The sequence below is a fragment of the Salvelinus namaycush genome, chromosome 28 (assembly GCF_016432855.1).
Source record: "Salvelinus namaycush isolate Seneca chromosome 28, SaNama_1.0, whole genome shotgun sequence".
Taxonomy (NCBI): Eukaryota; Metazoa; Chordata; class Actinopteri; order Salmoniformes; family Salmonidae; genus Salvelinus; species Salvelinus namaycush.
Window position 1 is genome coordinate 2,060,903 of NC_052334.1, and position 144,179 is coordinate 2,205,081.

General features: G+C 46.2%; 4 protein-coding genes across 5 annotated transcripts in view; 2 read left to right on the plus strand and 2 right to left on the minus strand.

Annotated features, from left to right (window-relative positions):
- Positions 1-4,265: 4,265 nt before the first annotated feature.
- On the plus strand, positions 4,266-10,333 carry vti1b (vesicle transport through interaction with t-SNAREs 1B). The gene is made up of 6 exons (XM_038966935.1): positions 4,266-4,269; positions 6,487-6,545; positions 7,524-7,718; positions 8,151-8,324; positions 9,868-9,929; positions 10,087-10,333. The coding sequence occupies exons 1-6, from the start codon at positions 4,266-4,268 to the stop codon at positions 10,178-10,180; spliced, it is 588 nt and encodes a 195-aa protein (XP_038822863.1). The 3' UTR covers positions 10,181-10,333.
- Positions 10,334-28,243: 17,910 nt separating this feature from the next.
- On the minus strand, positions 28,244-42,903 carry LOC120023489 (arginase-2, mitochondrial-like). The gene is made up of 8 exons (XM_038967514.1): positions 42,647-42,903; positions 42,466-42,538; positions 38,339-38,513; positions 35,529-35,688; positions 33,854-33,948; positions 30,568-30,672; positions 29,904-30,040; positions 28,244-29,575 (listed from the first exon to the last, which is right to left on the minus strand). The coding sequence occupies exons 1-8, from the start codon at positions 42,755-42,757 to the stop codon at positions 29,388-29,390; spliced, it is 1,044 nt and encodes a 347-aa protein (XP_038823442.1). The 5' UTR covers positions 42,758-42,903; the 3' UTR covers positions 28,244-29,387.
- A 1,041-nt stretch (positions 42,904-43,944) lies between these two features.
- LOC120023170 (RNA-binding protein 25-like) lies at positions 43,945-85,856 on the plus strand. 2 transcript variants are annotated; one of them, XM_038967185.1, is made up of 18 exons: positions 43,945-44,071; positions 44,446-44,557; positions 46,104-46,153; positions 46,362-46,538; positions 49,588-49,660; positions 53,784-53,944; positions 54,543-54,737; positions 59,079-59,162; positions 64,746-65,041; positions 66,462-66,573; positions 67,891-67,980; positions 68,366-68,439; positions 72,569-72,719; positions 73,415-73,883; positions 80,838-81,148; positions 81,633-81,731; positions 85,415-85,462; positions 85,666-85,856. In XM_038967185.1, exons 2-18 carry the CDS (start codon positions 44,464-44,466, stop codon positions 85,756-85,758), a joined length of 2,577 nt encoding a protein of 858 aa, XP_038823113.1. In that variant the 5' UTR covers positions 43,945-44,071; positions 44,446-44,463; the 3' UTR covers positions 85,759-85,856. The 2 variants fall into 2 exon arrangements, with proteins under 2 accessions (XP_038823113.1, XP_038823114.1); XM_038967186.1 differs by having other exon boundaries at positions 49,588-49,645.
- Positions 85,857-104,946: 19,090 nt separating this feature from the next.
- The window catches only part of LOC120023610 (M1-specific T cell receptor beta chain-like), a 55,561-nt gene continuing 16,328 nt past the window's right edge, over positions 104,947-144,179 (minus strand). Inside the window, exons 5-9 of the mRNA XM_038967653.1 lie at positions 117,321-117,381; positions 112,282-112,632; positions 112,102-112,128; positions 108,504-108,610; positions 104,947-106,425 (exon numbers count right to left, since the gene is read on the minus strand). Of these exons, the coding sequence (XP_038823581.1) occupies positions 106,402-106,425; positions 108,504-108,610; positions 112,102-112,128; positions 112,282-112,632; positions 117,321-117,381 (570 nt within the window). The 3' untranslated portion in view covers positions 104,947-106,401. The remainder of the gene's footprint in view (positions 106,426-108,503; positions 108,611-112,101; positions 112,129-112,281; positions 112,633-117,320; positions 117,382-144,179) is intronic.

The window sequence follows — 144,179 nt, forward strand, 5'->3', positions numbered from 1 at the left end:
ACTGAGTCATGATAACTAGGTTATATACACAGGGTACCAGTACTGAGTCATGATAACTAGGTTATATACACAGGGTACCAGTACTGAGTCATGATAACTAGGTTATATACACAGGGTACCAGTACTGAGTCATGATAACTAGGTTATATACACAGGGTACCAGTACTGAGTCATGATAACTAGGTTATATACACAGGGTACCAGTACTGAGTCATGATAACTAGGTTATATACACAGGGTACCAGTACTGAGTCATGATAACTAGGTTATGTACACAGGGTACCAGTACTGAGTCAATGAGTAATGATAACTAGGTTATATACACAGGGTACCAGTACTGAGTCATGATAACTAGGTTATATACACAGGGTACCAGTACTGAGTCATGATAACTAGGTTATATACACAGGGTACCAGTACTGAGTCATGATAACTAGGTTATATACACAGGGTACCAGTACTGAGTCATGATAACTAGGTTATATACACAGGGTACCAGTACTGAGTCATGATAACTAGGTTATATACACGGGGTACCAGTACTGAGTCATGATAACTAGGTTATATACACGGGGTACCAGTACTGAGTCATGATAACTAGGTTATATACACGGGGTACCAGTACTGAGTAATGATAACTAGGTTATATACACGGGGTACCAGTACTGAGTAATGATAACTAGGTTATATACACGGGGTACCAGTACTGAGTAATGATAACTAGGTTATATACACGGGGTACCAGTACTGAGTAATGATAACTAGGTTATATACACGGGGTACCAGTACTGAGTAATGATAACTAGGTTATATACACGGGGTACCAGTACTGAGTCATGATAACTAGGTTATATACACAGGGCACCAGTACTGAGTCATGATAACTAGGTTATATACACAGGGCACCAGTACTGAGTCATGATAACTAGGTTATATACACAGGGTACCAGTACTGAGTCATGATAACTAGGTTATATACACAGGGTACCAGTACTGAGTCAATGAGTAATGATAACTAGGTTATGTACACAGGGTACCAGTACTGAGTCAATGAGTAATGATAACTAGGTTATATACACAGGGCACAAGTACTGAGTAATGATAACTAGGCTATATATACAGGGTACCAGTACTGAGTCAATGAGTAATGATAACTTGGCTATATACATAGGGTACCAGTACTGAGTCAATGATAACTAGGTTATGTACACAGGGTACCAGTACTGAGTCAATGAGTAATGATAACTAGGCTATATACACAGGGCACCAGTACTGAGTAATGATAACTAGGCTATATACACGGGGTACCAGTACTGAGTAATGATAACTAGGTTATATACACAGGGCACCAATACTGAGTAATGATAACTAGGCTATATACACAGGGCACCAGTACTGAGTAATGATAACTAGGCTATATACACGGGGTACCAGTACTGAGTAATGATAACTAGGTTATATACACAGGGCACCAGTACTGAGTAATGATAACTTGGCTATATACACAGGGTACCAGTACTGAGTAATGATAACTAGGCTATATACACAGGGCACCAGTACTGAGTAATGATAACTAGGTTATATACACAGGGTACCAGTACTGAGTAATGATAACTAGGCTATATACACGGGGTACCAGTACTGAGTAATGATAACTAGGCTATATACACAGGGTACCAGTACTGAGTAATGATAACTAGGTTATATACACAGGGTACCAGTACTGAGTAATGATAACTAGGCTATACACACAGGGTACCAGTACTGAGTAATGATAACTAGGTTATGTACACAGGGTACCAGTACTGAGTCAATGAGTAATGATAACTAGGTTATATACACAGGGTACCAGTACTGAGTAATGATAACTAGGTTATGTACACAGGGTACCAGTACTGAGTCAATGATAACTAGGCTATGTACACAGGGTACCAGTACTGAGTCAATGAGTAATGATAACTAGGTTATATACACAGGGTACCAGTACTGAGTAATGATAACTAGGTTATATACACAGGGTACCAGTACTGAGTAATGATAACTAGGTTATATACACAGGGTACCAGTACTGAGTAATGATAACTAGGTTATATACACAGGGCACCAGTACTGAGTAATGATAACTAGGTTATATACACAGGGTACCAGTACTGAGTAATGATAACTAGGTTATATACACAGGGTCCCAGTACTGAGTAATGATAACTAGGTTATATACACAGGGTACCAGTACTGAGTAATGATAACTAGGTTATATACACAGGGTACCAGTACTGAGTAATGATAACTAGGTTATATACACAGGGTACCAGTACTGAGTCATGATAACTAGGCTATATACACAGGGTACCAGTACTGAGTCAATGAGTAATGATAACTAGGTTATATACACAGGGTACCAGTACTGAGTAATGATAACTAGGTTATATACACAGGGCACCAGTACTGAGTAATGATAACTAGGTTATATACACAGGGTACCAGTACTGAGTAATGATAACTAGGTTATATACACAGGGTCCCAGTACTGAGTAATGATAACTAGGTTATATACACAGGGTACCAGTACTGAGTAATGATAACTAGGTTATATACACAGGGTACCAGTACTGAGTAATGATAACTAGGTTATATACACAGGGTACCAGTACTGAGTCATGATAACTAGGCTATATACACAGGGTACCAGTACTGAGTCAATGAGTAATGATAACTAGGTTATATACACAGGGTACCAGTACTGAGTAATGATAACTAGGTTATATACACAGGGTACCAGTACTGCGTAATGATAACTAGGTTATATACACAGGGTACCAGTACTGAGTAATGATAACTAGGCTATATACACAGGGTACCAGTACTGAGTCAATGAGTAATGATAACTAGGTTATATACACAGGGTACCAGTACTGAGTCAATGAGTAATGATAACTAGGTTATGTACCAGTACTGAGTAATGATAACTAGGTTATATACACAGGGCACCAGTACTGAGTAATGATAACTAGGCTATATACACAGGGTACCAGTACTGAGTAATGATAACTAGGTTATGTACCAGTACTGAGTAATGATAACTAGGCTATATACACAGGGTACCAGTACTGAGTCAATGAGTAATGATAACTAGGTTATATACACAGTGTACCAGTACTGAGTCGATTTGCAGGGGTACGAGGTAATTGAGGTAGATATGTACATATAAACTATGAATAAAGTGACTAGTCAACAGATTAGGTAATAAAGTAGAAGTATTACATTGTAAATGTACTCTTAATCCGTCTGTCAGCATATTTCAAGACATGGCATATAAGGGGGGTTGAACAATACCTTTCTTGTCAACCATCTTTGAAAACTTAAACTGGAAATCAACCAATTCTCCATCGTTAACACAACGGGACAGTCAAATGCTTTATCTAAAATGTTGAAAAGTGCTCGGGGTGAAGGAAAGAGACAAAATGGTGTAGCTTGAGGCCGTGTGGCGGAGAGTTATGCGGGGCGCTGGAGATGAGGGTGTGAGCAGGTGGGGTCTGGCCAGGTGTGATGTCGTTGATGTTAAAAAGATAGACAGCAGTGTGTGATGGGTCAATGCAGATAGTCCAGGTATAGCTACTTGGTTAACTTCAGTCTTATGGCTTGGGGGTAGAAGCTGTTCAGGGTGCTGTTGGTTCCAGACTTGGTGCATCGGTACCGCTTGCCATGCGGTAGCAGAGAGAACAGTCTATGACTTGGGTGGCTGGAGTCTTTGACAATTTTTAGGGCCTTCCTCTGACACCGCCTGGTATAGAGGTCCCGGATGGCAGGGAGCTCAGCCCCAGTGATTACTGGGCCGTACACACTAGCTCTGAGCGCCTTGCGGTCGGATGCCGAGCAGTTGTCAAACCAAGACATTATGCAGCCAATCAAGATGCTGTCAACTGTAGAACTTTCTGAGGATCGGAGGACCCATGCCAAATATTTTCGGCCTCCTGAGGGGGACGAGGCGTTGTCGTGCCCTCTTCACGACTTTGTTGGTGTGTTTGGACCACGATAGATCCTTATTGATGTGGTCCGTCTCCACTACGGCTCTGTCGATCTCAACGGGGGCGTGCTCAGCCCTCCTTTTTCCTGTTGTCCACAATCCGGTCCTTTGTCTTGCTGACGTTGAGGGAGAGATGGCAGGTCTCTGACCTCCCTATAGGCTTTCATTGGTGATCAGGCCTACCATCGTTGTCATCAGCAAACTTAATGATGGTGTTTGAGTCGTGCTTGGCAACGAAGTCATGGGTGAACAGGGAGTACAGGAGGGGACTAAGCACGCACCCCTGAGGGGCCCCCTCATTTCATGGACCCAAGATCCATAGGTAAGGCTCTACGTTGCAAAAGGATTGTCCAATACGCACAATAGACTGAATAGTGAGGTGATGTCCTGCAAGTTCATGTCCTGCAATAAGAGCTACGACGCTAATATTTGTGTAAACTCTTCACAGCTATGATCTGTGAGTGTCACTGAGTAGACTGATACCTCATTTCATGGACCCAAGGTCCATAGATAAGGCTGTACATTGCAATATAATTATGCCCCCTTTGCAAATCTGAAGTCTATAAATCCACAGTGTGATTTCAACAGATTTTTTGGAATGGCAAGGAACTCTACACTGCCCTTTCCCACCTGGACAAAATTCTGTTCATTGACTACAGCTCAGCGTTCAACACCATAGTGCCCACGAAGCTCATCACTAAGCTAAGGACTCTGGGACTAAACACCTCCCTCTGCAACTGGATCCTAGACTTCCTGACGGGCCGCCCCCAGGTGGTGAGGGTAGGTAGCAACACATCAGCCACGCTGACCATCAACACTGGAGCCCCTCAGGGGTGTGTACTTAGTCCCCTCCTGTACTTCCTGTTCACCCATGACTTCGTGGCCAAGCACGACTCCAACACCATCATTAAGTTTGCTGATGACACAACAGTGGTAGGCCTGATCACCGACAATGATGAGACAGCCTATAGGGAGGAGGTCAGAGACCTGGCCGGTTGGTGCCAGAATAACAACCTATCCCTCAACGTAACCAACACTAAGGGGCTGTAGTGGAGCAGGTTGAGAGCTTCAAGTTCCTTGGTGTCCACATCACCAACAAACTATCATGGTCCAAACACACCAAGACAGTTGTGAAGAGGGCACGACAAAACCTTTTCCCCCTCAGGAGACTGAAAAGATTTGGCATGGGTCCCCAGATCTTCAAAAAGTTCTACAGCTGCACCATCGAGAGCATCCTGACCGGTTGCATCACTGCCTTTTATGGCAACTGCTTGGCATCTGATCGCAAGGCACTACAGAGGGTAGTGTGTACGGCCCCAGTACATCACCGGGGCCAAGCTTCCTGCCATCCAGGACCTATATAATAAGCGGTGTCATACAGCTCATAAAGTTGTCAGAGACTCCAGTTTTCTCTGCTACCGCATTGAGCGCCAAGTCTAGGATCAAAAGGCTCCTTAGCAGATTTTTTAAAAACCTTTTCTTCCCAGTTTCGTGGTTTCCAATTGGTAGTTACAGTCTTGTCTCATCGCTGCGACACCCGTACGGACTCGGGAGAGGCTAAGGCCGAGAGCCGTGCGTCCTCCGAAACACAACCCAACCAAGCCGCACTGCTTCTTGACAACGCCCACTTAACCCAGAAGCCAGCCGCACCAATGTGTCGGAGGAAACACTGTACACCTGGCGACTGTGTCAGCGTGCACTGTGCCCGGCCCGCCATAGGAGTCGCTAGTGCACGATTGGACAAGGACATCACTGCCGGCCAAACCTGCCTCTAATCTGGACGACGCTGGGCCAATTGTACGCCGCCCCATGGGTCTCCCGGTCGCGGCCGGCTGTGACAGAGCCTGGACTCGAACCCAGAATCTCTAGTGACACACTGTTACTTTTTATAATTTTTTAAACTTTAGTTTATTTGGTAAATATTCTCTTAACTCTTCTTGAACTGTACTGTTGGTTAAGGGCTTGTAAGTAAGCATTTCACGGTAAAGTCTACACTTGTTGTATTCAGCGCATGTGACAAATATAGTTTGATTTTGAAGGAAACAAAACACAAAGTGGATTTAAATTCTTTAAGGAAAACAGCCCTGACGTTGAAAACGAACATTATGTTGTAATCTACAGTCAGTTATGTTCCAAGACGTAGCAAAGTTTTAATTTTATTTTTATCATGGGAAAAAACATTGCGATACTAATATTGATCCAGCCCTACAACAATTGTGTCATGATTCCACTATTTTTATCCGTTTGCGTCAGTTTCAATGGGGGACTTTTATTTTGAAGGCTAACCGCTATTCCTCTAGTGTTGCTCAAGCTAGTGGTGTTAATGACACATTGGTGCCTAGGTATGCTTGCATATCATAATGAACATAGAAAATGTTTTCAAAGTAAACTGACAACAACCACTAACAATGCAGCTCAGCCTTTAAAAATAGAGTGAATACATTGGTGTTCCTGTTTTACAGAGGAGAAGAAGAGGTTGGTGCGAACCTTTGACGAAAGACATGGAGAAGCAGTGGAAGTGGTAAGTGGTACTGTGCCATTTTGTATTTTATTCTATATGTTCAAATGTATTTGTCGCAAATCTCATCTGTATCGATTTATAGCTAAACATTTCTAGCAGATTATTCTAAATGTCCACCGGCTGGCACTAGTGATCTGTAGTGAAACATAGTAAAACCTGATCGCTTGTGGTTAACTAATAAAACCTTTTGATCAGATGGAAATGCTACTGGCATGGAGTTGAAGGAATGAACTAGTACTACAATAACATGGGTTAACATTTCACAAGTGAACTGTTTTAATGAAGAATACTGAATTAATCCATATGAGATAGTGTTTTTTCTTCAGTACCCAACATCTCGTGTGTGTGTTTATATTTATATATATATATATATATATATATACTGAACAAAAATATACACGCAACATGTAAAGTGTTTCATGAGCTGAAATAAAAGATCACAGAAAATGTTCCAGATGCACAAAAAGCTTATTTCTCTCAAATGTTGTGAACAAATTAGTTTACATCCCTGTTAGTGAGCATTTTATCTTTTGCCAATTTGTCAGTACGTCCAACCGGGCCTCACAACCGCAGACCACGTGTAACCACGCCAACCCAGGACCTCCACATTAGGGCTTCTTCACCTGCGGGATCGTCCTGGCTGCACTCTTGCCTATTCATGTGAAATCCATAGACTAGGGCCTAATGAATTGATTAAAATTGACAGCAACAGCATTGGTTATAGCTGATTATCCAGACTTGTCAGATCATTAAATTGACTTTCCTTATATGAACTATAACTAGTTCAGATAACTAACTATTGCATGTTGCGTTTTATATGTTTGATATATATTTACACACACACACACACACACACACACACACACACACACACACACAACCATGCATCAGGTTGCAAAGGCCGGAGCAGAGGGCAGCTATAATGTCACTTTCAGAGGGGTGTGAAAATGACTCGTGTTTCTCCCGGTGGATCTCCAGCTGCAAGGGATGGAGCAGGAGTTGGTCGGTGTCCCCTCGTCCTACCGCAACACCATGTCCACCAAGCTGCGTCTGTACCGCAGAGACCTGGGGAAGCTCCAGAGAGAGGTGAAGAGCTCTGATCTGTCCTCCACCTCCTCTACCCGGCCAGCAGAGGGCGCCTACGGCATCTACTCCTCTCAGAACGAACACAGCGTGAGTCTCGACTGACTTACATTGATTGGTTCAAGGAGGGTAAAGTTGCCCCTAGAGTTGCTGATCTGGGGTCAGTTTAGCATTTTTTCCTAATAATGGTTAAGGTTTGAATTGGAGGAAGGGAAGCTGATCCTAGATCTGTACCTAGAGGGATCTTCACCCTGGAGCTGTTTACATACACCATCCATTCACCTTAGCCCTACAGTAGGATTAGTTTTGTCTCTTACAACTGGTAGTGGCAAAGACCATACAGCCCTGATATGTGGTGATGCTGTTGAGATATTAAAATACAAGACAACGTTCCTAAAAGGGACACAATAAAGTATATATTCAGAGCTACGTTCACCTGACAGATTATTGCAACTTTCTGTGCAGGTATTGATTGATTTTATTTATTAATTGAGGATTTATTATGATCTGTTTTCGTTTCAGACCCAGCTTCAGTCTCAGAGGGTCTTGCTGCTCCAGGGACACGAGCACTTGAACAACGCCAGTCAGAGTATAGAGAGGAGTCAGCGCATCGCCGCAGAGACAGACCAGATCGGCGTGGACATCATCGAGGAGCTGGGAGAGCAGAGAGAACAGCTGGACCGCACCAGAGACCGAGTGAGTGGGATTGGGGAGCTCTGGAGACATAAGGCTCTGAGTGGGAAGCTCTGGAGACATAAGGCTCTGAGTGGGAAGCTCTGGAGACATAAGGCTCTGAGTGGGAAGCTCTGGAGACATAAGGCTCTGAGTGGGAAGCTCTGGAGACATAAGGCTCTGAGTGGGAAGCTCTGGAGACATAAGGCTCTGAGTGGGAAGCTCTGGAGACATAAGGCTCTGAGTGGGAAGCTCTGGAGACAAGGCTCTGAGTGGGAAGCTCTGGAGACATAAGGCTCTGAGTGGGACTGGGAAGCTCTGGAGACATAAGGCTCTGAGTGGGGAGCTCTGGAGACATAAGGCTCTGAGTGGGGAGCTCTGGAGACATAAGGCTCTGAGTGGGAAGCTCTGGAGACATAAGGCTCTGAGTGGGACTGGGAAGCTCTGGAGACATAAGGCTCTGAGTGGGGAGCTCTGGAGACATAAGGCTCTGAGTGGGGAGCTCTGGAGACATAAGGCTCTGAGTGGGGAGCTCTGGAGACATAAGGCTCTGAGTGGGGAGCTCTGGAGACATAAGGCTCTGAGTGGGAAGCTCTGGAGACATAAGGCTCTGAGTGAGAAGCTCTGGAGACATAAGGCTCTGAGTGGGATTGGGAAGCTCTGGAGACATAAGGCTCTGAGTGGGATTGGGAAGCTCTGGAGACGTAAGGCTCTGAGTGGGAAGCTCTGGAGACGTAAGGCTCTGAGTGGGAAGCTCTGGAGACGTAAGGCTCTGAGTGGGAAGCTCTGGAGACGTAAGGCTCTGAGTGGGAAGCTCTGGAGACGTAAGGCTCTGAGTGGGAAGCTCAGGGGTTGTGGAAGGGTTCATATTCATGAAGCGTCTCCGTGTCGGAGTGCTGATCTAGTTCTACCTTCTAGATCAGAATGAGATGATATGGACAGATCTTAGATCAGAATGAGATGATATGGACAGATCCTAGATCAGAATGAGATGATATGGACAGATCCTAGATCAGAATGAGATGATATGGACAGATCCTAGATCAGAATGAGATGATATGGACAGATCCTAGATCAGAATGAGATGATATGGACAGATCCTAGATCAGAATGAGATGATATGGACAGATCTTAGATCAGAATGAGATGATATGGACAGATCCTAGATCAGAATGAGATGATATGGACAGATCTTAGATCAGAATGAGATGATATGGACAGATCCTAGATCAGAATGAGATGATATGGACAGATCCTAGATCAGAGAGAGATGATATGGACAGATCCTAGATCATAATGAGATGATATGGACAGATCTTAGATCATAATGAATGAGGGTATATGGACAGATCCTAGATCAAAATGAATGAGATGATATGGACAGATCCTAGATCATAATGAATGAGGGTATATGGACAGATCCTAGATCAGAATGAGATGATATGGACAGATCCTAGATCAGAATGAGGGTATATGGACAGATCCTAGATCAGAGAGAGAGTTCTCGACAAGTTGTTGAATTCTGATGACCTCTTGTTGTCTTTCCTTGTTGTGTTCCACCTGTTAGCTCGTCAACACTGGGGAGAACCTCAGCCGGAGCAGGAAGATCCTACGAGCCATGTCTCGCCGGTGAGTCCCGTCAGCTGTGCTGTCTTGTCAGATGGGTCACCCCTGACAGCGCTGTTACACTATGGCCCATGTCTTCATGTTAATGTAAAGAGGCCTTTTTGTTGAATCTGTCCTCTTGTCATTGAGTTGCTGTGTGTGTCTGTCCTTCCTCTTTTAGACTGATGACCAACAAGCTGTTGTTATCTGTCATCATTCTGATGGAGCTGGTCATACTGGGTGCAGTCGTCTACCTCAAGTTTTTCCGCAAGTAGTAGACCCGCTTGACGCGTCAACAAGCAATACAGGTCGCAGCCAGCGCTCAGCAAAGCTCTCTTCTCCCTGTCCTCTCCGCTCTCTTTTCTGTCCTTTCTCATGTCCTGTCCTCTCTCTCTCTCCCCTTGTCCTCCCCTCTCTCTTCTCTCCTCTCCCCTGTCCTCTCCCCTGTCCTCTCTCCCCTGTCCTCTCTCCTCTCCCCTCTCTCTCTCTCCCCTTGTCCTCTCTTCTCTCCTCTCCCCTGTCCTCTCTCCCCTGTCCTCTCCCCTCTCTCTCTCTCTCTCCCCTTGTCCTCCCCTCTCTCTTCTCTCCTCTTCTCTGTCCTCTCTCCCCTGTCCTCTCTCCTCTCCCCTCTCTTTCTCTCCCCTTGTCCTCCCCTCTCTCTTCTCTCCTCTTCTCTGTCCTCTCTCCCCTGTCCTCTCTCCTCTCCCCTCTCTTTCTCTCCCCTTGTCCTCCCCTCTCTCTTCTCTCCTCTCCCCTGTCCTCTCCTCTCCCCTCTCTCTCTCTCCCCTTGTCCTCCCCTCTCTCTTCTCTCCTCTCCCCTGTCCTCTCTCCTCTCCCCTCTCTCTCTCTCCCCTTGTCCTCCCCTCTCTCTTCTCTCCTCTCCCCTGTCCTCTCTCCTCTCCCCTCTCTCTCTCTCCCCTTGTCCTCCCCTCTCTCTTCTCTCCTCTCCCCTGTCCTCTCTCCTCTCCCCTCTCTCTCTCTCCCCTTGTCCTCCCCTCTCTCTTCTCTCCTCTCCCCTGTCCTCTCTCCTCTCCCCTGTCTTATCTCTTCTCTGTCCACATATACCTCACTATGCTGTTCCTGACCTGAGCTAAACCACTGAACTCTTGTAATATATCCCTGGGCCTGGGTAGTGCTCATGAGAACACAGCACGGTTTTCTTGACTGAAGATGAGGAACAGTGTGAGAAAGAATTATCGTTTCTGTTCTTCAGGACATGGGGGAGTGCATCTAAGAGTCAACGTGTTTCAATCCAGGATGTATGGACCGAACCAAACCCAGGAACGTTATATTAATACTGGACATGGATGTGATACAGACGTCTGATCCAGGATACAGACATCTGACTGTCGTCTGATCCAGGAGTGAACTGCCGTGGTTCTGTTCTGTTTTATCATGGAGAACTTTATCATTTCTGCAGTCATTTATTTACCGACTTGAGTTGCTGTGTAGGATGGATTTTTTTTTGTGTGTGTTTTTGTCTCTGGTCTGAGCGTTAAGGCCTCATCAATCCTACCCACGCTCCTTTACTCTTAGTCTCGACATAACTCTACTGCTGTAGGGGCCTTCCGAGTGGCGCAAGGCGCTGCATTGATTCTGTGTTCGAGTCCAGGCTCTAGTCGCAGCCGGCCACGACCAGGAGACCCATGGAGCGGCGCAGAATTGGCCCGTCGTCGTCCGGGTTAGGGGAGGGTTTGGCCCGTCGTCGTCCGGGTTAGGGGAGGGTTTGGCCCGTCGTCGTCCGGGTTAGGGGAGGGTTTGGCCCGTCGTCGTCCGGGTTAGGGGAGGGTTTGGCCCGTCGTCGTCCGGGTTAGGGGAGGGTTTGGCCCGTCGTCGTCCGGGTTAGGGGAGGGTTTGGCCCGTCGTCGTCCGGGTTAGGGGAGGGTTTGGCCGGCAGGGATGTCCTTGTCCCATCGCGCATTAGCGACTCCTGTGATGGGCCCGGGAGCAGTGCACGCTGACCAGGTCGCCGACACATTGGTGCGGCTGGCTTCCGGGTTAAGTGGGCGTTGTGTCCAGAAGCAGTGCGGCTTGGTTGGGTCGTGTTAGAGGACTCACGGCTCTCAACCTTCGCCTCTCCCGAGTCCGTACGGGAGTTGCAGCGATGAGACAAGACTGTAACTACCAATTGGGGAGAAAAAAAGGTGGTAAAAAATATATATAAATAAATAAAGAAATATGAACACTACTGCTTATGCTGCTGTTATGACAACACCTTGAGGGCTGAGCAGTTAAAGGATTTATCCATACTAACTTTGTGAACTACTCATAGTCTTTCATTGAAATGCATGAAATTAAAATATGCATTCTCCATTACTGAATTCCCTCTATAGAAATACCTTTTGACATGTACTAACAATAACAAAAAGCAATGAATTGATATAAATGGGGTTTCTAAATTTATTTTTTGTCGTGTTTTATCTTTGGTACGGTCTCTCGGTGGCCAAAGCTGAGAAGTTGAAAGAAGGAGGGGTTAGGGACTGAGGAGGAGGGGTTAGGGACTGAGGAGGAGGGGTTAGGGACTGAGGAGGAGGGGTTAGGGACTGAGGAGGAGGGGTTAGGGACTGAGGAGGAGGGGTTAGGGACTGAGGAGGAGGGGTTAGGGACTGAGGAGGAGGGGTTAGGGACTGAGGAGGAGGGGTTAGGGACTGAGGAGGAGGGGTTAGGGACTGAGAAGGAGGGGTTGGGGACTGAGGGGTTGGGGACTGAGGGGTTGGGGACTGAGGAGGGGGGGTTGGGGACTGAGGAGGAGGGGTTGGGGACTGAGGAGGAGGGGTTGGGGACTGAGGAGGAGGAGGGGGGGTTGGGGACTGAGGAGGAGGGGTTGGGGACTGAGGAGGAGGGGTTGGGGACTGAGAAGAACAGGGTAAGGACAGAAATACTGATAACAGAAACATTCAGCATCGTTTTGAGACCAGATTTTTTAAAGGGCTATAGTCCAACCTGTGCCAAAATAATATGAAAACAAATGTTAAGCATGAAGGTGTGATTTTAAAGTCATGTGTTTTCTATTATTGAAATGTAGTATTAAAGTTAAGTTAACCATTACACTATAATCTATCTGCTATATTAAACCTAAATCTACCCTTATAATAATAAATGTATCTTACCCTCAGCATGTCTCTGTGTCTGATAGACAGCCCACTACAGCATGTCTCTGTGTCTGATAGACAGCCCACTACAGCATGTCTCTGTGTCTGATAGACAGCCCACTACAGCATGTCTCTGTGTCTGATAGACAGCCCACTACAGCATGTCTCTGTGTCTGATAGACAGCCCACTACAGCATGTCTCTGTGTCTGATAGACAGCCCACTACAGCATGTCTCTGTGTCTGATAGACAGCCCACTACAGCATGGAGGGGGGGGGGGGGGGGGTAGTAGGCCGTCATTGTAAACAAGAATTTGTTCTTAACTGACTTGCCTAGTCAAATAAAGGTTCAAATTGAAAATAAGGCCCTGGACTACTGACTAACCAGGCTGTTTATACCCAGGGCTATCCATCTCCTGTTGTCTGCCAAACACCATGTATCAGTCTGTACACTGGCTGCAACCCAAATGGCAGCCCGTTCTCTACATAGCAATATACACTGCTCAAAAAAATAAAGGGAACACTTAAACAACACAATGTAACTCCAAGTCAATCACACTTCTGTGAAATCAAACTGTCCACTTAGGAAGCAACACTGATTGACAATACATTTCACATGCTGTTGTGCAAATGGAATAGACAAAAGGTGGAAATTATAGGCAATTAGCAAGACACCCCCAATAAAGGAGTGGTTCTGCAGGTGGTGACCACAGACCACTTCTCAGTTCCTATGCTTCCTGGCTGATGTTTTGGTCACTTTTGAATGCTGGCGGTGCTTTCACTCTAGTGGTAGCATGAGACGGAGTCTACAACACACACAAGTGGCTCAGGTAGTGCAGCTCATCCAGGATGGCACATCAATGCGAGCTGTGGCAAGAAGGTTTGCTGTGTCTGTCAGCGTAGTGTCCAGAGCATGGAGGCGCTACCAGGAGACAGGCCAGTACATCAGGAGACGTGGAGGAGGCCATAGGAGGGCAACAACCCAGCAGCAGGACCGTTACCTCCGCCTTTGTGCAAGGAGGAGCACTGCCAGAGCCCTGCAAAATGACCTCCAGCAGGCCACAAAGACTGTTGTTGAACCACAGCAACAGACCAGTCTGTTGCTGTGGTTCAACAACAGTCTAGACTGGAGGAGGTGTGTTCTGTTACTGTGGTTCAACAACAGTCTAGACTGGAGGAGGTGTGGTCTGTTACTGGGGTTCAACAGCAGTCTAGACTAGAGGAGGTGTGGTCTGTTGCTGTGGTTCAACAACAGTCTAGACTGGAGGAGGTGTGGTCTGTTGCTGTGGTTCAACAACAGTCTAGACTGGAGGAGGTGTGGTCTGTTGCTGTGGTTCAACAACAGTCTAGACTGGAGGAGGTGTGGTCTGTTGCTGTGGTTCAACAACAGTCTAGACTGGAGGAGGTGTGGTCTGTTGCTGTGGTTCAACAACAGTCTAGACTAGAGGAGGTGTGGTCTGTTACTGTGGTTCAACAGCAGTCTAGACTAGAGGAGGTGTGGTCTGTTGCTGTGGTTCAACAGCAGTCTAGACTGGAGGAGGGGTGGTCTGTTGCTGGGGTTGAACAGCAGTCTAGACTAGAGGAGGTGTGGTCTGTTGTGGTTCAACAGCAGTCTAGACTGGAGGAGGTGTGGTCTGTTACTGGGGTTGAACAGCAGTCTAGACTAGAGGAGGTGTGGTCTGTTGTGGTTCAACAGCAGTCTAGACTAGAGGAGGTGTGGTCTGTTGCTGTGGTTCAACAACAGTCTAGACTGGAGGAGGTGTGGTCTGTTGCTGTGGTTCAACAACAGTCTAGACTGGAGGAGGTGTGGTCTGTTACTGGGGTTCAACAGCAGTCTAGACTGGAGGAGGGGTGGTCTGTTGCTGTGGTTCAACAACAGTCTAGACTGGAGGAGGTGTGGTCTGTTGTGGTTCAACAACAGTCTAGACTAGAGGAGGTGTGGTCTGTTGCTGTGGTTCAACAACAGTCTAGACTAGAGGAGGTGTGGTCTGTTACTGGGGTTCAACAGCAGTCTAGACTAGAGGAGGTGTGGTCTGTTGCTGTGGTTCAACAACAGTCTAGACTAGAGGAGGTGTGGTCTGTTACTGGGGTTCAACAGCAGTCTAGACTAGAGGAGGTGTGGTCTGTTACTGGGGTTGAACAGCAGTCTAGACTAGAGGAGGTGTGGTCTGTTGTGGTTCAACAGCAGTCTAGACTAGAGGAGGTGTGGTCTGTTGCTGTGGTTCAACAACAGTCTAGACTGGAGGAGGTGTGGTCTGTTGCTGTGGTTCAACAACAGTCTAGACTGGAGGAGGTGTGGTCTGTTACTGGGGTTCAACAGCAGTCTAGACTAGAGGAGGTGTGGTCTGTTGCTGTGGTTCAACAACAGTCTAGACTGGAGGAGGTGTGGTCTGTTACTGTGGTTCAACAACAGTCTAGACTGGAGGAGGTGTGGTCTGTTACTGGGGTTCAACAGCAGTCTAGACTAGAGGAGGTGTGGTCTGTTGCTGTGGTTCAACAACAGTCTAGACTAGAGGAGGTGTGGTCTGTTACTGTGGTTCAACAACAGTCTAGACTGGAGGAGGTGTGGTCTGTTGCTGTGGTTCAACAACAGTCTAGACTAGAGGAGGTGTGGTCTGTTGCTGTGGTTCAACAACAGTCTAGACTAGAGGAGGTGTGGTCTGTTGCTGTGGTTCAACAACGGTCTAGACTGGAGGAGGTGTGGTCTGTTGCTGTGGTTCAACAACAGTCTAGACTGGAGGAGGTGTGGTCTGTTGCTGTGGTTCAACAACAGTCTAGACTAGAGGAGGTGGGGTCTGTTACTGCGGTTCAACATCACTCTAGACTGGAGGAGGTGTGGTCTGTTGCTGTGGTTCAACAACAGTCTAGACTGGAGGAGGTGTGGTCTGTTGCTGTGGTTCAACAACAGTCTAGACTGGAGGAGGTGTGGTCTGTTGCTGTGGTTCAACAACAGTCTAGACTGGAGGAGGTGTGGTCTGTTACTGTGGTTCAACAACAGTCTAGACTAGAGGAGGTGTGGTCTGTTACTGTGGTTCAACAACAGTCTAGACTAGAGGAGGTGTGGTCTGTTGCTGTGGTTCAACAACAGTCTAGACTGGAGGAGGTGTGGTCTGTTGCTGTGGTTCAACAGCAGTCTAGACTAGAGGAGGTGTGGTCTGTTACTGTGGTTCAACAACAGTCTAGACTAGAGGAGGTGTGGTCTGTTACTGTGGTTCAACAACAGTCTAGACTGGAGGAGGTGTGGTCTGTTGTGGTTCAACAACAGTCTAGACTAGAGGAGGTGTGGTCTGTTGCTGTGGTTCAACAACAGTCTAGACTAGAGGAGGTGTGGTCTGTTACTGGGGTTCAACAGCAGTCTAGACTAGAGGAGGTGTGGTCTGTTGCTGTGGTTCAACAACAGTCTAGACTAGAGGAGGTGTGGTCTGTTACTGGGGTTCAACAGCAGTCTAGACTAGAGGAGGTGTGGTCTGTTACTGGGGTTGAACAGCAGTCTAGACTAGAGGAGGTGTGGTCTGTTGTGGTTCAACAGCAGTCTAGACTAGAGGAGGTGTGGTCTGTTGCTGTGGTTCAACAACAGTCTAGACTGGAGGAGGTGTGGTCTGTTGCTGTGGTTCAACAACAGTCTAGACTGGAGGAGGTGTGGTCTGTTACTGGGGTTCAACAACAGTCTAGACTGGAGGAGGTGTGGTCTGTTGCTGTGGTTCAACAACAGTCTAGACTGGAGGAGGTGTGGTCTGTTACTGTGGTTCAACAACAGTCTAGACTGGAGGAGGTGTGGTCTGTTACTGTGGTTCAACAACAGTCTAGACTAGAGGAGGTGTGGTCTGTTATTGTGGTTCAACAACAGTCTAGACTGGAGGAGGTGTGGTCTGTTACTGTGGTTCAACAACAGTCTAGACTGGAGGAGGTGTGGTCTGTTGCTGTGGTTCAACAGCAGTCTAGACTAGAGGAGGTGTGGTCTGTTGCTGTGGTTCAACAACAGTCTAGACTAGAGGACGTGTGGTCTGTTGCTGTGGTTCAACAACAGTCTAGAATAGAGGAGGTGTGGTCTGTTGCTGTGGTTCAACAACAGTCTAGACTGGAGGAGGTGTGGTCTGTTGCTGTGGTTCAACAACAGTCTAGACTAGAGGAGGTGTGGTCTGTTGCTGTGGTTCAACAACAGTCTAGAATAGAGGAGGTGTGGTCTGTTGCTGTGGTTCAACAACAGTCTAGACTAGAGGAGGTGTGGTCTGTTGCTGTGGTTCAACAACAGTCTAGACTGGAGGAGGTGTGGTCTGTTGTGGTTCAACAACAGTCTAGACTAGAGGAGGTGTGGTCTGTTGCTGTGGTTCAACAACAGTCTAGACTGGAGGAGGTGTGTTCTGTTGCTGTGGTTCAACAACAGTCTAGACTGGAGGAGGTGTGGTCTGTTACTGGGGTTCAACAGCAGTCTAGACTAGAGGAGGTGTGGTCTGTTGCTGTGGTTCAACAACAGTCTAGACTAGAGGAGGTGTGGTCTGTTACTGTGGTTCAACAACAGTCTAGACTGGAGGAGGTGTGGTCTGTTGCTGTGGTTCAACAACAGTCTAGACTAGAGGAGGTGTGGTCTGTTGCTGTGGTTCAACAACAGTCTAGACTAGAGGAGGTGTGGTCTGTTACTGGGGTTCAACAACAGTCTAGACTAGAGGAGGTGTGGTCTGTTACTGGGGTTCAACAGCAGTCTAGACTAGAGGAGCACGTGTGGTCTGTTGCTGTGGTTCAACAACAGTCTAGACTAGAGGAGGTGTGGTCTGTTACTGGGGTTCAACAGCAGTCTAGACTAGAGGAGGTGTGGTCTGTTGCTGTGGTTCAACAACAGTCTAGACTAGAGGAGGTGTGGTCTGTTGCTGTGGTTCAACAACGGTCTAGACTGGAGGAGGTGTGGTCTGTTGCTGTGGTTCAACAACAGTCTAGACTGGAGGAGGTGTGGTCTGTTGCTGTGGTTCAACAACAGTCTAGACTAGAGGAGGTGGGGTCTGTTACTGCGGTTCAACATCACTCTAGACTGGAGGAGGTGTGGTCTGTTGCTGTGGTTCAACAACAGTCTAGACTGGAGGAGGTGTGGTCTGTTGCTGTGGTTCAACAACAGTCTAGACTGGAGGAGGTGTGGTCTGTTACTGTGGTTCAACAACAGTCTAGACTGGAGGAGGTGTGGTCTGTTGCTGTGGTTCAACAACAGTCTAGACTGGAGGAGGTGTGGTCTGTTGCTGTGGTTCAACAACAGTCTAGACTGGAGGAGGTGTGGTCTGTTGCTGTGGTTCAACAACAGTCTAGACTGGAGGAGGTGTGGTTGTTGCTGTGATTCAACAGCAGTCTAGACTGGAGGAGGTGTGGTCTGTTACTGTGGTTCATCAACAGTCTAGACTGGAGGAGGTGTGGTCTGTTACTGTGGTTCAACAACAGTCTAGACTGGAGGAGGTGTGGTCTGTTGCTGTGGTTCAACAACAGTCTAGACTGGAGGAGGTGTGGTCTGTTACTGTGGTTCAACAACAGTCTAGACTGGAGGAGGTGTGGTCTGTTGCTGTGGTTCAACAACAGTCTAGACTGGAGGAGGTGTGGTCTGTTGCTGTGGTTCAACAACAGTCTAGACTGGAGGAGGTGTGGTCTGTTGCTGTGGTTCAACAACAGTCTAGACTGGAGGAGGTGTGGTCTGTTGCTGTGGTTCAACAACAGTCTAGACTGGAGGAGGTGTGGTCTGTTACTGTGGTTCAACAACAGTCTAGACTGGAGGAGGTGTGGTCTGTTGCTGTGGTTCAACAACAGTCTAGACTAGAGGAGGTGTGGTCTGTTACTGTGGTTCAACAACAGTCTAGACTGGAGGAGGTGTGGTCTGTTACTGTGGTTCAACAACAGTCTAGACTGGAGGAGGTGTGGTCTGTTGCTGTGGTTCAACAGCAGTCTAGACTAGAGGAGGTGTGGTCTGTTACTGTGGTTCAACAGCAGTCTAGACTAGAGGAGGTGTGGTCTGTTGCTGTGGTTCAACAACAGTCTAGACTAGAGGAGGTGTGGTCTGTTACTGGGGTTCAACAGCAGTCTAGACTAGAGGAGGTATGGTCTGTTGCTGTGGTTCAACAACAGTCTAGACTAGAGGAGGTGTGGTCTGTTGCTGTGGTTCAACAACAGTCTAGACTGGAGGAGGTGTGGTCTGTTGCTGTGGTTCAACAACAGTCTAGACTGGAGGAGGTGTGGTCTGTTGCTGTGGTTCAACAACAGTCTAGACTAGAGGAGGTGGGGTCTGTTACTGTGGTTCAACAACAGTCTAGACTGGAGGAGGTGTGGTCTGTTGCTGTGGTTCAACAACAGTCTAGACTGGAGGAGGTGTGGTCTGTTACTGTGGTTCAACAACAGTCTAGACTGGAGGAGGTGTGGTCTGTTGCTGTGGTTCAACAACAGTCTAGACTGGAGGAGGTGTGGTCTGTTGCTGTGGTTCAACAACAGTCTAGACTGGAGGAGGTGTGGTCTGTTGCTGTGGTTCAACAACAGTCTAGACTAGGAGGAGGTGTGGTCTGTTACTGTGGTTCAACAACAGTCTAGACTAGAGGAGGTGTGGTCTGTTACTGTGGTTCAACAACAGTCTAGACTAGAGGAGGTGTGGTCTGTTGCTGTGGTTCAACAACAGTCTAGACTAGAGGAGGTGTGGTCTGTTGCTGTGGTTCAACAACAGTCTAGACTAGAGGAGGTGTGGTCTGTTGCTGTGGTTCAACAACAGTCTAGACTGGAGGAGGTGTGGTCTGTTGCTGTGGTTCAACAGCAGTCTAGGACTGGAGGAGGTGTGGTCTGTTACTGTGGTTCAACAACAGTCTAGACTAGAGGAGGTGTGGTCTGTTGCTGTGGTTCAACAACAGTCTAGACTGGAGGAGGTGTGGTTGTTGCTGTGGTTCAACAGCAGTCTAGACTGGAGGAGGTGTGGTCTGTTGCTGTGGTTCAACAACAGTCTAGACTGGAGGAGGTGTGGTCTGTTACTGTGGTTCAACAACAGTCTAGACTGGAGGAGGTGTGGTATGTTTGTGGTTCAACAGCAGTCTAGACTGGAGGAGGTGTGGTCTGTTGCTGTGGTTCAACAGCAGTCTAGACTGGAGGAGGTGTGGTCTGTTACTGTGGTTCATCAACAGTCTAGACTGGAGGAGGTGTGGTCTGTTGCTGTGGTTCAACAACAGTCTAGACTAGAGGAGGTGTGGTCTGTTGCTGTGGTTCAACAACAGTCTAGACTGGAGGAGGTGTGGTCTGTTGCTGTGGTTCAACAACAGTCTAGACTAGAGGAGGTGTGGTCTGTTACTGTGGTTCAACAGCAGTCTAGACTAGAGGAGGTGTGGTCTGTTGCTGTGGTTCAACAGCAGTCTAGACTGGAGGAGGGGTGGTCTGTTGCTGTGGTTCAACAACAGTCTAGACTAGAGGAGGTGTGGTCTGTTGCTGTGGTTCAACAACAGTCTAGACTGGAGGAGGTGTGGTCTGTTGCTGTGGTTCAACAACAGTCTAGACTGGAGGAGGTGTGGTCTGTTACTGCTGGTTCAACATCACGTCTAGACTGGAGGAGGTGTGGTCTGTTGCTGTGGTTCAACAACAGTCTAGACTGGAGGAGGTGTGGTCTGTTGCTGTGGTTCAACAACAGTCTAGACTGGAGGAGGTGTGGTCTGTTACTGTGGTTCAACAACAGTCTAGACTGGAGGAGGTGTGGTCTGTTGCTGTGGTTCAACAACAGTCTAGACTGGAGGAGGTGTGGTCTGTTGCTGTGGTTCAACAACAGTCTAGACTGGAGGAGGTGTGGTCTGTTACTGTGGTTCAACAACAGTCTAGACTAGAGGAGGTGTGGTCTGTTACTGTGGTTCAACAACAGTCTAGACTAGAGGAGGTGTGGTCTGTTACTGTGGTTCAACAACAGTCTAGACTAGAGGAGGTGTGGTCTGTTGCTGTGGTTCAACAACAGTCTAGACTAGAGGAGGTGTGGTCTGTTGCTGTGGTTCAACAACAGTCTAGACTAGAGGAGGTGTGGTCTGTTGCTGTGGTTCAACAGCAGTCTAGACTAGAGGAGGTGTGGTCTGTTACTGTGGTTCAACAACAGTCTAGACTAGAGGAGGTGTGGTCTGTTGCTGTGGTTCAACAACAGTCTAGACTGGAGGAGGTGTGGTTGTTGCTGTGGTTCAACAGCAGTCTAGACTAGAGGAGGTGTGGTCTGTTGCTGTGGTTCAACAACAGTCTAGACTGGAGGAGGTGTGGTCTGTTGCTGTGGTTCAACAACAGTCTAGACTGGAGGAGGTGTGGTCTGTTGCTGTGGTTCAACAACAGTCTAGACTGGAGGAGGTGTGGTCTGTTGCTGTGGTTCAACAACAGTCTAGACTGGAGGAGGTGTGGTCTGTTGCTGTGGTTCAACAACAGTCTAGACTGGAGGAGGTGTGGTCTGTTGCTGTGGTTCAACAACAGTCTAGACTGGAGGAGGTGTGGTCTGTTACTGTGGTTCAACAACAGTCTAGACTGGAGGAGGTGTGGTATGTTGTGGTTCAACAGCAGTTTAGACTGGAGGAGGTGTGGTCTGTTGCTGTGGTTCAACAGCAGTCTAGACTGGAGGAGGTGTGGTCTGTTACTGTGGTTCATCAACAGTCTAGACTGGAGGAGGTGTGGTCTGTTGCTGTGGTTCAACAGCAGTCTAGACTAGAGGAGGTGTGGTCTGTTGTTGTGGTTCAACAGCAGTCTAGACTGGAGGAGGTGTGGTCTGTTACTGGGGTTGAACAGCAGTCTAGACTAGAGGAGGTGTGGTCTGTTGTGGTTCAACAGCAGTCTAGACTAGAGGAGGTGTGGTCTGTTGCTGTGGTTCAACAACAGTCTAGACTGGAGGAGGTGTGGTCTGTTGCTGTGGTTCAACAACAGTCTAGACTGGAGGAGGTGTGGTCTGTTACTGGGGTTCAACAGCAGTCTAGACTGGAGGAGGTGTGGTCTGTTGCTGTGGTTCAACAACAGTCTAGACTAGAGGAGGTGTGGTCTGTTACTGTGGTTCAACAACAGTCTAGACTGGAGGAGGTGTGGTCTGTTACTGTGGTTCAACAACAGTCTAGACTGGAGGAGGTGTGGTCTGTTGCTGTGGTTCAACAGCAGTCTAGACTAGAGGAGGTGTGGTCTGTTACTGTGGTTCAACAGCAGTCTAGACTAGAGGAGGTGTGGTCTGTTGCTGTGGTTCAACAACAGTCTAGACTAGAGGAGGTGTGGTCTGTTACTGTGGTTCAACAGCAGTCTAGACTAGAGGAGGTGTGGTCTGTTGCTGTGGTTCAACAGCAGTCTAGACTGGAGGAGGGGTGGTCTGTTGCTGTGGTTCAACAACAGTCTAGACTGGAGGAGGTGTGGTCTGTTGCTGTGGTTCAACAACAGTCTAGACTGGAGGAGGTGTGGTCTGTTGCTGTGGTTCAACAACAGTCTAGACTGGAGGAGGTGTGGTCTGTTACTGTGGTTCAACAACAGTCTAGACTAGAGGAGGTGTGGTCTGTTACTGTGGTTCAACAACAGTCTAGACTAGAGGAGGTGTGGTCTGTTACTGTGGTTCAACAACAGTCTAGACTAGAGGAGGTGTGGTCTGTTACTGTGGTTCAACAACAGTCTAGACTAGAGGAGGTGTGGTCTGTTGCTGTGGTTCAACAACAGTCTAGACTAGAGGAGGTGTGGTCTGTTGCTGTGGTTCAACAACAGTCTAGACTGGAGGAGGTGTGGTCTGTTGCTGTGGTTCAACCGCAGTCTAGACTGGAGGAGGTGTGGTCTGTTACTGTGGTTCAACAACAGTCTAGACTAGAGGAGGTGTGGTCTGTTGCTGTGGTTCAACAACAGTCTAGACTGGAGGAGGTGTGGTTGTTGCTGTGGTTCAACAGCAGTCTAGACTAGAGGAGGTGTGGTCTGTTGCTGTGGTTCAACAGCAGTCTAGACTGGAGGAGGGGTGGTCTGTTGCTGTGGTTCAACAACAGTCTAGACTGGAGGAGGTGTGGTCTGTTGTGGTTCAACAACAGTCTAGACTGGAGGAGGTGTGGTCTGTTGCTGTGGTTCAACAACAGTCTAGACTGGAGGAGGTGTGGTCTGTTACTGGGGTTCAACAGCAGTCTAGACTAGAGGAGGTATGGTCTGTTGCTGTGGTTCAACAACAGTCTAGACTAGAGGAGGTGTGGTCTGTTACTGTGGTTCAACAACAGTCTAGACTGGAGGAGGTGTGGTCTGTTGCTGTGGTTCAACAACAGTCTAGACTAGAGGAGGTGTGGTCTGTTACTGTGGTTCAACAACAGTCTAGACTGGAGGAGGTGTGGTCTGTTACTGTGGTTCAATAACAGTCTAGACTCGAGTAGTCTGTTGTTATCAGGGCTCCTAACCTATATGGGGAGAATCTCAATATAATTTCCTTGATTCCTCGCTTCCTCTCTCCTCAAAACCCATTGAATGAGAAGGTGAGAGGGGAGGGACCTCTAACATTCTCATCCAATGGGTTTTGAGAAGGAAGCAAGGAGAGAGGACGTGCAATGCAATTCAGACTCTCCCATGGTTCTTTCCCCTCAATTCCTTGTTTCCTTTCCTTGAATCCTCCCCTTGCATCCTACTGAACTTTTGAGAGTGATTGGAAAGACCATAAAGCTCTTATGGTGATTATTCCAGAACATGTTGAGGCATGTTCTGGAATGTTCTGGAACATTGAGACATGTTTTAGTACGTTGAAGTAACCCGTAACCTTGTTCCGTTTTAGAAGCGACCTGACCCCAACTCAACCAGGAAGGAGTGCCAGCTCTTACCATCAGGCCGTCGATACAGAACCCCATGTCCACGAAACTGCCAGAGCCCAGAAAGCATTCGTCCCCACCAGTATCAGTCAATTGAACAAATTACTGCAGAATTTCTGAGGTGAATTATGAACAGTAAGCTGTAGCCAGATGCTGTAGTTGTCGCTTGTGATTTATGTACACTATCGGTCAAACGTTTTAGAACAACTGCTCGTTCAAGGGTTTTTATTTTTACTATTTTTTACATTGTTGAATAATAGTGAAGACATCAAAACTATGAAATAACACATTTGGAATTATGTAGTAACCAAAAAAAGTGTTAAACAAATCAAAATATATTTTATATTTGAGATTCTTCAAATAGCCACCCTTTGGCCTTGATGACAGCTTTGCACACTCTTGGCATTCTCTCAACCAGCTTCACCTGGAATGCTTTTCCAACAGTCTTGATTGACTTCCCACATATGCTGAGCACTTGTTGGCTGCTTTTCCTTCACTCTGCGGTCCGACTCATCCCAAACCATCTCAATTGGGTTGAGGTCAGGTGATTGTGGAGGCCAGGTCATTTGATGCAGTACTCCCTCACTCTCCTTCTTAGTCAAATAGTCCTTACTCAGCCTGGAGGTGTGTTGGGTCATTGTGCTGTTGAAAAACAAATGATAGTCCCAAACCAGATGGGATGGCGTATCGCTGCAGAATGCTGTGGTAGCCACGCTGGTTAAGTGTGCCTTGAATTCTAAATAAATCACTGACAGTGTCACCAGCAAAGCACCATCACACCATAACACCTCAGTGAACAGGGAGTGAACAGGGAGTACAGGAAGGGGCTTTATGGTGGAAAATACAAATCCAATTAAATGTTATTAGTCACATGCGCCGAATACAACAGGTGTAGACCTTACAGTGAAATGCTTACTTACGAGCCCCTAACCAACAGTGCAGTTTCAAAAAATAATACGGATAAGAGATAAAAGTAACAAGTGATTAAAGAGCAGCAGTAAAAAAAAAAAAAAAAGAACTATATATACAGGGGGGTGCCGGTACAGAGTCAATGTGCAGGCGCACCGGTTAGTTGAGGTAGAGGGGGGGGCAATGCAAATAGTCCGGGTAGCCATTTGACTAGATATTCAGGAGTCTTATGGCTTGGGGGTAGAAGCTGTTTTTGAAGCCTCTTGGACCTAGACTTAGTGCTCTGGTACCGCTTGCCATGCGGTAGCAGAGAGAACAGTCTATGACTAGGGTGGCTGGAGTCTTTGACAATTTTTAGGGCCTTCCTCTGACACCGCCTGGTATAGAGGTCCTGGATGGCAGGAAGCCAAGCAGTTGCCATACCATGCAGTGATGCAACCAGTCAGGATGCTCTCGATGGTGCAGCTGTAGAACCTTTTGAGGATCTAAGGACCCATGCCAAATCTTTTCAGTCTCCTGAGGGGGAATAGGTTTTGTCGTGCCCGCTTCACGACTGTCTTGGTGTGCTTGGACCATGTTAGTTTCCTGTAGTCCACAATCATCTCCTTTGTCTTGATCACGTTGAGGGAGAGGTTGTTGACCACACGGTAAAGTCTCTGACCTCCTCCCTATAGGAGGAGGTCTTGTTGTTGTCGGTGATCAGGCCTACCACTGTTGTGTCATCTGCAAATTTAATGATGGTGTTGGAGTCGTGCCTGGTCGTGCTAGGTGTTCCGTGGGGCGACGCACAATTGGCATAGCGTCGTCCGGGTTAGGGAGGGTTTGGCCGGTAGGGATATCCTTGTCTCAGTATGTAAAATGTATGCACTGCTCTGGATAAGAGCGTCTGCTAAATGACTAAAATGTAAATGTAAATGTATGTCGTGCATTCATGAGTGAACAGGGAGTACAGGAAGGGGCTGAGCACTCACCCCTGAGGGGCCCCTGTGTTGAGGATCAGCGTGGCGGATGTGTTGTTACCTACCCTCACCACCTGGGGGCGGCCCGTCAGGAAGTCCAGGATCCAGTTGCAGAGGGAAGTGTTTAGTCCCAGGGTCCTTAGCTTGTTGATGAGCTTTGAGGGCACTATGGTGTTGAACGCTGAGCTGTAGTCAATAAATAGCATTCTCACATAGGTGTTCCTTTTGTCCAGGTGGGAAAGGGCAGTGTGGAGTGCAATTGAGAATGCATCATCTGTGGATCTGTTGGGGCGGTATGCAAATTGGAGTGGGTCTAGGGCTTCTGGAATGATGGTGTTGAATGTGAGCCATGACCAGCCTTTCAAAGCACTTCATGGCTACAGATGTGAGTGCTACGGGTCGGTGGTCATTTAGGCAGGTTACCTTAGTGTTCTTGGGCACAGACACTCTGCTTAAAACATGTTGGTATTATAGACTCGGATAGGGAGAGGTTGAAAGTGTCAGTGAAGACACTTGCTAGTTGGTCCGCGCATGCTTTGAGAACACGTCCTGGTAATCCGTCTGGCCCTGCGGCCTTGTGAATGTTGACCTGTCTAAAGGTCTTACTCACATCGGCTGCGGAGAGCGTCATCACACAGTCTTCCGGTACAGCTGGTGCTCTCATGCATGTTTTAGTGTTATTTGCCTCGAAACGAGCATAGAAGGAGTTTAGCTCGTCCGGTAGGCTCGTGTCACTGGGCAGCTCTCGGCTGTGCTTCCCTTTGTATTCTGTAATGGTTTGCAAGCCCTGCCACATCCGACGAGCATCAGAGCCGGTGTAGTACGACTCGATCTTAGTCCTGTATTGACTCTTTGCCTGTTTGATGGTTCGTCGGAGGGCATAGTGGGATTTCTTATAAGCTTCCGGGTTAGAGTCCCGCTCCTTGAAAGTGGCAGCTCTACCCTTTAGCTCAGTGTGGATGCTGCCTGTAACCCATGGCTTCTGGTTGGGGTATGTACGTACGGTCACTGTGGGGATGACTTCATCGATGCACTTATTGATGAAGCCAATGACAGATGTGGTATACTCCTCAATGCCATCGGAGGAAACCTGGAACATATTCCAGTCTGTCGGTGCTAGCAAAACAGTCCTGTAGTTTAGCATCTGCTTCATCTGACCACTTTTTTATTGATCAAGTCACTGGTACTTCCTGCTTTAATTTTAGCTTGTAAGCAGGAATCAGGAGGATAGAATTATTGTCAGATTTGCCAAATGGAGGGCGAGGGAGAGCTTTGTACACGTCTCTGTGTGTGGAGTATAGGTGGTCCAGAGTTCTTTTTCCTCTGGTTGCACATTTAACATGCTGATAGAAATTTGGTAAAACGGATTTAAGTTTCCCTGCATTAAAGTCCCCGGCTACTAGGAGCGCCGCCTCTTAAGTTTCCCTGCTTATGGCGGAATACAGCTCATTCAATGCTGCCTTAGTGCCAGCCTCTGACTGTGGTGGTATGTAAACAGCTACAAAGAATACAGATGAAAACTCTCTAGGTAGGTAGTGTGGTCTACAGCTTATCATGAGATACTCTACCTTAGGCGAGCAATAGCTCACATGCGGAGATCATCAATTCACCCACACCGCATCTCACAAAGACACGGCGGTTGGAACCAAAAATTTGAACTCTAGACCAAAGGACAAATTTCCACCGGTCTAATGTCCATTGCTCATGTTACTTGGCCCAAGCAAGTGTCTTTTTAGTGTCCTTTAGTAGTGGTTTCTTTGCAGCAATTCGACCATGAAGGCCTGATTTAACGCAGTTTCCTCTGAACAGTTGATGTTGAGATGTGTCTGTTACTTGAACTCTGTGAAGCATTTATTTGCGCTGCAATCTGAGGTGCAGGTAACTCTAATGAACGTATCCTCTGCAGCAGAGGTAACTCTGGGTGTTCCTTTCCTGTGGCGGTCCTCATGAGAGCCAGTTTCATCATAGCACTTGATGATTTTTGCGACTGCACTTGAAAGTTCTTAATTTTCCACATTGACTGACCTTCATGTCTTAAAGTAATGATGGACTGTCGTTTCTCTTTGCTTATTTGAGCTGTTCTTGCTATAATATGGACTTGGTCTTTTACCAAATAGGGCTATCTTCTGTATACCCCCCTACCTTGTCATAACACAACTGATTGGGTCAAACGCATTAAGAAGGAAAGAAATTCCACAAATTATTTTAAGAAGGCACACCTGTTAATTGAAATGCATTCCAGGTTACCTCATGGAGCTGGTTGAGAGAATGCCAAGAGTGTGCAAAGCTGTCATCAAGGCAAAGGGTGGCTACTTTGAAGAATCTTCAATCTATTTTGATTTGGTTGCTACATCATTCCGTATGTGTTATTTCATAGTTAGTGTAGAAAATAGTAAAAATAAAAATCTTTAATGAGTAGGTGTGTCCAAACCTTTGACTGGTAGTGTATGTATTTTTGTGGTTGAGATACAATACAGATATTATTAAGCTGAAGGGCGACGCACAGACGGCACTCTCCGTATTGACCTTGATGTCTATTGTAAGACTAAAACTAACTAGACTTGCTCTGCCAGTGTACGCCACATGTCACCATGGAGACCACAAAGCAAAAAACACAGACTGATTTCATTGTGGAAGACTAATTATATTTATTTTTTAAAAAGACAGTCATTCAGTGGTCATGTCAAAAAAGGCATTTGTTATATTTAGTAAATAAAATAGTTATTTCACTCAGCATTTAACATACAGCCATTACATACACTAATTTTAACTTATTAAAAATGAACTGGTCATTTAATACTGACTAATATAACACCAGACAGTAAATACACCAACATGGATTCATAATAGTCATTATTAACTACAAAACAGAATCATTCTAGAGAAGAAAAATACATCAAACCCCACATCTGGTCCAAAAGTGCAAACGCATCACTACGACAACTCAACTGGCACAGCCACTAGCTCGAGCTGAGGTATTTATGTCCAAACCACACTATGGCCACATTATAATTATTTTTTAAAAAGCACAGTCTGCATCTCCGTTTGAGATGGTTTCATGCTTGTCGTGTAAACTCGGCTTCATACAACCCTGTTATATTGCAGAGCTGCAGTATCCAGTCATGAGTAATACTGAGTTTTAGTGATTGTCTGTGGCGCACCCCACCGATCGCCGTGTCTGTGGCGCACCCCACCGATCGCCGTGTCTGTGGCGCACCCCACCGATCGCCGTGTCTGTGGCGCACCCCACCGATCGCCGTGTCTGTGGCGCATACCACCGATCACATCAAATACAGTCACCATTTAAATAGTGGAGCTAGGGAGACTGTCCTGTCAAGGCCAGGGCGACCAGCTGTTGATCACATCAATTACAGTTTAAATTTGAGATGAGGGCTTTTAATAGCCTGGGTATCAGTCTGTTTGTACTACTATTTTGCCAGTCTTGTCATGCCAAACAGTTGACATGAAAGCACAGATCTGGTACCAGGCTAAAGCTTTTCACACCATCCATAGTAAATTAGCTATATAATCCTTCAACAGGGCTTTCTAAGTTCAGTCATGATTGTTTGACTGATTGTTGAACAGGTTGCCATACAGTACTAATATATATATATACACACACACATACACACAGAAGATGCAACAAAATGCTTTGAAACAATTCAACTACTCTGTATGTAAAGTCTTTTTTTTTTTATATTCAGGAATGCAAGTGGTTATATGTTGAACGTCCTTTGAGTTCTAGAATGTGGTTCTAGAATGTGGTTCTAGAGTCGAAGCTGTTCCGTGTCGTCTTTGAGCGTTTGCGACTCCTGGGTGATGGGACCTCCCTCGCGGGTCTGGCCCAGGGATGATGCGATGACATCCACCGCCATGGAAGCGGTGCTCGCCACCGCCTCACGACTCGCCCCCAGGGCTGGGTTGACCTCCACAAGGTCCATCACCGACAACAACCCTGGAGATTAAACACAAACACAATATATTAGTTTCAGTACCTTTTTTTTGGTAGAATGTTGCAGACAGAAAATGTACTTCAAAGAATGTTACATATTGAAATGTTACTTCATAGAAAACTGTTCTTATCGTACCAACAGCGTAAGTATATAAACCACTCAAGCAATGCAATAACTATCTCATCCTACCAAGAGTCTGGCATTGCTTAGAGGAAAAGTTTAAGTTTAATGACAGACCTTTCCCCATAATTTCTTATAAATGTATTGTTATAGTGTTCCTGTGTTATGGATCATTCTAGTGTTCCTGTGTTATAGATCATTATTGCGTGCCTGTGTTGTGGATCTCCTCTGTGATCCAGATTCCTTCTCTGTAGGTCAGACCTCCGTTTACTGGTGTTCCTGTGGCCGGGGCCAAAGACGGGTCCATCGCATCAATGTCAAAACTCAGATGGATCGGCCGCTGCTTCCTGTTGTGAAGAGAAGAAGACAATAAGTGTTCAGAATACAGTTCAGTGAATCAGTCAACTTTCAACTCAAATGTATCTGTCGCCTCAACACATTCCAAACCGTCGCCTCAACACATTCCAAACCGTCGCCTCAACACATTCCAAACCGTCGCCTCAACACATTCCAAACCGTCGCCTCAACACATTCCAAACCGTCGCCTCAACACATTCCAAACCGTCGCCTCAACACATTCCAAACCGTCGCCTCAACACATTCCAAACCGTCGCCTCAACACATTCCAAACCGTCGCCTCAACACATTCCAAACCGTCGCCTCAACACATTCCAAACCGTCGCCTCAACACAATCCAAACCGTCGCCTCAACACAATCCAAACCGTCGCCTCAACACAATCCAAACCGTCGCCTCAACACATCTATGGGGCCTAATGTAATTGACACAACGAAAGGCTCAAAGTCAGTCTATACAGTAAGCTGCTTATTTAGTTTATAACATTACTCCTTAATCTTTAACAGTAATTCAATTACCTTGACAAGAGGTGGTCAAAAGTGACTTCCATGACTCTCTGAATGCCGAGCCTGTCGATGTCTCTCATTGTGAAGTACTGGATACCCAAGTCCTTTAGGATGTCGCTGTGAGGAGAAAGAGTATAATGTCACGAGGAGGATGTCAGGAAGTGTATTTTAAAAACAGGTGGAATTTTGTGGACAGATTAATTTTCATTTCACATTTAGCAGACACTCTTATCCAGATCAACTGATGAACAACTTTCAGGCTACCTGTGTGTACTGCGGAGGCCCGTCAGAATCTTGACCACTTTGGCCAATCAGAAATAAATAAATCACTGTCTGCCTTGAGGATGCTCATAAAACTCCAGACCTCTCTCCCCCCTCTCTGCTCTCTCTCCCCCCTCTCTGCTCTCTCTCTCTCTCTGCTCTCTCTCTCCCCTCTCTCTCTGCTCTCTCTCTCTCCTCTCTCTCTGCTCTCTCTCTCTGCTCTCTCTCTCTGCACAGAGGAACCCAGAACAATATGTGACCACTTGGTTAAGGCAACACCCGTAGTGCCTAGGACACCCAAACCAGAGTGGCCAAAGCTAAGTCCAAGGAGCCTGACACTCTCTGGAAGTTGCTGTAGCTCTGCCTGGGATATCTAGCCTACATTGTCTATAGGATGAGACACGGGGCCCGTTCTAGCTTGGTATGTCAGGGTGGGAAATTGGAAATGTAAATTGGGCCAATTTAGAGTTAATGCATTTGTACTGAACAAAAATATAAATACAACAATTTCTAAGATTTTACTGAGTTACAGTTCATATAAGGAAATCAGTCAATTGAAATTAATCACTTATCTATGGATTTCACATGACTGGGAATACAGATATGCATCTTGTTGGTCTCAGATACACTACATGATCAAAAGTATGTGGACACCTGCTTGTCGAACATCTCATTCCAAAATCATTGGCATTAATATGGAGTTGGTCCCCCCTTTTCTGCTATAACAGCCTCCACTCTTCTGGGAAGGCTTTCCACTAGATGGGGTTGAGGTCAGGGCTCTGTGCAGGCCAGAAGTTCGTCCATACCGATCTCGACAAACCATTTCTGTATGGACCTCACTTTGTGCATGGGGGCATTGTCATGCGGAAACAGGAAAGGGCCTTCCCCCAAAATGTTGTCACAAAGTTGGAAGCACAGAATCGTCTAGAATGTCATTGTATACTGTAGCGTTAAAATTTCCCGTCACTGGAGCTAAGGGGCCTAGGCCGAACCATGAAACTTCCCCAGACCATTATTCCTCCTCCACCAAACTTTACAGTTGGCACTATGCATTCGGGCAGGTAAAGTTCTCCTGGCATCCGCCAAACCCAGATTCGTCAGACTGCCAGATGGTGAAGCGTGATTCATCATTCCAGGTCCTGGCGCTGTCCTTTCAGCACCTTTCACTTAAAATGGCCTTTGTCTTTTTACTTAAAATTACATTTTAACAAGATCTGTTTGCCTACGCCTAATAGTCATAATCACTTAATAGTATTATTATAAATAGAAGATTATCACTTCTCACAATGGTGCTCTTTTAGTAAAGTTAGATCAAAGCTGAATCAATGTCTTGCAAGATCACATAATTATTCATTCGCATTTTACATAATAGAACTGTATATACATCACCGTTCAAAAGTGTGGGGTCACTTAGAAATGTCCTTGTTTTCACATGAAAACATACATGAAATGAGTTGCAAAATTAACAGGAAATATAGTCAAGATGTTGACAAGGTTATAAATAATGTTTTTATTTATTTAATTGAAATAATAATTGTGTCCTTCAAACAGCTTTTATTACAATTACAGCCCTTTGGCATTCTAGTTGTCAATTTGTTGAGGTAATTTGAATAGATTTCACCCCGTGCTTCCTGAAGCACCTCCCACAAGTTGGATTGGCTTGATGGGCACTTCTTACGTACCATACGGTCAAGCTGCTCCCACAACAGCTCAATAGGGTTGAGATCCGGTGACTGTGCTGGCCACTCCTCTGTCTAGTGTCTGTTCTTTTACCCATCTTAATCTCTTATTTTTATAGGCCAGTCTGAGATATGGCTTTTTCTTTGCAACTCTGCCTAGAAGGCCAGCATCCCGGAGTCGCCTCTTCACTGTTGACGTTGAGACTGGTGTTTTGCGGGTACTATTTAATGAAGCTGCCAGTTGAGGACTTGTGACGCGTCTGTTTCTCAAACTAATGTACTTGTCCTCTTGCTCAGTTGTGCACCAGGGCCTCCCACTCCTCTTTCTATTCTGGTTAGAGCCAGTTTGCGCTGTTCTGTGAAGGGAGTAGTACACAGCGTTGTACGAGATCTTCAGTTCCTTGGAAATTTCTCACATGGAATAGCCTTCATTTCTCAGAACCAAATTAGACTGACGAGTTTCAGAAGAAAGGTCTTTGTTTCTGGCCATTTTGAGCCTGTAATCGAACCCACAAATGCTGATGCTCCAGATACTCAACTAGTCTAAAGAAGGCCAGTTTTATTGCTTCTTTAAATCAGAACAACAGTTTTCAGCTGTGCTAACATAATTGCAAAAGGGTTTTCTAATGATCAATTAGCCTTTTAAAATGATAAACTTGGATTAGCTAACACAACGTGCCATTGGAACACAGGAGTGATGGTTGCTGATAATGGGCCTTTGTATGCCTATGTAGATAGTCCATTACGAAAAATATAGATGAAAACTCTCTTGGTAGATAGTGTGATCTACAGCTTATCATGAGGTTGTTTACCTCAGACGAGCAATACATCGAGACTTACTTAAAATTAGACATCGCGCACCAGCTGTTATTTACAAATAGACACACACCATCACCCCTCGTCTTGCCGGACGTACCTGTTATGTCCTGCCGATGCACGGAAAACCCAGCCAACTGTATATTATCCAGGTCGTCGTTCAGCCACGACTCAGTGAAACATAAGATATTATAGTTTTTAATGTCCAACGTTGGTAGGATAGTCTTGAACGGAGCTCATCCAGTTTATTCTCCAGTGATTGCATGTTGGCCAATAGATTCGGACGGAAGAGGCCGGGTTACCCACTCGCCGACGAATTCTCACAGAGATGGTATTAACATCCAGATACTGCCCAACCCTGGCATACTGTGGTGTGACAGTGGTATGTGGTTGACAGTGGTATGTGGTTGACAGTGGTATGTGGTTGAATGCACCAAGTTCAACTATAATTCGATAAGAGCGTCTGCTAAATGACAAAACATTTAAATGTAATGTGTTTTAACCCGTGTTATAAATCGTAATGTACAGAGTTGTGTACTTACTACTCTCCAGGGTCGACGTCTCTCAGGCCAATGTAGACCAGGTCCTTGGCTGACAGGAAGGGCTTCATCCAGCTGAACCCTGGCAGCTCTGGCATCTACAGACACAACAAAAACAAGTAACAGGTCAGTATCAGATGGTAGGGAGAATATAGCCTGGTATCCAGATCTGTTAGTGCTGTATAGCCAACACTATGGTCACTGAGGCTGTAGGGAGAATATAGCCTGGTATCCAGATCTGTTAGTGCTGTATAGCCAACACTATGGTCACTGAGGCTGTAGGGGGAATATAGCCTGGTATCCAGATCTGTTAGTGCTGTATAGCCAACACTATGGTCACTGAGGCTGTAGGGAGAATATAGCCTGGTATCCAGATCTGTTAGTGCTGTATAGCCAACACTATGGTCACTGAGGCTGTAGGGGGAATATAGCCTGGTATCCAGATCTGTTAGTGCTGTATAGCCAACACTATGGTCACTGAGGCTGTAGGGAGAATATAGCCTGGTATCCAGATCTGTTAGTGCTGTATAGCCAACACTATGGTCACTGAGGCTGTAGGGGGAATATAGCCTGGTATCCAGATCTGTTAGTGCTGTATAGCCAACACTATGGTCACTGAGGCTGTAGGGGGAATATAGCCTGGTATCCAGATCTGTTAGTGCTGTATAGCCAACACTATGGTCACTGAGGCGGTAGGGAGAATATAGCCTGGTATCCAGATCTGTTAGTGCTGTATAGCCAACACTATGGTCACTGAGGCTGTAGGGGGAATATAGCCTGGTATCCAGATCTGTTAGTGCTGTATAGCCAACACTATGGTCACTGAGGCTGTAGGGGGAATATAGCCTGGTATCCAGATCTGTTAGTGCTGTATAGCCAACACTATGGTCACTGAGGCTGTAGGGAGAATATAGCCTGGTATCCAGATCTGTTAGTGCTGTATAGCCAACACTATGGTCACTGAGGCTGTAGGGGGAATATAGCCTGGTATCCAGATCTGTTAGTGCTGTATAGCCAACACTATGGTCACTGAGGCTGTAGGGAGAATATAGCCTGGTATCCAGATCTGTTAGTGCTGTATAGCCAACACTATGGTCACTGAGGCTGTAGGGGGAATATAGCCTGGTATCCAGATCTGTTAGTGCTGTATAGCCAACACTATGGTCACTGAGGCTGTAGGGGGAATATAGCCTGGTATCCAGATCTGTTAGTGCTGTATAGCCAACACTATGGTCACTGAGGCTGTAGGGAGAATATAGCCTGGTATCCAGATCTGTTAGTGCTGTATAGCCAACACTATGGTCACTGAGGCTGTAGGGGGAATATAGCCTGGTATCCAGATCTGTTAGTGCTGTATAGCCAACACTATGGTCACTGAGGCTGTAGGGGGAATATAGCCTGGTATCCAGATCTGTTAGGGCTGTATAGCCAACTCTATGGTCACTGAGGCTGTAGGGAGAATATAGCCTGGTATCCAGATCTGTTAGTGCTGTATAGCCAACTCTATAGTCACTGAGGCCACAGGGGTAACCACTTGGACATGGCACCTTCATTTGAAACCCACAGACTTCCGGTGGTTACCCAGGCAACCAGAGAAGTAAGCATGGCCTGGGGTTAGGAGTCAGGCTAGTGAGAATGCATGTCACAAGACCGCGTCTAACTAACTCTGTCATCTTACCTTGTTCTGCAGCTCTTTGAGCATGAAGGCAACCGACTGTCCGTGAAGGTTCCCTGAGGGCGAGGTGAGGGGCGTGTTTATGTCAGCGTGGGCGTCGACCCAGATCAGACACAGGTCAGGACACTGCCGGGCGTGGCCTTCCACTGAACCAATGGCCAAGCTGCGGGGGTAAAGATCAGGAAGTGGGTTAGAATCCAATCTCCATTATTAATAAATTTTAATTACATGTAATACATTCTGTTTTCTCTGTCCCCCCCCCCCAGGGCAACGCTGACTGTGTTACACAACCCACTGATAAACCTGCTGTCGCTATGTTTTTATTTAACCTTTATTTAACTAGGCAAGTCAGTTCAGAACAAATTCCTATTTTACAATGATGGCCTACCCCGGCCATATCCTCCCCTAACCCGGCCACCGGCCAAACCCTCCCCTAACCCTCCCCCAACCTGGCCAGCGGCAAAATCCTCCCCTAACCCGGGCCAAACCCGCCCCTAACCAGGGCCAAACCCTCCCCTAACCCGGGCCAAACCCTCCCCTAACCCGGGCCAAACCCTCCCCTAACCCGGGCCAAACCCTCCCCTAACCCGGGCCAAACCCTCCCCTAACCCGGGCCAAACCCTCCCCTAACCCGCCCCTAACCAGGGCCTAACCCGCCCCTAACCAGGGCCAAACCCTCCCCTAACCAGGGCCAAACCCTCCCCTAACCCTCCCCTAACCAGGGCCAAACCCTCCCCTAACCCGGGCCTAACCCTCCCCTAACCAGGGCCAAACCCTCCCCTAACCCGCCCCTAACCCGGGCCAAACCCTCCCCTAACCCGGGCCAAACCCTCCCCTAACCCGGGCCAAACCCTCCCCTAACCCTCCCCTAACCAGGGCCAAACCCTCTTCTAACCCGGGCCAAACCCTCCCCTAACCCTCCCCTAACCCGGGCCAAACCCTCCCCTAACCCGGGCCAAACCCTCCCCTAACCCGGGCCAAACCCTCCCCTAACCAGGGCCAAACCCTCCCCTAACCCTCCCCTAACCAGGGCCAAACCCTCCCCTAACCCGCCCCTAACCAGGGCCAAACCCTCCCCTAACCAGGGCCAAACCCTCCCCTAACCCGCCCCTAACCAGGGCCAAACCCTCCCCAAACCCTCCCCTAACCAGGGCCAAACCCTCCCCTAACCCTCCCCTAACCAGGGCCTAACCCTCCCCTAACCAGGGCCAAACCCTCCCCTAACCAGGGCCAAACCCTCCCCAAACCAGGGCCAAACCCTCCCCTAACCCGCCCCTAACCAGGGCCAAACCCTCCCCAAACCAGGGCCAAACCCTCCCCAAACCCTCCCCTAACCCGGGCCAAACCCTCCCCTAACCCGGGCCAAACCCTCCCCTAACCCGGGCCAAACCCTCCCCTAACCCGGGCCAAACCCTCCCCTAACCCGGGCCAAACCCTCCCCTAACCCGGGCCAAACCCTCCCCTAACCCGGGCCAAACCCTCCCCTAAACCAGGGCCAAACCCTCTAACCAGGGCCAAACCCTCCCCTAACCAGGGCCAAACCCTCCCCTAACCAGGGCCAAACCCTCCCCTAACCAGGGCCAAACCCTCCCCTAACCAGGGCCAAACCCTCCCCAAACCCTCCCCTAACCAGGGCCAAACCCTCCCCTAACCCTCCCCTAACCAGGGCCAAACCCTCCCCTAACCCTCCCCTAACCAGGGCCAAACCCTCCCCTAACCCGGGCCAAACCCTCCCCTAACCAGGGCCAAACCCTCCCCTAACCCTCCCCTCACCCGGGCCAAACCCTCCCCTAACCCTCCCCTAACCCGGGCCAAACCCTCCCCTAACCCGGGCCAAACCCTCCCCTAACCCTCCCCTAACCAGGGCCAAACCCTCCCCTAACCAGGGCCAAACCCTCCCCTAACCAGGGCCAAACCCTCCCCTAACCCTCCCCTAACCAGGGCCAAACCCTCCCCTAACCAGGGCCAAACCCTCCCCTAACCCTCCCCTAACCAGGGCCAAACCCTCCCCTAACCAGGGCCAAACCCTCCCCTAACCCTCGCCAAACCCTCCCCTAACCCGGGCCAAACCCTCCCCTAACCCGGGCCAAACCCTCCCCTAACCCGGGCCAAACCCTCCCCTAACCCTCCCCTAACCCTCCCCTAACCCGGGCCAAACCCTCCCCTAACCCGGGCCAAACCCTCCCCTAACCCTAGCCACACCCTCCCCTAACCCTAGCCACACCCTCCCCTAACCACACCCTCCCCTAACCCTCCCCTAACCACACCCTCCCCTAACCCTCCCCTAACCAGGGCCAAACCCTCCCCTAACCAGGGCCAAACCCTCCCCTAACCAGGGCCAAACCCTCCCCTAACCCTCCCCTAACCAGGGCCAAACCCTCCCCTAACCAGGGCCAAACCCTCCCCTAACCCTCCCCTAACCAGGGCCAAACCCTCCCCTAACCCTCCCCTAACCAGGGCCTAACCCTCCCCTAACCAGGGCCTAACCCTCCCCTAACCCTCCCCAAACCCTCCCCTAACCCTCCCCTAACCCTCCCCTAACCAGGGCCAAACCCTCCCCTAACCCTCCCCTAACCCTCCCCTAACCCGGGCCAAACCCTCCCCTAACCCTCCCCAAACCCTCCCCTAACCAGGGCCTAACCCTCCCCTAACCCTCCCCTAACCCTCCCCTAACCCGTACGACGCTGGGCCAATTGTGTGCCGCCTAAGGTCCTAAGCCTGCCTAATGCTTCATTTCCTAACTCTGTCAATGTTGCTAAAATAACAATACTGTGTTGGTTTGCTGAGAACATGAAGGGGTTGTTGTGGGGTACCTGTGGTCTCCTCCCAGCATGATGGTAGTGTGTCCGGCTCCCACAGCGTTGCTGACGGCCCCTGACAGCAGTTTGTTAGCTCTGCCCACAGTGCGAGGGAAGGGGACATTCATGTAGGGCTCGTCCTTCTCCAGATGCTGGAAGCTCAGGTCTCCAAAGTCATGTACTGGGTAATCTGCACAAGGAAATAAAAGGTATGGTTTACTACACACTGGCTTAATTCAACAGCAAATGGTATGAATGAATTGGAGCATGAATGGCAATGTAGCAGATGGCTTAGTGCAGCTAGAAGTACTGTGGCCCCAGATCCTGAGCTAGAAATACTGTGGTCCCAGATCCTGAGAGCTAGAAGTGCTGTGGCCCCAGATTCATAAATGGCCTTGGCCAGTTCGTGCTCCGGTTTGTCAGGGCAGAATTTCCACTGTCACATTAAGCGTTAGGTAGGCTACATGTCTTTGAGGCATTAGTTCAACTCTTTCTCCAGGCTCTGATGTCCAACCCCTTCTACCCTGGCTGACTTCACACACCCCTCTGCTATCATCTCTGATGTCCAACCCCCTCTACCCTGGCTCTCCTCACACACCCCTCTGCTATCATCTCTGATGTCCAACCCCCTCTACCCTGGCTCTCCTCACACACCCCTCTGCTATCATCTCTGATTGACGAGGTGGAGTCATTCAAGCCGTTTGCTGGAACCGCTGTCTGTCTGACTGGGCACTACTTTCCACGTGTCTCATTTCCCATGTGTGTCCTCTCAGGTTTCTCCAAGACCAGATCACCCTCTGATACCACGGCAACGGCAGAGTAAAGAGAGGAATTTCTCCAGAAAGTGGGCTGCACCGACGGTACTGGTATTGGCATCTCGGACTAATGACTTATGAGTTGAAGTAAACAACAAATTTGAGACGCCACTTGTAGGTGACAATGTTCCATTTGATAGCGGTGTCGTGTCACTCTGCTGGTCGGGAGGGGACCAATGTGGTGCCTCGTTACCATCTAAGACAGGGGTGGAAAACTCCAGTCATCAGGGGCCAGAGTAGTGTCACACACCCCCCCCCCCCATTCTTAGCAAACACAGCCGATTAAACTAATTGCATTCTAAACCGGAGATCATGAATATTTGATTATTGGAGTCAGGTGTGTTGGCTGAGGCAAAAGTATCACACCAATCAGGTCACCTTGGGGACTGGAATTGCTCTCCCAGATAAAAGATCTCTCCCCATGTTACCATCTTAGACCCCTTGGACAGGAATAGCTCAACCCAGTGCCTCTGTTAATGTAATCATAATCTAATATGTTTTTGAACTTGACTCAATGTCAGTGATATTTAATGCAGTTGACAGGGGTAGAGTTTCCCTTCTTGGCAAGTGCACAATGTCAGATCATCTCAGCTATAGAGAGGATACAATTTATAGTCTCCCTTGTTGCCAAATTGGCATCAGCAGAAGTAAGGCTATTTACTTTCCATACTTTCGTTTTTAATAAACGGCCCATTTTAGCAGTTTGAAGTCCATTTTTAGAGACAACTAAAATAGCACCATATGTACATGCTTGGGCACAGCAGGAGATGCCCAAAGCAGTTGAGCACCAAGCGCTCTATAGACTAGACTATAGGCCATACTCAAGGATGTGTAAAATGGAACATTTCGTTTCCAAGGAGCTGCAAATTACAATTGAGGCCCATCCACACTACATGAGGCCCATCCACACTACATGAGGCCCATCCACACTACATGAGGCCCATCCACACTACATGAGGCCCATCCACACTACATGAGGCCCATCCACACTACATGAGGCCCATCCACACTACATGAGGCCCATCCACACTACATGAGGCCCATCCACACTACATGAGGCCCATCCACACTACATGAGGCCCATCCACACTAGGCCTAACACTACGCCTACAACTAGGCTAGATAAAAGGGTTTAGGCTTAAATGCCATAAAATCTCCTAAAACTAGTATCTTCATAAAATTATCGTTTTTTTTTTTAAAAGAATATGGGGGTTTGATGTCTTTCCAAAAAGTATGTCAGTCGTCCACATCCGACAACGGGGAAAAAACGGCATCTAAAGATAGGCTTCTCGTATTACACCGCCGGCCGGCCACAGGAACCGTCGATTGCGTAACTGCCTAGAAACGGACAAGAAGCGCCCTTGTCTTGCCATGTGCGCGCTCCAGCTGAGTGCTCAGGGACACAAGCCGGGCTAAGATTACAGGGACGTGATTTGCACATTCCAGAATTTAACCTGAACTTGAAGTGAAAAGCTTTATGAGATTGTTTGTGTCTGATAAATATCCACTCTGGGACATCCCAGTCCTCATTTTTTTAAACGAACTGATAATAATCTACTGGTTTAGAAGGGTAACCATCTTGCCTGACGAAATGAGTGCGTATCTTTGCTCAGACCGGGCCATAGTCTCCCCAGGCAGATGGGTTGTCTGCCACATTAACAATGTTTCTAGACTACCCAACTAACTGATGCTTTAAACATGGCCTGTTTTGCTGATAAATAACCGTTCAATGGGGGATTTCTAGCCTAGCATATACTGATGGGGGTTCTCTTCTCACAATTAGGATCTGACCACGTAATGTTATGGATCATAATCCATTGGTTTAGAAGTGGCAGCATCTTGTCTGACGGAATTTGTGCGCCTCCTTGCTCAGATTGGTCAATGGTCGTTAAAACAAGCCCGTGGTTTACTCTGGATTGGAACCCACAGTCTGGGTGTTAACGCTTCGAACACACCGACTGCGTCATTGCGTTTCGATACACCAGAAGTACATTCATTTCCAATGGAACGCTGCATTTGCCTTGCAGCATTGCGTTGCAGTGCGTTCTGTGTGGTGCATACGTTCGATAAATCGAACGTATGCATCAAATTGTATGAGTGGACTTGACAGAAAGTAGCAAAATATGAATGTAGATTTTTTTTTTGCACACATTCAGTAAAAATTTGGGATTACATAAAAACAGTTTGATTGCATAATTTCTTTAAATTTTTTATTTATTTATTTGCCAAGTATATTATTTATTCGATGACATCCTCAAATTAATTGTGAGAGCCTATAATATAATTTCCCTCCAATGCAGTTTTGGAGCGAAATGCAATAATAAATAGTCAAGATAGGCAGAGTAGGCTCTTTCAACAATGAGACCAACGTTGAGGAAGGTGGTCTTGATCGCGCTGTTGGGCCGGGACCAGCCCCGCCGAAAGCTAGCTAACGCTAACTAGCCACATCTAGCACAAGCTCACTACTAAACTGACCTGGCAATCCTACTATCGTGGACACTTGTCTCCAAGCAGCATTTTTTGTGTTTATGTCCCTGTAGCTGTCAGCAGTTGTGTCAAAAAGACACGGTTTTGAGGATACTGCGAAAATGATTCTCTCCTCCATGTGTCCAACCGCATGCGACCATTTGCAAAAGGTACCTGCATCAGTATAGTTGCCTAGCTGCGCAAAATGTTATGCAGCAGTGATGCAATGACGCAGTCGGTGTGTTCGAAGCGTTACGGTCACATGGAGCCGGCTGTGTGATGCAGTCTCGCTGTGACACACAAAAAACAAAAAGTTCGTATCGTCTTTCAAGCATTCAAGGCAGCGATAGGGCCCCCTATTCATCTATGATAGGCAGAAGTGTACAAAGGGATGGTTGCAATGGGAGGAGAAAACTTGTTTTTCGGAGAAAGCTCTGTGCATGCCGGGCCCCGGGAACGGTTGATTGCATAACTGACTGTACAGTGACGACAGCAGACTTGCCCACCCTTTCTCGCCCGTGTGACCCAACAAAACCGTTCTTTTAATTACAAGAACGTTATCCTTTTAGATTAAAAAAATAAATAATCTGTGTTGATCGCCAGCAATCAAGGTCTGAGCAATACCTGTGTTTGATTTCTTTGACAATATTAGACAATACACACTTATGTTAAAGACTGACGTAATACATTGCCTAAAGCCCAATGCTTTACTTCCGAGAACTGAATGACTCAGGGAAGCAGCTCTTGCATGAATCATTAATCTATTTTAGGGTTAGAATAAGTATTACAAGATCATTTTAATCCAACAGTACATTTAGCAGTTTGTTTTTAAACACATTAATAAGATGTTCCATCACTTACCTAGATTTGAAAGCCTCTCGATCAGACCGGCATCCCTGATGGCTTTGGGTCCATGCTCCACCCCTCTCCTTTTCTACAGGAAAATAACAGCAAAGTTCAATAATTCTGGTAAACGTAATACCCTAATCAAATAAGCATATTAAACGAATGGTTTCTAATAGGATATGAGCTTTTTCCATACCTGTCCTTTTGAAAATGGGGCTCCTAAAACAGCCACAGAATGAGCTCTGCTCTGACAGGTATTGTTGAGTTGAGTCCGTAGAAGACGACGCAGTGGGCCTCTCAAAGCCATTTTAAAATCCTATTTAATTTATCCGTTGACTTCAAAATAATTTATAACGACCAAGGCTGAGATTCAAAAGTGAATTCAAACGCTCTTCTTGTAGGATCCCACTCCGACGATGGTGACGCTTTGATGTGAGCGCACGTCGGGGGGGGATGGTTTTATGCTCTTTTGATCTCATTAATATTCATGAGGGGATGAATGGCGGTCAGGATTAAGAGCACGAGCAACTGAAATTTGTCTCTAAATACCTTGTAGAGTTTGAAAATATTTTAACCCTATATCACATGTAAATTCACCCAATGCCACGCGTTAAATCTGTAAACACAATAATTAATTCCGTGTCCTTATTCAGAAATCCCGTTACCTCATTAAAGGAAGACATGCGTCAATACTGTAAAACGACGCCTTCGAACTAGCCAATGAGATGTATCCAATAGATGGGTTTGTTCCAAAGGCGTGTCTTTGGAACAAACATTTCCACAGCAAACCGTGGTTGACATAACCTGGATGTCTGCCTTCCATAATCGTTCAAAACATAGCCTATCAGATGTCAGCGTGCACCCCATGTTTACATGTAAGTGACCAGCTGACCATAAACGACGTGCCTTACTAGTGGCTATTCTGCCTTCCCCTAAAAATAGTTGGTAGGCTATAGGTATAGCCTAGGGTCCTAGGCTTCTTGAAATATGAATATATTATTAGAATAGAATAACTCAATTTTTTCCCCCTCAAGGAAACTTCTTTTTGGAGTGGTTCATAAAATGAATAAATAACATAAACATAGTAGCTAGGTTAACATAAAAAATAATTTAAACAAACAAACAAAGAGTGCTTGTGCCGCTCTCGATGGTGATGGCTGGGCCGGTGTCTCTGTTCATTTGATGAGGAGAGTTTATGCTGTGCGGTAGCCCCCTAGGCTAGTACAGGCATTGGCTTACAAATGGGAAGCTAGCTGTTATATTGAAAAATAGAATTGAACAGAAAGTAGCATACCAATTGCCAAAAGGGTACAAATACAGTGGTTTGTGTCTGTTATCCTGTGTTGTGTTATCTGTTTTTGAGCAAAAACAAAAACTGGTATGAAGCCAAGTTTACTATAATAAGCAGGGTAATTTTCATACAGAATATACATTTCTGTCGACCTCAAGCGTTGAAAAATATTAACGCGCTTAAATAAAAAACATATCCCACAATGCATTGCGAAAAACATCATTTTTAGCGGCATAACGTAGCTAGCAAATTAGCTATTGAAGACCGATAAAATATTGTTCATTAAGGTTATACAAGGTTACAGTGTGTGTACACGTCGCCCGGTTTCAGGTATGTACGTCCCACTCTTTTAGCAAACGTTTATAACGTTAGAATAGCTAGCAAGTTAGCAACATTAGTTAGCTAGCTATTTAGCTTGCGTGGTAGCTTCAGTAGCTTAACTAACGATGGCTAATAGGAAGTGTGTAATAGAAAAAGCTTATTCTATTAAATTCTATTAACTAGGCAGCCAGTTGGCCTACAATATTTAACTTCATTAGTGTAATGTTTAAAGTCAATTGTAGGTAATGTAGACTAACCAAACACCCAGCTTAGCGCTTAACTAAGTTAGCCTAGCTAGCTATCTCCGCAGGCCAGAATGTATTCATGGATACCCCCATGCCATGGTAATCCTTGAACCTGTTTTTCCTTTACATTTCATCCAGGTCACTGCACCTCCCAAGATGTCGTACCCCCCTCACCTGAACCGCCTCCCCCAGTTGCCCCCCGGGATTTGCCCTCCCCAATTCGCGGGGTTCCCCCAGGGAGTACCAGCAGGTGAGATACATTTTAGTCTGAGTGATCAAACTGGATGTTATCAGAGGCCTCTGCTACCAGAACCCTTTTCAGTTTTTTAATGATCTATTGCTATGTTGATTAAAGGCATCTTACGTGCATTGATCTGATCTTCTGTTATATACTATTGCAATGCTTAAAGGCCAGATCAATGCCAGTGGTCTGGACACACCATAATATTGTGACTATAATGTTGAGCACCAAGATTCCAAAGAAACCCCCAAGGATTGTGGTCAAGATACATTTTTTGGGGTCAAAATAAAAACATTTTTAAAGAATGTTAAACCTATTGAAGTCATTACCTGATGTTAAATCTACAGGTGTATGATCTTATGGACAATTATTTTACTTCGCTATGCTGCTTCCCCAGATTGCAGCTCCACTGAAATTCATATTTAATTGGTCATTGGAAAAGGGGCCATTTCCAAATGTATGTCCAATCCCGAAAGACGGCAAAGAACTCCTGCCAATAGTCGACCAATCAGTCTACTCCGTTCACTCAGTGAGATATTGGAGGGTATTGTGAGTAGACAGCCGATCAGCATTCTTATCGCATAATAACATTCCACTGCATTGGTTGACATGATCAGAAGGAGAGCTAAATAGTTACCAGGCAAGATTCTTAAGCAAACAACCCAAGCATTAATTGAGAGTCAGGTGAACTACTGTTCTGTGGTCTGGGGAAATGCAACAGCAAGTGACATTAGGAGGCTGCAGATTGGACAGAACAAAGCAGCACGGATTGTTTTAAGGTGGAGATGTGGTTCTTCTGTTGCCGCCATGCACAGTGCACTTGGCAGGTCATTGATAATTGAAAGTAAGAAAAAAAAAACATTCTTATTTTATTTCATAACTCCATTCACAACAATGTTCAGTTGCTAAGAGACACACATTCAGTCAATACTAGGAATAGATTGTCCACCGTCTATTTTTTTAATTTAACGAGGCAAGTCAGTTAAGAACAAATTCTTATTTACAATGACGGCCTACACCGGCCAAATCCGGACGACTCTGGGCCGATTGTGCGCCGCCCCTACGGGACTCCCGGTCACAGCCGGTTGTGATACAGCCAGGATGTATGTGTTATCCAGACAGAAAAGAGAAATAGACAAAATAACATTTAGAATCAAAGAAATAAAGAAATGTAATTAATTTATCTGAGCAAACCAGAAACCTTTCAATGTATAAATGCGATACTTTAAAAGTATTTGTAAAATCAAATACATGTGAAGGTTATGCAGGACTATGGTAGATGAATGAACCAATCTATCTGGTCAATATGTCAGAGTATCATGTCTGCAGTTTGTAACAGTGGGTTAAATGTCAACATGTGATTTTTGTATTATACATTGTATTTTAATGTTTAAGGACTCTTGGAAGATTAGTCCAAATGAGGACTAAAAGAGATCCTAATAAAATCCAATCAACACATACCTTTTGATGGTCAAGTGCAGTGGTGTATTAGGGAGAGAATCGTGCCAATGTCTTACTGCAGAGTCGTCTGATGTGTCTCTGTGTCTTCTTCGAGGTACGCCCATGATTCCAGTCCACATGGGGATTATGACCTCTGCACCCGCTGTAAGCCTCGACTGCTGTGGTTACACAAACACACATACACAAACAAACACACAAACACATACATTCACAAACAAATAAACACACACACACACACACACACACACACACACACACACACACACACACACACACACACACACACACACACACACACACACACACACACACACACAAACTCCCCTCTCCTAATGTGTGTGTTGTATTGCAGGTCCTGGTTCCTACCACAGTGTCTATGGTCCAGATGTCTCCTGCCCCTAGGAAGGAACTGAACCCAGTCAGAGTCAAGGAGAACGAGGAGGGGGGCGGTGGAGGCCCCACCACTACAGTGTTTGTCGGAAACATCTCAGAGAAGGCTTCAGACATGCTGGTCAGACAGCTGTTAGCGGTGAGCACTGAGCAGGGCACGGAAACAGGGGATTTAACCTTCTGTTTGTGTTTATTTGTGATCTGGGTCCTCTTGAGGCTTTTTCTTGCCACTGCGCTTCTGCTTGGTTCTTGGTTTCTAGGCCGGGTTACTGTAAAGCACTTTGTAACAACAGTTTATGTAAAAATTGCTGTTTATAAAGTAGGGTTGTCCACAGTACCAGTATTGCGCTTCCACAATACTGGGTTTTTCATGGCAAAAAAAGAAAGAATGAAGCGGACAAAACTCGTATGTTCCTCAGCCAATTTTTGTGAACTCAGTGCGGTTCGCTTAAATCATTTTTTGGGTGCAGTGTGAACACTCTCTCAAGGAACTCAGACCCTTCAAAAGAGCCCCTGAAGGGAACCCGAACTGAGACCATCTTGAGAGGTGTTCTGAGTTCGGAAAAGGCTTGAATTCCGCGATCCTGTTACCTTCCCATATAAACCCCTTTTACGTTGGTGCCACAAAAGAGACACAAATGGTGTGCAGGTTCGTGGGAAAGAAACACGTGCTTTTTTGGGGGGGGATATTGATTAAGCGATTGTCAAAGGATACACAGACATTCCATAAATATGTGTGGAGTTTTGTACAACAATGTTGAGATTATTGGTTTGCATCAGATGTATTTGTTTGTAATATGTGATCAACAGGCCAAGAGAGCTTCATCGGTTGTTTTATTATTTTTGTAGTTTGGATAGTGTGAGAAGACCGATATATTTGGTGAGAATCACGACAGGGTACAAAATCAATGCCTTGCTCTTAAAGGGACAGTAGCCTACATTTTGAGTGTACAATTTTCAATTACAGCATTATTTAATCTACCTGTATTCTTCTGCCATTTTATTCTGTTTACAGTAATATTTCCATGTTAATATGATCTTCTGATTATAATTATTATGTGTCATCTTTATATTAGTTTCCAAAATGTAAGTTGGTATATCTAGCTGTCTGGTAACACGTTCCGATTTAATGGCTTGTCTTGCACTTTTGTCAAATCCCAGAGTGCATTGAGTGAAAGTTGGGGGGGCTGGGGGGGAGAGAATCTTGTTTCCTTTGTAACCATAGCAATGTGAATGCAAAGAGGACTCTCTCTTTCTCTCACAAAATTGGTGAACTGGCAAAATAGTTTGAGTCATTCAAAGGCAGTGTGAATACAACGAGAACTGAGTTATTTTTAGCCGAGTTCACTTTTAAAAAGACTGAGATCGGTTGTTTTAAAGAGGACTAAACACCCAACCTGGTGTCGGTAAAATATCGTGTGACATACAGTGCATTCGGGAAAGTATTCAGACCCCTTGCATTTTCCCATATTTTGTTGAGTTACAGCCTTGTTCTAAAATTGATTAAATTAATTGGTTTCTTCATCAATCTACACACAATACCCCATAATGACAAAGCAAAAACAGGTTTTTAGAATTTTTAGCAAATTTATAAATAACCCCCCCCCCCCCCAGAAATACCATATTTACATTCAGTACCAGTCAAAAGTTTGGACACATCAACTATGAAACTATTTGCGCCTCATCTCAAATATAACATTTTGATTTTGATTTGTTTTAACACTTTTATGGTTACTACATGATTCCATATGTGTTATTTCATAGTGTTGGTCTTCACTATTATTCTACAATGTAGAAAATAGTAAAAATAATGAAAAAACCCTTGAATGAGTAGGTGTGTCCAAACTTTACAAACTTTCCAAACTTTAGACTGGTAGTGTAACAATTCAGACCCTTTGCTATGAGACTCATCCTTGAGATGTTTCTACAACTTGATTGGAGTCCACCAAAAAAAGGTCTGCAGCATTGAAGGTCCTCAAGAACACAGTGGCCTCCATCATTCTTAAATGGAAGAAGTTTGGAACCACCAAGACTCTTCCTAGAGCTTGCCGCCCGGCCAAACTGAGCAATCGAGGGAGAAGGGCCTTGGTCAGAGAGGTGACCAAGAACCCAGTGGTCGCTCTGACAGAGCTCCAGAGTCCCTCTGTGGAGATGGTAGAACCTTCCAGAAGGACAACCATCTCTGCAGCACTCCACCAATCAGGCCTTCATGGTAGAGTGGCCAGACCGAAGCCACTCCTCAGTAAAAGGCACATGACAGCCCGCTTGGAGTTTGCCAAAAGGCACCTGAAGACTCTCAGACCATGAGAAACAAGATTCTCTGGTCTGATGAAACCAAGATTGAACTCTTTAGCCTGGCACCATCCCAATGGTGAAGCTTGGTGGTGGCAGCATCATACTGTGGGGATGTATTTTAGCGGCAGGGACTGGGAGACAGGATCGAGGGACAGATGAACGGAGCAAAGTACAGAGAGATCCTTGATGAAAACCTGCTCAGGACCTCAGACTGGGAGAAGGTTAACCTTCCAACAGGACAACGATCCAAGCACACAGCCAAGGCAACGCAGGAGTGTCTTCGGGACAAGTCTCTGAATGTCCTTGAGTCGCCCAGCCAGTTCGAACATCTCTGGAGAGACCTGAAAATAGCTGTGCAGCGACGCTCCCCATCCAACCTGACAGAGCTTGAGAGGATCTGCAGAGAAGAATGGGAGAAACTCCCCAAATACAGGTGTGCCAAGCTTGTAGCGTCATATCCAAGAAGACTCGAGGCTGTAATCGCTGCCAAAGGTGCTTCAACAAAGTACTGAGTAAAGGGCCCGAATACTTGTATAAAATTTTATATTTCCGTTTTTTTATATTTAATAAATTAGCATAAATTTCTACAAAAACCTGTTTTTGCTTTGTCATTATGGGTATTGTGTGTAGATTGATGAAGAAAAAAAACAATTTAATCCATTTTAGAATAAGGCTGTAATGTAACAAAATGGGGGAAAAAGTCAAGCTGTCTGAATACTTTTCGAAATTCACTGTAGCTCTGGAAGAAGAAAACATGTGACTCTGGGTAACTTTTTCTGTGTATCGTGATCCTGGTGTCGTAATAACCCTAACATGAAGTTTATAAAGACATTTTGGTCTTTAGTCTCAGATGAGTGATTTCCCCTCTGCCTGTCCTTTCCTCCGTCCTGTAGAAATGTGGCCTGGTCCTGAGCTGGAAGAGGGTCCAAGGGGCTTCTGGGAAACTGCAAGGTAAAAACAAAACAGGTACACCACTTCTATTATACTTTCCCTCCTTTCCTTGTTATGTAGTTACCGCCACGTTACCGCCACGTCTGTGTAGTTACCGCCACGTCTGTGTAGTTACCGCCACGTTACCGCCACGTTACCACCACGTCTGTGTAGTTACCGCCACGTTACCACCACGTTACCACCAAGTCTGTGTAGTTACCACCACGTCTGTGTAGTTACCGCCACGTTACCACCAAGTCTGTGTAGTTACCACCACGTCTGTGTAGTTACCGCCACGTCTGTGTAGTTACCGCCACGTCTGTGTAGTTCCCGCCACGTCTGTGTAGTTCCCGCCACGTCTGTGTAGTTCCCGCCACGTCTGTGTAGTTACCGCCACGTCTGTGTAGTTACCGCCACGTCTGTGTAGTTACCGCCACGTCTGTGTAGTTACCGCCACGTCTGTGTAGTTACCGCCACGTCTGTGTAGTTCCCGCCACGTCTGTGTAGTTCCCGCCACGTCTGTGTAGTTACCGCCACGTCTGTGTAGTTACCGCCACGTCTGTGTAGTTCCCGCCACGTCTGTGTAGTTACCGCCACGTCTGTGTAGTTCCCGCCACGTCTGTGTAGTTCCCGCCACGTCTGTGTAGTTCCCGCCACGTCTGTGTAGTTCCCGCCACGTCTGTGTAGTTCCCGCCACGTCTGTGTAGTTCCCGCCACGTCTGTGTAGTTACCGCCACGTCTGTGTAGTTCCCGCCACGCAAGTTATTTTTTAGTTATTTAACCAGGTAGGCTAGTTGAGAACAAGTTCTCATTTACAACTGCGACCTGGCCAAGATAAAGCAAAGCAGTGCGACAAAAACAACAACACAGTTACACATGGAATAAACAAACATACAGTCAATAATACAGTAGAAAAGTCTATATACAGTGTGTGCAAATGGAGTAAGGATAAGGGAGGGGACTGTATAAAACTCTCTCTCTCTCTCTCTCTCTCCCAGTGACTGTATAAAACTCTCTCTCTCTCTCCCAGTGACTGTATAAAACTCTCTCTCTCTCCCTCCCAGTGACTGTATAAAACTCTCTCTCTCTCCCTCCCAGTGACTGTATAAAACTCTCTCTCTCCTTCCCAGTGACTGTATAAAACTCTCTCTCTCCCTCCCAGTGACTGTATAAAACTCTCTCTCTCTCCCTCCCAGTGACTGTATAAAACTCTCTCTCTCTCCCTCCCAGTGACTGTATAAAACTCTCTCTCTCTCCCTTCCAGTGACTGTATAAAACTCTCTCTCTCTCCCTCCCAGTGACTGTATAAAACTCTCTCTCTCTCCCTCCCAGTGACTGTATAAAACTCTCTCTCTCTCTCTCCCTCCCAGTGACTGTATAAAACTCTCTCTCTCTCTCTCCCTCCCAGTGACTGTATAAAACTCTCTCTCTCTCTCTCTCCCCCTCCCAGTGACTGTATAAAACTCTCTCTCTCTCTCCCAGTGACTGTATAAAACTCTCTCTCTCTCTCTCTCTCTCCCAGTGACTGTATAAAACTCTCTCTTTCTCTCTCCCAGTGACTGTATAAAACTCTCTCTCTCTCTCTCTCTCTCCCAGTGACTGTATAAAACTCTCTCTCTCTCTCTCCCTCCCAGTGACTGTATAAAACTCTCTCTCTCTCTCTCTCCCCCTCCCAGTGACTGTATAAAACTCTCTCTCTCTCTCCCAGTGACTGTATAAAACTCTCTCTCTCTCTCTCTCTGTCCCAGTGACTGTATAAAACTCTCTCTCTCTCTCCCTCCCAGTGACTGTATAAAACTCTCTCTTTCTCTCTCCCAGTGACTATAAAACTCTCTCTCTCTCTGTGACTGTATAAAACTCTCTCTCTCTCTGTGACTGTATAAAACTCTCTCTCTCTCCTTCCCAGTGACTGTATAAAACTCCCTCTCTCTCCTTCCCAGTGACTGTATAAAACTCTCTCTCTCTCTCCCAGTGACTGTATAAAACTCTCTCTCTCTCTCTCCCAGTAACTGTATAAAACTCTCTCTCTCTCTCCCAGTGACTGTATAAAACTCTCTCTCTCTCTCCCAGTGACTGTATAAAACTCTCTCTCTCTCTCCCAGTGACTGTATAAAACTCTCTCTCTCTCTCCCAGTGACTGTATAAAACTCTCTCTCTCTCCCAGTGACTGTATAAAACTCTCTCTCTCTCTCTCTCTCTCTCTCTCTCTCTCTCTCTCTCTCTCTCCCAGTGACTGTATAAAACTCTCTCTCTCTCTCCCAGTGACTGTATAAAACTCTCTCTCTCCCAGTGACTGTATAAAACTCTCTCTCTCTCTCCCAGTGACTGTATAAAACTCTCTCTCTCTCTCCCAGTGACTGTATAAAACTCTCTCTCTCTCTCCCAGTGACTGTATAAAACTCTCTCTCTCTCCCTCCCAGTGACTGTATAAAACTCTCTCTCTCTCCCTCCCAGTGACTGTATAAAACTCTCTCTCTCTCTGTCCCAGTGACTGTATAAAACTCTCTCTCTCTCCCTCTCTCTCCCTCCCAGTGAATGTATAAAACTCTCTCTCTCTCTGTCCCAGTGACTGTATAAAACTCTCTCTCTCTCCCTCCCAGTGACTGTATAAAACTCTCTTTCCCAGTGACTGTATAAAACTCTCTCTCCCTCCCAGTGACTGTATAAAACTCTCTCTCTCTCCCTCCCAGTGACTGTATAAAACTCTCTTTCCCAGTGACTGTATAAAACTCTCTTTCCCAGTGACTGTATAAAACTCTCTCTCCCTCCCAGTGACTGTATAAAACTCTCTCTCTCTCCCAGTGACTGTATAAAACTCTCTCTCTCTCCCAGTGACTGTATAAAACTCTCTCTCTCTCCCAGTGACTGTATAAAACTCTCTCTCTCCCTCCCAGTGACTGTATAAAACTCTCTCTCTCCCTTCCAGTGACTGTATAAAACTCTCCCTCCGTCCCAGTGACTGTATAAAACTCTCTCTCTCCCTCCCAGTGACTGTATAAAACTCTCTCTCCCTCCCAGTGACTGTATAAAACTCTCTCTCCCTCCCAGTGACTGTATAAAACTCTCTCTCTCTCTCTCTCTCTCTCTCCATCCCAGTGACTGTATAAAACTCTCTCTCTCCCAGTGACTGTATAAAACTCTCTCTCTCTCTCTCCCTCCCAGTGACTGTATAAAACTCTCTCTCTCTCTCTCCCTCCCAGTGACTGTATAAAACTCTCTCTCTCTCTCTCTCCCCCTCCCAGTGACTGTATAAAACTCTCTCTCTCTCTCCCAGTGACTGTATAAAACTCTCTCTCTCTCTCTCTCTCCCAGTGACTGTATAAAACTCTCTCTCTCTCTCCCTCCCAGTGAATGTATAAAACTCTCTCTCTCTCTGTCCCAGTGACTGTATAAAACTCTCTCTCTCTCTCCCTCCCAGTGACTGTATAAAACTCTCTCTCTCTCCCTCCCAGTGACTGTATAAAACTCTCTCTCTCCCAGTGACTGTATAAAACTCTCTCTCTCTCTCTCCCTCCCAGTGACTGTATAAAACTCTCTCCCTCCCAGTGACTGTATAAAACTCTCTCTCTCTCTCCCAGTGACTGTATAAAACTCTCTCTCTCTCTCTCTCCCAGTGACTGTATAAAACTCTCTCTCTCTCTCCCAGTGACTGTATAAAACTCTCTCTCTCTCTCTTTCTCCCTCCCAGTGACTGTATAAAACTCTCTCTCTCTCCCTCCCAGTGACTGTATAAAACTCTCTCTCTCCCAGTGACTGTATAAAACTCTCTCTCTCTCTCCCTCCCAGTGACTGTATAAAACTCTCTCTCTCTCTCTCTCTCCCAGTGACTGTATAAAACTCTCTCTCTCCCTTCCAGTGACTGTATAAAACTCTCTCTCTCTCCCTCCCAGTGACTGTATAAAACTCTCTCTCTCCCAGTGACTGTATAAAACTCTCTCTCTCTCTCTCCCTCCCAGTGACTGTATAAAACTCTCTCTCTCTCCCAGTGACTGTATAAAACTCTCTCTCTCTCCCAGTGACTGTATAAAACTCTCTCTCTCCCTCCCAGTGACTGTATAAAACTCTCTCTCTCCCTTCCAGTGACTGTATAAAACTCTCTCTGTCTCTCTCTCTCTCTCTCTCCCAGTGACTATAAAACTCTCTCTGTCTCTCTCCGTAGCGTTTGGTTTCTGTGAGTACAAGGAGCCAGAGTCCACCCTGCGTTCCCTGCGTCTGCTACATGAGCTGCTGCTGGGAGACAAGAAGCTGCTGGTCAAGGTGGATGCCAAGACCAAGGCCCAGCTAGAAGAATGGAAGGCTAAGAAGAGGAGTGCCAACGGGGTGAACACACACACACACACACACACACACACACACACACACACACACACACACACACACACACACCCTGTCTACCATGAGAAGTGATGGAGGAGAGCAGACTGGGTTCATAAAATATAAGTTGCACACACATTTTCTCTCCTAGCAGTGAGCTTCATTACCGACATTTAGTCTCTCAGGTCTTTTATGAGGTCCGGGACGATACCAGTATCACGATACTCGTTAGTATCACGGCAAGGAAATAAAACACAAAACAGATTTTAAACTTCTTTATGAAAACAGCCTGTTGGAAACAAAACATGTTTTCTATCCAGAGTCCAAAAATATTTTTTTTTTAGCTATAGCACACACAATATTTTACATACAGCAGATTTTTTTTTTTATAGCACCGTAGAGTTTGGTCTGCTTTGTGTTTTTATGTTTGTCATGGAAAATAAATATTGCGATAGTGGTATTATCCTGGCCCTTGTCTTCGTCAGGGAAGAGCAGGGTTTTAACATGGCTTCTGTGTGGTACACACTGAAAAATCCAACATCTTTCTTTGTACTTAAAAGAAAATATATATATGGTATTTCTACTCTCTTTTTATGTCTCATAGGGAGCCAAGTCTGAGGACGGGCCCAAGGAAGAAGAGGATGAGGAAGAGGTTCTTGACGAAGACACAAAGCGTCGTGACCAGATAGTAAAAGGGGCGATCGAGGGGTTGATCCGGGAGTTTGGCAGTGAGCTCAACGCCCCTTCTCAGGACGGGGACAACCAGCCCCGCAAGAAGAAGAGAGAGAAGAAAGAGGAGGTAGTAGCGTCCGTTCCACTGTAGAGAGGAGGTAGTAGCGTCCGTTCCACCGTAGAGAGGAGGTAGTAGCGTCCGTTCCACTGTAGAGAGGAGGTAGTAGCGTCCGTTCCACTGTAGAGAGGAGGTAGTAGCGTCCGTTCCACTGTAGAGAGGAGGTAGTAGCGTCCGTTCCACTGTAGAGAGGAGGTAGTAGCGTCCGTTCCACTGTAGAGAGGAGGTAGTAGCGTCCGTTCCACTGTAGAGAGGAGGTAGTAGCGTCCGTTCCACTGTAGAGAGGAGGTAGTAGCGTCCGTTCCACCGTAGAGAGGAGGTAGTAGCGTCCGTTCCACCGTAGAGAGGAGGTAGTAGCGTCCGTTCCACCGTAGAGAGGAGGTAGTAGCGTCCGTTCCACTGTAGAGAGGAGGTAGTAGCGTCCGTTCCACTGTAGAGAGGAGGTAGTAGCGTCCGTTCCACTGTAGAGAGGAGGTAGTAGCGTCCGTTCCACTGTAGAGAGGAGGTAGTAGCGTCCGTTCCACTGTAGAGAGGAGGTAGTAGCGTCCGTTCCACTGTAGAGAGGAGGTAGTAGCGTCCGTTCCACTGTAGAGAGGAGGTAGTAGCGTCCGTTCCACTGTAGAGAGGAGGTAGTAGCGTCCGTTCCACTGTAGAGAGGAGGTAGTAGCGTCCGTTCCACTGTAGAGAGGAGGTAGTAGCGTCCGTTCCACTGTAGAGAGGAGGTAGTAGCGTCCGTTCCACTGTAGAGAGGAGGTAGTAGCGTCCGTTCCACCGTAGAGAGGAGGTAGTAGCGTCCGTTCCACCGTAGAGAGGAGGTAGTAGCGTCCGTTCCACCGTAGAGAGGAGGTAGTAGCGTCCGTTCCACCGTAGAGAGGAGGTAGTAGCGTCCGTTCCACCGTAGAGAGGAGGTAGTAGCGTCCGTTCCACCGTAGAGAGGAGGTAGTAGCGTCCGTTCCACCGTAGAGAGGAGGTAGTAGCGTCCGTTCCACCGTAGAGAGGAGGTAGTAGCGTCCGTTCCACCGTAGAGAGGAGGTAGTAGCGTCCGTTCCACCGAAGAGAGGAGGTAGTAGCGTCCGTTCCACCGTAGAGAGGAGGTAGTAGCGTCCGTTCCACCGTAGAGAGGAGGTAGTAGCGTCCGTTCCACCGTAGAGAGGAGGTAGTAGCGTCCGTTCCACCGTAGAGAGGAGGTAGTAGCGTCCGTTCCACCGAAGAGAGGAGGTAGTAGCGTCCGTTCCACCGAAGAGAGGAGGTAGTAGCGTCCGTTCCACCGAAGAGAGGAGGTAGTAGCGTCCGTTCCACCGAAGAGAGGAGGTAGTAGCGTCCGTTCCACCGAAGAGAGGAGGTAGTAGCGTCCGTTCCACCGAAGAGAGGAGGTAGTAGCGTCCGTTCCACCGAAGAGAGGAGGTAGTAGCGTCCGTTCCACCGAAGAGAGGAGGTAGTAGCGTCCGTTCCACCGAAGAGAGGAGGTAGTAGCGTCCGTTCCACCGAAGAGAGGAGGTAGTAGCGTCCGTTCCACCGAAGAGAGGAGGTAGTAGCGTCCGTTCCACCGAAGAGAGGAGGTAGTAGCGTCCGTTCCACCGAAGAGAGGAGGTAGTAGCGTCCGTTCCACCGAAGAGAGGAGGTAGTAGCGTCCGTTCCACCGAAGAGAGGAGGTAGTAGCGTCCGTTCCACCGAAGAGAGGAGGTAGTAGCGTCCGTTCCACCGAAGAGAGGAGGTAGTAGCGTCCGTTCCACCGAAGAGAGGAGGTAGTAGCGTCCGTTCCACCGAAGAGAGGAGGTAGTAGCGTCCGTTCCACCGAAGAGAGGAGGTAGTAGCGTCCGTTCCACCGAAGAGAGGAGGTAGTAGCGTCCGTTCCACCGAAGAGAGGAGGTAGTAGCGTCCGTTCCACCGAAGAGAGGAGGTAGTAGCGTCCGTTCCACCGAAGAGAGGAGGTAGTAGCGTCCGTTCCACCGAAGAGAGGAGGTAGTAGCGTCCGTTCCACCGAAGAGAGGAGGTAGTAGCGTCCGTTCCACCGAAGAGAGGAGGTAGTAGCGTCCGTTCCACCGAAGAGAGGAGGTAGTAGCGTCCGTTCCACCGAAGAGAGGAGGTAGTAGCGTCCGTTCCACCGAAGAGAGGAGGTAGTAGCGTCCGTTCCACCGAAGAGAGGAGGTAGTAGCGTCCGTTCCACCGAAGAGAGGAGGTAGTAGCGTCCGTTCCACCGAAGAGAGGAGGTAGTAGCGTCCGTTCCACCGAAGAGAGGAGGTAGTAGCGTCCGTTCCACCGAAGAGAGGAGGTAGTAGCGTCCGTTCCACCGAAGAGAGGAGGTAGTAGCGTCCGTTCCACCGAAGAGAGGAGGTAGTAGCGTCCGTTCCACCGAAGAGAGGAGGTAGTAGCGTCCGTTCCACCGAAGAGAGGAGGTAGTAGCGTCCGTTCCACCGAAGAGAGGAGGTAGTAGCGTCCGTTCCACCGAAGAGAGGAGGTAGTAGCGTCCGTTCCACCGAAGAGAGGAGGTAGTAGCGTCCGTTCCACCGAAGAGAGGAGGTAGTAGCGTCCGTTCCACCGAAGAGAGGAGGTAGTAGCGTCCGTTCCACCGAAGAGAGGAGGTAGTAGCGTCCGTTCCACCGAAGAGAGGAGGTAGTAGCGTCCGTTCCACCGAAGAGAGGAGGTAGTAGCGTCCGTTCCACCGAAGAGAGGAGGTAGTAGCGTCCGTTCCACCGTAGAGAGGAGGTAGTAGCGTCCGTTCCACCGTAGAGAGGAGGTAGTAGCGTCCGTTCCACCGTAGAGAGGAGGTAGTAGCGTCCGTTCCACCGTAGAGAGGAGGTAGTAGCGTCCGTTCCACCGTAGAGAGGAGGTAGTAGCGTCCGTTCCACCGTAGAGAGGAGGTAGTAGCGTCCGTTCCACCGTAGAGAGGAGGTAGTAGCGTCCGTTCCACCGTAGAGAGGAGGTAGTAGCGTCCGTTCCACCGAAGAGAGGAGGTAGTAGCGTCCGTTCCACCGAAGAGAGGAGGTAGTAGCGTCCGTTCCACCGAAGAGAGGAGGTAGTAGCGTCCGTTCCACCGAAGAGAGGAGGTAGTAGCGTCCGTTCCACCGAAGAGAGGAGGTAGTAGCGTCCGTTCCACCGAAGAGAGGAGGTAGTAGCGTCCGTTCCACCGAAGAGAGGAGGTAGTAGCGTCCGTTCCACCGAAGAGAGGAGGTAGTAGCGTCCGTTCCACCGAAGAGAGGAGGTAGTAGCGTCCGTTCCACCGAAGAGAGGAGGTAGTAGCGTCCGTTCCACCGAAGAGAGGAGGTAGTAGCGTCCGTTCCACCGAAGAGAGGAGGTAGTAGCGTCCGTTCCACCGAAGAGAGGAGGTAGTAGCGTCCGTTCCACCGAAGAGAGGAGGTAGTAGCGTCCGTTCCACCGAAGAGAGGAGGTAGTAGCGTCCGTTCCACCGAAGAGAGGAGGTAGTAGCGTCCGTTCCACCGAAGAGAGGAGTTAGTAGCGTCCGTTCCACCGAAGAGAGGAGGTAGTAGCGTCCGTTCCACCGTAGAGAGGAGGTAGTAGCGTCCGTTCCACCGAAGAGAGGAGGTAGTAGCGTCCGTTCCACCGAAGAGAGGAGGTAGTAGCGTCCGTTCCACCGTAGAGAGGAGGTAGTAGCGTCCGTTCCACCGTAGAGAGGAGGTAGTAGCGTCCGTTCCACCGTAGAGAGGCGGTAGTAGCGTCCGTTCCACCGTAGAGAGGCGGTAGTAGCGTCCGTTCCACCGTAGAGAGGAGGTAGTAGCGTCCGTTCCACCGTAGAGAGGAGGTAGTAGCGTCCGTTCCACCGTAGAGAGGAGGTAGTAGCGTCCGTTCCACCGTAGAGAGGAGGTAGTAGCGTCCGTTCCACCGAAGAGAGGAGGTAGTAGCGTCCGTTCCACCGAAGAGAGGAGGTAGTAGCGTCCGTTCCACCGTAGAGAGGAGGTAGTAGCGTCCGTTCCACCGTAGAGAGGAGGTAGTAGCGTCCGTTCCACCGAAGAGAGGAGGTAGTAGCGTCCGTTCCACCGTAGAGAGGAGGTAGTAGCGTCCGTTCCACCGAAGAGAGGAGGTAGTAGCGTCCGTTCCACCGTAGAGAGGAGGTAGTAGCGTCCGTTCCATTGAAGAGAGGAGGTAGTAGCGTCCGTTCCACCTGTTTAAAGCGAGTGATGAGCGATTGTCAATGTGTTTTACATGGAGTGTGTTTTGTTTCTTTACTCGTTTTCCAGGAGGCGGCGCTACCTGCACCCATTTTGTTTTTCTTTTCTGTAAAGTGCTACGCTACTTCTGGGCCGACCTGGACCTTGTTCAGTAGTATCGTTTGGTGACGGGAGAAGGACATGTTGTGAACCTGATAATCATGTTTGTTTACCTGTGTCTCAGGAGGACATCAATGTGATGGACATAGAAGATGACAAAAGAGACCTGATATCCAGAGAGATCAGTAAATTCCGAGACACTCACAAGGTAACACACCGTCCATTGTTCTCTTAACACCTTCACTTTAGGCAATGGAGAAAGAAACTACAATACCCACATCTAGATTATACCTAGTGTAGTTTCAACATCCCTGTCAAGGACTGGACTACAAATTAATGTATTGACCCCCCCCCCCCCATTTCTAACATCCTAACATTAATAGTTCAGATATTTGCTAATTTTGTTGTACATTTTGTTCAATTGAACTTGATAAGAAAATTGAAGATTTTATAAACAATATGTGGAATGTCCGTCAAGTCAACAACAGATATTTTTCAGTGTCCCCAACAGTTTATAGGAGTTATAGGATCAACTGTTAACAACAGTGACTTGGGATGAAAGTATTACAGTAGAACTACCAGTTAGACGCAGGACGGGGTTAACTCCAGTCCTCGGCGGCCTGATTGGTGTCACCCTTTTCCCTCCCATCATCCCTAGCAAACACACCTCATTTTTTTCAACTTAATTGCATTTTTAAACTGAATAGCTTGATTATTGGAGTCAGGTGTGTCACTAATCAGGCCCCTCCCCCGAGGACTGGAGTTACCCCCCCCCCCCCAAGTCCTGATAGGTTGAACGAAATGTTACAATTCCTCAAAGCTAATCTATTGATTATAACCCCACCATTATGGTAGACATCATATGATGACTAAAGCAAGATGAATCTCAGAGCTTTTGAGGGGGAAAAGTATGCGAGGATAGGATGTAAGTATCATCTTTTAATTTATTTTCTCGTCTCGGGCGCTCCCTTCTGGAGGACTTGCAAAGGGGCAACTGGCTCTGAGACTGTTAATATGCTACAGTGTGTATATATATATATAAGGAATCGGGTTCCATTTTGAATACACCCATGTCTTTTAGCTAGTTGGCATGTGTAAAAGAAGGCCCCTACTGATTGTGTGAATACAAAAGCCAGAGAGCCTAGTGAACCGATGCAGGTCCTTGTGTTGTGTTTGAGGAAGGCAGATGAGGGACTCAAAATTATGGCCCAGATTTCCAGAATTACCGGTTAAAAGATTTATGAAATTTCGAGGGATTTTTGGAAAACCAGGCTATTTTTTGGGGGGGGGGGAAACTACCTGTGATTTTGCACCCCAAAGGTAGAGACTGAGAGTGATTAACCACGGCCGCTGTTTAAGCAGTCTGTAGTGTAGGGTACTAAAAGCAGGGAGCGTCCCTCCACAGCAGCACTTTGAGTTCTGAAGACTAGACAGGTAAGACTTTCTGTCTGTTTTTTATCCTCCTCCCCCCCTCTCTTCCCCCTCTCTTCCCCCGCTCTCTCCCCCTGCTCTCCCCCCTGCTCTCTCTCCCTCTCTCTCCCTTTCTCCCCCGCTCTCCCCTGCTCTCTCTCCCTCTCTCCCCCGCTCTCTCTCCCTCTCTCTCCCTCTCTCCCCCTGCTCTCTCGCCCGCTCTCTCTCCCCCTGCTCTCTCGCCGCTCTCTCTCCCCCTGCTCTCTCCCCCTGCTCTCTCTCCCCGCTCTCTCTCCCTTCTCCCCCGCTCTCTCTCCCCCGCTCTCTCTCCCCCGCTCTCTCTCCCCCGCTCTCTCTCCCCCGCTCTCTCTCTCTCTCTCTCTCTCTCTCTCCCGCTCTCTCTCCCGCTCTCTCTCCCGCTCTCTCCCCCGCTCTCTCCCCTGCTCTCTCTCCCTCTCTCCCCCGCTCTCTCTCCCCCTCTCTCTCCCCCTCTCTCTCCCCCTCACTCCCCCGCTCTCTCTCCCCTGCTCTCTCCCCCGCTCTCTCTCCCCCGCTCTCTCTCCCGCGCTCTCTCTCCCGCGCTCTCTCTCCCGCGCTCTCTCTCCCGCGCTCTCTCTCCCCCGCTCTCTCTCCCCCGCTCTCTCTCCCGCTCTCTCTCTCCCGCTCTCTCCCCCGCTCTCTCCCCCGCTCTCTCCCCCGCTCTCTCCCCCGCTCTCTCCCCCTGCTCTCTCCCCCGCTCTCTCCCCCTGCTCTCTCTCCCTCTCTCGCCCTGCTCTCTCGCCCGCTCTCTCTCCGTCTCTCCCCCGCTCTCTCCCCCGCTCTCTCCCCCGCTCTCTCTCCCTCTCTCCCCCGCTCTCTCTCCCCCGCTCTCTCCCTCTCTCGCCCGCTCTCTCTCCCTCTCTCCCTGCTCTCTCTCCCCCGCTCTCTCTCTCTCTCCCTGCTCTCTCTCCCCCTGCTCTCTCACCCCCCCCTCTCTCTCGCTCCAGCTTTCTGCTCTTACTTTTTCCTTTCTACTTCTCTTATATTTGTATCTGTCTTACCTATCTCTATATTATTATTATATTATTATATCTATGTTAAAGAAAAAGCTTGTTTAGGGACATCACAGAAAGGTCAAATATTGTTTTATGCTGCTTATTTTCCAAATCTAATAGACTTGGAAGTTTTTAGGGTTAAGAAGAACAATATTCCCACCATAGACAGTGTGTAGGTGGAACGTGAAGGCCCAAACATGTTAACAACATTAAACATTAGCCAAACTTAACACCACACATCTAGTGACAGGATCCTATTTTACCTCATCGCCAGGGGACGGTTGAGTCAGAGGTAAGTCCAGACAGGACATGGGACTGTTGCGTCAGAGGTAAGTCCAGACAGGACACTGTTGAGTCAGAGGTAAGTCCAGACAGGACAGGGAACATTCTAGAACATCAGTTTAATCCAAAGGGAAGTGAGAGATGTAGTGGATGGAACTCTTCGCTAAATCTCTTTTAGCACCATCTTTCTCTATTCTATTTCCTCTCCTTCTTCTTCTTCTCTGACAGAACAGGAGACCCACAGTTCAGTTTAGTCCAGCTTTACACGTTGTAGTTTCTCGTATACTGATCCCACTATCCTGCTATCCTGCACAAAATTGACGAACATCATTCAATGGCATTTGACCAGCTCAAATCTATTGCCATCGTAATGAATGGCATATAGCCATAGCAGTTTTTTTGTAGTGGGGTACCATATTGGTGAGGTACCATATTGGTGAGGTACCATATTGGTGAGGTGCCGTATCTCTATGTATGTAAGGGCTGTTGGCACTCTTGTCTCCCTCTTTGTCTGGTGTGTGAGTTTGTGTTAATCACTCTGTTGGTCTGAGACGATCTGATGATGGACATCAGAAGACTACCTCTGGGTAAGACCCGCTCTATGATTTCATTCCTTTTACCTAAACTGGAATACATACCTGCATTGTGACTCTCTCTAACACCAATGTAAAAGATCACCATTTTGTATCTAAGCACTAGTCTTTAATGTGTTGTGATATAACTGGATAATGTGTACAGTAAATGAATCACTGGTCATCGTAAAGGATCGATGGACAGATATTTTACCACTTTTAGTTTGTTTCTGTGAACTTGACCTGCTCTTCCTCACAGGAGTAGCTTGTAGGCTTGTAGGGGCAGAGACAGACGTGCTGAGTGAGTCCATAATTCATCACCTGTAAGTCACAAACAACCAATTAGCTCCACAGAGGATCCATCTCTATTTCCTGTTTCACTGAGAAATGAACCCTGATTTGTGTTTCTGTGCTGTTAAAATACATAAAACAACAACAAAGTTATTTATGGTAACTAGATAAAGTGGTTTCCACCGTCTCCAGATTGAGATATTTTGGCTCTGATAAAATCACCGCCTTCATTAAGAAGTGCATTGACGAAGTCGTCTTCACAGTGTGACCGTACGTACATACCCAAACCAGAAGTCATGGATTACAGGCAACATCCGCACTGAGTTTAAGGCTAGAGCTGCCGCTTTCGAGGAGCCGTGAGAGTAATCCGGATGCTTATAAGAAATCCCGACGAGACCTCCGACGAACCATCAAACAGGCAAAGCATAAATACAGGACTAAGATCGAATCCTACGACACCGGCTCTGACGCACAATGGATGTGGCAGTGCTTGCAAACTATCATGGATTACAATGTGAATGTTGACCTGTTTTAAAGGTCTTACTCACATCGATTACAGCGAGCGTGATCACATAGTCATCCGGAACAGCTGGTGCTCTCATGCATGCTTCAGTATTGTTTGCCTCGAAGCGCGCATAGAAGTAATTTAGCTTGTCTGGTAGGCTTGTCACTGGGCAGCTCGTGGCTGGGCTTCACTTTGGAGTCTAATACTTTGCAAGCCTTCCCACATCCGACGAGCGTTGGAGCCGGTGTAGTAGGATTCAATCTTAGTCCTGTATTTACGCTTTGCCTGTTTGATGGTTCGTCGGAGGGAATAGCGGGATTTCTTATAAGTGTCCGGGTTAGAGTCCCGCTCCTTGAAAGCGGCAGATCTAGCCTTTAGCTCAGTGCGGATGCTGCCTGTAATCCATGGCTTCTGTTTGGGGTATGTACGTACAGTCACTGTAGGGACAATGTCATCGATGCACTTATTGATGAAGCCCGTGACTGATGTGGTATACTCCTCAATGCCATTGGATGAATCCCGGGACATATTCCAGTCTGTGCTAGCAAAACAGTCCTGTAGCGTAGCATCCGTGTCATCTGACCACTTCCGTATTGAGCGAGTCATTGGTACTTCATGCTTTAGTTTTAGCTTGTAAGTAGAAATCGGGAGGATAGAATTATTGTCAGATTTGCCCAATAAAGAGCGAGGGAGAGCTTTGTACACGTCTCTGTGTAAAGGTGGTCTAGAGTTTTTTCCCCCTCTTGTTGCACATGTAACATGCTGGTAGAAATTTGGTAAAACGAATTTAAGTTTCCCTGCATCAAAGACCCCGGCCACTAGGAGCGCGGCTTCTGGATGAGCATTTTCTTGTTTGCTTATGGATTTATGCAGCTCGTTGAGTGCGGTCTTAGTGCCAGCATCGATTTGTGGTGGTCAATAGACGGCTACGAAAAATATAGACGCAAACTCTCTTGGTAAATAGTGTGGTTTACAGCTTATCATGAGATACTCTACCTCAGATGAGCAAAACCTTGAGACTTCCTTAATATTAGATTTTGTGCACCAGCTGTTGTTTACAAATAGACACAGACCACCACCACTTGTCTTACCGGAGGCAGCTGTTCTGTCTTGCCGATGCAGCGTAAACCCAGCCCAACTGTATATTATCCAGGTCGTCGTTCTGCCACGACTCGATGAAACATAAGATATTATAGTTTTCAATGTCCAACGTTGGTAGGATAGTCTTGAACGGAGCTCATCCAGTTTATTCTCCGGTGATTGCACGTTGGCCAATAGGATGGATGGTAGAGGCGGGTTAACCACTCGCCGACAAATTCTCACAAGGCACCCGGACCTACGTCCCCTGTATCGACATCTTCTCTTCATGCGAATGACAGGGATTTCCTTCATGTCCGGCTCGTTAAAGGAAAAAAAATCTTATGTCCAGTCCGAGGTGAGTAATCAGTGTTCTGATATCCAGAAGCTGTTTTCAGTCAAAAGAGAGACGGTGGCAGAAACATTATGTACAAAATAAGTTACAAACAACGTGAAAAATCACACAATTATGATTAGGAGCCCGTAAAACGGAAGACATCTCTTCCGACGCACCAAGACAGACTAACACAGTGTATTCCTTCTTCCTGTAGAAACTGTTTTGTCCATGGTGAATACAACTGTAGAGTGATTAACACAGGATACTCCTCTTCTACCTGTAGAAACTGGAGGAGGAGAAGGGAAAGAAAGAGCAGGAACGGCAAGAGATCGATAAGGACAGGAGGGAGAGGGACAAAGAAAGGGAGCGAGAGAGGGAGCGCCGGGACCGCGAGAGGGAGAAGGAGAGAGAGAAGGAGAAGGAACGAAACGACAACAAGGAGAGAGAGCGGGACAGAGACCGGGATCGAGACCGGATCGATCGGGACCGTGAACGAACGAGGGAGAGGGGAGACAGAGGAGAGAGGGAGCGCGTGAAAGAGAGAAGTCGAGAAGTCAGCAAAGACCGCAGTGGATCCAGGTTGGTATGAGGTTAACCTCACTAGAGTACGTGGGCACCTGGCCAACATCCAGTGAAATTGCAGAGCGCCAAATTCAACATCATTATAAAAATTCAGAAAACATACAATATTATACATAGGTTTAAAGATGAACTTCTTGTGAATCCAACCACGGTGTCAGATTTCAAAAATGCTTTACGGCGAAAGCATACCGTACGATTATTTAAGAACATCGCCCAGCAGACAAATCTTTACAAACAGTAACGACCCAAGTAGAAGAGTTACACAAGTCAGAAATAGATAAAATGAATCCCTTACTTTTGATGATCTTCATATGGTTGCACTCAGAAGACATTAATTTACTCAATAAATGTTTGTTTTGTTCGATAAATTCTCTCTTTATATCCAAAAACCTCAGTTTTGTTCGCGTTTGAAAATCGAAATTGTCTGTGTAAAGTTCATACAAACATGTCAAACGATGTTTATATTCAATCCTCAGCTTGTTTTTAGCCTAAATAAATCGATAAAAGTTCAACCGGACAATAACGTCGTCAATATAAAAGGTAAACAAGAAAGGCACTTTCTCGGTCGGGCGCATGAAAAAGCTCTCTGACACCTGGACCCTATCCAGTCATTCAGACTGGTCTTACTCCCTCATTTTTCAGAATACAAGCCTGAAACAATTTCTAAAGACTGTTGACATCTAGTGGAAAGCATAGGAACTGCAATTTGAGTCCTAAGTCAATGGATACTGTAATGGCACTGAATAGAAAACTACAAAACTAAAAACAATCCTACTTCCTGGATGGATTTTTCTCAGGTTTTCGCCTGCCATATGAGTTCTGTTATACTCACAGACATCATTCAAACAGTTTTAGAAACTTCAGAGTGTTTCCTATCCAAATATACTAATTATATGCATATCCTAGCTTATGGGCCTGAGTAGCAGGCAGTTTAATTTGGGCACGCTTTTCATCCGGAGGTGAAAATAGTGCCCCCTACCCTAGAGAAGTTAAGATCCAGGTTGGTATGAGGTTAACGCTGAAAGCCTGGCCTTCCTCTCTCCTTCCAGGGGTAGTGTTAAACAATCATCTGGGCCCGTATTCATAAAGCATCTCCGAGTAGTCAGAGTAGGAGTGCTGATCTAGGATCAGTGTTGCCTTTTAGATCATAATGAATCAGATTATATGGACAGATCCTAGATCATAATGAATCAGATTATACAGACAGATCCTAGATCATAATGAATCAGATTATATGGACAGATCCTAGATCAGAATGAATCAGATTATATGGACAGATCCTAGATCAGAATGAATCAGATTATATGGACAGATCCTAGATCAGCGTTTTTTCGCTCTGAAACACTTAATGAATACAGACGCTGGTCAACTGTAGAAGTGGTGAGTGTTTGAACTCACGTCTGTCTCTTCCCTGTAGAGAACGGAGCCGCGATGAGAAGAAACACGACCGCGAGGAGGATCAGGAGGAGGCGTACGAACGCAGGAAACTGGAGAGGAAGATGAGGGACAAAGAGGTTGCCTACCAGGAAGTATGTTTGACATGTAGTCCCATGTTTTACAAGGCTTAAGGCCGAATTTATACCCCTACACAAGTACGCAACGCAATAACTACATTAGCTACTGAAGAATGGTAATCCTGCAACTAATCCTAGTTGCAAAAGTCCACAAATTTGGGCAGCCTTGTAACGCAACAGAATTGTTTGTTTGTTTGTTTGTATGTTTGTATGCAGGATTGTTTGTATATACACTACCGGTCAAAGGTTGGGGGTCACTTAGAAATGTCCTTGTTTTTGAAAGAAAAGCACTTTTTTTTTTGGTCAATTTTTTAAATAATATCAAATTGATCAGAAATACTGTGTAGACCATTGTTAATGTTGTAAATGACTATTGTAGCTGGAAACTGATGATTTTTTTGTGGATGATTTTTTATGGACTATCTACATAGGCGTACAGAGGCCCATTATCAGCAACCATCACTCCTGTGTTCCAATGACACGTTGTGTTAACTAATCCAAGTTTATCATTTTAAAAGGCTAATTGATCATTAGAAAACACTTTTGCAATTGTGTTAGCACAGCTGAAAACTGTTGTCCTGATTAAATAAGCAATACAACTGGCCTTCTTTAAGACTAGTTGAGTATCTGGAGCATCAGCATTTGTGGGTTTGATTACAGGCTCAAAACAGCCAGAAACAAAGATCTTTCTTCTGAAACTCATCAGTCTATTCTTGTTCTGAGAAATGAAGGCTATTCCATGCGAGAAATTGCCAAGAAACTGAAGATCTAGTACAAGGCTGTGTACTACTCCCTTCACAGAACAGCGCAAACTGGCTCTAACCAGAAGAGAAAGAGGAGTGGGAGGCCCCGGTGCACAACTGAGCAAGAGGACAAGTACATTAGAGTATCTAGTTTGAGAAACAGACGCCTCACAAGTCCTCAACTGGCAGCTTCATTAAATAGTACCCGCAAAACACCAGTCTCAATGTCAACAGTGAAGAGGATTGTTTGTATGCAGGATTGCCATTTTGCCTAGCTAATTGCTATTTTCCATTAGATACTTGTGTAGGGTGTAAATGAGGCTTTACCACTGCAATATACGGGCATAGCATGGACCGGCATGGAACACAGCCAGTCTGTCTACTCTTTCCGATGTGCCATTCTCTCAGGCCTAAGGCACCCAAATGACACCCTATTCTCTATATAGTGCACTACAGTATTTTATTTTATATCAGGCCTGTTTTGATTCAGGGATGCTGATTGGCTGAAACAGCGTTCTAGCTGTGTGTTTTTATATCAGGCCTGTTTTGATTCAGGGATGCTGATTGGCTGTTGCTCCTCTTGTTTCAGCGTCTGAAGAACTGGGAGATGAGAGAGAGGAAGAAGGCTCGGGACTACGACAAAGAGAACCAACGAGAGGACGAGAGACGGCGTGAGATGGTAGTAGACAACGGCGGTTGGAACCAAAAATCTCCCAATTTGTACTCATCATACCAAAGGACAAATTTCCACCGATTTTAAACACTTTTTTGGGGTTACTACATAATTCCAAATGTGTTATTTCATAGTTTTGATGTTTTCACTATTATTCTACAATGTAGAAAATAGTAAAAAATAAAGAAAAAGCCTGGAATGAGTAGGTGTTCTATGTACATACATGTCCAGATAAATAAATACAGGAAAAAGAGAAACAAGGCATTTGAAACCAGTCTGGCACAAAGAGAAGATTCATATGGGAGACGAGCCTATACACAATCTATAATATTTGCCGTTTACCTCATAGAAGCTGAATGTATGCAATCATTTGTTCGTCCTCTTCCTCCAGACAAAAGAAGGCAAGCGTCTGAAAGAGTTCCTGGAAGATTATGACGATGACAAAGACGACCTGAAATACTACAGGTGAGATCACACCTTTATAACACAGAGATGACCTGAAATACTACAGGTGAGGTCACACCTTTTATAACACAGAGATGACCTGAAATAATACAGGTGAGATCACACCTTTATAACACAGAGACGACCTGAAATACTACAGGTGAGGTCACACCTTTATAACACAGAGATGACCTGAAATACTACAGGTGAGATCACACCTTTATAACAGAGATGACCTGAAATACTACAGGTGAGATCACACCTTTATAACACAGAGATGACCTGAAATAATACAGGTGAGGTCACACCTTTATAACACAGAGATGACCTGAAATAATACAGGTGAGATCACACCTTTTATAACACAGAGATGACCTGAAATAATACAGGTGAGGTCACACCTTTATAACACAGAGACGACCTGAAATAATACAGGTGAGGTCACACCTTTATAACACAGAGATGACCTGAAATAATACAGGTGAGATCACACCTTTATAACACAGAGATGACCTGAAAGAATACAGGTGAGATCACACCTTTATAACACAGAGATGACCTGAAATACTACAGGTGAGGTCACACCTTTATAACACAGAGATGATCTGAAATACTACAGGTGATGTCACACCTTTATAACACAGAGATGACCTGAAATAATACAGGTGAGGTCACACCTTTATAACACAGAGATGACCTGAAATAATACAGGTGAGATCACACCTTTATAACACAGAGACGACCTGAAATACTACAGGTGAGGTCACACCTTTATAACACAGAGATGACCTGAAATACTACAGGTGAGGTCACACCTTTATAACACAGAGATGACCTGAAATACTACAGGTGAGGTCACACCTTTATAACACAGAGATGACCTGAAATAATACAGGTGAGGTCACACCTTTATAACACAGAGATGACCTGAAATACTACAGGTGAGGTCACACCTTTTATAACACAGAGATGACCTGAAATACTACAGGTGAGGTCACACCTTTATAACACAGAGATGACCTGAAATACTACAGGTGAGATCACACCTTTATAACACAGAGATGACCTGAAATAATACAGGTGAGGTCACACCTTTATAACACAGAGATGACCTGAAATACTACAGGTGAGGTCACACCTTTATAACACAGAGATGACCTGAAATACTACAGGTGAGATCACACCTTTATAACACAGAGATGACCTGAAATAATACAGGTGAGGTCACACCTTTATAACACAGAGATGACCTGAAATAATACAGGTGAGATCACACCTTTATAACACAGAGATGACCTGAAATACTACAGGTGAGGTCACACCTTTATAACACAGAGATTACCTGAAATAATACAGGTGAGATCACACCTTTTATAACACAGAGATGACCTGAAATAATACAGGTGAGGTCACACCTTTATAACACAGAGACGACCTGAAATAATACAGGTGAGATCACACCTTTATAACACAGAGATGACCTGAAAGAATATAGGTGAGGTCACACCTTTATAACACAGAGACGACCTGAAATAATACAGGTGAGGTCACACCTTTATAACACAGAGATGATCTGAAATACTACAGGTGAGGTCACACCTTTATAACACAGAGATGACCTGAAATACTACAGGTGAGGTCACACCTTTTATAACACAGAGATGACCTGACATACTACAGGTGAGATCACACCTTTATAACACAGAGATGACCTGAAATACTACAGGTGAGGTCACACCTTTATAACACAGAGATGACCTGAAATAATACAGGTGAGGTCACACCTTTATAACACAGAGATGACCTGAAATAATACAGGTGAGATCACACCTTTATAACACAAGAGATTACCTGAAATACTACAGGTGAGGTCACACCTTTTATAACACAGAGATGACCTGAAATACTACAGGTGAGGTCACACCTTTATAACACAGAGATGACCTGAAATACTACAGGTGAGGTCACACCTTTATAACACAGAGATGACCTGAAATACTACAGGTGAGATCACACCTTTATAACACAGAGATGACCTGAAATAATACAGGTGAGATCACACCTTTATAACACAGAGATGACCTGAAAGAATATAGGTGAGGTCACACCTTTATAACACAGAGACGACCTGAAATAATACAGGTGAGGTCATCAACTTTATTAAACAGACAACTGTCCTTGTGGAGACCTAACTCTAACCCCTAACCTTAACATTTTCGTTGTTTTACTATCCTAGTGAGGACTTTTGGGGATTTCCGGTACCCACCAGGATAGTAATACAAGCCTACACACACACACACACACACACACACACACACAAACCGTGTTGGACTATTTTGAGGAAACTACAAACAGGAGACTTCTGTTATTCTGTCACACTGTGATTTAGATGCATACATGACTGAGGCCCTTTATCTACTTCCTCAGAGAGAGATGAGGCCCTTTATCTACTTCCTCAGAGAGAGATGAGGCCCTTTATCTACTTCCTCAGAGATGAGGCCCTTTATCTACTTCCTCAGAGAGATGAGGCCCTTTATCTACTTCCTCAGAGAGATGAGGCCCTTTATCTACTTCCTCAGAGAGATGAGGCCCTTTATCTACTTCCTCAGAGAGATGAGGCCCTTTATCTACTTCCTCAGAGAGATGAGGCCCTTTATCTACTTCCTCAGAGAGATGAGGCCCTTTATCTACTTCCTCAGAGAGATGAGGCCCTTTATCTACTTCCTCAGAGAGAGAGATGAGGCCCTTTATCTACTTCCTCAGAGAGATGAGGCCCTTTATCTACTTCCTCAGAGAGATGAGGCCCTTTATCTACTTCCTCAGAGAGAGAGATGAGGCCCTTTATCTACTTCCTCAGAGAGAGAGATGAGGCCCTTTATCTACTTCCTCAGAGAGAGAGATGAGGCCCTTTATCTACTTCCTCAGAGAGAGAGATGAGGCCCTTTATCTACTTCCTCAGAGAGAGAGATGAGGCCCTTTATCTACTTCCTCAGAGAGAGAGATGAGGCCCTTTATCTACTTCCTCAGAGAGAGATGAGGCCCTTTATCTACTTCCTCAGAGAGAGATGAGGCCCTTTATCTACTTCCTCAGAGAGAGATGAGGCCCTTTATCTACTTCCTCAGAGAGAGATGAGGCCCTTTATCTACTTCCTCAGAGAGATGAGGCCCTTTATCTACTTCCTCAGAGAGAGATGAGGCCCTTTATCTACTTCCTCAGAGAGAGAGAGATGAGGCCCTTTATCTACTTCCTCAGAGAGAGAGAGATGAGGCCCTTTATCTACTTCCTCAGAGATGAGGCCCTTTATCTACTTCCTCAGAGATGAGGCCCTTTATCTACTTCCTCAGAGAGATGAGGCCCTTTATCTACTTCCTCAGAGAGAGATGAGGCCCTTTATCTACTTCCTCAGAGAGAGATGAGGCCCTTTATCTACTTCCTCAGAGAGATGGGGCCCTTTATCTTCTTCCTCAGAGAGATGAGGCCCTTTATCTTCTTCCTCAGAGAGATGAGGCCCTTTATCTTCTTCCTCAGAGAGAGAGATGAGGCCCTTTATCTACTTCCTCAGAGAGAGAGATGAGGCCCTTTATCTACTTCCTCAGAGAGATGAGGCCCTTTATCTACTTCCTCAGAGAGAGAGATGAGGCCCTTTATCTACTTCCTCAGAGAGAGAGATGAGGCCCTTTATCTACTTCCTCAGAGAGAGATGAGGCCCTTTATCTACTTCCTCAGAGAGAGATGAGGCCCTTTATCTACTTCCTCAGAGAGAGATGAGGCCCTTTATCTACTTCCTCAGAGAGATGAGGCCCTTTATCTACTTCCTCAGAGAGATGAACTGATGGATACCGTTTTTATATTTCTGCATCCAGCATAAAGGAAGTTGGAGTTAGTTTCATGAGCCAAATGCCTACCAGCGTTAGCGCAATGACTGGAAGTCTATGGTATCTGCTAGCAGTTAGCTTAGACCTTCAGTCATTGCGCTTAACACGCTAGTTAGCAATTGCGCTAACGCTAATTTGCAACTTCCTTCAAACTGCAGGCAGAGACATAAAAATGATATCCATGAGTTCGTCTGACCCTGGGGAAGTAGGGCCAAAATCCTGATGTATCCCTTTGAGCTGTATGACTGACTGGCCTTCCTCTCTGTCCCTCCAGGGGTAGTGCTTTACAGAAGCGTCTGAGAGATCGTGAGAAGGAGACGGAGCTGGATGAGAGAGACAGGAAGAGGGAGAAGGAGGAGCATGATCAGATCAGACAGAGACTGTTAGCTGAGGGACACCCAGACCCTGAGGCCGAGCTGCAGAGGGTATGTCTCCGTCTGTCTGTCTGTGTTTGTCTGGCCGTCTGGCTCTATTGCTGTCTGTCTGTCTGGCCGTCTGTCTGGCCGTCTGGCTCTATTGCTGTCTGTCTGTTTGTCTGGCCGTCTGGCTCTATTGCTGTCTGTCTGTCTGTCTGGCCGTCTGTCTGGCCGTCTGGCTCTATTGCTGTCTGTCTGTCTGTCTGGCCGTCTGGCTCTATTGCTGTCTGTCTGTCTGTCTGTCTGGCCGTCTGTCTGGCCGTCTGGCTCTATTGCTGTCTGTCTGTCTGGCCGTCTGGCTCTATTGTTGTCTGTCTGGTTGGATGGCTTTCTGGCTGGCTGGCTCTATCGCTGTCTGTCCGTCTGGGTGTTTGTCTGTCTCTGTCTGTCAACGCTGTGTTGTTATTGTTCAGGTTGTACCTCCCAGTTTCCAACCATTTCCTCCCTCCTGAACACAACCCTGCTGTCTGTCAGCTGGCTAACTGGCACATCAACAGACATGAGAAATGTGGATCGATGTGCATTAATGTGCATTGTACCTGTCAAATAGGGACAATGAACATGAATCAACATGAATCGACAATGCACATGAATCGACAATGCACATGAATCGACAATGCACATCTTTTTTATATATTTTTATTTTAAGTGTGTTGAGACTTTTTTTGTTGTTTAAATGCACTTTAAATACATTTGATTTGAAGATGGAGGAGGAGGCAGAGCGGAGGCGGCAGCCCCCAGTGAAGCCGGAGCCAGAGGAGGAGGTGCAGCAGGAGAAACCAAACCGGGACAGGGAGCACAGGGAGCACCGAGAGAGGGAGCACCGAGAGAGGGAGCACCACAGGGACAGGAGAGGAGGAGGAGGAGGAGGAGGAGAAGACAGGCCTCCTCTCCAGCACCTTCAACCCCAATCAGACGATGACTTGGAGGAAGGGGAGGAGCTTGATGATTGTGACAGGGAGGACTCGTCAGATGCCAGGCCAAACCCAAACCTGAAGCCCACGATGCGGCCAATCACATCGGCCCCCTCGGTGTCGTCGGGCAGCGGCGGCGCCACACCCAACTCCCCCGGCAACGAGTCTCCCTGCGGCATCATCATCCCTCATGAAAATTCTCCTGAAGCCCGGCCCACTGAGGAACAGCATCCCAAGGTTGGCCTCAGCCTCAAACTGGGTGAGTTAAAACTAGATTGAACTAGTTAGAACAAGATTGGCCTCAGCCTCAAACTGGTTAGGTAGCGTTGTATGTTGACAATGTCACATCTGTAATGCTGAAGGATACGGAACTTTCTGAAAGTAACTACTTAAATCGTCATCATCGTCTCTCTGCTTTAACGTGATGACCACACCGCTCGCGTTACAAAATAAATGTGCGCATACATGCTATTCAATCATTGCACCCACACTGCTCGCGTCAACGAGCGTCTGCGTAGCCAGGCGCTAAAATAGAACTGGTTCTATTTGTGACGCATGACGCTCTGTAAGTCCCGCCTCTCCCATATCCTCATTGGTTTTTAGGAGCATATACCCACGTGGGTGATTGGAAGATGATCTGAGGTCCACACTCCAGTTTGTGGTGGTAATGCACCTTAAAATTGGTTGCCAACCACAATATAAAGTCCAAAGAAGAAGAAGCCTGAAGGAGGAGAGATTACTAGAAACGAACTCGGTTTAACCTTTTATCTGTGGATTAATTGTCGGAGTAGAGGACCTTGTGCATTTCAGGTAAAATAACAACTCAACGTTTATATCCCAGGACAAATTAGCTAGCAACTGCAAGCTAGCTAAATAGGACAAATTAGCTAGCAACTGCAAGCTAGCTAAATAGGACAAATTAGCTAGCAACTGCAAGCTAGATAAATAGGACAAATTAGCTAGCAACTGCAAGCTAGATAAATAGGACAAATTAGCTAGCAACTGCAAGCTAGCTAAATAGGACAAATTAGCTAGCAACTGCAAGCTAGCTAAATAGGACAAATTAGCTAGCAACTGCGCGCTAGATAGCTAAATATCCATGAATGTTTAATGCTTTTCGACCTGTCCCCAAATTAATATAGTTGGTTTAGAGTTTGTTTTGTAATTTTAACCTGCGTGTCCTGATCGCGTCTGGTGTGGGTGGAAAAATTCAACACGCGCCCGGTCTAGTCAGCGTGTAACCCTCTAGCTTCATTCTCTATAACACACTGTAACCCTCTAGCTTCATTCTCTATAACCCACTGTAACCCTCTAGCTTCATTCTCTATAACCCACTGTAACCCTCTAGCTTCATTCTCTATAACCCACTGTAACCCTCTAGCTTCATTCTCTATAACCCACTGTAACCCTCTAGCTTCATTCTCTATAACCCACTGTAACCCTCTAGCTTCATTCTCTATAACCCACTGTAACCCTCTAGCTTCATTCTCTATAACCCACTGTAACCCTCTAGCTTCATTCTCTATAACCCACTGTAACCCTCTAGCTTCATTCTCTATAACCCACTGTAACCCTCTAGCTTCATTCTCTATAACCCACTGTAACCCTCTAGCTTCATTCTCTATAACCCACTGTAACCCTCTAGCTTCATTCTCTATAACCCACTGTAACCCTCTAGCTTCATTCTCTATAACCCACTGTAAGCCTCTAGCTTCATTCTCTATAACCCACTGTAAGCCTCTAGCTTCATTCTCTATAACCCACTGTAACCCTCTAGCTTCATTCTCTATAACCCACTGTAACCCTCTAGCTTCATTCTCTATAACCCACTGTAACCCTCTAGCTTCATTCTCTATAACCCACTGTAACCCTCTAGCTTCATTCTCTATAACCCACTGTAACCCTCTAGCTTCATTCTTTATAACCCACTGTAACCCTCTAGCTTCATTCTCTATAACCCACTGTAACCCTCTAGCTTCATTCTCTATAACCCACTGTAACCCTCTAGCTTCATTCTCTATAACCCACTGTAACCCTCTAGCTTCATTCTCTATAACCCACTGTAACCCTCTAGCTTCATTCTCTATAACCCACTGTAACCCTCTAGCTTCATTCTCTATAACCCACTGTAACCCTCTAGCTTCATTCTCTATAACCCACTGTAACCCTCTAGCTTCATTCTCTATAACCCACTGTAAGCCTCTAGCTTCATTCTCTATAACCCACTGTAACCCTCTAGCTTCATTCTCTATAACCCACTGTAACCCTCTAGCTTCATTCTCTATAACCCACTGTAACCCTCTAGCTTCATTCTCTATAACCCACTGTAACCAACCTATCTCTCTCTCCGTCCCCTCTATAACCCGTCTCTCTCTCTCTCCGTCCCCTCTATAACCCGTCTCTCTCTCTCTCCGTCCCCACTATAACCCGTCTCTCTCTCTCTCCGTCCCCACTATAACCCGTCTCTCTCTCTCCATCCCCTCTATAACCCGTCTCTCCGTCCCCTCTATAACCCGTCTCTCTCTCCGTCCCCACTATAACCCGTCTCTCTCTCTCTCCGTCCCCACTATAACCCGTCTCTCTCTCTCTCCGTCCCCACTATAACCCGTCTCTCTCTCTCTCCGTCCCCACTATAACCCGTCTCTCTCTCTCTCCGTCCCCACTATAACCCGTCTCTCTCTCTCTCCGTCCCCACTATAACCCGTCTCTCTCTCTCTCCGTCCCCACTATAACCCGTCTCTCTCTCTCTCCGTCCCCACTATAACCCGTCTCTCTCTCTCTCCGTCCCCACTATAACCCGTCTCTCTCTCTCTCCGTCCCCACTATAACCCGTCTCTCTCTCCGTCCCCACTATAACCCGTCTCTCTCCGTCCCCACTATAACCCGTCTCTCTCCGTCCCCACTATAACCCGTCTCTCTCTCTCTCCGTCCCCACTATAACCCGTCTCTCTCTCTCTCCGTCCCCACTATAACCCGTCTCTCTCTCTCTCCGTCCCCACTATAACCCGTCTCTCTCTCTCTCCGTCCCCTCTATAACCCGTCTCTCTCTCTCTCCGTCCCCACTATAACCCGTCTCTCTCTCTCTCCGTCCCCACTATAACCCGTCTCTCTCTCTCTCCGTCCCCTCTATAACCCGTCTCTCTCTCCGTCCCCACTATAACCCGTCTCTCTCTCTCCGTCCCCACTATAACCCGTCTCTCTCTCTCTCCGTCCCCACTATAACCCGTCTCTCTCTCTCTCCGTCCCCTCTATAACCCGTCTCTCTCTCTCTCCGTCCCCTCTATAACCCGTCTCTCTCTCCGTCCCCTCTATAACCCGTCTCTCTCTCTCTCCGTCCCCTCTATAACCCGTCTCTCTCTCCGTCCCCACTATAACCCGTCTCTCTCTCTCTCCGTCCCCTCTATAACCCGTCTCTCTCTCTCTCCGTCCCCTCTATAACCCGTCTCTCTCTCCGTCCCCTCTATAACCCGTGTCTCTCTCCGTCCCCTCTATAACCCGTCTCTCTCTCCGTCCCCACTATAACCCGTCTCTCTCTCTCTCCGTCCCCTCTATAACCCGTGTCTCTCTCCTTCCCCACTATAACCCGTCTCTCTCTCTCCGTCCCCACTATAACCCGTCTCTCTCTCTCTCTCTCCGTCCCCTCTATAACCCGTCTCTCTCCGTCCCCACTATAACCCGTCTCTCTCTCTCTCCGTCCCCTCTATAACCCGTGTCTCTCTCCTTCCCCACTATAACCCGTCTCTCTCTCCGTCCCCACTATAACCCGTCTCTCTCTCTCTCCGTCCCCTCTATAACCCGTGTCTCTCTCCTTCCCCACTATAACCCGTCTCTCTCTCTCCGTCCCCACTATAACCCGTCTCTCTCTCTCTCCGTCCCCTCTATAACCCGTCTCTCTCTCCGTCCCCACTATAACCCGTCTCTCTCTCTCTCCGTCCCCTCTATAACCCGTGTCTCTCTCCTTCCCCACTATAACCCGTCTCTCTCTCTCCGTCCCCACTATAACCCGTCTCTCTCTCTCTCCGTCCCCACTATAACCCGTCTCTCTCTCTCTCCGTCCCCACTATAACCCGTCTCTCTCTCTCTCCGTCCCCACTATAACCCGTCTCTCTCTCTCTCCGTCCCCACTATAACCCGTCTCTCTCTCCGTCCCCACTATAACCCGTCTCTCTCTCTCTCCGTCCCCACTATAACCCGTCTCTCTCTCTCTCCGTCCCCACTATAACCCGTCTCTCTCTCTCTCCGTCCCCACTATAACCCGTCTCTCTCTCTCTCCGTCCCCACTATAACCCGTCTCTCTCTCTCTCCGTCCCCACTATAACCCGTCTCTCTCTCTCTCCGTCCCCACTATAACCCGTCTCTCTCTCTCTCCGTCCCCACTATAACCCGTCTCTCTCTCTCTCCGTCCCCACTATAACCCGTCTCTCTCTCTCTCCGTCCCCACTATAACCCGTCTCTCTCTCTCTCCGTCCCCACTATAACCCGTCTCTCTCTCTCTCCGTCCCCACTATAACCCGTCTCTCTCTCTCTCCGTCCCCACTATAACCCGTCTCTCTCTCTCTCCGTCCCCACTATAACCCGTCTCTCTCTCTCTCCGTCCCCACTATAACCCGTCTCTCTCTCTCTCCGTCCCCACTATAACCCGTCTCTCTCTCTCTCCGTCCCCTCTATAACCCGTCTCTCTCTCTCTCCGTCCCCTCTATAACCCGTCTCTCTCTCTCTCCGTCCCCTCTATAACCCGTCTCTCTCTCCGTCCCCACTATAACCCGTCTCTCTCTCTCTCCGTCCCCTCTATAACCCGTCTCTCTCTCCGTCCCCACTATAACCCGTCTCTCTCTCTCCGTCCCCACTATAACCCGTCTCTCTCTCTCTCCGTCCCCACTATAACCCGTCTCTCTCTCTCTCCGTCCCCTCTATAACCCGTCTCTCTCTCTCTCCGTCCCCTCTATAACCCGTCTCTCTCTCCGTCCCCTCTATAACCCGTCTCTCTCTCCGTCCCCACTATAACCCGTCTCTCTCTCTCTCCGTCCCCTCTATAACCCGTGTCTCTCTCTCCGTCCCCACTATAACCCGTCTCTCTCTCTCTCCGTCCCCTCTATAACCCGTCTCTCTCCGTCCCCACTATAACCCGTCTCTCTCTCTCTCCGTCCCCTCTATAACCCGTGTCTCTCTCCTTCCCCACTATAACCCGTCTCTCTCTCCGTCCCCACTATAACCCGTCTCTCTCTCTCTCCGTCCCCTCTATAACCCGTGTCTCTCTCCGTCCCCTCTATAACCCGTGTCTCTCTCCTTCCCCACTATAACCCGTCTCTCTCTCTCCGTCCCCCCGTCTCTCTCTCTCTCCGTCCCCTCTATAACCCGTCTCTCTCTCCGTCCCCACTATAACCCGTCTCTCTCTCTCCGTCCCCTCTATAACCCGTGTCTCTCTCCTTCCCCACTATAACCCGTCTCTCTCTCTCCGTCCCCACTATAACCCGTCTCTCTCTCCGTCCCCACTATAACCCGTCTCTCTCTCTCCGTCCCCACTATAACCCGTCTCTCTCTCTCTCCGTCCCCACTATAACCCGTCTCTCTCTCTCTCCGTCCCCTCTATAACCCGTCTCTCTCTCTCTCCGTCCCCTCTATAACCCGTCTCTCTCTCCGTCCCCTCTATAACCCGTCTCTCTCTCCGTCCCCACTATAACCCGTCTCTCTCTCTCTCCGTCCCCTCTATAACCCGTGTCTCTCTCTCCGTCCCCACTATAACCCGTCTCTCTCTCTCTCCGTCCCCTCTATAACCCGTCTCTCTCCGTCCCCACTATAACCCGTCTCTCTCTCTCTCCGTCCCCTCTATAACCCGTCTCTCTCTCTCTCCGTCCCCTCTATAACCCGTGTCTCTCTCCTTCCCCACTATAACCCGTCTCTCTCTCCGTCCCCACTATAACCCGTCTCTCTCTCTCTCCGTCCCCTCTATAACCCGTGTCTCTCTCCGTCCCCTCTATAACCCGTGTCTCTCTCCTTCCCCACTATAACCCGTCTCTCTCTCTCCGTCCCCACTATAACCCGTCTCTCTCTCTCTCCGTCCCCTCTATAACCCGTCTCTCTCTCCGTCCCCACTATAACCCGTCTCTCTCTCTCCGTCCCCTCTATAACCCGTGTCTCTCTCCTTCCCCACTATAACCCGTCTCTCTCTCTCCGTCCCCACTATAACCCGTCTCTCTCTCTCTCCGTCCCCACTATAACCCGTCTCTCTCTCTCTCCGTCCCCACTATAACCCGTCTCTCTCTCTCTCCGTCCCCACTATAACCCGTCTCTCTCTCTCCGTCCCCACTATAACCCGTCTCTCTCTCCGTCCCCACTATAACCCGTCTCTCTCTCTCTCCGTCCCCACTATAACCCGTCTCTCTCTTTCTCCGTCCCCACTATAACCCGTCTCTCTCTCTCTCCGTCCCCACTATAACCCGTCTCTCTCTCTCTCCGTCCCCTCTATAACCCGTCTCTCTCTCTCTCCGTCCCCTCTATAACCCGTCTCTCTCTCTCTCCGTCCCCTCTATAACCCGTCTCTCTCTCTCCGTCCCCTCTATAACCCGTCTCTCTCTCTCTCCGTCCCCTCTATAACCCGTCTCTCTCTCCGTCCCCACTATAACCCGTCTCTCTCTCCGTCCCCACTATAACCCGTCTCTCTCTCTCTCCGTCCCCTCTATAACCCGTCTCTCTCTCTCTCCTTCCCCACTATAACCCGTCTCTCTCTCTCCGTCCCCACTATAACCCGTCTCTCTCTCTCCGTCCCCACTATAACCCGTCTCTCTCTCTCTCCGTCCCCACTATAACCCGTCTCTCTCTCTCTCCGTCCCCACTATAACCCGTCTCTCTCTCTCTCCGTCCCCACTATAACCCGTCTCTCTCTCTCTCCGTCCCCACTATAACCCGTCTCTCTCTCTCTCCGTCCCCACTATAACCCGTCTCTCTCTCTCTCCGTCCCCACTATAACCCGTCTCTCTCTCTCTCCGTCCCCTCTATAACCCGTCTCTCTCTCTCCGTCCCCTCTATAACCCGTCTCTCTCTCTCTCCGTCCCCTCTATAACCCGTCTCTCTCTCTCTCCGTCCCCACTATAACCCGTCTCTCTCTCTCTCCGTCCCCACTATAACCCGTCTCTCTCTCTCTCCGTCCCCACTATAACCCGTCTCTCTCTCTCTCCGTCCCCTCTATAACCCGTCTCTCTCTCTCCGTCCCCAGGCGCCGGCGCCAGCCCCAACCATCAGATCCACACTGGGAGTAAACGTAAGAAGCTGTCCAATGTCGACAGCGTCTTCAACAAGTTTGGAGAGGAGGAGGCCGACGAGGCGCCTCGTAAACGTAAGCTGGTTCCGCTGGACTACGGTGAGGATGATAAGAGTTTGGGTCTGGACGGGGCAGAGGTACCTGGAGGGAAGGGAGGACCAAACACAGAGGAGAAACGGAAACACATCAGGAGTCTGATTGAGAAGATTCCTACAGCCAGACCCGATCTGTTCAACTACCCTCTGGACTGGACTGCTGTGGACTCGGTAAGGAGGAATGAGGAGGAGGATTTTTTTTTAAATGTACCTTTTATTTAACTAGGCAAGTCAGTTAATTCTTATTTTCAATGACGGCCTAGTGGGTTAACTGCCTTGTTCAGGGGCAGAACGACAGATTTGTACCTTGTCAGCTCGGGGATTTGAACTTGCAACCTTTCGGTTACTAGTCCAACGCTCTAACCACTAGGCTACCCTGATGATGACGATGATGATGACGAGGCAGGTCGGCCCCAGAGCTCTGGTGTGGGTCAGTTGGTAATAACGTGACGGTTGCAGCGTTAAGGAGTGGTTCAAATATCCTGCAGGGTTCACACACGAACAAGTCCAATGGGTTCTGGTCCTCTTGTGGATAACATAAATCTACTCTTGACACATTTGATCGACTGGAAATTTAAAAGCGATGTGGAAGAACTAGCAAATTCTCTGTTACGTCACCGCATATGTCTGAAACCTTTTGTCCTTCCCGTCTCAGACTCTGATGGAGCGTCGTATCAGGCCCTGGATCAACAAGAAGATTATCGAGTACATCGGAGAGGAGGAAGCTACGCTAGTCGACTTTGTCTGTTCTAAGGTTAGTTAGAAACTGATTGCGTGGGGAGAGAGAGAATTGATTTTTCTGAGGAAGGATGACTTTTGGTTTCCTTGTTAGAAGTTTATAGACAAGGTATGACTGCAACCCCGATGCGTTTGTTTAGTTTTACCTGGTCACTGTTTTCAAACACTTTTACGTTTTTAGCATTTATTGGCACAAATCCAATGTACCTATACCACTGAGTGTACAAAACATTAGGAACACCTGACGTCGGGGCATGGACTCCACAAGGTGTCGAAAGCGTTCCACAGAAATGCTGGCTCATGTTGGCTGGATGTCCTTTGGGTGGGTGGACCATTCTTGATACACACAGGAAACTGTTGAGGGTGGAAAAACCCAGCAGCGTTGCAGTTCTTGTCACAAACCGGTGCGCCCGGGCACCTACTACCAAACCCCGTTCAAAGGCACATCAATATTTTGTCTTGCCCATTCACCCTCTGAATGGCACACAGACACAATCCATGTCTCTATTGTCTCAAGGCTTAAAAATCCTTCTTTAACCACCAGTCTCCTCCCCTTCATCTACACTGATTGAAGTGGATTTAACAAGTGACATCAGTAAGGGATCATAGCTTTCACCTGGATTCACCTGGTCAGTCCATGTAATGAAAAGAGCAGGTGTTCTTAATGTTTTGTACACTCAGTGTATGTTTGTCAATGGTACTAAAATGTCATTTTGGGGGGTGTGGGGTGAACTACTCCTTTACCTTAAAGCTATAATACATTGTAAGACTGGGACTACTCCTTTACCTTAAAGCTATAATACATTGTAAGACTGGGACTACTCCTTTACCTTAAAGCTATAATACATTGTAAGACTGGGACTACTCCTTTACCTTAAAGCTATAATACATTGTAAGACTGGGACTACTCCTTTACCTTAAAGCTATAATACATTGTAAGACTGGGACTACTGCTTTACCTTAAAGCTATAATACATTGCATTCAAGCTTGCAGTTATAATACATTGTAAGACGTGTCATAAACATGTATCTATGTTTCCACTGTAGTATTATATTCTTCACATTGGCCATGGAGGTAGTCGGAGGTAGTGACGGGACACAGTCGGAGGTTAGTGACGGGACACAGTCGGAGGTTAGTGACGGGACACAGTCGGAGGTAGTGACGGGACACAGTCGGAGGTAGTGACGGGACACAGTCGGAGGTTAGTGACGGGACACAGTCGGAGGTAGTGACAGGACACAGTCGGAGGTTAGTGACGGGACACAGTCGGAGGTAGTGACAGGACACAGTCGGAGGTAGTGACAGGACACAGTCGGAGGTTAGTGACGGGACACAGTCGGAGGTAGTGACGGGACACAGTCGGAGGTAGTGACGGGACACAGTCGGAGGTAGTGACGGGACACAGTCGGAGGTTAGTGACGGGACACAGTCGGAGGTTAGTGACGGGACACAGTCGGAGGTAGTGACGGGACACAGTCGGAGGTAGTGACGGGACACAGTCGGAGGTAGTGACGGGACACAGTCGGAGGTTAGTGACGGGACACAGTCGGAGGTAGTGACGGGACACAGTCGGAGGTAGTGACGGGACACAGTCGGAGGTAGTGACGGGACACAGTCGGAGGTAGTGACGGGACACAGTCGGAGGTTAGTGACGGGACACAGTCGGAGGTAGTGACGGGACACAGTCGGAGGTAGTGACGGGACACAGTCGGAGGTAGTGACGGGACACAGTCGGAGGTAGTGACGGGACACAGTCGGAGGTAGTGACGGGCCACAGTCGGAGGTTAGTGACGGGCCACAGTCGGAGGTTAGTGACGGGCCACAGTCGGAGGTAGTGACGGGCCACGGTCGGAGGTTAGTGACGGGCCACGGTCGGAGGTTAGTGACGGGCCACGGTCGGAGGTTAGTGACGGGCCACGGTCGGAGGTAGTGACGGGCCACGGTCGGAGGTTAGTGACGGGCCACGGTCGGAGGTTAGTGACGGGCCACGGTCGGAGGTTAGTGACGGGCCACGGTCGGAGGTTAGTGACGGGCCACGGTCGGAGGTTAGTGACGGGCCACGGTCGGAGGTTAGTGACGGGCCACGGTCGGAGGTTAGTGACGGGACACGGTCGGAGGTAGTGACGGGACACGGTCGGAGGTTAGTGACGGGACACGGTCGGAGGTTAGTGACGGGACACGGTCGGAGGTTAGTGACGGGCCACGGTCGGAGGTTAGTGACGGGCCACGGTCGGAGGTTAGTGACGGGCCACGGTCGGAGGTAGTGACGGGCCACGGTCGGAGGTTAGTGACGGGCCACGGTCGGAGGTTAGTGACGGGCCACGGTCGGAGGTTAGTGACGGGCCACGGTCGGAGGTTAGTGACGGGCCACGGTCGGAGGTTAGTGACGGGCCACGGTCGGAGGTTAGTGACGGGCCACGGTCGGAGGTTAGTGACGGGACACGGTCGGAGGTAGTGACGGGACACGGTCGGAGGTTAGTGACGGGACACGGTCGGAGGTTAGTGACGGGACACGGTCGGAGGTTAGTGACGGGACACGGTCGGAGGTTAGTGACGGGACACGGTCGGAGGTATTGAGGACCCATTGTCTCTGGCTGTGACGTATTCCCAGAAACAGTCAAAAGGTATTGAGGACCCATTGTCTCTGGCTGTGACGTATTCCCAGAGGCAGTCAAAAGGTATTGAGGACCCATTGTCTCTGGCTGTGACGTATTCCCAGAGACTGTCAAAAGGTATTGAGGACCCATTGTCTCTGGCTATGACGTATTCCCGGAGACAGTCAAAAGGTATTGAGGACCCATTGTCTCTGGCTGTGACGTATTCCCGGAAACAGTCAAAAGGTATTGAGGACCCATTGTCTCTGGCTGTGACGTATTCCCAGAGACAGTCAAAAGGTATTGAGGACCCATTGTCTCTGGCTGTCATGTATTCCCAGAGACTGTCAAAAGGTATTGAGGACCCATTGTCTCTGGCTGTCATGTATTCCCAGAGGCAGACAAAAGGTATTGAGGACCCATTGTCTCTGGCTGTCATGTATTCCCAGAGGCAGACAAAAGGTATTGAGGACCCATTGTTTCTGGCTGTCATGTATTCCCAGAGGCAGACAAAAGGTATTGAGGACCCATTGTCTCTGGCTGTCATGTATTCCCAGAGGCAGACAAAAGGTATTGAGGACCCATTGTCTCTGGCTGTCATGTATTCCCAGAGGCAGACAAAAGGTATTGAGGACCCATTGTCTCTGGCTGTCATGTATTCCCAGAGGCAGACAAAAGGTATTGAGGACCCATTGTCTCTGGCTGTCATGTATTCCCAGAGGCAGACAAAAGGTATTGAGGACCCATTGTCTCTGGCTGTCATGTATTCCCAGAGGCAGACAAAAGGTATTGAGGACCCATTGTCTCTGGCTGTCATGTATTCCCAGAGACAGTCAAAAGGTATTGAGGACCCATTGTCTCTGGCTGTCATGTATTCCCAGAGGCAGACAAAAGGTATTGAGGACCCATTGTCTCTGGCTGTCATGTATTCCCAGAGACAGTCAAAAGGTATTGAGGACCCATTGTCTCTGGCTGTCATGTATTCCCAGAGACAGTCAAAAGGTATTGAGGACCCATTGTCTCTGGCTGTCATGTATTCCCTGCAGTAGGCTTTGTGAGTGTTCTGGTCTTCCACGGGGGTTTAACAGCTTGTTGTCTCCTCAGGTGATGTCACACGGCACACCGCAGGGGATCTTGGATGATGTTGCCATGGTGAGTTAAATAATGATTTTAAAACATGGTCGTAGGAACAATCTTATAGGCTTAACCAGTTTTTACGGTTCCATGTGTTATTAAATGTAAGCCTACATTTGAGTTAGTTATCAATCTAAGTTTTGTTCTCGTCAACAGTGCAGTAGTCTAGACATAACAGGTATTAAGAGACGAGACCACTAACTGATGTATTGGACCTGCAGGTTCTGGACGAGGAGGCAGAAGTGTTCATAGTTAAAATGTGGAGGCTGTTGATCTACGAAACAGAGGCCAAGAAGATTGGTCTGGGGAAATGAAGACTAGGACTACAGTACTACTATCTAGGACTACAGTACTACTATCTAGTACTACTATCTAGGACTACAGTACTACTATCTAGGACTACAGTACTACTATCTAGTACTACAGTACTACTATCTAGTACTACTATCTAGGACTACAGTACTACTATCTAGTACTACTATCTAGGACTACAGTACTACTATCTAGGACTACAGTACTACTATCTAGTACTACAGTACTACTATCTAGGACTACAGTACTACTATCTAGTACTACTATCTAGTACTACAGTACTACTATCTAGGACTACAGTACTACTATCTAGTACTACAGTACTACTATCTAGGACTACAGTACTACTATCTAGTACTACAGTACTACTATCTAGTACTACTATCTAGTACTACAACAGTACTACTGCTGTCAGGGACAGTTTTTCCTCCGGGCGTCAAGTCTCTTTATTTCTCTTGACTGATCACACGGACACCTCTCACTCACTAGGGTGTTGAGCCTATGAGCATGGGCCTATTACCAGTCCCCAACCCCCCTCTATCCCCCACAACCCCCTTCTTTGCCCCAACCCCCCTCTATCCCCCACAACCCTCTTCTTTGCCCCAACCCCCCTCTATCCCCCACAACCCCCTTCTTTGCCCCAACCCTCCTCTACCGCTCCCCCCAAAAGATCTCTTTTAAATAAGTATAGACTTCCCTGAGTCAATACATGTTAGAAACACCTTTTGGCGGCGATATACAGCTGTGTCTTTCTGGGTAAGTTTCTTAAGAGCTTTTCACACCTCGATTGTACAATATTTTGACATTATTCTTTAAAAAAAAAAATCAAGCTGTCAAGTTGATTGTTGATTATTGCTAGACACCCGTTTTCAAGTCTTGCCATAGATTTTCAAGCCAATTTAAGTCAAAACTGTAACTAGGCCACTCAGGAACATTCAATGTCATCTTGGTAAGCAACTCCAGTGTAGATTTGGCATTGTGTTTTAGGTTATTGTCCTGCTGAAAGGTTAATTTGTCTCCCAGTGTCTGTTGGAAAGCAGACTGAACCAGGTTTTCCTCTAGGATTTTGCCTGCGCTTAGCTCTATTCCGTTTATTTTTATCCCAAAAAAAAACTCCCACATTGAGTACCACTCTTCATATTTTCATGCATGGCAGTGCCTGCATCATGTTATGGGTATGCTTGTCATTGGCAAGGCTGTGTTGGATTTTCCCCAAACATAATGCTTTGTAGTCAGGACAAAAAGTAAATTTCTTTGACACATTTTTGCAGTCTTACTTAAGTGCCTTGTCGCAAACAGGATGTGTGTTAAGGAATATTTTTATTCTGTACAGGCTTCCTTCTTTTCACTCTTGTCATTTAGGTTAGTATTGTGGAGTAACTACAATGTTGTTGATCCATCCTCAGTTTTCTCCTATCACAGTCGTTAACTTCTCTAGGATATGTGGGACGCTAACGTCCCACTTGGCCAAAAGCCAGTAAAAATGCAGAGCGCCAAATTCAAATATATTACTATAAAAATCAAACTTTCATGAAATCACACATGGAAGACACCAAATTAAAGCTACACTTGTTGTGAATCCAGCCAACATGTCTGATTTCAAAAAGGATTTACGGCGAAAGCACACCAAAAGATTGTTAGGTCAGTACATAGCCACAGAAAAACACAGCCATTTTTCCAGCCAAAGAGAGGAGTAACAAAAAGCAGAAATAGAGAAGAAATTAATCACTAACCTTTGATGATCTTCATCAGATGACACTCATAGGACTTCATGTTACACAATACATGTATGTTTTGTTCGGTAAAGTTCATATTTATATCCAAAAATCTGAGTTTAGGCGGGACGCTACTGTCTCACTTGGCAAAAAGCCAGAGAAAATGCAGAGCGCCAAATTCAAATTAATTACTATAAAAATTACTATAAAAATCAGACTTTCATTAAATCACACATGAAAGATACCAAATTAAAGCTACACTGGTTGTGAATCCAGCCAACATGTCAGAATTCAAATAGGCTTTTCGGGCGAAAGCAAACGATGCTATTATCTGAGTTAGCACCATTGTAAACAAAGAGAGATAAGCATATTTCAACGCTGCAGGCGCGACACAAAACGCAGAATAAAAAATATAATTCATGCCTTTGACGAGCTTCTGTTGTTTGCACTCCAATATGTTCCATAAACATCACAAATGGTCCTTTTGTTCGATTAATTCCGTCGATATATATCCAAAATGTCCATTTATTTGGCGCGTTTGATCCAGAAAAACACCGGTTCCAACTTTGCTCAAACGTGGCTACAAAATATCTCAAAAGTGACATGTTTTGGCAAAGTTTACAGGTAAAACTACTTTTGTAATACATCTTTAGGTATTTTTTAACGTTAATAATCGATAAAATTTAAGACGGGATGATCTGTGTTCAATACAGGATTAAAACAATCTGTAGCATGCTTTCTGGTTACGCGTCTCAATCTAGAAGAAAAAGAAACGCACACCTATTTAGGCGAGGTGCTGGCTAGCGGAGTAGAACACCTATTTAGGCGAGGTGCTGGCTAGCGGAGTAGAAAACTAGAAAATAAAGGAGAGCCGCACACTCTAGGTGCTCAGATGCAAAAATATTTAATTTACCAACGTTTCGACAGGCAAGCTGTCTTCATCAGGGTACAATCACAGACACTGCAGGATGACTCGTTTATATAGTGTCAAAAGACACACAGGTGTCTGTAATCATGGCCAAGAGTGGCCTAATATCATTGGTTAATTCTCAAATATTAAAATGGCATACAAAGAGCAGCATACAAAAAACAAATGGATAGCATACGATCATATTCATTTTAGACTACACAAGCTTACAAACAATGGCAAAGTCACAATAATCACAGGAATGGCTTCAGATCAAAGTCTACGTTGAGACCGAAGGGCGCAAGGGTCTTTAAGTTAAAGATCCAGGCAGCCTCTCGTTTTAACAATAAATTATCAAGGTCACCCCCTCTCCTAGGGAGGGTGACATGTTCGATGCCAATATAACGCAGAGACGAAATCGAGTGGCCTGCCTCCAAAAAGTGAGCCGCAACTGGGTAAGTCAAGTTTTTGCACCTAATGGTGCTACGATGCTCTGAGATACGTACTTTTAATTCGCGCTTTGTTTTACCCACATAATTTTTACCACAAGGACAAGTTATAAGATAAATAACTGCCTTAGTGGAGCACGTAATAACACCTTTGATTGGGATCGATTTCCCTGTTTGTGGGTGTTTGAAGGATCTACATTTATAAGTGCCATTGCATTGAGCACAGCCATTACACTTGTAGTTTCCTTCCAGTTGGAGCGCAAATAGACGTTGTTCAGGAATATCTTGGGATGGTAAATCAGAGTGTACCAATTGGTCTCTGAGATTTCTGCCCCGCGAAAATACGACCAAGGGAAGGTCCAAAAACACATTACCGAGACTATCATCGGATTTTAGAATGTGCCAATGTTTGTGAACGATTCCCTTAATTTGTTCAGAGCGCTTTGAATAGCGGGTAGTTAGAATGCAAGAATGCGTATTTTTGCGAGACTGCCCTTGAAAAAGGTCATGTCTCGTTTTGTTTTGAATTTTCTCAATGGCAATATTAATCTGATAATTTTTGTACCCCCTCTCCTTGAACTTTCTTTGCGTCTCAGCCATATTTCTGTCGAAATCTGATTGTTTTTTGCAAATTCTTTTGATTCGACAGAATTGGCTGTAGGGCAAACTATTTTTCAAGGGAAGTGGGTGACAACTGTCAGCCCTCAAACTCAACAAACTGTTACGATAGAGATGCGTCTCTATCTAACAGGACACTTCAAGTGACTTTGATTCAAAATGGCCGTACTTCTTCATTACACAAAAGAAAAACCCTCAACTAATTTCTGAAGACTGTTGACATCCAGTGGAAGCGGTAGGAACTGCAAGAAGGTCCATTAGAAATCTGTATTCCCAATGAAAATCCATTGTAAAGGATCTGACCTCAAAAAAAGGAAAATTCGGAATGGTTTGTCCTCGGGGTTTCGCCTGCTAAATAAGTTCTGTTATACTCACAGACATGATTCAAACCGTTTTAGAAACTTCAGAGTGTTTTCTATCCGAATCTACTAACAATATGCATATCTTATCTTCTGGGGATGAGTAGCTGTCAGTTGAATTTGGGTATGCTTTTCATCCAAACGTGAAAATGCTGCCCCCTATCCTAGAGAAGTTAAACTCTGTAACTGTTTTAAAGTCACCATTGGCTCTCATGGGGAAATCCCTGAGCGGTTTCCTTCCTCTCCGGCAACTGAGTTAGGAAGGACACCTGTATCTTTGTAGTGACTGGGTGTATTGATACACCATCCACACTGTAATTAATAACTTCACCATGCTCAAAGGGATATTCAATGTCTGCTGTTTTTATTTTTACACATCTACCCATCGTTTGAAAAACCTCCCTGGTCTTTGTGGTTGAGTCTTTGCTTGAAATTCACTACTCGATTGAGGGACCTTACATATTATTGTTTGTGTGGGGTACAGAGTTGAGGTAGCCATTTAAAAAATCATGTAAACAATTTTATTGAACACAGAATTAGTCCATGCAACTTATTATGCGATTTTTGAACTTATTTTGGCTTGCCATTTCAAAGGGGTTGAAGACATATTGATTCAAGACAACTTTTAAATTCATTAATTAAAATTTAAAAAATCAACAAAAAAATATCCACTTTGACATTATGGGATATTGTATGTAGATCAATGGCACAAAATCTCAATTGAATCCATTTTAAATTAAGGCTGTAACAACAAATTGTGGGGGAAAATCAAGGTGTGTGAATACTTTCTGAAGGCTCTGTACTCTCCTTGGTGTTGTCTGGTGGAGAATTTGCTCCACTGATCTAATGATAAAATGAAAGAAGCTTTTTATTTTTTATTTTTTAATTTTTTAAAAATGAAGTGTGCAATTTATCTTAAAATTTGAACATGTGGAAATGTGATGTCAGAACTGGATGCAATTATTTCGTTTTCTGTTTTCCGCTAAGGATAGTAGGAGTGAGAAAGGATCGTTTTTGGGTTAGAGGAGTGAGTGGGAGAGAGAGAGAAAATATGTTTATTTATTCCAAGAAAAGATTAACCACCATTTGGCTTTATAACAATCAGCTGAAATGTTTTTATATTTGTAAATAATTGTTGTTTTTTTGCATTTAAAATCAGTGAACAGTCAACCGTCGGTGAGGAGAAGGAATCAGAATGTGTGTTACGTGGAATACACTACCAGTCAATAGTTTGGACACATCTACTCATTAAAGGGTTTTTCTTTATTTGTACAATTTTGTACAATGTAGAATAATAGTGAAAACATCAAAACTATGAAATAACACATATGGAATCATGTAGTAACCAAAAAAGTGTTGAACAAATCAAAATATATTTTATGTTTTAGATTTTTGCACACTTGGCATTATCTCAACCAGCTTCACCTGGAATGTTTTTCCAACGGTCTTGAAGGAGTTTACATATGCTGAGCACTTTTTGGCTGCTTACCTTCATTCTGCGGTCAGACTCTTCCCAAACCATCTCAATTGGGTTGAGGGCGGGTGATTGTGGAGGCCAGGTCATCTGATGCAGCACTCCATCACTCTCCTTCTTGGTCAAATAGCCCTTGCACAGCCTGGAGGTGTGTTTTGGGTCATTGTTCTGTGGAAAAACAAATGATAGTCCAACTTGGCGCAAACCAGATGGGATGGCGTATCGCTGCAGAATGCTGTGGTGGCCATGCTGGTTAAGTGTGCCTTTGAATTCTAAATAAATCACAGACAGTGTCACCAGCAAAGCACCCCCACACCATCACACCTCCTCCTCCATGCTTCACGGTGGGAAATACACATGCAGAGATCATCCGTTCACCCACACCGCGTCTCACAAAGACACGGCGGTTGGAACCAAAAATCTCAAATTTGGACTCCAGACCAAAGGACAAATTTCCACCGGTCTAATGTCCATTGCTCGTGTTTCTTGGCCTAAGCAAGTCTCTTCTTCTTATTGGTGTCCTTTAGTAGTGTTTTCTTTGCAGCAATTTGACTGAAGGCCTGATTCACATAGTCTCCTCTGAACAGTTGATGTTGAGATGTGTCTGTTACTTGAACTCTGTGAAGCATTTATTTGGGCTGCAATTTCTGAGGCTGGTAACTAATGAACTTATCGTCTGCAGCAGAGGTAACTCTGGGTCTTCCTTTCCTGTGGCGGTCCTCATGAGAGCCAGTTTCATCATAGCGCTTGAGGTTTTTGCGACTGCACTTGAAGAAACGTTCAAAGTTCTTGAAATGTTCCGTATTGACTGACCCTCATGTCTTAAAGTAATGATGGACTGTCGTTTCTCTTTGCTTATTTGAGATGTTCTTGCCAAAATATGGACTTGGTCTTTTACCAAATAGGGCTATGATCTGTATACCCACCCCTACCTTGTCACAACACAACTGATTGGCTCAAAAGCATTAAGAAATTCCACAAATGAACTTTTAACAAGACACACCTGTTAATTGAAATGTATTCCAGGTGACTACCTCAAGAAGCTGGTTGAGAGAATGCCAAGAGTGTGCAAAGCTGTCAAGGCAAAGGGTGGCTACTTTGAAGATATTAAAATATAAAATATATTTGGATTTGTTTTAACAATTATTTTGGTTACTACATGATTTCATGTGTTATTTCATAGTTTTGATGTCTTCAAAAACTTTTGACTGATACTGTATGTTGCTTGGGCGGTGTTAAGAGGCAGAGCCAACATGATTTAACTCTGTCACTCAGGTTCCAACTGGAGGGATCCCTGGCAGTCAGTGATGAGGAAGTCACATGACCTCAAACTGAGGAAGAGAGTACAAAGGGAAGATCTTAATTGCATACTCCTCGCATCCCCTCTCCACGTCTCCTTCTCAAAACCCGTTGGAGGAGAAGGTCGGAGGGGAAGGAACTCTGGCTTTCTCATCCAATGGGTTTTGAGAAGGAGCCGAGGAGAGGGCATGCTTGGAGTGTGCAATTGATATCTTCCCAAATAATTCAATATTCTTCTAGGACACATTGGCAGTAAGCAAATAGGCCGTACCACTCATAACCACTAGAGGACATGCTAAACCTGATACTGGTGTACTACCACTCATAACCACTAGAGGACAGGCTAAACCTGAGACTGGTGTAGTACCACTCATAACCACTAGAGGACATGCTAAACCTGAGACTGGTGTACTACCACTCATAACCACTAGAGGTCAGGCTAAACCGGAGACTGGTGTAGTACAACTCATAACCACTAGAGGACATACTAAACCTGAGACTGGTGTACTACCACTCATAACCACTAGAGGTCAGGCTAAACCTGAGACTGGTGTAATACCACTCATAACCACTAGAGGTCAGGCTAAACCTGAGACTGGTGTAATACCACTCATAACCACTAGAGGTCAGGCTAAACCTGAGACTGGTGTACTACCACTCATAACCACTAGAGGACATGCTAAACCTGAAGACTGGTGGTACTACCACTCATAACCACTAGAGGACATGCTAAACCTGAAGACTGGTGGTACTACCACTCATAACCACTAGAGGACATGCTAAACCTGAGACTGGTGTAGTACCACTCATAACCACTAGAGGTCAGGCTAAACCTGGGACTGGTGTACTACCACTCATAACCACTAGAGGACATACTAAACCTGAGACAGTGTACTACCATTCATAACCACTAGAGGTCGGGCTAAACCTGAGACTGGTGTACTACCACTCATAACCACTAGAGATCATACTAAACCTGACTGGTGTAGTACCACTCATAACCACTAGAGGTCATACTAAACCGGAGACTGCTGTAGTACCACTCATAACCACTAGAGGTCAGGCTAAACCTGAGACAGTGTGAACACCCACCTCAGTGTGACTTGGAGATGGGGTTTTAGAATGTGGTGACACCTGTATTTTCCACTCAAATCATTTGTTCAGGAACCAGTCATGAAGTCGCCCACTCTTCTCTTCCTCCCGATGCTTCAATGGAAGTGTAAGTTTCACCCTCCATTAAATCACTGGTTGTAATCTCTCCTCAGGGACCCCAGACGTCTATATACTATACCACTAGTCTAGTTTAACCCTCCATTAGTTAACTGGTTGTAATCTCTCCTCGGGGCCCCCAGACATCTATATACTATACCACTAGTCTAGTTTAACCCTCCATTAGTTAACTGGTTGTAATCTCTCCTCGGGGCCCCCAGACATCTATATACTATACCACTAGTCTAGTTTAACCCTCCATTAGTTAACTGGTTGTAATCTCTCCTCGGGGCCCCCAGACATCTCTACTATAACACTAGTCTAGTTAAACCCTCCATTAGTTAACTGGTAGTAATCTCTCCTCAGGGCCCCCAGACATCTCTACTATAACACTAGTCTAGTTTAACCTTCCATTAGAGAACATAACACTAATCCGTAAGGGTGATAATGATCCTAAATGTGAAGTTTTAAAGTATTAGTCTGCATCCCAAAGGGCACCATATTCCCTTTATAGTGGACCAGGACCTATAGGGAATATAGTGCCCTATTTTGGACCAGGACCTATAAGGAATATAGTGCCCTATTTTGGACCAGGGCCTATAGGGAATAGAGTGCCCTATTTTGGACCAGGGCCTATAGGGAATATAGTGCCCTATTTTGGACCAGGGCCTATAGGGAATAGAGTGCTCTATTTTGGACCAGGGCCTATAGGGAATATAGTGCCCTATTTTGGACCAGGACCTATAGGGAATAGAGTGCTCTATTTTGGACCAGGGCCTATAGGGAATATAGTGCCCTATTTTGGACCAGGACCTATAGGGAATATAGTGCCCTATTTTGGACCAGGGCCTATAGGGAATATAGTGGATCAGGACCTATAGGGAATATAGTGGATCAGGACCTATAGGGAATATAGTGCCCTATTTTGGACCAGGACCTATAGGGAATATAGTGGACCAGGGCCTATAGGGAATATAGTGGATCAGGACCTATAGGGAATATAGTGGATCAGGACCTATAGGGAATATAGTGCCCTATTTTGGACCAGGACCTATAGGGAATATAGGGAATATAGTGGATCAGGACCTATAGGGAATATAGTGGACCAGGACCTATAGGGAATATAGTGGACCAGGGCCTATAGGGAATATAGTGGACCAGGGCCTATAGGGAATGGAGTGGACCAGGACCTATAGGGAATATAGTGGACCAGGGCCTATAGGGAATATAGTGGACCAGGGCCTATAGGGAATATAGTGGACCAGGGCCTATAGGGAATATAGTGGACCAGGGCCTATAGGGAATATAGTGGACCAGGGCCTATAGGGAATATAGTGGACCAGGGCCTATAGGGAATGGAGTGGACCAGGACCTATAGGGAATATAGTGGACCAGGACCTATATGGAATATAGTGGACCAGGGCCTATAGGGGACCAGGGTCTATAGGGAATATAGTGGACCAGGGCCTATAGGGAATGGAGTGGACCAGGGCCTATAGGGAATATAGTGGACCAGGACCTATAGGGAATATAGTGGACCAGGGCCTATAGGGAATATAGTGGACCAGGGCCTATAGGGAATATAGTGGACCAGGACCTATAGGGAATATAGTGGACCAGGGCCTATAGGGAATATAGTGGATCAGGACCTATAGGGAATATAGTGGATCAGGACCTATAGGGAATATAGTGCCCTATTTTGGACCAGGACCTATAGGGAATATAGTGGACCAGGGCCTATAGGGAATATAGTGGATCAGGACCTATAGGGAATATAGTGGATCAGGACCTATAGGGAATATAGTGCCCTATTTTGGACCAGGACCTATAGGGAATATAGTGGACCAGGGCCTATAGGGAATATAGTGGATCAGGACCTATAGGGAATATAGTGGACCAGGGCCTATAGGGAATATAGTGGATCAGGACCTATAGGGAATATAGTGGATCAGGACCTATAGGGAATATAGTGCCCTATTTTGGACCAGGACCTATAGGGAATATAGTGGACCAGGGCCTATAGGGAATGGAGTGGACCAGGACCTATAGGGAATATAGTGGATCAGGACCTATAGGGAATATAGTGGATCAGGACCTATAGGGAATATAGTGGACCAGGGCCTATAGGGAATGGAGTGGACCAGGACCTATAGGGAATATAGTGGACCAGGGCCTATAGGGAATATAGTGGACCAGGACCTATAGGGAATATAGTGGACCAGGGCCTATAGGGAATATAGTGGACCAGGGCCTATAGGGAATGGAGTGGACCAGGACCTATAGGGAATATAGTGGACCAGGACCTATAGGGAATATAGTGGACCAGGGCCTATAGGGGACCAGGGTCTATAGGGAATATAGTGGACCAGGGCCTATAGGGAATGGAGTGGACCAGGGCCTATAGGGAATATAGTGGACCAGGACCTATAGGGAATATAGTGGACCAGGGCCTATAGGGAATGGAGTGGACCAGGGCCTATAGGGAATGGAGTGGACCAGAACCTATAGGGAATATAGTGGACCAGGGCCTATAGGGAATATAGTGGACCAGGGCCTATAGGGAATATAGTGGACCAGGGCCTATAGGGAATGGAGTGGACCAGGGCCTATAGGGAATATAGTGGACCAGGGCCTATAGGGAATATAGTGGACCAGGGCCTATAGGGAATGGAGTGGACCAGGGCCTATAGGGAATGGAGTGGACCAGGGCCTATAGGGAATATAGTGGACCAGGGCCTATAGGGAATGGAGTGGACCAGGGCCTATAGGGAATATAGTGGACCAGGACCTATAGGGAATATAGTGGACCAGGGCCTATAGGGAATGGAGTGGACCAGGGCCTATAGGGAATGGAGTGGACCAGGGCCTATAGGGAATATAGTGGACCAGGGCCTATAGGGAATATAGTGGACCAGGACCTATAGGGAATATAGTGGACCAGGGCCTATAGGGAATATAGTGGACCAGGGCCTATAGGGAATGGAGTGGACCAGGACCTATAGGGAATATAGTGGACCAGGACCTATAGGGAATATAGTGGACCAGGGCCTATAGGGAATATAGTGGACCAGGACCTATAGGGAATATAGTGGACCAGGGCCTATAGGGGACCAGGGTCTATAGGGAATAGAGTGCCCTATTTTGGACCAGGACCTATAGGGAATATAGTGGACCAGGGCCTATAGGGAATGGAGTGGACCAGGGCCTATAGGGAATATAGTGGACCAGGACCTATAGGGAATATAGTGGACCAGGGCCTATAGGGAATATAGTGGACCAGGGCCTATAGGGAATATAGTGGACCAGGACCTATAGGGAATATAGTGGACCAGGGCCTATAGGGAATATAGTGGATCAGGACCTATAGGGAATATAGTGGATCAGGACCTATAGGGAATATAGTGCCCTATTTTGGACCAGGACCTATAGGGAATATAGTGGACCAGGGCCTATAGGGAATATAGTGGATCAGGACCTATAGGGAATATAGTGGATCAGGACCTATAGGGAATATAGTGCCCTATTTTGGACCAGGACCTATAGGGAATATAGTGGACCAGGGCCTATAGGGAATATAGTGGATCAGGACCTATAGGGAATATAGTGGACCAGGGCCTATAGGGAATATAGTGGATCAGGACCTATAGGGAATATAGTGGATCAGGACCTATAGGGAATATAGTGCCCTATTTTGGACCAGGACCTATAGGGAATATAGTGGACCAGGGCCTATAGGGAATGGAGTGGACCAGGACCTATAGGGAATATAGTGGATCAGGACCTATAGGGAATATAGTGGATCAGGACCTATAGGGAATATAGTGGACCAGGGCCTATAGGGAATGGAGTGGACCAGGACCTATAGGGAATATAGTGGACCAGGGCCTATAGGGAATATAGTGGACCAGGGCCTATAGGGAATATAGTGGACCAGGACCTATAGGGAATATAGTGGACCAGGGCCTATAGGGAATATAGTGGACCAGGGCCTATAGGGAATGGAGTGGACCAGGACCTATAGGGAATATAGTGGACCAGGACCTATAGGGAATATAGTGGACCAGGGCCTATAGGGGACCAGGGTCTATAGGGAATATAGTGGACCAGGGCCTATAGGGAATGGAGTGGACCAGGGCCTATAGGGAATATAGTGGACCAGGACCTATAGGGAATATAGTGGACCAGGGCCTATAGGGAATGGAGTGGACCAGGGCCTATAGGGAATGGAGTGGACCAGGACCTATAGGGAATATAGTGGACCAGGGCCTATAGGGAATATAGTGGACCAGGGCCTATAGGGAATATAGTGGACCAGGGCCTATAGGGAATGGAGTGGACCAGGGCCTATAGGGAATATAGTGGACCAGGGCCTATAGGGAATATAGTGGACCAGGGCCTATAGGGAATGGAGTGGACCAGGGCCTATAGGGAATGGAGTGGACCAGGGCCTATAGGGAATATAGTGGACCAGGGCCTATAGGGAATGGAGTGGACCAGGGCCTATAGGGAATATAGTGGACCAGGACCTATAGGGAATATAGTGGACCAGGGCCTATAGGGAATGGAGTGGACCAGGGCCTATAGGGAATGGAGTGGACCAGGGCCTATAGGGAATATAGTGGACCAGGGCCTATAGGGAATATAGTGGACCAGGACCTATAGGGAATATAGTGGACCAGGGCCTATAGGGAATATAGTGGACCAGGGCCTATAGGGAATGGAGTGGACCAGGACCTATAGGGAATATAGTGGACCAGGACCTATAGGGAATATAGTGGACCAGGGCCTATAGGGAATATAGTGGACCAGGACCTATAGGGAATATAGTGGACCAGGGCCTATAGGGGACCAGGGTCTATAGGGAATAGAGTGCCCTATTTTGGACCAGGACCTATAGGGAATATAGTGGACCAGGGCCTATAGGGAATATAGTGCCCTATTTTGGACCAGGGCCTATAGGGAATAGAGTGCCCTATTTTGGACCAGGGCCTATAGGGAATAGAGTGCCCTATTTCGGACCAGGGCCTATAGGGAATAGAGTGCCCTATTTTGGACCAGGGCCTATAGGGAATAGAGTGCCCTATTTTGGACCAGGGCCTATAGGGAATAGAGTGCCCTATTTCGGACCAGGGCCTATAGGGAATAGAGTGCCCTATTTATGATACAGATCATGATCAGGAAGCGTTGAAATATTTGTTGTGTTTTCTTAATCAGTGGAAAGCTCACACACATCTCTCTCTCTCTCCTAGACCAGGGCCTCTCCTTTTAAAATCACCTGCTCTACAACAGCACCCCAGACCTGTACTGGTACCGCTGGACCGCTGTAGAGGGGGTTAGAGTGCTGTTCACACCAGTAGGAGCAGGGATTGTGGACCCAGTCAGTGTAGATGGGTTCAGGGTCAATAGACCAGGGGATGATCCTGGAGTACGATGGACTGGGTCTGGAGCAATCTGCTTTCAGGTCTGTCTGGTACTGTACTGCCAGAACCCACAGTATTACAGATCAGACAGGGTTCTGTACAAAAACCCACCAACACAACCAAACATTAATACACCAAGAGACAGAATGTCACAGCTCCACACCATCATTAATACACCAAGAGACAGAATGTCACAGCACCACACCATCATTAATACACCAAGAGACAGAATGTCACAGCACCACACCATCATTAATACACCAAGAGACAGAATGTCACAGCTCCACACCATCATTAATACACCAAGAGACAGAATGTCACAGCACCACACCATCATTAATACACCAAGAGACAGAATGTCACAGCTCCACACCATCATTAATACACCAAGAGACAGAATGTCACAGCTCCACACCATCATTAATACACCAAGAGACAGAATGTCACAGCACCACACCATCATTAATACACCAAGAGACAGAATGTCACAGCTCCACACACTGTCAATGGCCTTCTATTATTGTCAGGCTAAATCAAGACTGGGACCCAGGCTAAATCCAGACTGGGACCCAGGCTAAATCCAGACTGGGACCCAGGCTAAATCCAGACTGGGACCCAGGCTAAATCCAGACTGGGACCCAGGCTAAATCAAGACTGGGACCCAGGCTAAATCAAGACTGGGACCCAGCCTAAATCTAGACGGGGACCCAGGTTAGCTATTTAGTCAGTGATTATAGGTACCATCTTCTTCTACAAGTTCCATTACTATTACAGTCATCAGAGATGGAGCTATAGGAGTCTCAGAAACCTCTTCCACAACACTACATGGAAAAGTAGAATGAACAGCAAAACACTGAACAAGAGAGACTACACTACTTGTCATTTCTTTACAACAGATTGAACAAACAGCTGTGTATGTGACGGTGACAACATGTGACTCAAAAAGCTCTCTGGGCCTTGTTATGCAAGTTGAAATGGAACATCATCTGTGACTGTTGTGTTTGAGGAGAGGAGAGGAGAGGAGAGGAGAGGAGGGGAGGGGAGGGGAGAGGAGAGGAGAGGAGAGGAGAGGAGAGGAGAGGAGAGGAGAGGAGAGGAGAGGAGGGGAGGGGAGGGGAGATTGCAAAGCTGCAGGTGTGTGTTGCACAGTGTGGGTCGGGTAAGGTTGTGGTGAGATGGAAGGCTGTTTCTCAGCATCCTGCCTACTTCAGCGTGTTCTCTCTCCGTCACCACATCCTCTCCTCGGCTGTCTCTCTCTCTCTCTACCTCCACCCCTGCAGAGCTGCAAGGCTCCAGGGCTCAGTTTCACAACAACCACTAACACACACCACCCCCACTCTTCTATGCGACGGGAGCATCAATTTCCTGTTATAAGGTAGAAATACAGCTATGTGATAATCACCACACTGTTGCTCCCCCAGACCATAAATGTGTTTTGCAAAAAGGACCATTTCTAACTTATAGACAGCCATTAAACTTGCAGACATCAGCTTAAAGTGTTGAACTGCTGAGAATGTAGTCTGAACCTTCCTTTTGACTCAGAGGGAAATATGAGCAGAGCCAGATAAACCATATCTGGGTCAGATATAACTTTTCCACTTGAGTGTATAGGCCATGACACCCACGATGCACTGCAGCGCTGCAGAGCATCATGGAAACGTCCTCTCTGTGTGGGCAGGAAGTGGTGGGTTTCTCAGAAACAGGTGTGATACAGACACACAACAGAATGAAAATAACTGAACAAAACATCCTCCCTTCATGGAAAGGATGAAGCTACAGTTGAAATCACAACTGTTTAGAGAGTTTCTGCTCCAACGAGCTGCGAGTAAATCAACCACCTTGTGATGGATTCCATTATATACATTTGTTAATTTGACAAAGAGTGTCTATTGTCAGATTAAATTATATATATTTGTTAATTTGATAGTGTCTATTGTCAGATTAAGTTATATACAGTTGTTAATTTGACAAAGAGTATTGTTGTCAGATTAAATGATATCAATTTGTTAATTTGACAGTCTATTATTGTCAGATTAAATTATATAAACGTGTTAATTTGACAGCCTTTTATTGTCAGATTAAATGATATAAACGTGTTAATCTGACAGTCTATTATTGTCAGATGGGTCATTACCGAGCCCTTTCCATAACTGACATGAGTTTGGTTTCAACATCACTAACTTCTCTTAGCTGGAAATAAGTATCAGAGTCACAATCTGTCATTTACAACTTTATTACTGAGTAAAAAGTGAGTATATAGTGACAGCTTATGTTTTCCAGCTGGTTGGTATGCTAAAACTACACAGGCAGACTAGGGGACAGATCAACATTTACTGGGGGGGGGGGGGGGGGGTGAAAATAGGGGCTGGTTGTCAACCTTTTTTTGGAGCACGGGAGTTTCTTTTATGACATTTTTTTTCTTGTTTACATTTGCTCTTCTGCTTGTATTTTCATAATAAACTATGGCTTGACTTTTGATATTACTCTAATATAGTTTAGAAACGTTTGTGAAGGTTTGTTATGGTGTGTCTATTACTAAGCGTTAGCTACTGCAGGTCTATGATACGAAGGCAGCGTGCCCCGGAGCTCCAACTCCCACAGTTGAACTTGAGGCGAGGAAGACTGTTTCAGCCCAACCAGAGTAACTCCTAGAATCTAACAATATAATGCTCATCTTTATACAAAATAGTCAGATAGAAAATGGACGAATTACTCTCCCTCTGTAAGTCTATGTCTGTATAACAGATGCAGTAGCCATCTGACATAAAGAAATGCATATGGGTGTCGTAGCTTGTCACGGGCATATCTCCATCTCTCTGGAGTTACTGTAGGCCTGAGCTTCTCTTCCTTTAAATAGGAACACCTTTGGTGTTCTCTGGCAAATGCCAAACGTCCTGCACGGTGTTGGGCTGTAAGCACAACCCCCACCTGTGGACGTCGGGCCCTCATACCACCCTCATGGAGTCTGTTTCTGACCGTTTGAGCAGACACATGCACATTTGTGGCCTGCTGGAGGTCATTTTGCAGGGCTCTGGCAGTGCACCTCCTTGCACAAAGGCGGAGGTAGCGGTCCTGCTGCTGGGTTGTTGCCCTCCTACGGCCTCCTCCACGTCTCCTGATGTACTGGCCTGTCTCCTGGTAGCGCCTCCATGCTCTGGACACTACGCTGACAGACACAGCAAACCTTTTTGCCACAGCTCGCATTGATGTGCCATCCTGGATGAACTGCACTACCTGAGCCACTTGTGTGGGTTGTAGACTCCGTCTCATGCTACCACTAGAGTGAGAGCACCGCCAGCATTCAAAAGTGACCAAAACATCAGCCAGGAAGCATAGGAACTGAGAAGTGGTCTGTGGTCACCACCTGCAGAATCACTCCTTTTTTGGGGGTGTCTTGCTAATTGCCTATAATTTCCACCTTTTGTCTATTCCATTTGCACAACAGCATGTGAAATTTATTGTCAATCAGTGTTGCTTCCTAAGTGGACAGTTTGATTTCACAGAAGTGTGATTGACTTGGAGTTACATTGTGTTGTTTAAGTGTTCCCTTTATTTTTTTGAGCAGTGTATATATATATATATATATATATATATATATATATATATATATATATATATAAATGGTAATATCATACAGTAGACAATTAAGCCTTTGCATTCAATGCCCTGATACATTTAGTGCTCAAATCTCTGACAGCTGAACCGTGAGGGAGACAATTATTGTTTTAGGAAAGTATTCCCCAAAAATACAGGCTATAAAGTTTATCATATACTACACATAGAAACACAATGAATAGTGTTTCTGTCATTTGTTATAGGCTGTTTTTAAGGACACGTAAATGTGGCTCATTTGGTCAATATCCCTTGTTTATTGATAGCGCTGACTGCGCCATGTTGGATCTGAATGGATGTCCAGTTTTTGGTCAATATCCCTTGTTTATTGATAGCGCTGACTGCGCCATGTTGGATCTGAATGGATGTCCAGTTTTTGGTCAATATCCCTTGTTTATTGATAGCGCTGACTGCGCCATGTTGGATCTGAATGGATGTCCAGTTTTTGGTCAATATCCCTTGTTTATGGATAGCGCTGACTGCGCCATGTTGGATCTGAATGGATGTCCAGTTTTTGGTCAATATCCCTTGTTTATGGATAGTGCTGACTGCGCCATGTTGGATCTGAATGGATGTCCAGTTTCTCTTCTCTGTCATGTTACGCCAGCAGCATACCACCCTGCATACCACTGCTGGCTTGCTTCTGAAGCTAAGCAGGGTTGGTCCTGGTCAGTCCCTGGATGGGAGACCAGATGCTGCTGGAAGTGGTGTTGGAGGGCCAGTAGGAGGCACTCTTTCCTCTGGTCTAAACAAAGATCCCAATGCCCCAGGGCAGTGATTGGGGACACTGCTCTGTGTAGGGTGCTGTCTTTTGGATGGGACGTTAAACGGGTGTCCTGACTCTCTGAGGTCATTAAAGATCCCATGGCACTTGTCGTAAGAGTAGGGGTGTTAACCCCGGTGTCCTGGCTAAATTCCCAATCTGGCCCTCAACCATCACGGTCACCTAATAATCCCCAGTTTACAATTGGCTCATTCATCCCCCTCCTCTCCCCTGTAACTATTCCCCAGGTCGTTGTTGCAAATGAGAACGTGTTCTCAGTCAACTTACCTGGTAAAATAACGGATAAATAAAATAAAAATAAATAAAATGTTGTCCGGCACCAAATTCTACTGAAGGAAACTCTGAAATGGCATTTTGTTTTTATGAAGATTTTTATATATTCTCATATATAAATCTGTCGACCAATTGGATGGTAACCTAGAAGCTATAAAGACTCTGGCAGGTACGCTGGTCCAATTGGATGGTAACCTAGAAGCTACAGACACCATAAAGACTCTGGCAGGTACGCTGGTCCAATTGGATTGAAACCTAGAAGCTATAGACACATCATGGTTCACCAGCAGCCCCAAACATCTAGTCTAGTGTCACTGATTATCATCATGGTTCACCAGCAGCCCCAAACATCTAGTCTAGTGTCACTGATTATCATCATGGTTCACCAGCAGCCCCAAACATCTAGTCTAGTGTCTGATTATCATCATGGTTCACCAGCAGCCCCAAACATCTAGTCTAGTGTCACTGATTATCATCATGGTTCACCAGCAGCCCCAACCATCTAGTCTAGTGTCTGATTATCATCATGGTTCACCAGCAGCCCCAAACATCTAGTCTAGTGTCACTGATTATCATCATGGTTCACCAGCAGCCCCAACCATCTAGTCTAGTGTCACTGATTATCATCATGGTTCACCAGCAGCCCCAAACATCTAGTCTAGTGTCACTGATTATCATCATGGTTCACCAGCAGCCCCAAACATCTAGTCTAGTGTCACTGATTATCATCATGGTTCACCAGCAGCCCCAAACATCTAGTCTAGTGTCACTGATTATCATCATGGTTCACCAGCAGCCCCAAACATCTAGTCTAGTGTCACTGATTATCATCATGGTTCACCAGCAGCCCCAAACATCTAGTCTAGTGTCACTGATTATCATCATGGTTCACCAGCAGCCCCAAACATCTAAAGAATAAGCTACCGGCCAAACAAGCTGGTCAGAATTGTACTTCCCTCATACTCATCTGGAGGTTGACCATTGTTTTGTCTCTATTTATGTAATTGTATATGTATTGATGTATTTATGTAAAAAAAAAAAACAGGGACCACAATGGAAATAAGTCCCAGACTTTATTGTACAATCCCAGTCACTTAAAACAATTATGTGTATATATGTATTTTATTTACATACAATTAAAATGAATTAATCAATCAATCCAAACTGTGCAGTGGCCAATTGATGAATGAAAGGAGACATTGTTACAAAACACCAGAACGTTTAATGACACTAAGATTGTCAAGCCAAGCCTTCAATACTGGGTAAGTCTACAAGGTAGGGAGGGATGTATTTTCTGTTTGTTCAAAACACAAACCATGATTATTAAAGTGCCAGAAGTTGGTATGCTTTGTTGATTGGTTGTTAAACCTATCGGTGGAAAAGTTGTTGCATATATTTTATATAAATCTGGCATCAAAATGTTGAAAATCTGATTTCCCCCTAGCTGATCTTGGTCTGCCTCAGTCTCTGATCGTAATGTGATGAAACGGGCAGGGAGAGTGAGCTCGTCTGCCTCAGTCTCTGATCGTAATGTGATGAAACGGGCAGGGAGAGTGAGCTCGTCTGCCTCAGTCTCTGATCGTAATGTGATGAAACGGGCAGGGAGAGTGAGCTCGTCTGCCTCAGTCTCTGATCGTAATGTGATGAAACGGGCAGGGAGAGTGAGCTCGTCTGCCTCAGTCTCTGATCGTAATGTGATGAAACGGGCAGGGAGAGTGAGCTCGTCTGCCTCAGTCTCTGATCGTAATGTGATGAAACGGGCAGGGAGAGTGAGCTCGTCCGTGGTGGTCGGTGAACCCTCAACCTTCTGGCCCAAAGCCCTGCGTGGCATCAACTGTGCCAGAAAAGCTTGCTGAAGTGGCGACGTCGATATCCACGTTTATAAAAACAGGGTCGCTACAGTTCTTGTTATTTGTGGTCGTTAACATTAGATTGAGTTAATTCTACCAGGGGGAGGGTCGTGAAAATATTTAACTGTGGAGAGGTATATTTCGATCTGTCCATAATTATATACAGTTTATTATTCACAAATTAACATGTAGAAATCGGAAAGGAGAATGTATTCATACATACTATACTGTAATTACTGGAAAAGCAAACAGACATTGGTTTTGTAAGTTAATGGAAAGATTGTTTTGGCTGAATTGATTCAAATATACATTTAAATTGTAAGTTCATGTTCATAGGAGATTCTTAAAAGCACATCTTCACGTAGACAGGGTAATAAAGAGATGATGGACACAATAAGCACAATGGACAATACAATTACATGCAGGGGCAAACTGGGACCAGAAACCGGCCCAGGCCTTTCTAACACACCTGCCCATGTTTTGCCTTTAAGGCCCTCTTTACTAGCCAACTTATTATTATTTTGCTAAAAAAAGCCAATTTAGACAGGCCCACTGGGCTAAAGATGAATCAGTCCATTTGGCATTTGCCAGAATTGCCCTTTTGCCAGTCCGTCCTTGATCACATGGAAGAATCAACACCCATGCAGGACATCCTCCTTGGGCCACCTGTGTTCCGTTAAATCTGTTTCTCTGAGGAGCCCTGCATGTGAAACACAGAGATACAGGATAAAGACAGTATGGTGTCTGTATGTGAAACACAGACACAGAGATACAGGATAAAGACAGTATGGTGTCTGTATGTGAAACACAGAGATACAGAATAAAGACAGTATGGTGTCTGTATGGGAAACACAGAGATACAGGATGAAGACAGTATGGTGTCTGTATGTGAAACACAGAGATACAGGATAAAGACAGCATGGTGTCTGTATGTGAAACACAGAGATACAGGATAAAGACAGTATGGTGTCTGTATGGGAAACACAGAGATACAGAATAAAGACAGTATGGTGTCTGTATGGGAAACACAGAGATACAGGATAAAGACATTATGGTGCCCACAGAAATAGAATCAAGGTTTTTATTTATATGATGGTGCCAGATTAGAACCTTCATTAGCCCATAGCTAGCCTGATGGTGCCAGGTTAGAACCTTCATTAGCCCATAGCTAGCCTGATGGTGCCAGATTAGAACCTTCATTAGCCCATAGCTAGCCTGATGGTGCCAGGTTAGAACCTTCATTAGCCCATAGCTAGCCTGATGGTGCCAGGTTAGAACCTTCATTAGCCCATAGCTAGCCTGATGGTGCCAGGTTAGAACCTTCATTAGCCCATAGCTAGCCTGATGGTGCCAGGTTAGAACCTTCATTAGCCCATAGCTAGCCTGATGGTGCCAGGTTAGAACCTTCATTAGCCCATAGCTAGCCTGATGGTGCCAGGTTAGAACCTTCACTAGCCCATAGCTAGCCTGATGGTGCCAGGTTAGAACCTTCATTAGCCCATAGCTAGCCTGATGGTGCCAGGTTAGAACCTTCATTAGCCCATAGCTAGCCTGATGGTGCCAGGTTAGAACCTTCATTAGCCCATAGCTAGCCTGATGGTGCCAGGTTAGAACCTTCATTAGCCCATAGCTAGCCTGATGGTGCCAGGTTAGAACCTTCACTAGCCCATAGCTAGCCTGATGGTGCCAGATTAGAACCTTCATTAGCCCATAGCTAGCCTGATGGTGCCAGATTAGAACCTTCATTAATATCCCACTGGGTCCCAGATCAGTTTGTGCTGCATATCCTGCCTGTCCTGTGACGTCCCACTGGGCACAAACTGATTGAATCAATGTTGTTTCAACGTCATTTGTCAACGTATTGTGATGTGGAATCTACGTGGAATATACATTGTTTAAAACAAAAAAAGTAATTGACGTAAACTGTTTATTTTTTTTGGGGGGGGGGGGAAATTTAAATCACAGGATTGTGTCATTATGGTAAACTAATTTCAACATAAACAAAATATGTAGAATTTTGATAGATTTAAAACAATTTTAGATAATCAAGGTCATGGCCTCTATCAGAAACATAAACATTAGTCTGGGCAGCACCTCCTACTGGAGAGTTCATCTGTCTTCAAGGTTTTAAAACCAAGTCTTAGCTATGACGTCACTGATCATTACCTCTGTGCTCTCGTGGGATGGATTGTTGAGAGATCTCAGCTTAAAATCGGAATAGAATCTCCAATGGCATTGATCCCTTGTACCATGTACTATAATGTAACTCTCAACTGAAATCCAGGTCATTTGGTTCTGCTATTAGACGAAGCACAGTGATAACACATTAATCTGTTCTATAAATGATTAAATATCTGACACTGTTTCCCCCATTTCAACTTTGTTGTGCTTTAAAATGGTTGAAAGAGCAACGACAGACATTTGGTTGACAAATAAACCCAAAAATCAGACATAGTTTTTTTTCCCATTTGAACTTGGTTGTGCTTTTAGATGGTTGAAATCATGGGGATAACACGTTGGAAATTCAACTAACTTTTGGCTGTCTTCTTGATTGGGTCAATATAAATTGTAATCTCATTGATCAACGTCTAAACCAAATATGTCCCAATTATCCACGTTGAAATGATATGGTGTGCCCAGTGAGTCACTGTCACCCTGACCAGAGGAGTTGGCAAGACAGTACCAAACTGATCTGGGACTCCTCTAACACAAGGCATAGATAGAAGAGGAGAGAGATGGCTGTGTGATGAACCTTTGTCATAGTTCTAGTCAACTCACCTGGAACTTCCAAATCATAACCATGACGACCAGGCCGTAGAAGGTACTCTTAGCGATGAAGATGCTGTAGGCCAGCTTGGCAGTCTGGGTGCTCTTCACATAGTCATCTGCAAGGACAATAATACATTCAAATGACCTTGATTAAGGTGGTATCAGATGATTTTGTTAGCAGATCGTCCATTGAGGAAAAATACAGCACAACCAATGATCTAGGCCAGTGTTTCTTGGTCCTGGGGATCCAACCAATGATCTAGGCCTGTGTTTCTTGGTCCTGGGGATCCAACCAATGATCTAGGCCTGTGTTTCTTGGTCCTGGGGATCCAACCAATGATCTAGGCCTGTGTTTCTTGGTCCTGGGGATCCAACCAATGATCTAGGCATGTGTTTCTTGGTCCTGGGGATCCAACCAATGATCTAGGCCTGTGTTTCTTGGTCCAGGGGATCCAACCAATGATCTAGGCCTGTGTTTCTTGGTCCTGGGGATCCAACCAATGATCTAGGCCTGTGTTCCTTGGTCCTGGGGATCCAACCAATGATCTAGGCCAGTGTACCTTAATCCTGGGGATCCAACCAATGATCTAGGCCTGTGTTTCTTGGTCCTGGGGATCCAACCAATGATCTAGGCCTGTGTTTCTTGGTCCTGGGGATCCAAAGGGAAGCTCATAGTTTTTTCCGTAGAACTGACACACCTGCTTCCGCTAATCAGGCTTGATGATTAGGTAATTAGTGGAATCAGGTGGGTAGTTCCAGGGCAACCCTAACCCTAACCCAAACCCTAACCCCTAACCCTAACCCAAACCCCTAACCCTAACCCTAACCCCTAACCCCTAACCCAGGACCAGGACCAGGAAAACCCTGATATACACTGCAGGTCATCAGTACAGTATGCAGGTCATCAGTACAGTATGCAGGCCATCAGTACAGTATGCAGGTCATCAGTGCAGTATGCAGGTCATCAGTACAGTATGCAGGTCATCAGTACAGTTTGCAGGTCATCAGTACAGTATGCAGGCCATCAGTACAGTATGCAGGCCATCAGTACAGTATTCAGGTCATCAGTACAGTATGCAGGTCATCAGTACAGTATGTAGGTCATCAGTACAGTATGCAGGTCATCAGTACAGTATGCAGGCCATCAGTACATTATTCAGGTCATCAGTACAGTATGCAGGTCATACAGTATGCAGGTCATCAGTACAGTACGCAGGCCATCAGTACAGTATTCAGGTCATCAGTACAGCATGCAGGTCATCAGTACAGTATGTAGGTCATCAGTACAGTATTCAGGCCATCAGTACAGTATGCAGGTCATCAGTACAGTATGCAGGTCATCAGTACAGTATGCAGGTCATCAGTACAGTATGCAGGTCATCAGTACAGTATGCAGGTCATCAGTACAGTATGCAGGCCATCAGTACAGTATGCAGGTCATCAGTACAGTATGTAGGTCATCAGTACAGTATGCAGGTCATCAGTACAGTCATCAGTACAGTATGCAAGCCATCAGTACAGTATGCAGGCCATCAGTACAGTATTCAGGTCATCAGTACAGTATGCAGGTCATCAGTACAGTATGCAGGTCATCAGTACAGTATGCAGGTCATAAGTACAGTATGCAGGTCATCAGTAGAGTATGCAGGTCATCAGTACAGTATACAGGTCATCAGTACAGTATGCAGGCCATCAGTACAGTATGTAGGTCATCAGTACAGTATGCAGGTCATCAGTACAGTATGCAGGTCATTAGTACAGTATGCAGGTCATCAGTACAGTATGCAGGTCATAAGTACAGTATGCAGGTCATCAGTAGAGTATGCAGGTCATCAGTACAGTATACAGGTCATCAGTACAGTATGCAGGTCATCAGTACAGTATGTAGGTCATCAGTACAGTATGCAGGTCATCAGTACAGTATGCAGGTCATAAGTACAGTATGCAGGTCATCAGTACAGTATACAGGTCATCAGTACAGTATGCAGGTCATCAGTACAGTATGCAGGCCATCAGTACAGTATGCAGGTCATCAGTACAGTATGTAGGCCATCAGTACAGTATGCAGGTCATCAGTACAGTCATCAGTACAGTATGCACGTCATCAGTACAGTCATCAGTACAGTATGTAGGTCATCAGTACAGTATGCAGGTCATCAGTACAGTATGTAGGTCATCAGTACAGTATGTAGGCCATCAGTACAGTATGCAGGTCATCAGTACAGTATGTAGGCCATCAGTACAGTATGCAGGTCATCAGTACAGTCATCAGTACAGTATGCATGTCATCAGTACAGTCATCAGTACAGTATGTAGGTCATCAGTACAGTCATCAGTACAGTATGCAGGTCATCAGTACAGTATGTAGGCCATCAGTACAGTATGCAGGTCATCAGTACAGTATGTAGGCCATCAGTACAGTATGCAGGTCATCAGTACAGTCATCAGTACAGTATGCACGTCATCAGTACAGTCATCAGTACAGTATGTAGGTCATCAGTACAGTATGCAGGCCATCAGTACAGTATGCAGGTCATCAGTACAGTATGCAGGTCACCAGTACAGTATGCAGGGCATCAGTACAGTATGTAGGTCATCAGTACAGTATGCAGGTCATCAGTACAGTATTCAGGTCATCAGTACAGTATGTAGGCCATCAGTACAGTATGTAGGTCATCAGTACAGTATGTAGGTCATCAGTACAGTATGCAGGCCATCAGTACAGTATGCAGGTCATCAGTACAGTATGTAGGCCATCAGTACAGTCATCAGTACAGTATGCAGGCCATCAGTACAGTATTCAGGTCATCAGTACAGTATGCAGGTCATCAGTACAGTATGCAGGTCATCAGTACAGTATGCAGGTCATCAGTACAGTATGTAGGTCATCAGTACAGTATGCAGGCCATCAGTACAGTATGCAGGTCATCAGTACAGTATGCAGGTCATCAGTACAGTATGTAGGTCATCAGTACAGTATGCAGGCCATCAGTACAGTATTCAGGTCATCAGTACAGTATGTAGGTCATCAGTACAGTATGCAGGTCATCAGTACAGTCATCAGTACAGTATGCAGGTCAACAGTACAGTATGCAGGTCATCAGTACAGTATGCAGGCCATCAGTACAGTATTCAGGCCATCAGTACAGTATGTAGGTCATCAGTACAGTATGCAGGTCATCAGTACAGTATTCAGGCCATCAGTACAGTATGTAGGTCATCAGTACAGTATGCAGGCCATCAGTACAGTATTCAGGCCATCAGTACAGTATGTAGGTCATCAGTACAGTATGCAGGCCATCAGTACAGTATTCAGGCCATCAGTACAGTATGTAGGCCATCAGTACAGTATGCACGTCATCAGTACAGTATGCAGGTCATCAGTACAGTATGCAGGCCATCAGTACAGTATGCAGGTCATCAGTACAGTATTCAGGCCATCAGTACAGTATGCAGGTCATCAGTACAGTATGCAGGTCATCAGTACAGTATGCAGGTCATCAGTACAGTATGCAGGTCATCAGTACAGTATGCAGGTCATCAGTACAGTATGCCATGTTTTTAGGAATGTAGAAAAATAACTGTAGTATAAAATGGGCACATTTACCTGTCGTTATCTCTCCCCCAATTTGACCTGAAAGAAACAAAGAAGGAGAGTTTCAAATGAGATTATACACCACAGTACCACTTAGACACAGGGGAATACATTAGAGCCTCAAAACTAGTGGACTAGTTCAGTCAAATCTCTTTCTTCTCATAAACACAGACAGTGTTCATGTTTTATTACCTTGGAGATCTCCACTAATGGTGTGTTTCTCAGTTGTATTCCCAGATCCATTGTAAAAGATGACATTGCAGGTGAAACTGTTCTTTGGGTTGTGCCAGTCATTGGCTGGGACTCTCAGTCTGCTGGTGATACTGTATAAACTATCTTTATCCCACAAGGCCTTGTTGTCGGTCCCGGCGCCTGCAGTTGTGTTGACATTGTTGACTTGCCAGTAGACCGTGACGTGGTCGGGGTAGAAGCGGGTGGCCACACACACCAGGGTCTTCTTCTTCTTCTTGTTTCTGTCTTCACACTCCTTAGTGGAGGGTGGAAGGACTTTCACTGTGGGTGGAGAGACGTTGATGTTTGGATCTGCAGGGAGAAAACAGTGGAATATTTTAACACTCAATTCAATGGCTCTGTTTGTTGTCGACATCATACCTGAACCTGAGTGATTTAAAACACAGTTAATCACAAAATGAATCAATGAGAGAGTTGATCACAAAATGAATCAATGAGACAGTTAATCACAAAATGAATCAATGAGTTAACCACAAAATGAATCAATGAGTTAATCACAAAATGAGTTGATCACAAAATGAATCAATGAGACAGTTAATCACAAAATGACATTAATCACAAAATGACATTAATCACAGAATGTCATTAATTACAAAATGTATGCCAAGTCAAACACATAGAAACAGAGGGTGTACGACAGCAGCTTGGAAAGAACCACTTTGTTACTGAACTGTACCACCCCTATATAATGTAATCAGTCAAGACTGAGTAGAACATAGAGGTTATTATAACAGTATTACAGTAGTATTATTACAGTATTATCACAGTATTAACATAGTATTATTAGTACAGTAGTATCACATCATTATTATTATAGTATTATCACTGTATTATCATAGTATTATTATTACAGTAGTATCACAGTATTATTATAACAGTAGTATTATTACAGTATTAGTATAGTATTATCACTACAGTATTATTACAGTATTATTATTACAGCAGTATTAGAGTAGTATTATTAAAGTAGTATTACATTATTATTACAGTGTTATTATTACAGTAGTATTAGTATTATTATTACAGTATTATTACAGTATTATTATTACAGCAGTATTAGAGTAGTATTATTGAAGTAGTATTACAGTATTATTACAGTGTTATTATTACAGTAGTATTAGTATTATTATTACAGTAGTATTACAGTACTATTATGAAAGTATTATCACAGTTTTATTATCACGGTAGTATTACAGTATTAGTATTACACTAGTATTATTACAGTAGTATTAGTATTATTATTACAGTTGTAATACATTTGTATTTTTACAGTAGTATTACAGTATTATCACAGTGTTATTATGGTATTATTATTACAGTAGTATTACAGTATTTTTATGACAGTGTTATCACAGTATTATTATAGTATTATTATTACAGCGTTATTATTTGAGTACTATTATTACATCAGTATTGCAATATTATTATAGTATTATTGCTACAGTAGTATTACAGTATTATTATTACAGTATTACCACCGTATTATTATTACAGTATTATTACAGTGGTATCACAGTATAATTTTTGTATTATTATTATAGTAGTATTACAGTAGTAGTATAATATTATTATTACTGTGGTATCACAGTATTATTATTCCAGTTGTATTATTGCAGTAGTATTAGTATTATTATTACAGTAGTATTAGTATTATTATTACAGTAGTATTACAGTATTATTATCGATGTATTACCACAGTATTATTATTACAGTAGTATCACAGTATTATTATTGAAGTATTACAACAGTATTATTATCACACTAGTAGTACAATATTATTATACAATTATTACTACAGCATTATTAAAAATATTAGTATCACATCATCATCACAGTATTACTACTACAGTATTATTATCACAGTATTATTACAGTATTCTTAGAGTATTATTCTTGCAGTATTATTATTGCGGCATTCTCACAGTATTACTATTACTACAGTATTATTCTTACAGTATTATTCTTACAGTATTCTTACAGTATTATTCCTGCAGTATTATTATTGCAGTAGTATTACAGTATTCGTACTGTATTATTCTTACAGTATTATTCTTGCAGCATTCTCACCGTATTACTATTACTACAGTATTATTCTTACATTATTATTCTTACAGTATTCTTACAGTATTCGTAGAGTATCATTATTACTACAGTAGTATTACAGTATTCTTCTTACAGTATTCTTACATTGTTATAACAGTATTACAGTATTATTCTTACATTGTTATACCAGTATTCTTACAGTATTACCACAGTATTATAACAGTATTCTTACAGTATTATACCAGTATTCTTACAGTATTCCCACAGTATTCTTACAGTATTTCCACAGTATTCTTACAGTATTATAACTGTATTCTTACAGTGTTACTGCGGTATTCTTACAGTGTTACTACAGTATTATAACAGTATTCTTACAGTATTACTGTGGTATTCTTACAGTATTACTACAGTATTCTTACGTTATTATAACAGTATTCTTACAGTATTATAACAGTATTCTAACAGTATTACAGTATTCTTACCCAGAACTGTTAGCTTAGTTCCCTCTCCAAAGTAGGCAGGATAAGCACCAGAGCACACCACATACTCACAGACAGAAAACCAAGAGGATTCTAGCTCCCCATTGGTGTATTTGCAGTAGTTTGGCTTGTAGCAAAGGAAGTAATACTGTATTTCTAAGCATGTCTATGTCGACAGAGCATAGGGCTAATTCACTTTATCATTAGCTCTTTGTACAGCTTCAATGTTTTTCCCCCCATGAATATTTTCATGCTCAACTATGCCAGGAATGCAAAGCAAACAAACCCATTAATTTAAAAATAATTTCATGATGATGTATTTGCAATATATTTTTTTATAGAAAGTTGAAAAGCTGAATCCCTTACCTAGAACAGTGAGTCTGGTACCTGGACCAAACTCTGCCTTATCCGTGTACCACAGAGACATACCGTACTCTACATTACAGACACTGGATTACATCTGACACAGATCTGTTACTTTTCCTGTTCTGAACTATTATGCACTTCCATTCAAACTGATACAACACCACAATATAGATTCATACAAACCAAAGCCTGGAACATTGTTTTATAAACCATAAAGAGATTTTCTCTCCATCTCTGGTTCACACACCGGATTTAAAAAATAATACGTCTCTTTCAGTAACAGATAAACCCATGACGGCATAGATAACAGATGACAGAATCAGTTTTCTCACCCAGAACTGTGAGTTTGGTGCCACTGCCGAAGTATGCCTGGTTGTTGTTCACACTGATACACAGCTACAGAGATAACCCCTCCTCACTACTCCGTACTAGCAGAGTTTAGCTGTAGCCTTTACACCCCCAACCTGCTGTCTTTGGTTGTTGGATTTTGTTATTCTATGAAATGTGTCTGGTTCCACTGCTAAGGAACCTCTCCTCCTCTAGCTGATAACAAGTATTATAATGAAGGTCGACTGTGTCTGGGCACGGAGCCAGACAGCTTTATACCTTGATGACTGGAGCACATAACTAATGCCTTTACTGTGATTCATTCAAATACACTCTCTTACTTTAACACGATTTAGACGTATAGTCAAATTAGATATTTTCTGTATTGCCAAATGTAAATTAGTTGGTCTTTGTTACTCCCTCGTGTACATTTGTCAGATAGAGTCCACAACAGTTCATTGTTCATTTTCTTACCTAAAACGGTGAGTTTGGTGCCGGCTCCAAAATATGCCTCCGAGAACGAGCACAGAGACAGACGGCCGTATCTTTACTGTCTCTCTGACTTGGTTTTCACTCAATATTTGTTACTCTGTTAATAAAGTTATTCAAAAAACTCTTCACAGGAACTCTGAGACATTCAGCTGGCGGGGGGTGAATCTGACATAGTTTATAACCAAATCAATGATGGTGACTATTTTACAAATGAAATCCAAGTGCGTTCCACTTCGACCAATCTTTAGGTCACATTCCGATCCATGAATATCAACCACACACTGTATCCTACAGGTTGTAACCATAAGATGGAAAGGTGCTCAAATTACATGTCGTTTAAAAACAATCCCAATCAGGTGCAAACGTTATATTATGTTGGTGTCATGTCTCACCTAGAACAGTCAACCTGGTTCCTCCACCGAAGTAAGCCTGGCTGACACCACCAGCACAGTGGATTTACTCCACCTGTATGTAACCACGTCAGGAGGACGTCCAAAGATACCACCCAGTCATTCTGTTACAGTACAATTCTCTAATAAACTTTACAACCACATACATTATAACCACATAGCTTACATGGTTTATAACCAACAGATTACTGCACTTTTTCAGTGTCATTTCTCACCTAGAACAGTCAACCTGGTTCCTCCACCGAAGTAAGCCTGGCTGGCACTACTAGCACAGTACAGTGGAACCCTGCTCTAATATAGATATATGGACATGCTGAGCCTGGCTGGCACCATTAACACAGTACAGTGGAACCCTGCTCTAATATAGATATATGGACATGCTGAGCCTGGCTGGCACCACTAGCACAGTACAGTGGAACACTGCTCTAATATAGATATATGGACATGCTGAGCCTGGCTGGCACCACTAGCACAGTACAGTGGAACCCTGCTCTAATATAGATATATGGACATGCTGAGCCTGGCTGGCACTACTAGCACAGTACAGTGGAACACTGCTCTAATATAGATATATGGACATGCTGAGCCTGGCTGGCACCATTAACACAGTACAGTGGAACACTGCTCTAGTCTAGCAAGTCCTTTTCTCGTTAACTTTACATCCCAATCGTACATGACCTTCGATAACTGTATTGTTCAAGACGTCCTACCAATCAACACCGTGTTTTAACCAGTTAACAAGACCGACACAGATGACTCAAACATACAGTAATACTACGATATCAAATCTCTTCTCACTAGTATGTTGTCTCACTCACATTCATTGTCCATATACGCCAAACATAGTGTACGGATTACTTACCGAGAACTGTTAATTTGGTGCCTGGTCCAAAATAGGCCTCATAGTTGGCACAGTGTACAGCCTTAACATCAAAAAGCATTGAGTGGAGTAACACTACTATGAACTAATCTAATGTACTGAATCGATAATCAACTAACTAACTCATCACCAAGCCCCTAAACCACACATAGAGTCCCATTAGTTCCTTCATGGTGAATATTCTCTTACCCAGAACAGTCAGTTTGGTTCCGGCTCCAAAGAATGCAGGATTATAGTTGTCACAGTGCAGACATACTGAGCAGTAATGTACCAACCACTAGCTACTGAACTACACATTTGGCACCTAAAATAATACCCGCTTTTTAATACTAATCAATTGTTCAAATGAACCATTAGATCCATAAACATAACATTGTCAGGTACAGTAAGTCTATAGATGAGAAAGTATTTACCTAAAACAGTGAGTTTGGTTCCATTGCCAAAGAAGGCTGGTTGGTTTGAAGTCACAGTGTTTTCACATCAACCATTTAGTTCAGCTGTATCATAGACACTAATCAAACATCTTCAGGGTTACAGATCTATATCAATGTCATTCATCTGAAGTGGACTTACCTAAAACAGTGAGTTTGGTTCCATTCCCAAAGTAGGCCTCACTTCCAGTGTCACATCGTTTGCCTCCTCTTCCAAAAATACCTTAGATCTCTTTGTCATTCAGCCTCAAGGGAATATAAACAGAGATACTCAGAGATACTCAGAGATACTTACAGACCCTCAGAGATACTCAGAGATACTCTAAAAAGAACTACTGAGTTCAGCAATGCATTTGAGGAAATTTTATGGTCAAACAGGAATCAAACAAACTCCCTTATGTAACTAAATCTGACTTCATAAGTTTGTTGTCTTGTCCAGGAAAATGCTCACAATAAAGTAGATTTTATAATCCTGAAGATTGGTTGAAATCTTGTTTTATCCTTTAGTATCATCGAAGCATCTCTCCAGACTCCTCGACAGTCTGTAGTAGTGTGTGAATAGGCCCCAGCCCTCTCCTGTATGGAAGTGAACGGTAGGAGGTTTTGGTACGACGTCTCTATGTAAATGTATCACCGTGGCCCCCTGTCCCCACAGTGTTAAAGCATCACACAAAAACACTCGTTCTGTTCTTTCTGTTGTTTATTTCCCCTCCCCTGTTCTCTCTCTGTATCTCTGTCACCATCTCAGTCTCTCAGGATCTGTCTGCAGGTGCGTCGGCACAGAGGTCTACTGCAGTTGGATCCTGTTCTGACCCTATAAATAGAACAGCAAATTCAGGATTTTAATAATAAACATTTACATTTGGATATTGACTTTTTTTATTGATTGATGTAATGAATAACATCAATAAAAAAGACAATGTAAAAAGACAATATCCAAATGTAATGTTTATAATTAACATCATGACATTTTACTGTTGTTACTGCAGTTGGATCCTGGTCCAAACTGACAACATCTATTTCCGTCAGCAGTACTAAGAAAAGTAGCAGGGAGGGGGAGGAGAGGGAGGAGAGGAGAGGGAGGAGAGGAGGGGGAGGAGAGGAGGAGGAGGAGGAGGGGGGGGAGAGGAGGAGGAGGAGAGGAGGAGGAGGAGGAGAGGAGGAGGAGGAGGAGGAGGAGGAGGAGGGGGAGGAGAGGGAGGAGGAGGGGGAGGAGGAGAGGAGGAGAGGAGGAGGAGGAGGGGAGCAGAGGAGGAGGAGAGGAAGGGGAGGAGAGGAGGAGGAGAGGAGGAGGAGGAGAGGAAGCAGGAGGAGGAGGAGGGAAGGAGGAGAGGAGGGGGAGGAGAGGAGGAGGAGGAGGAGGAGGAGGAAGAGGAGGAAGAGGAGGAGGAGGAGAGGAGCGGAGGGGGAGGAGGAGGAGAGGATGTTTTTTTTAAATCTAAAAATGTAAATGACAGCTGTCGAAGTCACAGCCCTGTCCCCTCTCCCTCTCCTCTCCCCCCTGCCATGCTGCATCATGTGACAGTAACAGCCTATCACAGAGCAGGGCTGACAAGATCCAGTCTTAAACGTGCACTACCTTCTAACTTGATTCTAATTACATTTGATCATATCTTTTTATTTTTTTATTTTTTATTCAACCTTTGTTTAACTGGTAGGAGGTATCTGCTTCAGTGACAGTATCATTATATTGTGGAATGGTTTGTATAAAAGGTATATGTATTTAAGGATAATCTTAAACGTGTTTCTTTTATATCTCAAGCCAATGGAATTGAATTGAACAGAATAGATTAGACTTTGTGTAATCCCACAGTTACCCTCCAGAGGTCAGTGTAGGATCAACTTTGAGAAATGTCTCCCTTTTTAATCGAAGAGCTTCATTTGATATCAAGGGTAGGCTTATATACCAGCAGTGGTGGAAAAAGTATCCAATTGTCATACTTGAGTAAAAGTAAACATACCTTAATAGAAAGTGAGTCAAGTAAAAGTTGTACATAGTAAAGTACATATACCCCCAGAAAAAACGACTTAAGAAGTACTTTAAAGTATTTTTACTTAAGTACTTTACACCACTGTATACTAGAGATACCTCCATGACAGTCAGACAGTCAGAGAAACACCCACTGATTGTTCTATCTATTCATCAGAAAAAACAGCGTTTTAAGGGAAATATTAGCTTTTGTCTGAAGCTGATAAAGAAGGGAAATACAACATCTAATTGGACTGATGTACTAACAAGGCTGTTCAGCATCCATTACGCAGCTCGTCTCCTGCTGTATTGATCTCCTGTACTTCAACAACAGATGTCCTCACATTGGACGGGTTGATTAGGATTCAAACCTTCTCTCACAGCCTAATACATACTCTCAGAGTTGGTTTACCCCATTCATGTACTTGGTAATGTACCTGGATAATAATATATCATTATAATGTACACGCAGAAACACAGAGACAGTCTTTACAGAAACACAAACAGGAGACAGTCTTTACAGAAACACAAACAGGAGACAGTCTTTACAGAAACACAAACAGGAGACAGTCTTTACAGAAACACAAACAGGAGACAGTCTTTACAGAAATACAAACAGGAGACAGTCTTTACAGAAATACAAACAGGAGACAGTCTTTACAGAAACACAAACAGGAGACAGTCTTTACAGAAACACAAACAGGAGACAGTCTTTACAGAAACACAAACAGGAGACAGTCTTTACAGAAACACAAACAGGAGACAGTCTTTACAGAAACACAAACAGGAGACAGTCTTTACAGAAATACAAACAGGAGACAGTCTTTACAGAAATACAAACAGGAGACAGTCTTTACAGAAACACAAACAGGAGACAGTCTTTACAGAAACACAAACAGGAGACAGTCTTTACAGAAACACAAACAGGAGACAGTCTTTACAGAAACACAAATAGGAGACAGTCTTTACAGAAACACAAACAGGAGACAGTCTTTACAGAAATACAAATAGGAGACAGTTTTTACAGAAACACAAACAGGAGACAGTCTTTACAGAAACACAAACAGGAGACAGTCTTTACAGAAACACAAACAGGAGACAGTCTTTACAGAAACACAAACAGGAGACAGTCTTTACAGAAACACAAACAGGAGACAGTCTTTACAGAAACACAAACAGGAGACAGTCTTTACAGAAACACAAACACAATACAGGTTTTACAGAAACACAAAACATAATATACATAACACAAATCTAACAGTAAAAGCATAAATCCTCAAATACAAACTTTTTAAAACCTAGCTAGCTTGCTATGTGAAAATGTGTGGTTAATTAAATGTGTGGTTAATTAAATGTGTGGCTAATTAAATGTGTGGTTAATTAAATGTTTGGTTATTTAAATGTGTGGTTTATTAAATGTGTTTAAAGGTGTGGTTTATTAAATGTGATTAAATGTGTGGTTAATTAAATGTGTGGTTAATTAAATGTTTGGTTATTTAAATGTGTGGTTTATTAAATGTGATTAAAGGTGTGGTTTATTAAATGTGATTAAATGTGTGGTTAATTAAATGTGTGGTTAATTAAATGTTTGGTTATTTAAATGTGTGGTTTATTAAATGTGATTAAAGGTGTGGTTTATTAAATGTGATTAAATGTGTGGTTAATTAAATATGTGGTTAAATAAATGTGTAGTTAATTACGACTGCACCGTATTGAGGGGAGGATGGATGGGGCCATGTATCGCGAGATCTTAGCCAACAACCTCCTTCCCTCAGTAAGAGCATTGAAGATGGGTCGTGGCTGGGTCTTCCAGCATGACAACTACCCGAAACACACAGCCAGGGCAACTAAGGAGTGGCTAAGGAGCTGAAAGTCCGTATTGCCCAGCGACAGCCCCAAAACCGGAAGGATCTGGAGAAGGTCTGTATGGAGGAGTGAGCCAAAATCCCTGCTGCAGTGTGTGCAAACCTGGTCAAGAACTACAGGAATGATATGTATGATATCTGTATTTGCAAACAAAGGTTTCTGTACCAAATATTAAGTTCTGCTTTTCTGATGTATCAAATACTTATGTCATGCAATAAAAATGCAAATGAATTACTTAAAAATCATACAATGTGATTTTTCTGGATCTACATGCTTTGTAAGTAGGAAAACCTGAAAAATCGGCAGTGTATCAAATACTTCTTCTCCCCACTGTATCTATAGTAACCCTAGGTGTAAAATAGTAAATAATGACTACATCTCAGAAAGTTTTAAACTATCTAGAGGAGTAAAACAAGGTTGTCCACCATCGGCATATAATTTATGTTAGCTGTTAAAATTAGATCCAACAATAATATTAAGGGATTAGAAATCAGTGGCTTAAACACTGAGGTGTCATTGTACGCTGATGATTCATGTTTTAAATCCACAATTAGAATCCCTCCACAGCCTCATAGACGATCACCTACAAACAAGCAAGATTTCTGGCTCTCACAGACCTGTAACTTCTTCTTTAAGAGGCTCCTCTGTCCTCCACTCGTTACCTGTATTAATGGCACCTGTTTGAACTTGTTATCAGTATAAAAGACACCTGTCCACAACCTCAAACAGTCACACTCCAAACTCCACTATGGCCAAGACCAAAGAGCTGTCAAAGGACACCAGAAACAAAATTGTAGACCTGCACCAGGCTGGGAAGACTGAATCTGCAATAGGTAAGCAGCTTGGTTTGAAGAAATCAACTGTGGGAGCAATTATTAGGAAATGGAAGACATACAAGACCACTGATAATCTCCCTCGATCTGGGGCTCCACGCAAGATCTCACCCTGTGGGGTCAAAATGATCACAAGAACGGTGAGCAAAAATCCCAGAACCACACGGGGGGACCTAGTGAATGACCTGCAGAGAGCTGGGACCAAAGTAACAAAGCCTACCATCAATAACACACTACGCCGCCAGGGACTCAAATCCTGCAGTGCCAGACGTGTCCCCCTGCTTAAGCCAGTACATGTCCAGGCCCGTCTGAAGTTTGCTAGAGAGCATTTGGATGATCCAGAAGAAGATTGGGAGAATGTCATATGGTCAGATGAAACCAAAATATAACTTTTTGGTAAAAACTCAACTCGTTGTGTTTGGAGGACAAAGAATGCTGAGTTGCATCCAAAGAACACCATACCTACTGTGAAGCACGGGGGTGGAAACATAATGCTTTGGGGCTGTTTTTCTGCAAAGGGACCAGGACGACTGATCCGTGTAAAGGAAAGAATGAATGGGGCCATGTATCGTGAGATTTTGAGTGAAAACCTCCTTCCATCAGCAAGGGCATTGAAGATGAAACGTGGCTGGGTCTTTTCAGCATGACAATGATCCCAAACACACCGCCCGGGCAACGAAGGAGTGGCTTCGTAAGAAGCATTTCAAGGTCCTGGAGTGGCCTAGCCAGTCTCCAGATCTCAACCCCATAGAAAATCTTTGGAGGGAGTTGAAAGTCCGTGTTGCCCAGCAACAGCCCCAAAACATCACTACTCTAGAGGAGATCTGCATGGAGGAATGGGCCAAAATACCAGCAACAGTGTGTGAAAACCTTGTGAAGACTTACAGAAAACTTTTGACCTCTGTCATTGCCAACAAAGGGTATATAACAAAGTATTGAGATAAACTTTTGTTATTGACCAAATACTTATTTTCCACCATAATTTGCAAATAAATTCATTAAAAATCCTACAATGTGATTTTCTGGATTTTTTTTCTTCTCATTTTGTCTGTCATAGTTGAAGAGTACCTATGATGAAAATTACAGGCCTCTCTCATCTTTTTAAGTGGGAGAACTTGCACAATTGGTGGCTGACTAAATACTTTTTTGCCCCACTGTATATATGTGTATATGTATGAATGTTTATGTATGCATATGTAACCGATGTGAAATGGCTAGCTAGTTAGAGGTGGTGCGCGCTAATAGCGTTTCAATCGGTGACGTCACTCGCTCTGAGACCTTGAAGTAGTTGTTCTTCTTGCTCTGCAAGTGCAGTGGCTTTTGTGGCGTGATAGGAAACGATGCTTCGTGGGTGACTGTTGTCTGTGTGCAGAGGGTCCCTGGTTCGAGCCCAGGTAGGGGGCGAGGAGAGGGACGGAAGCAATACTTTTACACATACGTATATGTATAGGTATGGGTATGGGTATTTACCCCAAAAATATATGGGGGATTGGAAATAAGCTAAAAAAACAACAACACATCCTTTACTGAGACAATATGATCAGAGTTCTCATCTCTCCACCATCCTTCACTGAGACAATATGATCAGAGTTCTCATCTCTCCACCATCCTTCACTGAGACAATATGATCGAAGTTCTCATCTCTCCACCATCCTTCACTGAGACAATATGATCAGAGTTCTCATCTCTCCACCATCCTTCACTGAGACAATATGATCAGAGTTCTCATCTCTCCACCATCCTTCACTGAGACAATATGATCAGAGTTCTCATCTCTCCACCATCCTTCACTGAGACAATATGATCAGAGTTCTCATCTCTCCACCATCCTTCACTGAGACAATATGATCAGAGTTCTCATCTCTCCACCATCCTTCACTGAGACAATATGATCAGAGTTCTCATCTCTCCACCATCCTTCACTGAGACAATATGATCAGAGTTCTCATCTCTCCACCATCCTTCACTGAGACAATATGATCAGAGTTCTCATCTCTCCACCATCCTTCACTGAGACAATATGATCAGAGTTCTCATCTCTCCACCATCCTTCACTGAGACAATATGATCAGAGTTCTCATCTCTCCACCATCCTTCACTGAGACAATATGATCAGAGTTCTCATCTCTCCACCATCCTTCACTGAGACAATATGATCAGAGTTCTCATCTCTCCACCATCCTTCACTGAGACAATATGATCAGAGTTCTCATCTCTCCACCATCCTTCACTGAGACAATATGATCAGAGTTCTCATCTCTCCACCATCCTTCACTGAGACAATATGATCAGAGTTCTCATCTCTCCACCATCCTTCACTGAGACAATATGATCGAAGTTCTCATCTCTCCACCATCCTTCACTGAGACAATATGATCAGAGTTCTCATCTCTCCACCATCCTTCACTGAGACAATATGATCAGAGTTCTCATCTCTCCACCATCCTTCACTGAGACAATATGATCAGAGTTCTCATCTCTCCACCATCCTTCACTGAGACAATATGATCAGAGTTCTCATCTCTCCACCATCCTTCACTGAGACAATATGATCAGAGTTCTCATCTCTCCACCATCCTTCACTGAGACAATATGATCAGAGTTCTCATCTCTCCACCATCCTTCACTGAGACAATATGATCAGAGTTCTCATCTCTCCACCATCCTTCACTGAGACAATATGATCAGAGTTCTCATCTCTCCACCATCCTTCACTGAGACAATATGATCAGAGTTCTCATCTCTCCACCATCCTTCACTGAGACAATATGATCAGAGTTCTCATCTCTCCACCATCCTTCACTGAGACAATATGATCAGAGTTCTCATCTCTCCACCATCCTTCACTGAGACAATATGATCAGAGTTCTCATCTCTCCACCATCCTTCACTGAGACAATATGATCAGAGTTCTCATCTCTCCACCATCCTTCACTGAGACAATATGATCAGAGTTCTCATCTCTCCACCATCCTTCACTGAGACAATATGATCAGAGTTCTCATCTCTCCACCATCCTTCACTGAGACAATATGATCAGAGTTCTCATCTCTCCACCATCCTTCACTGAGACAATATGATCAGAGTTCTCATCTCTCCACCATCCTTCACTGAGACAACATGATCACAGTTCTCATCTCTCCACCATCCTTCACTGAGACAATATGATCAGAGTTCTCATCTCTCCACCATCCTTCACTGAGACAATATGATCAGAGTTCTCATCTCTCCACCATCCTTCACTGAGACAATATGATCACAGTTCTCATCTCTCCACCATCCTTCACTGAGACAATATGATCACAGTTCTCATCTCTCCACCATCCTTCACTGAGACAATATGATCACAGTTCTCATCTCTCCACCATCCTTCACTGAGACAATATGATCACAGTTCTCATCTCTCCACCATCCTTCACTGAGACAATATGATCGAAGTTCTCATCTCTCCACCATCCTTCACTGAGACAATATGATCAGAGTTCTCATCTCTCCACCATCCTTCACTGAGACAATATGATCAGAGTTCTCATCTCTCCACCATCCTTCACTGAGACAATATGATCAGAGTTCTCATCTCTCCACCATCCTTCACTGAGACAATATGATCGAAGTTCTCATCTCTCCACCATCCTTCACTGAGACAATATGATCAGAGTTCTCATCTCTCCACCATCCTTCACTGAGACAATATGATCAGAGTTCTCATCTCTCCACCATCCTTCACTGAGACAATATGATCAGAGTTCTCATCTCTCCACCATCCTTCACTGAGACAATATGATCAGAGTTCTCATCTCTCCACCATCCTTCACTGAGACAATATGATCAGAGTTCTCATCTCTCCACCATCCTTCACTGAGACAATATGATCAGAGTTCTCATCTCTCCACCATCCTTCACTGAGACAATATGATCAGAGTTCTCATCTCTCCACCATCCTTCACTGAGACAATATGATCAGAGTTCTCATCTCTCCACCATCCTTCACTGAGACAATATGATCAGAGTTCTCATCTCTCCAGCATCCTTCACTGAGACAATATGACCAGAGTTCTCATCTCTCCACCATCCTTCACTGAGACAATATGATCAGAGTTCTCATCTCTCCACCATCCTTCACTGAGACAATATGATCAGAGTTCTCATCTCTCCACCATCCTTCACTGAGACAATATGATCAGAGTTCTCATCTCTCCACCATCCTTCACTGAGACAATATGATCAGAGTTCTCATCTCTCCACCATCCTTCACTGAGACAATATGATCAGAGTTCTCATCTCTCCACCATCCTTCACTGAGACAATATGATCAGAGTTCTCATCTCTCCACCATCCTTCACTGAGACAATATGATCAGAGTTCTCATCTCTCCACCATCCTTCACTGAGACAATATGATCAGAGTTCTCATCTCTCCACCATCCTTCACTGAGACAACATGATCAGAGTTCTCATCTCTCCACCATCCTTCACTGAGACAATATGATCAGAGTTCTCATCTCTCCACCATCCTTCACTGAGACAATATGATCAGAGTTCTCATCTCTCCACCATCCTTCACTGAGACAATATGATCAGAGTTCTCATCTCTCCACCATCCTTCACTGAGACAATATGATCACAGTTCTCATCTCTCCACCATCCTTCACTGAGACAATATGATCACAGTTCTCATCTCTCCACCATCCTTCACTGAGACAATATGATCAGAGTTCTCATCTCTCCACCATCCTTCACTGAGACAATATGATCAGAGTTCTCATCTCTCCACCATCCTTCACTGAGACAATATGATCAGAGTTCTCATCTCTCCACCATCCTTCACTGAGACAATATGATCAGAGTTCTCATCTCTCCACCATCCTTCACTGAGACAATATGATCAGAGTTCTCATCTCTCCACCATCCTTCACTGAGACAATATGATCAGAGTTCTCATCTCTCCACCATCCTTCACTGAGACAATATGATCAGAGTTCTCATCTCTCCACCATCCTTCACTGAGACAATATGATCAGAGTTCTCATCTCTCCACCATCCTTCACTGAGACAATATGATCAGAGTTCTCATCTCTCCACCATCCTTCACTGAGACAATATGATCAGAGTTCTCATCTCTCCACCATCCTTCACTGAGACAATATGATCAGAGTTCTCATCTCTCCACCATCCTTCACTGAGACAATATGATCAGAGTTCTCATCTCTCCACCATCCTTCACTGAGACAATATGATCAGAGTTCTCATCTCTCCACCATCCTTCACTGAGACAATATGATCAGAGTTCTCATCTCTCCACCATCCTTCACTGAGACAATATGATCAGAGTTCTCATCTCTCCACCATCCTTCACTGAGACAACATGATCAGAGTTCTCATCTCTCCACCATCCTTCACTGAGACAATATGATCACAGTTCTCATCTCTCCACCATCCTTCACTGAGACAATATGATCAGAGTTCTCATCTCTCCACCATCCTTCACTGAGACAACATGATCAGAGTTCTCATCTCTCCACCATCCTTCACTGAGACAATATGATCAGAGTTCTCATCTCTCCACCATCCTTCACTGAGACAACATGATCACAGTTCTCATCTCTCCACCATCCTTCACTGAGACAATATGATCACAGTTCTCATCTCTCCACCATCCTTCACTGAGACAATATGATCACAGTTCTCATCTCTCCACCATCCTTCACTGAGACAATATGATCACAGTTCTCATCTCTCCACCATCCTTCACTGAGACAATATGATCAGAGTTCTCATCTCTCCACCATCCTTCACTGAGACAATATGATCAGAGTTCTCATCTCTCCACCATCCTTCACTGAGACAATATGATCACAGTTCTCATCTCTCCACCATCCTTCACTGAGACAATATGATCAGAGTTCTCATCTCTCCACCATCCTTCACTGAGACAATATGATCACAGTTCTCATCTCTCCACCATCCTTCACTGAGACAATATGATCAGAGTTCTCATCTCTCCACCATCCTTCACTGAGACAATATGATCAGAGTTCTCATCTCTCCACCATCCTTCACTGAGACAATATGATCAGAGTTCTCATCTCTCCACCATCCTTCACTGAGACAATATGATCAGAGTTCTCATCTCTCCACCATCCTTCACTGAGACAATATGATCAGAGTTCTCATCTCTCCACCATCCTTCACTGAGACAATATGATCAGAGTTCTCATCTCTCCACCATCCTTCACTGAGACAATATGATCAGAGTTCTCATCTCTCCACCATCCTTCACTGAGACAATATGATCAGAGTTCTCATCTCTCCACCATCCTTCACTGAGACAATATGATCAGAGTTCTCATCTCTCCACCATCCTTCACTGAGACAATATGATCAGCGTTCTCATCTCTCCACCATCCTTCACTGAGACAATATGATCAGAGTTCTCATCTCTCCACCATCCTTCACTGAGACAATATGATCAGAGTTCTCATCTCTCCACCATCCTTCACTGAGACAATATGATCAGAGTTCTCATCTCTCCAGCATCCTTCACTGAGACAATATGATCAGAGTTCTCATCTCTCCACCATCCTTCACTGAGACAATATGATCAGAGTTCTCATCTCTCCACCATCCTTCACTGAGACAATATGATCAGAGTTCTCATCTCTCCACCATCCTTCACTGAGACAATATGATCAGAGTTCTCATCTCTCCACCATCCTTCACTGAGACAATATGATCAGAGTTCTCATCTCTCCACCATCCTTCACTGAGACAATATGATCAGAGTTCTCATCTCTCCACCATCCTTCACTGAGACAATATGATCAGAGTTCTCATCTCTCCACCATCCTTCACTGAGACAATATGATCAGAGTTCTCATCTCTCCACCATCCTTCACTGAGACAATATGATCGAAGTTCTCATCTCTCCACCATCCTTCACTGAGACAATATGATCAGAGTTCTCATCTCTCCACCATCCTTCACTGAGACAATATGATCAGAGTTCTCATCTCTCCACCATCCTTCACTGAGACAATATGATCAGAGTTCTCATCTCTCCACCATCCTTCACTGAGACAATACGATCACAGTTCTCATCTCTCCACCATCCTTCACTGAGACAATACGATCAGAGTTCTCATCTCTCCACCATCCTTCACTGAGACAATACGATCAGAGTTCTCATCTCTCCACCATCCTTCACTGAGACAATACGATCAGAGTTCTCATCTCTCCACCATCCTTCACTGAGACAATACGATCAGAGTTCTCATCTCTCCACCATCCTTCACTGAGACAATACGATCAGAGTTCTCATCTCTCCACCATCCTTCACTGAGACAATATGATCAGAGTTCTCATCTCTCCACCATCCTTCACTGAGACAATATGATCAGAGTTCTCATCTCTCCACCATCCTTCACTGAGACAATATGATCAGAGTTCTCATCTCTCCACCATCCTTCACTGAGACAATATGATCAGAGTTCTCATCTCTCCACCATCCTTCACTGAGACAATATGATCAGAGTTCTCATCTCTCCACCATCCTTCACTGAGACAATATGATCAGAGTTCTCATCTCTCCACCATCCTTCACTGAGACAATATGATCAGAGTTCTCATCTCTCCACCATCATCTCTCCCCTCCCAGATGAGAACATGCTCAGCCCTCTCCTGTAATCCTTGTTCACCCATGACTGCGTGGCCATGCACGCCTCCAACTCGATCATCAAGATTGCAGACGACACAACATTAGTGGACTTGATTACCAACAACGACGAGACGGCCTACAGGGAGGCGGTAAGGGCACCCGGAGTGTGGTGTCAGGAAACCACCTCTCACTCAACGTCAACAAAATAAAGGAGATGATCGTGGACTTCAGGAAACAGCAGAGGGAGCACCCCCCGATCCACATCAAACGGGACAGTAGTGGAGAAGGTGTAAAGTTTTTAAGTTCCTCAGCGTACACATCACAGACAAACTGAATTGGTCCACTCACACAGACAGCGTGGTGAAGAAGGCGCAACAGCACCTCTTCAACCTCAGGAGGCTGAAGAAGTTTGGCCTGTCACCCAAAACCCTGACAAACTTTTACAGATGCACAATCGAGAGCATCCTGTCGGGCGGTGTCACAGCCGGGTACAGCAACTGCACCGCCCATAACCGTAAGGATCTCCAGAGGGTGGTGAGGTCTGCACAACGCATCACCGAGGGCAAACTACCTGCCCTCCAAGACACCTATACCACCCGATGTCACAGGAAGACAAAACATATCATCAAGGACATCAACCACCCGAGCCACCGCCTGTTCACCCCGCTATCATCTAGAAGGTGAGGTCAGTACAGGTGCATCAAAGCAGGGACCGAGAGATTGAAAAACAGCTTCTATCTCAAGGCCATCAGACTGTTAAACAGCCATCACTAACTCAGAGAAGCTGCTGCCTACATTGAGACCCAATCACTGGACACGTTAATAAATTGATCACTACTCACTTTATACAATGCACTCTAAATTATAGAACTTTAACAATGTTTACATATCTTACATTACTCATATCACATGTATATACTGTATTTAATACCATCTATTTCACCTTGCCTATGCTGCTCGGCCATCGCCAATCCATATACTTACATGTACATATTGTCATTTACCCCTTTAGATTTGTGTGTATTAGGTACAGTAGAACTTGTGGTCAATCCTCAAGATGCGGGTGGACAAACAAAAACCCACAAATTCTGACAAACTCCAAGCATTGATTATGCAAGAATGGGCTGCCATCAGTCAGGATGTGGCCCAGAAGTTAATTGACAGCATGCCAAGGGGGGATTGCAGAGGTCTTGAAAAGAAGGGTCAACACTGCAAATATTGACTCTTTGCATCAACTTCATGTAATTGTCAATAAAAGCCTTTGACACTTATGAAATGCTTGTAATTATACTTCAGTATTCCATAGTAACATCTGACAAAAATATCTAAAGACACTGAAGCAGCAAACTTTGTGGAAATTAATATTTGTGTCATTCTCAAAACTTTTGGCCACGACTGTATATGTACAGTTGAAGTCGGAAATGTACATACACTTAGGTTGGAGTCATTAAAACTCGTTTTTCAACCACTCCACAAATGTCTTGTTAACAAACTATAGTTTTGGCAAGTCGGTTAGGACATCTACTTTGTGCATGACACAAGTCATTTTTCCAACAATTGTTTACAGACAGATTATTTCACTTCTAATTCACTGTATCACAATTCCAGTGGGTCAGAAGTTTACATACACTAAGTTGACTGCCTTTAAACAGCTTGGAAAATTCCAGAAAACGATGTCATGGCTTTAGAAGCTTCTCATAGGCTAATTGACATCATTTGAGTCAAGTGGAGGTGTACCTGTGGATGTACTTCAAGGCCTACCTTCAAACTCAGTGCCTCTTTGCTTGACATCATGGGAAAATCAAAAGAAATCAGCCAAGACCTCAGAAAAGAATTGTCGACCTCTACAAGTCTGGTTCATCCTTGGCAGCAATTTCCAAACGCCTGAAGGTACCACGTTGATCTGTAAAAACAATAGTACACAAGTATTAACACCATGGGACCACGCAGCCATCATACCGCTCAGGAAGGAGACGTGTTCTGTCTCCTAGAGATTAACGTACTTTGGTGCAAAAAGTGCAAATCAATCCCAGAACAACAGCAAAGGACATTGTGAAGATGCAGGAGGAAACAGGTACAAAAGTATCTATATCCACAGTAAAACGAGTCCTATATCGACATAACCTGAAAGACCACTCAGCAAGGAAGAATCCACTGCTCCAAAACCTGCATAAAAAATCCAGACTATGGGTTGCAACTGCACATGGGGACAAAGATCGTACTTTTTGGAGAAATGTCCTCTGGTCTGATGAAACAAAAATATAACTGTTTGGCCATAATGGCCATCGTTATGTTTGGAGGAAAAAAGGGGAGGCTTGCAAGCCGAAGAACACCATCCCAACCGTGAAGCACGGGGGTGGCAGCATCATGTTGTGGGGGTGCTTTGCTGCAGGAGGGACTGGTGCACTTCACAACTAGATGGCATCATGAGGCTGGAAAATTATGTGGATATATTGAAGCAACATATCAAGACATCAGTAAGGAAGTTAAAGCTTGGTCACAAATGGGTCTTCTAAATGGACAATGACCTCAAGCATACTCCCAAAGTTGTGGCGAAATGGCTTTAAGGACAACAAAGTCAAGGTATTGGAGTGGCCATCACAAAGCCCTGACCTCAATCCCATAGAAAATTTGTGGGCAGAACTGAAAAAGCGTGTGCGAGCAAGGAGGCCTACAAACCTGACTCAGTTATACCAGCTCTGTCAGGAGGAATGGGCCAAAAATCAGGCTACCCGAAACGTTTGACCCAAGTTAAACAATTTAAAGGCAATTCTACCAAATACTAATTGAGTGTATGTAAACTTCTGACCCACTTAGAATGTGATGAAAGAAATAAAAGCTGAAATAAATCATTCTCTCTACTATTATTCTGACATTTCACATTCTTAAAATAAAGTGGTGATCCGAACTGACCTAAGACAGCGAATTTTTACTAGGATTAAACGTCAGGAATTGTGAAAAACTGAGTTTAAATGTATTTGGCTAAGGTTGTATGTAAACGTTCAACTTCAACTGTAGTTGTTGGGGAATTGTTAGATTACTTGTTATATTTTACCGCACTGTCGGAACTAGAAGCACAAGCATTTCGCTACACTCGCATTAACATCTGCTAAGCATGTGTATTTGACAAATAAAGTGTGATTTGATTTGAGTGGTGATTCAGACAGTGGTGATTCAGACAGTGGTGATTCAGACAGTGGTGATTCAGACAGTGGTGATTCAGAGAGTGGTGATTCAGGCAGTGGTGAATCAGACAGTGGTGATTCAGACAGTGGTGAATCAGACAGTGGTGATTCAGACAGTGGTGATCAGACAGTGGTGATCAGAGAGTGGTGATTCAGACAGTGGTGATTCAGACAGTGGTGATTCAGAGTGTTGATTCAGACAGTGGTGATTCAGACAGTGGTGATCAGACAGTGGTGATTCAGACAGTGGTGATTCAGACAGTGGTGATTCAGAGAGTGGTGATCAGAGAGTGGTGATCAGAGAGTGGTGATTCAGAGTGGTGATTCAGACAGTGGTGATTCAGACAGTGGTGATCAGACAGTGGTGATTCAGACAGTGGTGATTCAGACAGTGGTGATCAAACAGTGGTGATCAGAGAGTGGTGATCAGACAGTGGTGATCAGACAGTGGTGATTCAGACAGTGGTGATTCAGACAGTGGTGATCAAACAGTGGTGATCAGAGAGTGGTGATCAGACAGTGGTGATCAGACAGTGGTGATTCAGACAGTGGTGATTCAGACAGTGGTGATTCAGACAGTGGTGATCAGACAGTGGTGATCAGAGAGTGGTGATTCAGAGTGGTGATTCAGACAGTGGTGATTCAGAATGTTGATTCAGACAGTGGTGATTCAGACAGTGGTGATCAGAGAGTGGTGATTCAGACAGTGGTGATTCAGACAGTGGTGATCAGACAGTGGTGATTCAGACAGTGGTGATTCAGACAGTGGTGATCAGACAGTGCTAATTCAGAGAGTGGTGATTCAGAGAGTGGTGATTCAGAGAGTGGTGACTGAGAGTGGTGATTCAGACAGTGGTGATTAGACAGTGGTGATTCAGACAGTGGTGATTAGACAGTGGTGATCCAGACAGTGGTGATTCAGACAGTGGTGATTCAGACAGTGGTGATTCAGACAGTGGTCATTCAGACAGTGGTGATTCAGAGAGTGGTGATTCAGAGAGTGGTGACTGAGAGTGGGGATTCAGACAGTGGTGATTCAGAAAGTGGTGATTCAGAGAGTGGTGACTGAGAGTGGTGATTCAGACAGTGGTCATTCAGACAGTGGTGATTCAGACAGTGGTGATTCAGACAGTGGTGATTCAGACAGTGGCCCTGGTCCATCTGTAACCAACCCAACACCTCCATGGTCATGCACTGTTACCTGACTAACACTGACTATGACTACATGTACTGGGACAAGCATATCCAGGGAGAGGGCCCTAAACTACTAGCAAGGTTCCCAGCTGGATCAGTGAGCTCTGAGACAGAGTTCCCAGCTGGATCACTGAGCTATGAGACAGAGTTCCCAGCTGGATCACTGAGCTATGAGACAGAGTTCCCAGCTGGATCGGTGAGCTATGAGACAGAGTTCCCAGCTGGGTCACTGAGTTATGAGACAGAGTTCCCAGCTGGATCACTGAGCTATGAGACAGAGTTCCCAGCTGGATCACTGAGCTATGAGACAGAGTTCCCAGCTGGATCACTGAGCTATGAGGCAGAGTTCCCAGCTGGATCGGTGAGCTATGAGACAGAGTTCCCAGCTGGATCACTGAGCTATGAGACAGAGTTCCCAGCTGGGTCACTGAGTTATGAGACAGAGTTCCCAGCTGGATCACTGAGTTATGAGACAGAGTTCCCAGCTGGATCACTGAGCTATGAGACAGAGTTCCCAGCTGGATCACTGAGCTATGACACAGAGTTCCCAGCTGGATCACTGAGCTATGAGACAGAGTTCCCAGCTGGATCACTGAGCTATGAGACAGAGTTCCCAGCTGGATCACTGAGCTATGAGACAGAGTTCCCAGCTGGATCACTGAGCTATGAGACAGAGTTCCCAGCTGGATCACTGAGCTATGAGGCAGAGTTCCCAGCTGGATCACTGAGCTATGAGGCAGAGTTCCCAGCTGGATCACTGAGCTATGAGACAGAGTTCCCAGCTGGATCACTGAGCTATGAGGCAGAGTTGCCAGCTGGATCGGTGAGCTATGAGACAGAGTTCCCAGCTGGATCGGTGAGCTATGAGACAGAGTTCCCAGCTGGATCACTGAGCTATGAGGCAGAGTTCCCAGCTGGATCACTGAGCTATGAGACAGAGTTCCCAGCTGGATCGGTGAGCTATGAGACAGAGTTCCCAGCTGGATCGGTGAGCTATGAGACAGAGTTCCCAGCTGGATCACTGAGCTATGAGGCAGAGTTCCCAGCTGGATCACTGAGCTATGAGGCAGAGTTCCCAGCTGGATCACTGAGCTATGAGACAGAGTTCCCAGCTGGATCACTGAGCTATGACACAGAGTTCCCAGCTGGATCACTGAGCTATGAGACAGAGTTCCCAGCTGGATCACTGAGCTATGAGACAGAGTTCCCAGCTGGATCACTGAGCTATGAGACAGAGTTCCCAGCTGGATCACTGAGCTATGACACAGAGTTCCCAGCTGGATCACTGAGCTATGAGACAGAGTTCCCAGCTGGGTCACTGAGCTAGGAGACAGAGTTCCCAGCTGGATCGGTGAGCTATGAGACAGAGTTCCCAGCTGGGTCACTGAGTTATGAGACAGAGTTCCCAGCTGGGTCACTGAGCTATGAGACAGAGTTCCCAGCTGGGTCACTGAGCTATGAGACAGAGTTCCCAGCTGGATCACTGAGCTAGGAGACAGAGTTTAAGTCTGGATTCAATGTGTGGTCCAGAGAGCCGGAAGGGGAGTAGGATCTCAGTAAGGCAGTGGTCTCTGACAGTCCAGAGAGCCGGGAGGTGAGTAGGATCTCAGTAAGGCAGTGGTCTCTGACAGTCCAGAGAGCCGGGAGTGCAGTAGGATCTCAGTAAGGCAGTGGTCTCTGACAGTCCAGAGAGCCGGGAGGGGAGTAGGATCTCAGTAAGGCAGTGGTCTCTGACAGTCCAGAGAGCTGGGAGTGCAGTAGGATCTCAGTAAGGCAGTGGTCTCTGACAGTCCAGAGAGCCGGGAGTGCAGTAGGATCTCAGTAAGGCAGTGGTCTCTGACAGTCCAGAGAGCCGGGAGTGCAGTAGGATCTCAGTAAGGCAGTGGTCTCTGACAGTCCAGAGAGCCGGGAGGGGAGTAGGATCTCAGTAAGGCAGTGGTCTCTGACAGTCCAGAGAGCCGGGAGGGGAGTAGGATCTCAGTAAGGCAGTGGTCTCTGACAGTCCAGAGAGCCGGGAGGGGAGTAGGATCTCAGTAAGGCAGTGGTCTCTGACAGTCCAGAGGACGCAGAGAAGGGACCATGCAGTGTATCTGTGTGCTGCCAGTCCACCAGTGAAGCAGGTGTACAGCAACTCTGTGACAAAACCACATTTTGGGAGGCTGCCAAGGAGGCACTGTCTGGCACCTGACTTACCTGAACCTCTATGTGAAGATACTGTAGGCACAGCCTGGCAGGATGTCTATCCAACAGGGGGAGGCACAACCTGGCAGGATGTCTATCTGACGGGGGGAGGCACAGCCTGGCAGGATCTCTATCTGACGGGGGGAGGCACGGCCTGGCAGGATGTCTATCTGACGGGGGGAGGCACGGCCTGGCAGGATGTCTATCTGACAGGAGGAGGCACGGCCTGGCAGGGTGTCTATCTGACGGGGGGAGGCACAACCTGGCAGGATGTCTCTCCGACAGGGGGAGGCACGGCCTGGCAGGATGTCTATCTGACGGGGGGAGGCACAACCTGGCAGGATGTCTATCTGACAGGGGGAGGCACGGCCTGGCAGGATGTCTATCTGACAGGGGGAGGCACGGCCTGGCAGGATGTCTATCTGACAGGGGGAGGCACAGCCTGGCAGGATGTCTATCTGACAGGGGGAGGCACAGCCTGGCAGGATGTCTATCTGACAGGGAGAGGCACAGCCCGGCAGGATGTCTATCTGACGGGGGGAGGCACGGCCTGGCAGGATCTCTATCTGACGGGGGGAGGCACAGCCTGGCAGGATGTCTATCTGACAGGGAGAGGCACAGCCTGGCAGGATGTCTATCTGACGGGGGGAGGCACGGCCTGGCAGGATCTCTATCTGACGGGGGGAGGCACAGCCTGACAGGATGTCTATCTGACAGGGAGAGGCACAGCCTGGCAGGATCTCTATCTGACGGGGGGAGGCACGGCCTGGCAGGATGTCTATCTAACAGGGGGAGGCACAGCCTGGCAGGATGTCTATCTGACAGGGAGAGGCACAGCCTGGCAGGATGTCTATCTGACGGGGGGAGGCACGGCCTGGCAGGATCTCTATCTGACGGGGGGTGGCACGGCCTGGCAGGATGTCTATCCAACAGGGGGAGGCACAGCCTGGCAGGATGTCTATCCAACAGGGGGAGGCACAGCCTGGCAGGATGTCTATCCGACAGGGGGAGGCACAGCCTGGCAGGATGTCTACCCGACAGGGGGAGGCACAGCCTGGCAGGATGTCTATCCAACAGGGGGAGGCACAGCCTGGCAGGATGTCTATCCGACAGGGGGAGGCACAGCCTGGCAGGATGTCTATCTGACGGGGGGAGGCACGGCCTGGCAGGATCTCTATCTGACGGGGGGAGGCACGGCCTGGCAGGATCTCTATCTGACGGGGGGAGGCACGGCCTGGCAGGATGTCTATCCAACAGGGGGAGGCACAGCCTGGCAGGATGTCTATCCAACAGGGGGAGGCACAGCCTGGCAGGATGTCTATCCGACAGGGGGAGAAACAGCCTGGCAGAATGTCTATCTGACGGGGGGAGGCACGGCCTGGCAGGATCTCTATCTGACGGGGGGAGGCACGGCCTGGCAGGATGTCTATCTAACAGGGGGAGGCACAGCCTGGCAGGATGTCTATCTGACAGGGAGAGGCACAGCCTGGCAGGATGTCTATCTGACGGGGGGAGGCACGGCCTGGCAGGATCTCTATCTGACGGGGGGAGGCATGGCCTGGCAGGATGTCTATCCAACAGGGGGAGGCACAGCCTGGCAGGATGTCTATCCAACAGGGGGAGGCACAGCCTGGCAGGATGTCTATCCGACAGGGGGAGGCACAGCCTGGCAGGATGTCTATCCCACAGGGGGAGGCACAGCCTGGCAGGATGTCTATCCGACAGGGGGAGGCACAGCCTGGCAGGATGTCTATCCGACAGGGGGAGGCACGGCCTGGCAGGATGTCTATCTGACGGGGGGAGGCACGGCCTGGCAGGATCTCTATCTGACGGGGGGAGGCACGGCCTGGCAGGATCTCTATCTGACGGGGGGAGGCACGGCCTGGCAGGATGTCTATCCAAGAGGGGGAGGCACAGCCTGGCAGGATGTCTATCCCACAGGGGGAGGCACAGCCTGGCAGGATGTCTATCCGACAGGGGGAGGCACAGCCTGGCAGGATGTCTATCCGACAGGGGGAGGCACGGCCTGGCAGGATGTCTATCTGACGGGGGGAGGCACGGCCTGGCAGGATCTCTATCTGACGGGGGGAGGCACAACCTGGCAGGATGTCTATCCAAGAGGGGGAGGCACAGCCTTGCAAGATGTCTATCCAACAGGGGGAGGCACAGCCTGGCAGGATGTCTATCCAACAGGGGGAGGCACGGCCTGGCAGGATCTCTATCTGACGGGGGGAGGCACGGCCTGGCAGGATGTCTATCCAACAGGGGGAGGCACAGCCTGGCAGGATGTCTATCTGACGGGGGGAGGCACAGCCTGGCAGAATGTCTATCCGACAGGGGGAGGCACGGCCTGGCAGGATCTCTATCTGACGGGGGGAGGCACAGCCTGGCAGGATGTCTATCTGACAGGGGGAGGCACAGCCTGGCAGGATGTCTATCTGACAGGGGGAGGCACAGCCTGGCAGGATGTCTATCTGACAGGGGGAGGCACAGCCTGGCAGGATGTCTATCTGACAGGGGGAGGCACGGCCTGGCAGGATGTCTATCTGACAGGGGGAGGCACAGCCTGGCAGGATGTCTATCTGACAGGGGGAGGCACAGCCTGGCAGGATGTCTATCCGACGGGGGGGGGCACAGCCTGGCAGGATGTCTATCTGACAGGGGGAGGCACAGCCTGGCAGGATGTCTATCTGACAGGGGGAGGCACAGCCTTTCAGGATCTCTATCCGACAGGGGGAGGCACAGCCTGGCAAGATCGGATCTCTATCCGACGGGGGGAGGCACAGCCTGGCAGGATCGGATCTCTATCCGACAGGGGGAGGCACAGCCTGGCAGGATGTCTATCCAACAGGGGGAGGCACAGCCTGGCAGGATGTCTATCCAACAGGGGGAGGCACAGCCTGGCAGGATGTCTATCCAACAGGGGGAGGCACAGCCTGGCAGGATGTCTATCCAACAGGGGGAGGCACGGCCTGGCAGGATGTCTATCCAACAGGGGGAGGCACAGCCTGGCAGGATGTCTATCCAACAGGGGGAGGCACAGCCTGGCAGGATGTCTATCCGACAGGGGGAGGCACAGCCTGGCAGGATGTCTATCCCACAGGAGGAGGCACAGCCTGGCAGGATGTCTATCTGACGGGGGGAGGCACGGCCTGGCAGGATGTCTATCTAACAGGGGGAGGCACGGCCTGGCAGGATGTCTATCCAACAGGGGGAGGCACAGCCTGGCAGGATCTCTATCTAACAGGGGGAGGCACAGCCTGGCAGGATGTCTATCTGACGGGGGGAGGCACAGCCTGGCAGGATGTCTATCTGACAGGGGGAGGCACAGCCTGGCAGGATGTCTATCTGACAGGAGGAGGCACAGCCTGGCAGGATGTCTATCTGACAGGGGGAGGCACGGCCTGGCAGGATGTCTATCCGACAGGAGGAGGCACAGCCTGGCAGGATGTCTATCTGACAGGGGGAGGCACAGCCTGGCAGGATGTCTATCTGACAGGGGGAGGCACGGCCTGGCAGGATCTCTATCCGACAGGGGGAGGCACAGCCTGGCAGGATGTCTATCCGACAGGGGGAGGCACAGCCCAGACATTAACAGTTATCAAGAGGATGTGGTGATGAATTCAACTCTCTCTCTCTCTACCCTGCTGTAGAAGGCAGCTGGTACTTTCAGTACTGTGTAGAAGGATGTCTCCGACAACATATGGACTAGGCTTGTTCTTCATCTTATTTCCACGTGAGGTTCCCTCAATCTAAATATGAATATAATAAATAAATATAATAGCTTACTGTATCTAACTCTATCTCTCTTAATATGCTTTCTATGCAAATCTCCTCTGTAAAAATGTTAAAATGAATGACAGATGTATTGAGTTGTCTTAGATTAATTCGGACTATTTTGAGGAAGTGTATACTGGCTACGGCGTATCAAGATGGACAAACAGTGCTATTTGTCACTTTTATCTTGTTTCTCAAGCGAAGGTCTTCACAGAGTATGCGAGCACACTAGGGGCCAGCCAAACTGAAGCATGCTGACATCATTACTGACCTTGGGGGAGGGGCTCCAGTGATCCTGGGGAGGGGTTTCAGTGATCCTGGGGAGGGGTTTCAGTGATCCTGGGGAGGGGTTTCAGTGATCCTGGGGAGGGGTTTCAGTGATGCTGGGAGAGAGGCATCAGTGACCCTGGGGAGGGGCCTCAGTGACCTTGGGGGAGGGGTTTCAGTGATGCTGGGGGAGAGGCCTCAGTGACCTTGGGGGAGGGGCCACAGTGATCCTAGGGGAGGGGCCACAGTGATCCTAGGGGAGGGGCCTCAGTGAGAGCCGTACAGTGTGTACAATGAGGTTGAATGTCATTCACAGAGATGATGAGTGACATGATGCATCCTATAGTCCTCCTGAGTTGGCTGTTTCTCCTGTCCCCAAGTGAGTGTCTGAGGTTTGCTTAGTAGCTGGGATTCTTGGAGTAATTAGAGTTGTACCAGCTCTTAATAGACACAGTGATGGCTTGTCTCTCTTCTTCCTCCTCTCTTCTCCTCTCTTCCTCTCCCCTGATCCTCTCCCCTGCCCTCCTCTCCTCTCTTCTCCTCTCTTCCTCTCCCCTGATCCTCTCCCCTGCCCTCCTCTCCTCTCTTCTCCTCTCTTCCTCTCTTCTCCCCTGATCCTCTCCCCTGCCGTCCTCTGCCCTCCTCTGCCCTCCTCTCCTCTCCTCTCCTCTCCTCTCCTCTCCTCTCCTCTCCTCTCCTCTCCTCTCCTCTCCTCTCCTCTCCTCTCCTCTCCTCTCCTCTCCTCTCCTCTCCTCTCCTCTCCTCTCCTCTCCCCTCCTCTCCTCTCTTCTCCTTTCTTCCTCTCTTCTCCCCTGATCCTCTCCCCTGCCCTCCTCTCCTCTCCTCTCCTCTCCTCTCCTCTCCTCTCCTCTCCTCTCCTCTCCTCTCCTCTCCTCTCCTCTCCTCTCCTCTCCTCTCCTCTCCTCTCTTCTCCTCTCTTCCTCTCCTCTCCCCTCCTCTCCTCTCTTCTCTACAGGTCAGTGTGGAGCAGCAGGCCCCATAGTGCTTCAACCCAGACAGCTCCTCACCCTTCCTGGTAACACCACCACCTCCAGTCCAGTCACCCTGCAGTGCTCCCTGGGTCCAGGCATCAGCATGTCCAGCTACACCATGATGTGGTACTAACAGGTCAGAGAAGTCACCAGGGTATTACACCATGATGTGGTACCGACAGGTCAGAGAAGTCACCAGGGTATTACACCATGATGTGGTACTGACAGGTCAGAGAAGTCACCAGGGTATTACACCATGATGTGGTACTGATAGGTTAGAGAAGTCACCAGGGCATTACACCATGATGTGGTACTGACAGGTGAGAGAAGTCACCAGGGTATTACACCATGATGTGGTACTGACAGGTCAGAGAAGTCACCAGGGTATTACACCATGATGTGGTACTGACAGGTCAGAGAAGTCACCAGGGTATTACACCATGATGTGGTACTGATAGGTTAGAGAAGTCACCAGGGCATTACACCATGATGTGGTACTGATAGGTCAGAGAAGTCACCAGGGTATTACACCATGATGTGGTACTGACAGGTCAGAGAAGTCACCAGGGTATTACACCATGATGTGGTACTGACAGGTCAGAGAAGTCACCAGGGTATTACACCATGATGTGGTACTGACAGGTCAGAGAAGTCACCAGGGCATTACACCATGATGTGGTACTGACAGGTCAGAGAAGTTACCAGGGCATTACACCATGATGTGGTACTGACAGGTCAGAGAAGTCACCAGGGTATTACACCATGATGTGGTACTGACAGGTCAGAGAAGTCACCAGGGCATTACACCATGATGTGGTACTGACAGGTCAGAGAAGTTACCAGGGCATTACACCATGATGTGGTACTGACAGGTCAGAGAAGTCACCAGGGTATTACACCATGATGTGGTACTGACAGGTCAGAGAAGTCACCAGGGCATTACACCATGATGTGGTACTGATAGGTCAGAGAAGTCACCAGGGCATTACACCATGATGTGGTACTGATAGGTTAGAGAAGTCACCAGGGCATTACACCATGATGTGGTACTGATAGGTCAGAGAAGTCACCAGGGCATTACACCATGATGTGGTACTGATAGGTCAGAGAAGTCACCAGGGTATTACACCATGATGTGGTACTGACAGGTCAGAGAAGTCACCAGGGCATTACACCATGATGTGGTACTGATAGGTCAGAGAAGTCACCAGGGCATTACACCATGATGTGGTACTGATAGGTTAGAGAAGTCACCAGGGCATTACACCATGATGTGGTACTGATAGGTCAGAGAAGTCACCAGGGTATTATGCATGTCAGTACTGATAGGTCAGAGAAGTCACCATGGTATTATACATGTCGGTACTCTCCTCTGTTGTCAGATCAGTGTTGGGGAGCAGTGATCTGCACTTTCTTCAACTAGTCATTTAATTACATTTTGCAGTAGCTTGGTGGTAGTTGAACTAAATTAAAATCTTGGTAGTGTTTCTGGTGGTTAATTACTGTTTTACCATGTAGCGGTGTAGCTAACTACTGGAACTACACACTACTGTTTTACCATGTAGCGGTGTAGCTAACTACTGGAACTACACACTGCTGTTTTACCATGTAGCGGTGTAGCTAACTACTGGACCTACACACTACTGTTTTACCATGTAGCGGTGTAGCTAACTACTGGAAATACACACTGACGGGCCGGCCGGGGCATGGGGCGCTGGGCAAGCCGGCTGGACGTAAACTCCCGATGAACCGGCTGAGGCGTAGCAGTCTGGCGAGCCGTCTTGGTGTCAAAACCATGACGATCCGGCTGAGGTCCGACGTGGGATGGGTGCCTTCCGAGCCAAACGGGGCACGAACCTCTCAAGCCAACTAGGGCGTGTTAGCTTAGGCACCCCCTGTTCCATCGGTGTCGGCCCCCAGACCCCGATGTCACCACCAACAGGAACGCCAGCACTCCCCGATGCTTCATATGATGGCTGCAGAATTCTGGACCGACGCCGGGACATGAGAAGCAGGAACGGGAAGTCAACATTTCATCAGGAAACAGACAACGACCAAGAACAGCGTCAGCACACGGGTACAAAACAACAACTAATGCTGCTGCGGAAGGGAACAGAGCGGGGGAACAGAGCAGGGGAACAGAGCGGGGGAACAGAGCGGGGGAACAGAGCGGGGGAACAGACAGATATAGGGGTGGTAATGACAGAGGTGATTGAGTCCAGGTGAGTCCAGGGGGGGGGGGGGGGGGCAGCTGTGCGTACTGATGGTGTCAGGAGTGCGTAATGCTGGGTTAGCCTGGCACCTTCGAGCACCAGGGAGGGAGAGCGGGAGCAGGCGTGACACTCTGTGGTTCAGGTGTCACTTTTGACAGGTTCTCTGTGGTTCAGGTGTGTCTGTTGACAACTTGGTGGAATGCCTTGAAGGTCATTTCGAAACGAGCCCTAAGTCCAGAAGAAGACGGAGAGCCCTAACATGAGAACATTGTTCTTCTTT

Bases quoted from the DNA above. Each gene is read 5' to 3' on its own strand.
- vti1b (XM_038966935.1), top strand. The intron at 7,719-8,150 runs GTGAGTCTCGAC...TTTTCGTTTCAG, and splicing joins CCTCTCAGAACGAACACAGC to ACCCAGCTTCAGTCTCAGAG. The intron at 8,325-9,867 runs GTGAGTGGGATT...TCCACCTGTTAG, and splicing joins TGGACCGCACCAGAGACCGA to CTCGTCAACACTGGGGAGAA.
- LOC120023489 (XM_038967514.1), bottom strand. From the start codon at position 42,757: ATGGCTTTGAGAGGCCCACTGCGTCGTCTTCTACGGACTCAACTCAAC. The intron at 35,689-38,338 runs GTACCCCACAAC...TTACCCCCGCAG, and splicing joins ATGCTGGGAGGAGACCACAG to CTTGGCCATTGGTTCAGTGG. The intron at 29,576-29,903 runs GCACGCAATAAT...TTTAATCTCCAG, and splicing joins AGAGGAGATCCACAACACAG to GGTTGTTGTCGGTGATGGAC.
- LOC120023170 (XM_038967185.1), top strand. From the start codon at position 44,464: ATGTCGTACCCCCCTCACCTGAACCGCCTCCCCCAGTTGCCCCCCGGG. The intron at 65,042-66,461 runs GTTGGTATGAGG...TCTTCCCTGTAG, and splicing joins AAAGACCGCAGTGGATCCAG to AGAACGGAGCCGCGATGAGA. The intron at 81,732-85,414 runs GTTAGTTAGAAA...TTGTCTCCTCAG, and splicing joins TCGACTTTGTCTGTTCTAAG to GTGATGTCACACGGCACACC.